Here is a 144179-nt window from a genome sequence, read left to right on the forward strand (position 1 = left end):
CCTGAAGGGACTGCTCTTTGCTCTGTACTCACATTTAATATTACTTGTTATACCTTCTTGTATTGAACTATCAGGACCTTTTAGAAATGAGGAGCCCTGAACACTGCAGTAATTGAGTCACTTGAAAACATCACAGAATAGGAGAAGATGAAAATAAGGTTGTCTTAGATCCTTCTTCATATAATGTAGTTGCAAGTTCTCATTGGTAAAATTGAGAGGAAGATCTCTTTTCCTGATGTAAAAATTTGATTTTTATTTTTAAGTAGAATAGAATTCACCAGGTTGGAAAGGACCTTTGAGATCGAGTCCAACCTATCATCCAACACTAATCAACTAAATCATGGCACCAAGCACCCCATCCCGTCTCTTCCTAAACACCTCCAGTGATGGTGGCTCCACCACCTCCATGGGCAGCCCATTCCAATGGGCAATCACTCTTTCTATGAAGAACTTCCTAACATCCAGCCTAAACCTCCCCTGGTGCAGCTTGAGAATGTGTCCTCTTGTTCTGGTGCTGGTTGCCTGGGAGAAGAGACCAACCCCCACCTGGCTACAACCTCCCTTCAGGTAGTTGTAGAGAGCAATAAGGTCTCCCCTGAGCCTCCTCCTCTCCAGGCTAAGCAACCACAGCTCCCTCAGCCTCTCCTTATAGGTCTTGTGCTTTGTTGCCCTTCTCTGGACATGTTCCAGCAACTTAACATCTTTCCTGAGGAGTTGATGATATTATTTGTGTACTATAAAGTATTAAACATTATCTGTTTATCCAATTGTCAATGACATGACCCCTGCATAAAAGTGATGACCTCAATAACAGGATTGTTAGTGATCCAGTCCTCTCATAATTTTCTTTCTTTTTGTGTTGTCTGGGACCCTGTAAGTTCAGTGATGTTGTAGAAGATCCCATTGCGTTTCTATTGATCAATCCCTTGTTTGATCCTTCTGGCTTAAAAGCCATTCTTAGTTCAGATCTCCTGGGATCTGGCTGGCTGCCACAGATTCTCATTTGGAGACCTCAGATACTTGAAGTATCACAGACGTGGTTCCTTTCCTTAATTACCATATCACTCAATGCAGTTCTATATTTTCCCTTACTGCCATGAGTTGTGTAGAGGTGAAGGATGTAAATAGACATCCTTTTAATAATAAGATCCAATGACATGACTATTTGCTGGGGCTCTTCAGTGACCTTGAAAATATATGAGCTGCTGATTTATAGAATGGGATTAATGTTGATTCACTTTTTTGCTACCGTTTATCCATGTATGCATTCTTTGTCTTGAAGACAAACATTGGTGGTTGTTTAAGCGTTTCTAATTCTATGCTACAGTCTTTTAGTCTATCTATAAAAGGCTATGGATTTTCTGCATTCTCAGTAGTGCTTTCACACTCTAGGCCTGAGTTTGGAACCACACAGTAGGAAACGATTGTATCAAGGATATAAATCAAAACTGGTAGTGAAGGGCCAATGAGTCAAGATATGTTTAACACAAGTATTGGCCTGGTAATTTTGTATCTGTAGCTACATTTCTTACGTTTTTAAGATTTTACTTGATGTGAGAACTGGGGTTTGTTTATGGCCTCAGTGATTTGTTTACAATCTAAGTGGCAGCCTGCCTAATATGGTAGTGCTGGGTTTTATTGAACAATAATGGAATGGTAGATAGTATTTCTCCATGTCTGCAGTTGTTCCAGTCTGCTATGGAGGCTATTAGGATTTCTCATCAGATGCATGTCATAAACTATAAATGGAAATTTTACATCCCGACAAAGCTGTTGAGTGTGAGGCTGTTCGAAACACCTTTTGTCTTCAGCGTGACATTGGAGCCACTTCTCATTTCAGCAGGTCCACTACAGTTAATTATACCATAGTGTTAATAAATATGTATGAATTTATAGCAAATTATTCCACGTTCAAAAAGACATCTGGTAATTCACTGCTTGCAGTTTATTAGACTAATACGTGTAAACTGCTTTGAGCAATAAATTACAAGATTAGGGCTTCTAATGTTTAGGGATATCATTAGGCATTGTATGCTGGAGGTAGATTTGACAAATGCTCTTTGCTAATGGAGTATATTTAAAGGAAAATCTGCATGAATTAATTTTAATTACTGTCATATTAAAAGATATAAAAACAACTAATGTCGAAAGTGTGCCAGTGCTGTTGATTCAGTGTTACCACGTGTGTGTGATTAGAGAACCCAGTTTACATAAATATTTCTTCAAAGAAACAAACATTCAGGCTTTCCTTTGAAATTGCAGCCATGCCATGGCCTGATTTTTTCAGGCTCTTGTATCTTTTTGAGCTCTCTAGTTCTGTGAAGTTTAGGTATTTAAACATTAAGATGCAGCAACTGGTTGGGGTCACCGAGGCAGCTGTATGATAAATAGCATGTGAACTCAGGCTGAAGGCATGGTAAATCCAGCTGTTCCCTACATCTGGGAAAGGAAGATGTTCTGTGTGGGGTTTTTTTTTTGGTGGGTTTTTTGTTTGTTTGGGTTTTTTTTTAATGTGTTTTGATGTTGTTGGGTTTCTTTGTAAGCAGTAAAGGGATATTTTAACAAATGATCAAGCCTCAGGATCTCTCTGCCACACAAGATACTGCTCTATGTTATTTTGCGTTCTAATTTATCACCAGATCACCATTTTTAGTAAGACAAAGGCAGAAAAGAGAATGGGAGAGCTGCAGAGAGCCCTGTTTGCAATATTTCATAAGCTCTGTCAGCTGCTAACTTTGTCTATGTAAGTGGAAAATGACAGCAATGGAATAGCAGAAGATAGGTTGGATTTGGTGCAACTGGAAGAAACTCTGATGAGCTGTTATAAAACAACAAAACCAAGTTACTAGCAACATCTTGCCTTTTCAAAGGAACAACATGAGGGAAGCCTGCAATCTGTGCAACTACTTAATGGGCTGCCATCCAAAATGAGAACTATCCTGTGTCTTGGAAAGCCAAATAGAGAGACCATTTCTTATAGAAGAAAATACAATTTGCTGTACAAGTAAATATTTCATTTCATTTAATTCCATTTTTTTTTACAAGTTCCTGATAATGAGCATTGTTTAAGCTGCATGCTGTAGTGACTTTTCTAACTTCAGAGCTAGGAAAGAAGATTTCTTATGAAACAGTAGGCTGATCTGTGACTTAATGACCCAGCAGAACAGAGAGGTTAGTAAGGGCTCTGACAGCCAGCAGCTCTGCAGGAATTTGTGACTAACAACTCAGCCAAAGCACTCTCTGAAGTAGAAACTCCATCAGTGCTTGAAATCATGCTGTAGACTCTTCCTTGCTTCTGGGCAGAGAGAACTCTGGTCAGTTACCTGCCCTTTCATGCCCCATTCCTACTACTCTGGTAGAGCCTGGAGTAAGAGCAACACAGAACTGATCTTTTGTGTTTTCTTATTTATTTTTTAAAACCTTTTTCATGTACCACACTCTGTCTTTTGAGAGTGTCCTGACTTCTGTGGGAGAGATAGAATGGCATTTAATGTCGGGTTGGTGCTTATGATTTTCAATGGATGAGTGATGCAGCTATATAGAGCTGTCCTAAAATAGATTTTAGCATTCCTGCTATTTTGTTTGTTTTGTTTCAGATATCTAATGTATTTCTTTTTAAAACTCCATTTTCTATCCTTTCTGTCTTCCTGAAGTTGGAAAATATCTGTAATCAGAAGCATACAAACAGGCATTAGCAAGTGTCTGGCTCTGTAAACTGCAGCATCTACTGAGGCAGGAAAAGCTCCAGCTCTGCTGAATTAACTGTTATACATGAATAGTCCCATCATAGTGCAGTAGGGAATAGTGACATATACACAAAAGCTATTATGGCCTATCATTCATTTTCCAGTAGAATAATTCATAAACATTCATAAAAGTTTAGCTATGCCAAGTGGCAAACTTCCCATCCTGCCATCCTGAAAAGCCTAAGATTTTTCATTTTGCAATGTAAACATTTTATTATGACACATTTTGACTAGAATCACATGAATCTCTCAGCAGTAAATTCACTGCCTATATTTCTTGCTGAGGATGTAGCTGCAAATAAGCATCCTGGGGTATTCTTTATATGAAATTTACTTAGGGAAGGAGCAGAACACCACCACAGAAATATTGGATCAAAAATTACAGAGAAGAGTATTTCAAGGAGATAGAGAGCATAACACAAAAGGGGCAAATAAAGGCTTATTTGCTGTGTTGTTTGCAAAGTGGTTTGAACATTTTATTGAATGTTTGTTGCCAGTGAATTATATGTGTGCTCCAGGGCCTTTGGGAAGGTGCAAATCACTATATGTGATGAATGGGATGCACAACCTCCTGATGATTTCCAAGATATTGCTTTAAATGGAAAAGTGAACAATTTTGTATCTACCAAGGATTGTTTATTCCCTTTCAATGTGTGTGAGCAAGTATATTGCAATGAAAGAAGGATTTTTGAATGTTTTCTCGCTGGAGGCTGCTGCAGGGAGATATTGCATATTGGGGCACAGAAATTGAGTTTCTGTTGGCTAAAAAATTATCTTTGCAGTTGCAGTAAGGTGCAATTGAAAGCAAAATGTGTCCAAATTTCTTCAGTAATTCTAGTAAGTCTGGTAGCTTTTAAAACCTTTTTCTGGATTTAGAGTGAAACATCTCATTTATATTCTTGTCTGTTTATTAATCAGATTGTAGATTACTCTTGATGCTGTTTTGCTCTATGATGTTCAGATTATAAATCTTCAGTGGAGGAGTTAGGGGAATATAGGATCAGACTCTATCCATGGAAACTTCGTGCAAGAAAGAGCAGCCATGTCCCAGAGGTTTGGTTTCCTTCCCTAAAAAAATACATGAAATATGTGTAATGAAGGTATGAGGTTTTGATATTGATCCATATTTTTAGGGCCATCAATACTTTCTATTTAAGTGATTAATGTTCTCATGTCAATTAATACCCAACTCTGACAAAAAGGGCAGCATGGGTAAGTAATATTTCAAATTTGGCTATTCATGATCTTGTATCCTCAAGTAAATGGCTTCTTTGGCTCCAGTTGCTTTTGCTTTTCATTCTTTTTCCTGCCTTTTGCTCTTCTGTGTTTATGTGGAAGTTCTTGCTCCATTACAGCTCTATTCCAGATGGGAATCTACACTCAGATAATGATAATGAAGGATTACCAGTTGTTTTTTTTTTCAGGTACTCATTTAAAGGGTGTATGTGTGTAAAGAAAGTTATAGATAACTCTGTTCTTTAGAAAAGTGACTACCTGGCAGAAAGTGAAATGAAAGGTTTGGGTGTTAAGTATATAGCATAACCTGAATTATTTTGTAGGTGGAAAATACTGGTTTTGTCATTCATTTCTTCAGTAGCCTGTTCAAGTTAGTGTGAGAAGACCCAGGCCTCTGAGCTACAGTATATGCTGAGTCAGCCAGAGACTTAAAGAAGTTGCCAAAGGGGGAAAAAAATTTGCAGGATCCAGATCAGAAAATTGGGTAATTATTATACAGTAGCTGGAAAAGATAAAAACTGAATGTTCCTGAGTATTCCTGCTGTCCATGCGCTGTGCTAGAAGACATCTAGTTCAAAATGTTCAGAATTACTACAAAAATAGTGCTTCATGTCCCAAACTTCATTTCTCTTCCTAAATGCTGGAAGAGTTTAGGGGCCACACCAACAAAATCACCATTCCTCCCCAGAATACTGATTAAAAACTTTGCTGCTTTGAAGGCTCAAATCCTTTTCCTACTTTGCAGCCTGGTAATCCATGGACAAATTACTTTGTTCCTTTGCCAGCTCTGTCTTTTTTTGTAAGAAGCTCTTCTTTTACAGAGTTTATAGAATATCAATCTATTAAAAGCAAGAAAATTCTTTCCTAACCTGTTCTAAACCAACCTAAATCCTGTTTTGTGCTACACATTTGTTTTCCTAGTTAAACTAGGCCTCTTGAATTTGCATCTGACCCCCACCTTTGAGTTAATGCTATTAGGCACATGTAACTGTGATTGAATTCTGGGCTGAGAAGTAGGACTGGGTTGTTTTATTTATTTATTTAATTAATGTATCTCTATCTATTCCACTTCTTGGTATAAACATCTTTATTTATCTTGCATGATGCTAGGAGCTCATGGTCATTCTGTGACAAGCTACTACAGTCAATTCTTCCCTTCCTTAGCCTTGTTCAGTGAGTAAACTCTCAAAATATGCCAGAACTTGTTTCTAGTTGACCTGCAGCTGAGTTGTATCATTGCATGTTGTCTTATTACTATTCAATAGCCTTACCTTTTGCATACTGCAGTTCATGCAGTTCACTGTAGCATTATAGCATCAGCATATGTCATTGAGATCTTCACATGATAGGCACAAAATCTTTAATGACCACATTAAGAAGGTTTTTAATTGCTTTTGTCATATTTACAGAAATACATGAGGGCCCTAGCATCTTTATATATTACCCAGAGGCCTTCTTTTTTTCCTTCTCCTAAAGCCTACTATTATACTGTTAGAAATATACTCACAGAAGCAAAAAAAATATAATTGAATAATTACAATACTGAGGAATGAAGCTTCTGTCAGAGAATGCAGTCATTACAGTGCTGATACTAAGATATCATAGTATGGGTTCAGTGGTTCCTGAAGAAGGTATCTAATGTTTATCTGCATATTTTAGATGGTATGATATACTAAAGAGATATCTTTAGTAAGCAACAGACTGTGTCTATCTCATGACAAAAAGTATTGTATGAATCTTGATTATAAGCAGTATTGGATTTTAGCTTTCTTCCATGCTTAGCTTAAATGGTTCAGTCCTCACATTTTGGCAGAGAGATTTACTGATGCTGAACTGTGTTTAATTTTCCCTCACTGATGTGTTACACTCATCACCTTAATCTCTTAGGCTGTATTTAAGTTCCTTACAATTATCTCTGTTATTGATAAATGTTAGGTAACAATCTGGCAGTGTTTTACTAAACAGAAACGATCACTTCTCTCTACACTTTATTTTCTGTATTGTACAAGATTTTAATTTTCTCCCAAGGTCTTGCTATTTGGTTATATTTTCTCTTAATTTTTTGCTTTCTTGTTTGCTTATAGATAGGATTTTTTACGTTGTTTGGACTACAGTGCAGAAATTGTCCTTGTAAAAGAATAGTCTGCTTGGGATGATGACAGCAATGACAGCTATATTGAGGTCTACTAAGAGAAAGATCCTACTGCCTGCAGTAACTGGGTTTTTGCACTAACTCAATAAGATCCTTTGGATATGAATCACTATTACATTTTCATCGATGTTTGATGTTATTGTTCTCCCAAATCTAACGTTTTATTAACAGGGCTATTATAAATACATGGTTTTGATTCACTTTCAGAGTGAAAAGCTTTGCTCAACTTTTCAGGGCTTTTCCAGCTGATTCCCCTGCTCATTCTGCTTAGTTTTATTCTTTAATCTCTTAGATGCCTTTGTGACATTTTAAGGTTCATCTAAACTAAAAAGAAAGCATCAAACCAAAACATTTTGCATCTCTTTCTTTTGTATTTTCAACACCTTGAAAATCAGTTATACCTGTGGGCCCATGTATAAAAAGAATTTGCTTTTATCTCACTCCACATTAGAAACACTGGTAACATAGATTTAAAACATCTATAGCACTTTGAGAGCTGTACTAGCATTCTTTAGTGTGAGGGACGGTTTTTAAGGTAGCCGCAGTTCCATTTTACAAGTGTCAGCCTTAGCTGTGTCTCTTTAAATCGCCCATTGAAGTTCTCTAATAGGAAAATTTGCAGCTCTCAGCTGCTTCTGTGTATGCATAATGCAGAAAGAAATCAGATATCTCATGTGCCCTGTGGCTCAAAGACTTTTCCATTCAATTAATAAGCATTGAAGTAGATTGCAAGGCTATTAAACACATTTTTAATAGATGAAAGATTTTATAGACTTCTGATATGGATTACTGACAGAGGCAAACATTATTGTGAAACAATGTGGCATTTGTTATTTAGAGAGGTAGACAGAGTATTTTCTTTTGTGGCCAGATAGCTGATCTTCCCCAGTCGTGTACCTGCAGGTTTGTATATACATAAACCTATTTGAGAACTTGTGCATACTTTGCTTCTCCTTTTAACCAGGAATAACTCTTAACTGGCACACTGACTTTATTCCTGCACCATCAGTAGAATGCCACAGTTCAGTATTGGATGTGAAGATGCCATTATTGCTCACTTATGAGTTAGAGCTCTTCATTTTGGGCTATCTGGTGAAGTCATTAATGCACAGGAGGAGAAACCACAAGTACAGGTCTCCTGTATACTGTTATAAGATGACCAAAATACGAATCAAATGTTCAGTGATGTTAAACTGGCCTCTCTCCAATGCAGTGATTGAAACCAAGGTCTGTTTTCAACAGAATGGAAATTTAAAAAGGTTCTCACAATTTATGGAGCTACAGACAAAGACTGTTTTCTCTTTACCTTGTAAAACCAAGCTTTCAGGAATTTGATTGCAATTAGTATTTTTTTAGTGCAAGGTAAACTAGCCTGAAGCTATGAGGGAACCAACGATGTGAAGTGAGGACAACTGACAACCACAAGTCTGAATATTCACCTCTTTGATATCATAATAGTGACAGGACTAAGAAGTAAGGCAAGCAAATAGGAAATTGGTGAATAGTTAAGACATGATGTGAAAGAAGTGCAGATAAAGAGCTAGGTGAATAGAAGAGAGTAATAAGATTTGATATGCATTATGGGAGAGCTGGCTTGCTGCTGTGAGTATTTTTCAGTGCTTGAGGAAATGTTACTAGGAGATATTTGTGTTCAGTGGTGCCTGCAGTTATCTACATCTGGGCCCATATTACATTGACATGGAGTGAAGTTGTTGAGATTCTTCATTCTGAGCTCCCGAAAATGGTTTATTATTTTCCATAAGTATTGTTTGTATTTCAGATAGACACTGAAACTTTATGTGCAAAATTCTTGAGCTGTTTCCACTAAAGAAACTGCTTTTAAGAGGCTTTGGTCAAAATAACAAAACTGAATAAACCTAGAAATGGATATGAGCTCTTTGTAAGCCTCTTAGCAACCTTTAGTAAAAGGTTTCGGTTACTGTTCTTCCTTGGGACTCCTGATGTGGGTTAGGGATTTACTTGCTTAGAAGTTTTTTTTCTGTATGCCAGTAAGATTCTATTTTATCTTCATGGCCAGCTTTCAGGCTAATAACTACAGATTGTGGGGCAGGACAAATGAAGGGCAAGGGACCTCAGGATATAAAGTATGATCAGGCAAATAGAAGAGGAGGAGGAGAAAATTTAGCTCGATGTGATATGTGCAGCACTTGGTTCTCTTATTACTCTGTGCTTTTTAGCTCTAAATTCTTTAAGCTTGACAGAACTCTCTCTTGGTTCTGTGATACTGGGTGGATTCTTCAGAAAACATCAAATCCTTTTAACTGAAAGTATTGTTCTAATAAAAAGCATCTGTGCTACTTGACCAAACTGTCTTGCAAGACAGTTGTCAGCTGGATTAATATATCTCAACCAGTGAAATAAAAAGCCATCAATAACAAAAAGTAAAATAAATGATAGTAATGGGTGTGCCTGATTGTTTAAATGAAGCATGCCATATTCATTATTATGCCTAACAGCAAGTGAAATGCACTTCAGATATGATACTGGTGCTAGTTTCCTAAACTACAAAGCATAGCCAAATGAAGAGGGCAACATTAGTGGACAACATTGGTTAATCTGAGAATCTGTTTGAAAAAAAACCCCAAACAACTGCTCTCAATTGTTGCTGTGTGGCAACTGACTACAGATTTCATAATTTAAGTTGTCTGTCTTTCATTCAGCAGAGGACCTGAGCTGCTGCTGACTTCAACTATGTTCATAGCACAGTGACAAAGCTGGAACAAAACAATTACTCCCTGTGAGCTCCAGAGCACTGCCCTGAAGGTAGTCTGAAAGGTGGTTGTAGCCAGGAATGGGTTGGCCTCTTCTCCCAGGCAACCAGCACCAGAACAAGGGGACACAGTCTCAAGCTGCGACAGGGGAGGTTTAGACTCGAGGTGAGGAGGAAGTTCTTCACCGAGCGAGTCATTCGTCATTGGAACGGGTTGCCCAGGGAGGTGGTTGAGTCATCGACCCTGGAGGTGTTCAAGGGGAGATTGGACGTGGCACTTGGTGCCATGGTCTAGTCATGGGGTCTGTGTTGATAGGTTGGACTCGATGATCCTCGAGGTCCTTTCCAACCTAAGTGATACTGTGATACTGTGACACAAAAAAATGCAGTTCTTCTACAGGGCAGGAAACAGAATTTGCATGCCAGTAGCTGATCTTAAATAATTTTATTGGTTTCTGGAATGCTCAGTGTTATAACATTTTAAGCAGGGAATTACATCCTGCTAAAAGCTAGCAAGACTTTTGGTGATACAAAGAGTAATGAGAATTTACCCAGCAAATTCTCTTCAAACAAGGACTAGAGATCAGTGCAAAGATAAATGCAAAGGGATTAGGTGTTCTTAACAGGTGATTAATCAATAACAAAAATGACCCATGGTAAGGATCCCAGCCAGGTCCTGTGAAGGGATTCCCAGTCTTTGAAAAGCTGAGACTTCTATTCCAGAATATTCAGCACCTTTGTTGAAACCCCACCTAATCTTCAGTTACTAGGAAATAGTATAGGAAGAGAATGTCCTTCATCAGCTGTAGGTGTGACTAACAGGATATCGACTCCTTCTGGTCTTCAATACTTCTTTCTCTGTTTAAGTTTACTTATGATCCTTTGCTCCAGCACTTCTTCCAGTAACCAAGTTGCTGAGCTGCAGGAAACATTGCCTTGGACTACATAGAACTTGTATTGCAAGAAACTGGTTTAAAGTATCACCTTCCTGAAACTAGGGATGCTTTCCTTGTGATTCTTGGTATAATTTTCTATGCTACTGCTTGTCCTTGAGAACCATTAAAGGCTAGATCATTTCTTTCTCTTCTTGATCTTCAACACGGATACGAATATTTATCTTCACAAACCAGTGATATATTCTTAAAGTATACAAAGAGGTTTAACCTCAGCTGTGACTTTACAATTATTAATGCACATTATTTGCATAGGAGCAGTATCCATGAGCTACAGGTATAGCTTGCATTTTAATCAGAATTAGAAACAGAAAAGGAGATGTTATATAGTCTCTATGTTGAAGAAAATGATGAGTCAGCAGGTAGAGGAAGATGAAATGGGAGACTGATACAGTTTCATCAGTATGGCAAGTGATGTTCTCAACACACTACCTAGTCAGCTGGTTTATGCGGGTTTTTTTGAAGATGCTAGAACAAAAAATAGCTTTTCAAAGGCAGACTTTGAAGTATTTGTAGGTAGTTCCTTCAAGCATAAAGTACAGGAAAATGCCATTCCATCTGAATTTATTTCTTCTGAAAATTTAATGAGCAGGAGCGGGCAGTTGATGCCATTGGCTGCTCTGAGTCAGCATCTTGTCAGTGAGTTAATTCATTAACCTCTTCCAGCTGAGGGAAAGGTCTTTCTGACTTTCCTGTAGAAATGGCTCTTTGTCATATTGGCAAAGATCTCAGTTACAGTAGTTTTACATTGGAGGTACTACCTTGAATTGTACAACGTTTATCTAGTTGAGAACGATGTGAGAAGAGTATCAGGTTGTTTCTTGAGTGTGTAGATGGAAGTGACTGTAATGTAAAGGCCTGATGCACTTAAGTAAATTCCTCGAGCTTACTTTGAAGACCATTTGGTTTAACATAACATAAGTCTGGCAGCATTCTACTGTTTGTAGATTTGGAAGACTAAGTGTGCCTCTATCATCAGTGCTTTAATTACCTCAGTAAGCATGATGCTTAGTGGCATTTCTGGTTAAAGTCCTAATTAGCCTTCTCTAGCTAATGAGCATGTGAAGGTTTGGCTTGTGGCTTATTATCCTACTCATTATTATGAATGATAGGGCAACTGTACAAAGCCTCCAGTTTTACACTGTGACATAATTATTTATGAAAAGGCCTTGCCCCAGAAATGGAAATAATGATAATTACATTTAATCTTTTCATGGTTTATGCATTTTTTTGCAGTGAAACAGATGCCTATAGGACACTAATTACCATAAGGGGAATTATAATACACTACCAGGTAGGATATATGGACCTGAGGATACATTTTTTTTCTGGTCCTTGGTGTCATTAATTTTCTTCTTCAGGTATGTACATCCAATGTGCTTGACTTCATGTCATATGCATATTTTATAAGCACACTTATTACTCAGTTTTAACAGGTTACAAAGATTAACAGCAGGACTACATAAAACTACTTGTTCAATTGTGGCTACTGTGGTTTTCTCTGCACTAGCAAGGGCACAAGGATTGCTTGAGAATGTCTCCATTGGCTATTCTGCCAACACAATATCTGCAGTAGACACCAAAACAGAACTTTTCTTCTTTAATTTCTTGATCAGTTGACTTATCTATCGTTGAAATGGACTTGAAGACAGTAAAACTGTTCAGTGAGACATGATAGACTTTTTGAAAGTCCATGTTTGTGGACAACTTTGTAGCTTCTAGAAGTTTAAGCAAAGTTTTAACATACTCATGATGAACATATTTTTGTGGTCTCAGCAGGACCTGTGGTGAAATAGTCTTGCTTTAGGCTATGGCTAAGCTGGAGAGTTTCCTGATTGTACAGCAGCTTTTTCATTAAGGTGTGAATGGTATTTGCAGTGTTCTTAAATCTGAGCACCATTGCTAATGGTTTCTTCCTAGTGCACAGGCAAAACTGTGTGCTTTGGGAGATTAGGCAGGAAGTCACATTGCAAAGTGACATAGAGTCCAGCACTATGTGAATGAAGTCAGTGTTTCCATTCTGTTTCCAGTGAGACAGTGACCTGGTCCCATGAATGCCACCTGAAGAGAGAATTGGAAATTTTGTTGTAGAACTATTTGATGAATGGCTACAGGTGTGTGGAAATTGATGAATAGTACAGTGGAGGTATCATTTCATGATTTCTCTTGTTCAGCTGTCATCCCCTAATTTAACATCTCAAAAAGTGATTTTTAGTTTGATTTTAGTGTAAGTCTTTGTGGCTGTCTCACTGCTTGGCTAGTATGACAAGGAGGCAACAAACATGGATGAAGAGCTGTACTGATTTAATCTTAACTAACTGAGCGTCGTTTCACCAGTTTAAAGCAATGCTGATGGATCACTTTGTTCACTGAGAGCATGTGGATAATAAAATGGAGACCAAGATGCCAAGAGCAGAAAACAAGAATATGCAGATAAAAACATTATTACCATAAGTCTGAATTTTTATGAAAATACAGCAGAACTTAATGAAGGGAAACATTCTCACAATTACTTGAGTTCCTCAAAAAGAAAAGGACTGTGACAACGCAAGGCTAAATTCTCTCTAAGACGTTGAACCTCTCTTATGTGAAGTTCCTTTTAAGATATTAAATCAAATCTAGTATATATTGTACCATAGTAACACAATTTTAGCACAGATGTCACAAGGAGTAGCACCATTCCTGAACAGTGGCGTTTTCATCTCTCTCTTTAGGCACCCAGTACCAGAACAAGAGGACACAGTCTCAGGCTGTGCCAGGGGACGATCAGGTTGGGTATTAGGAAGAAGTTCTATACAGGAAGAGTGATTGCCCATTGGAATGGGCTGCCCAGGGAGGTGGTGGAGTCGCTGTCATTGGAGGTGTTCAGAAGGAGACTTGATGGGGTGCTTGGTGCCATGGGTTAGCTGTTTGGGTGGGTTGGATTGGTTGATGGGTTGGACACGATGATCTAGAAGGTCTCTTCCAACCTGGTTTGGTTTATTCTAAAAATAATGTTTTGTAGTTCATTACTGATGCCTTCTGCCCTGATGCTCACATAACTATGTATCCCCTGTCTTCAGGCAGTTACACCTAGCTATGCATGGATCAACCTCATTCTTCTCATTCTTCTTTCTGCTGTGGTATTCTACAGTCTTCAAAACCTCATCCAATGTCTTTCCTAAGTCACTGAACTATAGCCCAATGTGACTTTGGTCACTGGAATTACAATTTTAATTTTCAACAGCATTTAAAAATACCATACAGAAAAGAGTTAATGGAAGAGATGATTAGACTTTTTATTTCTCCATAAACCAGAGTCACAGTAAAAGAAATGCTTTGGATATAACATTTTTATCCTTATCCATTACTAGTGTCAGTAGTAGTGTTTTAAATCCTGGTTTTTATGAGTGGGACATTATGAAGGAGAATGACTTCTTAAGTAAAGAAATCTACTGTACTGTTTAAGTTACAGTCTCCTCTTTCATCACGCTTCTCTTTTGTGATTTGCTTTAGTTGATTGACTTTTTTACATGTTTTAAATGTTACATGGCTTTGTTCAGCAATTCTTTATAGCAAGGCATGTGACTAGGGAAGATGCTGAATGTGGGATGCTTTTGTCATGGGAAAAAACACATCACTCATGACAAAAATGAACAATGTTGAGTAGTCCTGAAAGTTTAAGTAGGTACTTGTAAATATGAGTACGTTCTTTATTCAATATTTATTCAACATTCTGATGGAAATAAAAAGTTTTAACTTCTCATTTTTATTTCTTTGTTATGAATTGCATACCTTTGGATTTCTTGGTGAAAAAGGAGATGCAGTGCAAAGGAAAATGAGAGGTGGGATGTTTTTTTTTTAAAGACTTAGCTACTTTAAAGTATTTGCACAGTTAATTTCTGGCTTTATATGTGAAGGTGCATAAGGTGAATCAAATATTTATCACATTCATAGCCCAAGCTGGTTCCTTGGCTGTTCTGAGCTACCTTAATGAGATAAAAGAGGCTACATAGATGTCCTAGAAACAGACACGGCTCCTGCTACAATGAGCTGCAGGATATTAAAGACTGTGCAGAATTCAGCTATTCTTCTTGGGGAGTGTTTCTAGGTGGTCACAATGGTTAACAGTGTCTGCTGAAACATGTCACTGAACTATATGCTGTGGAATATTCTATTATGGCAGTATATGAATTTGCAGAAGCTACCTTGAATGTAATTTTTTTACTTCAATTGTTGTGACCGTATTTTCTCAGCCCTACGTGAATTGTTACAGATAGTATTGTGTATCTTGTATTGTGTATCTTGTATTGTATTGTGTATCTTATTGCAAGATATTTGCAATAATTACTTTTTTTTTTTATTCAAACCAGGTATAGTGCTCATATTCATGTATTGGAAGCCAAAAAAAAAGGAGAATAACAGCAGTAACACAGCTTATGAAGCACTTTTCCCCCCGTAGGATGAATTCAGATTAGTATGGGCATAATCAGTTTGCCTGGCTGCAGTCAAAATTCTGATGAAATCATTGGAAATGTCATGTGTATATGAGATGTCTGAAGGATTTTATCAACATGCACAGTCAAAGTCTTACATCATTACATAAATATTGCAGTGCAGGTTTTAAGGGCTCTTGTGCTGAATGAAAGATGTATAGAGCGATATGCAGAACTGCTGTTAAGGCGATCCTTGTTTCCAAGGAAATTAGACAAGTTTCGCTGTTTAATTTACTTTTATGACAAATCTACCTGTTTTTATTACCTCTTCATTTCCTGTACATTTCTGTAGCCCTTGTTTGCATACACACAAAGTTGCAGCTCCCTCCTGAATGATGTTCTCTTTAGTAGGACTCTTGGCAAACTTATAAGACGTTAAACAAAACCCTGTATGTGTGTTTCTACAAACCTGGCTGAAAGCACATACATTGTTATCATATGTTGCAGTTGAGAATTACCTATGGCTAAGCTTCTGTCAAAATGTTGTTTTATGAAATCACAGTTTCCCAAAGAAAGAGAAAGAGATGCTGCTAAATTGTTCTGTCATCACCATCTGGATTATTGATTTTTTTTTTCCTCATTATTTATGACAATCTGCAGAGAACAAACGATTCCTTTGGAAAAAAAAGTGAAATAAATGAGAACTATAGCTAGCACACTCAGTAAAGAGAGCTCAGATGTTGCTTTCTGTGTTAACTCAGTTCATTTCTGTAGGAGGTAATAGGATAGGAGATAATTTCCTGTGAAATAAGAAAATGCTGGCATGATTGTTTATTTAAGACTGGACAGGCAAAACAAAGGAAAAGGATAACTGTAGAAGCAGTGTATGCTTTAATGTGGTTCATCATGTATACAATAGGGTATTTTAATACATATTTTTATTGCCTCAGATTTTTTTTTCTGTGATGCAGTATTCAAATGCTTTGAAGCAACAACAACAAAATTTGCAAAGGAAAATACACTGAAATATCTTACAAAATCTTCCATATTCTTTCAGGTACAATATGAGCCTGATGCTGTACACTGACATTTGGATAGTAGTTTGAAATTGCTTGAGAGTTCCACAATGTTTCTACAGTAAAGACATTGAATTTTCTGAATATTCTCTGGGGCCAAGTTGCACTTTGCAAGCCACATTGCTGTATATGCATTATAGATAGTAAGATGGGCAGGTGATCTCTCTGTATTTTCTGCATTTTGTTGCAGAGCTACAAAGCATAACTTTCCAAAGTTTGTGTGAGCCAAGGCTTGTTATGAACTGGAGAAGTGTTTTTATTTTTATTTAGGGATCTAACCAACAAGGTACTTTTTTTACCATTTCATGGTAACGATTTAGAATAGGATAGAATAGAATTAACCAGGTTGGAAAAGACCTTTGAGATCGAGTTCAACCTATTGTCTAACACTAATCAACTAAACCATAGCACCAAGCACCCCATCCAGTCTCTTCCTAAACACCTCCAGTGATGGTGACTCCACCATCTCCCTGGGCAGCCCATTCCAATGGCCAATCACTCTATGAAAAACTTCCCAACATCCAGTCTAAAATTTGTCCTGGATCACCCAGGTGTGAAGCCCTGGAACCTAATTGTGAAGCACAGAGATTTAGAATGTAGTCATCTTTCTTTAATGCTTTATAAAGATACATCTCTTTGAATTAAGAGGCATCAAATGATCAGTGAATCCAAGAGGAAAAAAAAAAGATCTGTATCACAACTGAGTTGGTGATCTAAAATCTACTGTCTTGGGTTCAGTTTACTTGCTATGGTTTAACCAATACACTGTTATACCAGTCAGACAGTCTCTTTTCTGTGGTGCCCAGTGATAGGACAAGGAACAATGGATACAAGCTAGAATATAGGAGGTTCCACCTCAACATGAGGAGACAATTCTTTACAGTAAGGGTGATGGAGCACTGGAGTAGGCTGCCCATAGAGGTTGTGGAGTCTCTTTCTCTGGAGACTTTGAAAAGCTGCTTGTATGTGTGCCTGTGTGGCCTGTCCTAGGTGATCCTGCTTTGGCAGGTGAGTTTGACTTGATCTCTGGATGTCCCTTGCAACCCCTAACATTCAGTGATATGCCAAATCTACACTGGGCAGGTAGGATCAGGATCAATATGTATGTGGGTGAAATACTTTGGTATGATTTAGTTTTCTACATGCTAAAAAGAGATCTAAGATTTAAAAACTAACAAACAACAAACCCCCCCAACAAAATAATAAAAAACAAAACCAACCCCTCACAAACCCCAAAGCAAACAAAAAGAATAAGTTGGAGAAATCTTTCCACAAGTCTTAACGACTGGTTGCCCACAGTTTTCTGTCTTGCAGCCTCCCTCAAAACCTCTCCGGTCTCCCACTAATCCCCTAACTGCTCCTTTTTGTGCTTCTGGCTAGCAAAGAGCAGCATGTGCCATGGTAGCTTTGGAGCTGCTTGTGGGTGACTGATCGTCTGATTGCTGCCCTTTAGCTGAGGAGTGAAATGAGCATAACAGCTCAAATTTGAATTCACTCTGCTCTCTTTGGTCAGGGCACTAATTGGTCGCAGTTCTCTATTCAGTCATTAGAGTTCACAAAGTTTGTGAAACCTTAACCTCATCAAATTTGCTTGAAATGGCCCAGTGAGTTTAAAAGCTGTTGTAGGGACAATGAAGGCTTGACAAACAATGGTGGACAAACAGGGAGTGTGGTATATGTTTTGCCTTTTTTAGGAAAGCAGGAGGAAGTAAAGATTAAAACATAAATACTTTCTAGTCTGTTCTAACATAACCATAACAGAAATGGCTGTTTTATAATTGGATATTGGTTTGAAATACTCCAGTCCTGTAGCTGCAAACTGAATTTATTTGTGTATCCATGGAAAAATGAATTCTAGCTAGCAATAACACATTAAAGGTGAAGAATATTCTAGTAGGTGATGGCTTTTCAATCTAGTAGAAAGAGCAGGTAGAGCAAGTTCTGGTGATCCTAACATGACAACAGATATATTTAGAATGAAACCCAGGAGCACATTCATAGCTGTGTCACTAGTTAACTCAGCTGTAACCTACCTAAGGATATGCTGAATAATTTACCATTATCCAAAATCAGGGAGAAAATGTAGTTTAACCCTACATTTTCAAATTAATCTAGAAAAATATTGAGGTCAAGGCCATTCAGAAGGTGAGTAAAAACATTTCAAAATAAAATGTAGTTGCATGATATAACTGGTTATTGCTCAATGCTGAAAGAGAGTAGCACTGCATTTTATTTTCCCCTGGAGTCAGCTCAGTTAATCATTATTGTTGCTAAATCTGACATGTTTTCTACATTGCTATGGTGAAAGGAAAGATTTTGTATGACAGTGATGAATACGGTAGTTGTCAAGTTTGGTTTGGGGTTTTTTTTTCTTTGATAAGTGGTAGGTGTTTATATTTCATCATAGCTACTTTTGAAACTGCACTTGTCAGATTCTAACTCAGCTCAAGCAAAGAGGATCCTGTCCACCATTTTATAATGTCACTAGATAACGTAGACAAGACAGGTCAAGTCTTTGCTGAGATGATATTAGGTTAGATACTGCCTTGTGCTTTCTAAAGAGGACCGTGCTTGCTTCTAATTTTATCTTTGTCTAGACTGTGCCTCCAATGGCAACAGATCAGCACTGAAACATTTTTCAGCCAGAGCTGGAAATAAATTATTTCCAGAAACGGAGTTGTTGGACATAATGTGCTTTTATTGTCCACAAACAAAGGAAAGGTCTGACCAGTGTTTTCCTGGGAGCCCCATTGAAATTGCCAGTTGTGAGTTTATTGTTCAAACAAGAGCAAAATGTCACAAAAAGGTGGTGTTCAGGCAGAGACTTGATAGGGTGCATGGTTTAGTTGATTAGGTGGTGTTGGATGATAGGTTGGACACAATGATCTTGAAGGTCTCTTTCAACCTGGTTTGGTCTGGTCTATTCTATTCTGTTCTATTCTATTCTGTTCTGTAATATAAAAATTAAGAAATTTTAACATACTTTTTGTTTGTTTGTTCCCCCTGATGGCAGCATTTGGTTTGGAATTTGCACTGCTGTTAGCTGGAAATTCTAGAGGCACTTGTGTGACCTATTATATTTCCCTTTTTGTTTTCCTTTTCACTAGAGGTGAGGCAAAATGTTATTTCATAGGACAAGCTCAGGTTTTTTTCAGTCACAGTGAGAGTTTTCATTAAGAAAGGAATGACTAGGTAATCTGTTGCATTTCATGTGGCTCAACATCAGTAACTAGTCTAACCAGGGGTGCTAGCATATTCTGCTTGAGTAATGTGAATAGCTGACTAGGGGGTGTGCTTTCAATATATCCATCTAAATGGCAAGAATAAAAATCTGATGCATTATTCCCACTCTGAGTAGAAAGTAGATCAGCAGATTCTTGACAAAAACTTCTGAAATTCTAAAAAATGGAAAGAAGGAATTGACACAGACATAACAAAGTCTGTGGTGTGGGAGAATGGAATGGAATGGAATAGACCAGACCAGATCAGGTTGGAAGAGACCTTCAAGATCATCGTGTCCAACCTATCATCCAACACCACCTAATCAACTAAACCATGCAACCAAGCACCCTGTCAAGTCTCCTCCTGAACACCTCCATTGATGATGACTCCACCACCTCCTGAGGCAGCACATTCCAATGGGCAATCACTCTCTCTGTGTAAAACTTCCTCCTAACCTCCAGCCTAAACCTCCCCTGGTGCAGCCTGAGACTGTGTCCTCTTGTTCCGGTACTGGCTGCCTGGGAGAAGAGACCAACCTCTACCTGTCTACAATCCCCCTTAAGGTAGTTGTAGAGAGCAATAAGGTCACCCCTGAGTCTCCTCTTCTCCAGGCTAAGCAACCTCAGCTCCCTCATCCTCTCCTCATAGGGCTTGTGTTCCAAACCCCTCACTAGCTTTGTTGCCCTTCTCTGGACATGCTCCAGCAAGTCAACATCCTTCCTAAACTGAGGAGCTCAGAACTGGACACAGTACTCGAGGTGTGACCTAACCAGTGCAGTGTGCAGGGGCTGAATGACCTCCCTGCTCCTGCTGGCCATACTGTTCCTGATGGAAGTCAGGATGCCATTGGCCCTCTTGGCTGGTCCAAAGCTTTTGTTATTTTTTCATGAACTACTTTTTGCAAAATTCATTGCTGGTCATCAATCCTTGCAGGGGAAAAAGAAAAAGGAAATGGGAAAAAAAAGGTTGTATTTCTGTAGAAGAGATCAAAATTTTGTCATTATGGGTAAAATAAGTAAAAAAAAGACCTGGAAGCTAAGGGAAGAGAGGATCATCCACCCTGGATCAAACTAGAAAACAACACTATATACTGAGATTTTATCACTATCTCATAGAGGTCCTATGAGTTTCCTGATTTTTTTTCTTTTTATGCTCTTAAAGGTTTGGTTAATTTCCATTTTATTTGTGAAGTGGCTTTCCTTTATTATTAGTTTTCAGACTATAAAACCATATTTCTGCAGACATAAAAACATAATTTGTTTGAAATGTACAACCTGGACAAATGAGCAATTCAGTAGCATGGCTACAAAAGACTTCTAGAGCAGTAGCACAAATGCAGCTGTCCTCCAGTTACATAAAATCAGGTGATGGTACTAAAATTCAACTTCCTTTAGAAACAAGTTTGACCCATTGATGCAGTGAGAGAAGAACTGGACATCCAGTGTGAAAGAGCTTATGCCCTTTGCAAGCTGTAAAAGGATTTTCCTCCTCAGTTTTACTACTACAATAATGAAGCAGAAGCAGCAAAATGAAGAGCTCTACCTATGCAATATGAATCTGATAAATTTCCCCATATTTTTTTTTGAGCTGTTTATGCTATTGTAGATTGCCTCCTTCCTTTAGGTGATTTGTTTTTGCAGTCAAGAGTTTTGTAGTTAATCCTTGTTCCTCAAAAGAAAGCATCTTCGATCACAATTCATTTAGGCTTTCATCCTTTTAGAGACATCACCCATATTCTGAAATACACAAAATCAATATGTAATATGTGAAAGATTTGCTTGTGCTAAAAGGTCAAGAAAAAGAATTTTTCTCCTGGCTATTGACATAAACACTTGAAGGTGAAATATTTTGTGTCGCACTTGAAGTCACATTGTTTGATATAATAATCAATAGAGCCCTCAATGATGATAATTTCATTCTGTCTATATCGGTGCTTAAGAACATTACTGATAAATCTCCCTTTGGCTGCTGCAGGGTTGGTTAGCTGTGGTTGCCTGCAAGTTTTCTTCTGCAAGTATTTTCTGTTTCAATCTTAAATTATAATGTTCACAGTATCACTTAGGTTGGAAAGGACCTCGAGGATCATCGAGTCCAACCTATCAACACAGACCCCCATGACTAGACCATGGCACCAAGTGCCACGTCCAATCTCCCCTTGAACGCCTCCAGGGTCGATGACTCAACCACTTCCCTGGGCAACCCGTTCCAATGACGAATTACTCGCTCGGTGAAGAACTTCCTCCTCACCTTGAGTCTAAACCTCCCCTGGTGCAGCTTGAGACTGTGTCCTCTTGTTCTGGTGCTGGTTGCCTGGGAGAAGAGGCCAACCCCTTCCTGGCTACAACCACCCTTCAGGTAGTTGTAGAGGGCAATGAGGTCTCCCCTGAGCCTCCTCTTCTCCAGGCTAAACAATCCCAGCTCCCTCAGCCTCTCCTCATAGGGCTTGTGTTCAAGGCCTCTCCCCAGCCTTGTTGCCCTTCTCTGGACACGCTCAAGTGTTTCGATGTCTTTCTTAAACTGAGGGGCCCAGAACTGGACACAGTACTCAAGGTGTGGCCTAACGAAAGCAGAGTACAGGGGCACAATGACCTCCCTGCTCCTGCTGGCCACACTATTCCTAATGCAGGCCAGGATGCCATTGGCCCTCCTGGCCACCTGGGCACACTGCTGGCTCATATTCAGCTCATATGTTGAAAGCATTTTGTTAATTTCAAGTAGAAAGAGAAAGATGTAATGCATTCTTTCCAGCTGACACAGTTTCAAGCTGCACCAGGGGAAGTTTAAGCTGGAGGTGAGGAGAAAGTTCTCCACTGAGAGAGTTGTTAACGATTGGATTGGGCTGCCCAGGGAGGTGGTGGAGTCACCGTCCCTGGAAGTGTTCAAGAGGGGATTGGACGTAGCACTTGGTGCCATGGTCTAGTCATGAGGTCTGTGGTGACGGGTTGGACTCGATGATCTTTGAGGTCTCTTCCAACCTTGGTGATTCTGTGGTAAGGCTCAGTGGAGAAATTCATAAGCTGCAAATGTTGCTTTAAGCAAATTAAAAAGAAAAAAAATCTCACAGGTATTTTTTAATTATTTTTTTTTTTTTATACCTGTGACAAGGCTAGTGTCAAGCATTCACTGTACTTGAGAAACTTTGGGCCTCTGAAGTACACTGTGAGTTTTGAGATACATACTAATTGTGGAATAAATCATAAAAAAAAAAGGTTGTTGAAGTGTCAAGAACACAAATCAGCTTCAAAAAGGACTGATGGTTTTAAGAACTGCTGTTAGGTGACTAGAGTGGCAATGTATTCACAGCTGTAGAGAGACTGAGGAGTTCTGTAAGAACTTTGCTATATTTGGCAGAAAAGGATTAAAAACCCCTCCTCTGTAAACCTCATGCTTTTTAGTGATTATTGCTTTAGTGTATTCTTGGACTTGCTTATATTTTACATACTGGAAATGAAAAGCAGTTAATTAAACTTGTGGTGTGGGGTTTTTTTGGTAGTTTCAATTTTGCTTTAAAAAAAACCCCATAACCCCAAATCCAAGGCTGGAAGATGCTTGGTGCTCTAAACCATGTGAATTAATATGACATTTAGTCTGACCTTCCTGTTAAATACATGAAAATGTGGCTGTTGTTCCTGAAAGTACAAAAAGTAAATGCATTAGGAATTGACTTGATAGTGTTTTCTTATTGAAAACTGTAATGAAAAATTACTGATGAATAGTCCACTGAGAAAGCCTGGATTATTATTATTATTTTTAATATCCTCAGCTTTCCAGTGCAGATTTTATTGAATCTCTTATTTCAAGATATCATCTCTATGAAACAATAGATCTTTGCAAACCATTCAAGGCAATTGTCACAGAATCATAGAATAGTTTGGTTTTGAAGGGACTTTTAAAGGTCACCTCCAAACCAGAAGAATCTAAGCAAAGATATTAAATCATGCAGAAAATGCTGCTTGAGTTATGAATGTCTAAGCCAAAAACCATTATAATTACTCAGATATTTTGATACTTGTATCATAGAAATTAAACTTTTAAAACATTGCTTTATTGTAGGTGTTTTCTGTAAAGAAAGTTGAGAGCTAAGTGTATGGTGTGGACTGCGGATCATTCAGTTAAGGGTTGAAATGAACTTTGGAACCTGTTTACTCTGTCATCTCTGGAGAAGGTAGGAACTGAAGTGTAAAAAAAGATTTCTTTTTATGTTTAGCTGGTGCTTAAGTATAAAGGCATGGTGGGATAAAGGCTGTAAACACTCTGTAAAAGGGTGTTATAGTCTCATTTGGTGATGCACACAGGGCCTGTAAATTGGTATAACCAAAAGCTATAGAGCATTTGGTCTTTGCTCAACCAGCAGTGGTTCATACTTTAAACTCTATGCATGCACCAAAATCCAGGCAAGGACCCAGATGTAATGTAGTGGTTTTGTTTGTATCTATAATGTGAACTGAGGGGGGAAAAAAACCAACTCTTTTCCTTGGGGCTAAAATGGGACTGGAACCTACATCTGTGCAGCTGATAGAAGGTGGCATGAGTTTGCTGAACTAGCTGAGTCTTACAGACTGCTATGCAGATCATAACAAATATTGTAGTTTTAATGGCTATGCCTGCCTGGAGCCCATTAAATAGGTAAATTATTAAAATGCTCCTACTCTTAAACAGATTAAACTTTTCCTGTTACAAATTTCTTGTAACAGTTGATGAAGGATCACATCAGAGTTGTCCTAACGTATGACTTCATTTTACAATGTAGAAAACAAATGGTAGGCAGGTTACTGGAAGAGATGGCTTTATGAAATATCATAAGCATAAAGTAACTTTTTAATAAATCTGTTGTTAGCCTGTTTCCATGATAGCTATGGAGATATATAGTTTGAGGTAGAAGTGAAGTTATAGTGAGTTGAATTAAAAACGAAAAGGACACCTTATTATGTCACATTAGGTTGCTGTAAGCCTTTTGCATTATGACTTTGTGTCCTATGTTTTCATTTCAAAATACTACTTAAAAACAGTAGGTGTACCTAAAAAGAGACTTACCTAAATCCCCAGCTCTGCTATTATAAATATCAGATCTTATCCTTAATCTTGTTCGTCCTCAACTTTTGCCCATGTATTTATGTGCTATCTCATTGTGTATATTTGCTTGTTTTGACTGTAGCTCATGGCTATTGCTTCATTGAAATATAAATATATTTTATATGTGTTAACATAAACTGTGTCAGGGGAAGTTTAGGCTTGAGGTAAGGAGAAAATTCTTCCCTGTGAGAGGTGTTAGCCATTGGAATGGGCTGCCCAGGGAGGTGGTGGAGTCACCATCCCTGGAGGTGTTCAAAAAGGGATTGGACATGGCACTTGGTGCCATGGTTCAGTAGTCATGAGGCCTTGGGTGACAGGTTGGACTTGATGATCTTTGAAGTCTTTTCCAACCTTATTGATTTTATGATTCTAATAATTTCTCTTTTCCTAACCAGAGAAATATTGTGATTTCCTTAGAACTTTGCTATTTCTGAGCTGGATGTAGTAGGAAAGAATGATGGAATGTTCATGTGTATATCGTGCTAATTTCTGATTATTATCAGATGTGTGAGAGGTAGAGTGATGTCTTAGTGAGCAGACATGAGAGTTGTTTAATTAACCAGTATGGAGAAACTGCAGGAGGAGAACATACATTTTGCAACACTTAGAAAGTGAACCAGATCAGTTTGTTTGTACTGGCAGCATCCCCCACAGAGTATCACTGCAAACAGGGAAAAAGGCCATGTGTACTGAGAAGATCCAAAAGAGGAGGAACCGAACACAAGTATAGTAAAGAGAAGAATCTTCACTCAAGACTGAGATGTTTCTGTCACCTTTAACAAAACCTCCAGACCTTCTGAGATTTTGGTATCACTGATTATGATTGTAGTTTGGTTAAAAACAGCAGTAGGAACAAAGAAACTCTGGGAATCCAATACCTTGTTCACATGAAAATATATAGAATAATAAAAAAAGGAGTTGAGAAGCTAAAGAAAATAAAAAATAATGCACTAAATTCATGTGTGAGAGAAGGTAATAATTACTGCTTTATAAAGTGATGCCATACTGTAGAATTTAGTTGCTTAAGTATTTTTTTTTCTTCAATAGAAGACATAATTGTGTCTACGAGTATTATTTATTTCAGTTAAACATACTATGGAAAACTGCAGCATGTTTTCACAGTTTCTGGTAGCTCTTAAGCAGAGCATCTACTTGCTCACTAACGATAATCTTAAAGATCAGAGACATATTAAGCCATAGGTATTTTTAATTAGTTGCTTTTAATTAGGTAGCTAATTGATTAAAAATGGAACAGAGAAGCTTTTATTTGGGGAACTTATTGATCCATTCTTCATTCCCTGTTCAGTAGCTAAACCCTATGACAAGTAAGAGGAGGCTCAAATTAAATAGTCTGAGGAAAGAGAGGAGAAACCCAAAACATTTTCCGCAGCAAAACAAGGCAGTTCCAGACAGCCAGTAGATGTCATTCTATCTCTATTTTAATATCAGTTCCTAATGTTCTCAGAATGCTTTTCCAAATCACGAATTGCAGGTGGAAGCAGGGGGAAACATTTATGTTTCACTTTCTTCTAATTAATGCACAAGTTTTAAGTCTTTCTTTTCAGTAATGTAAGGTGTCAGAGTGTGAAATTGGAACTTTTTGATGCAGCTGTGGCTGATAAGCTATTGTTGTTCTTTCACTCATCCATTAGTACAATTTTATTTATTCGTTTGTTTGTAGAAGGGGTTTGCAAGCTTTGCACTAAGCATGGAGTTCTTTTTTTTTTTTTTCCTTTATTTTTTCTTTAAATTTTTCTTTCTCAGCAGGTTTGCTTTATGCAGGTTCCCACAGTTCTTTTCCTATCACTTCTCAAGGTGTTGAGGCCACATCCAAGAAGAGGTCTGTAACCCTCAGGAGACGCATGGACTGCTGCCCAGAGTCATACAAGAGAATGATCTAACAGCACAGGGAAAGAGAAGTTGGATACTCGTTTTCTGAATGTTAACCAGATCTCAGACAGAGCCCTGCTGACAAATGTAGCAAATACAAAGAATTTAATTTACAATAAGGATTTTTGCAGTCTTGCCAAACTAAGCAATTTGAAATGAGTAACTTAATTTCTGTCCACAAATACGCAGTGACTGTGTTGAGGATAGTGTGGGCAGAGGGGAAAAACACTGAGATTGAGGAAACTGAATTGCTTTTCAATGGTCACAACAGCATGCTCTCATGAACGCAGGAGGATACCAGACTATAGGTGGGGTAGTTCAGGTGCCAGGATTACCAAGCCAACAGCTTAAAAAAAAGGCTAAACTATTATTTTTGCTGCTTAACAGGTATTGTTTCACCTGGGAGTATTCTGTCATGTAAGGACCGCATGTGTTTTGTTAGCCATTGAGGTGAGGCAGGTGCTCTCCAAAGCATGCTAGCTATGCTTCAGCACAGGACTTCCACTCCATGGTCCTAGGGCAGTGGTGAGTTCTGCCCTTGCTGTGTCAAAGCAAAAATACCTGATTTACTGCAGAGTCAATAACAAATATATGAAGAGATGAAAGAAAAGCCTAACAGGTGAACTGTAAGATGTGAGAATCTTAATTGGCCTTACAAAAGCAAGATTTTAAACAGGGGTTGACAAATACAAGAACTTCACAAGGATACATTGTTTTAAACCTTTCTGTCTCACCTCTTCTTAAAGGGCTTACAATATACATCATCTCTGAACCCCAAATCTTTGGCTAAATGGCATTTTTAGTGTCTTGGCTTCAGTCTTGTCAATGCTATTGCATTTTTCTCTTGGCAGTCAGTGAAGTGTAGCCAAGCAGATGATGGTGGCATGAATTAATTTTCTGTTGTTCAGAAGGAATCCAATGCTATGTGTGTTCTGGGTAATATTTGCAGGGAATAACAATGCAAACTACTGGTCTGAGTCTGGCTGTTCCTATTGCACTTGGAGCTGTATGATAACCCATGGTAGTTTCCACATGTAAAAATATCAGATTAAAACACACCAGTATCACACCCTTACTGGAATGAATTTGATACAGGCACAGCTGCATTTTCTTTGGATCTTGGAATTGTGATCTTAGATAATTTTTCATTATGGGAACTTAGCATCTCAAGCAAATCAGGAATTAAAGCAAATAAGAATAGGGATAAAGGGTGCAGTAAACCACAAGTGTTTATGCTACCATATGTCTTATTAATGTATTAATTATATCAATGGCAAAAAATCACAGTGAAATGTTACTGCAATCACAGAATGGAAAAGACTAGCAAGATTTATGGTCAGCAAGCAATACAAAAACAAGGAAAAGAGTGACTAGTAATGTTTTATATGTACTGACCAGCAAAATGTCTGTCTACTGGAGAACATTGCAATCTCAGTACTCTTTGCAAAGCTGAGAAAATCAGTTATATAAGCCAGCAAAGTAAACAGTACTCACTTCTGCCTGTCTAAAGAGGAACAAAGAAATAAAGGAGTTTAGTGTGATGGCAAAGTTAAAATGAACTGAAGAAAATGAAGATACTATGAATAGAAGGAATCAAGTACTAGTCAGCTGAAGTACAGCTACAAGGAAGAGCATGGAAACAAATCACTTACAATCTGACAAGAATACAAGAAAAAGGCTCAGGAAATAGGGGTTGTGACAAAGGGTCTAAAGAACAAAAGATGTTAAAATTCATTTGGCAAAGCTTTTCTGTTTTCAAAGGGCAAAGCTTTTCTTGCAGCATGTCTGTATTTCTGTATACTTTTGGCTGGATTCTGTGCATTTTTACTCGCAGCACACACACATACAAAAAGGAAAAAAAAAAATAAAAATAGCATTTTACCTTTTAAGCTGTGACTCACTTTGCTAAAGGGTCATTGCCCAGACAGTCTGAATGTGCCCAGCAGACAGAGAATACCAAAAAGGAATAGAAATTTACTTCATGTCTGTGTCGTGACAAAAGAAAATGTAAAGATCTCAGCCTCTCGGGGTGATGCTGACAGGGATCCTTTCAATCTATGCCAGAGGAACATCATTCAAAATTCACACTGGGATATGATTTCTGACTGACAAAATCTTTAGTACTGACTATGCCTGCTCATTGTCTGGAGCATGCTGTATCCCATTGCCACTTGGATTTAAAAAAAAGGCCGAAAGAGAAAAAGGTTGAGAGAAATGCAGAAAGATCTACAAAGTACACACCAGAAAAGGGGAGCCTTTAATAATTTCCTATTTCTTTCTCTTTCTGCTCACAGGAATCATGTCATACAACACTGAGTTTGTGTGCAGACTCAGGGCTAAGGGAAGGAAAGGCTTGCTGGTGTTTTTGCTTTAATCTATGACATAACCCCATTAAAAAGGTAGGATAAATTAAATTCATGAAAATTGGCACATTCTGACTGTGATGGTGTCAGAACAGTTTTTAGTGAAAAATGTAAGAACTAGATGCTTAAAGAAAGGATGACTGTCCAGCTGCTTTGTCACAGAGTAGGGAACCTGGCATCACAGCAGGCCCCATCCTCTTCACATTGCACCTCCTGCATTCCTCCATTGCTGTAAGGACCATCAGGACATCAGTGTTAAAAATGTGCTTGCTCCACATACTCCTGGGTCAGTTCAGTCTGAAACACTTCCTAGGGAAGAAAAAAAAGACCTACAGTTGGCTTGCTCAGAAACCTGATTTCCTGCAGAATTTGCTGCTCAGGGGGTTTCTTTTATTTTGAAGAAGGGGAGAACAGGGATAGAAATGCTGGGCTGCTCCTCACACTGCCTTTTCTCTTTGAGTTGTTACTGAGATTACACAGAGGTGGACAGCACAGGTTTTCTGAATTGCCCAATTTGTTCTCTCCTGTACATGAGAGAGAGTATGCAATATTTCTAGATGAAATTGATGCATCCTGCTGTGTACTTCCAATAATGGTGTGCAATGATTCTGCTAAAGGAAAAAATGCAGCGAGCACCTTAATTTATGCTGTGAATAGGATGGATGTGCCCATGGCTCTTGCTGCAATAATTAGTTCACATAGACCATGTGCAAATTTGGAATGGTGATATTTTATGATTCTTTGCTTTATCTTTCTGCATATTTAGGCAGGAAACATATGTCACCAACTGTAGATACAGCTTTTACAAGTAGATCACTCTGTCTTACTGTGCACTGTGGTGCATAGATATCTTAAAGTGGCAGATGCTTTGTGGTGGGTGCTTTCTCCAAAGCTGGTACTTTCTGCAAGCACAGAGAATTAACCTTTAATCACCTCTCTTCCTTTCTTTCTGTCTGTAGTATAGAATGGTTGTAATCATTATGTGAAATGCCCTGACATGGGAATTTAATTACTTTACATATATCATAAAATCAAAGCAAGCCTTCCATTCACCTCCCCCTCTCCACTTCCACCTCTTTTTAATACAGGTCATCCCATTAAGCTTCTATTATGGAAAAATTGAAGTTATCAGCTGAAACATCATTGAACTGGGTGAAGATATTGTTCCTTCTGAATTGTTTGTTTTCAGTTCAGATACGCTGCACTCGACACAAAATTTTTAGTTTCAGTAAGCCTGAGTCACTATTGTATGTATCCACTGGTGACTATCCATTGCTGTGAAGGACAAGAGAGCATTTCAGGCTCTGGTTTTGTTAGTTTCTTAAACAGTTTTAAATTTGACTAGTAATCTATTAGTTATATTGTGCAAGATTTACATGTGTTTGCCCATTTCTTTTATGAGGACAAATATAGCAGCCTTCTGAAGTTTGTTTGTTTGTTTTTTTTGTTTGGTTGGTTTCTTAGCTATGTATTGTGTCCAGTTCTGGGCCCCTCAATTTAAGAAGTACATTGAGACTTTTGAATGTGCCCAGAGAAGGGCAATGAGGCTGGTGAGAAGCCTCGAGCACAAGCCCTATGAAGAGAGGCTAAGGGAGCTGGGATTGTTTAGCCTGGAGAAGAGGAGGCTCAGGGCAGACCTTATTGCTCTCTACTGCTACCTGAAGGGTGGTTGTAGCCAGAAGGGGGTTGGTCTCTTCTCCCAGGCAACCAGCACCAGAACAAGAGGACAGTCTCAAGCTGCACCAGGGGAAATTTAGGCTTGAGGTGAGGAGAAAGTTCTTCAAAAAGAGAGTTGTTAGCCATACTAAATGGGCTGCCCAGGGAGATGGTGGATTCACTGTCCCTGGAGGTGTTCAAGAGGGGATTGGATGTGGCACTTGGTACCATGGTTTAGTAGTCGTGAGGTCTGTGGTGACAGGTTGGCCTTGATGATCTTTGAGGTCTTTTCCAACCTTATTGATTCTTTGATTCTATGACACCATGTAGATGTTGAGCTGAAAAAAAAAAAACAGAAAAATGTGTTTAAAATTAGCTGTCATCTAGCCTTTCTCAGAGACTAGTTGGGGACATAAGACCGTTCTGTGTGTAATAAAATACTCACAAAGGACTAGTAGCTATGCAAAATTACTCTTCTTGGAATAAGAAGCAGAAAAAAGGTCACACCTGTGATAATAAATATTCATGTAATTAGGTTATATGCAGCTACGCAGAATACAATAGCACCAATCACCGTAAGTGATTGGAGTGTTTTCATCAATTTCAGTGATGAAGAATATTGCCAAATGGAATGTGTTCTTCGGCTAGCCCATGGTAGCTGTTAAGAGTGGCTTTTCAAACTGTTGGGATCATTTAAATCTGTTTGCAAAACCCTTGCTTTCCTCTTGTCTTTTGTATAGTGCAGTACATCTTGGCAAAGCATTGGTGACATCATTCCCATTCAGCAGCTGTTGTTAGATCCTTTTGGTATGAGAAAAGATACCTGTGCACGGCACAGTGGAACAGAGTACTCATCTGCTTTTATAAGTTTTTATTGCAGAAACAAGTCAGATCAGTCACAGTTTTCCCTGTGCACACAAGTGACACTACCTATATTCCTCCCCTTTCTTCTGTTTTTGTAAATCATAGAATCAACAAGGCTGGAAAAGACCTCAAAGATCATCAAGGCCAACCTGTCACCCAAGACCTCATGACTACTAGACCATGGCACCAAGTGCCACATCCAATCCCCTCTTGAACATCTCCAGGGACAGTGACTCCACCACCTCCCCGGGCAGCCCATTTTGTATGGCTAACAACTCTCTCAGTGAAGAACTTTCTCCTTACCTCAGGCCTGAACTTCCCCTGGTGCAGCTTGAGACTGTGTCCTCATTCTGGTGCTGGTTGCCTGGGAGAAGAGACCAACCACCTCCTGGCCACAACCACCCTTCAGGTAGTTGTAGAGAGCAGTAAGGTCTGCCCTGAGCCCCCTCTTCTCCAGGCTATACAATCCCAGCTCCCTTAGCCTCTCCTTGTAGGGCTTGTGCTCGAGGCCTCTCACCAGCCTCGTTGCCCTTCTCTGGACACATTCAAGATGTTAAGGTATTAGTGCTAATATCTAATTAGTTCTTTTAAAAATGATTACTTTCTTCCTCTTAAAATGCTTTCTGATATTTGAGCATGATTCAGCACTCATCTTCATCTCTAGTCACCCTTGTGTCATGTGTAACAGTGCACAGCAACATCTGTCTAAAAGATCTCTGATTTGTAGTGCTGCTGGTTTCTAATGTATAGGTTACAAAATACAACATTATTATTCACCACATGTATTCATTTATCTTCCACTGCATTACAGTAGTTTAAGCTGCAAGCGCTGCTCTGCAGGCAAGGCACCATGCAGGGAGATGGACAGTCCCTTGTAACACTCCCTACCTTTACATTCTCTGAGGAAAAGCCTAATGTTCAGCACTTGGAGTGACAGGATGTTTTGCCTAAACCACCCAATTTGCTTATTAGCTTTCAAAGTAAAATTGGAAGTATTTTATAGAGGAAAAAATCCTGAGCATGGAGTTTTGGTAGACATGTTCAAACATACCTAAAAATATAGCAGAAATTAAGTACTATGCATAAATGTACAGCTGTTCCTTCTCGGGATGAAAAGCGAAGTGTTCTATCCAAGGTATTTGTCTGCAAGTGGTCATGACTGCAGGAGTTACTAATTTATTGTTACATTCTGCACTGATGTGTAAAAGAACACCTGAAAATTTGGGACCTGGATTTTATTATCCTTCTTGATACCTGTGTTTTTGATGGCAGCAGATGCGTGTTAGATATTATGACTCCTGGCTCTCTTACCTGCACCTCTGCATAAGGCATGCTAGGAAACAAGGTCTGGAAAAAGCTTCATGGATAATAAGTCACATTGCCATTGCTGTTTCATAAACCTCAGAGCAAACTTTGCAATAGCTGGGATATTTGTCTTAACTGCTTTACTCAGGAAAACTATGGAGGAATGTAATTTTCCTGATGGCTAGAAACTCCTTTCTAATTTCCAGTCTCAAAGAATTCAGTTTATATGTATTTCTTCATCTACCAGCTACCTTCACCTTTAGCTTAATGTAGTCTTTTAAACTCCTTGTGTTTTCCCTTAAGTGTATTTATAGAGAAGAGTCATATCCCCTGATGAGCTTTTCTGAGTTCCTTCTCATATAATAGTTTTGTCATTCCTTTGACAGTAACTTTGTGTGTGTGTGCATGCTTTCAGATTTGCTTAGCTTTTAAGAATGTGAATAACCAAAGCTGTACTGAGCAGTCCAGATATTTTGACTAAGAGGAATGTGTTCTAGACACTCCTGGCTTGGCTCTCTCTAGCTTCTCATTTACTTCATTTGCACTTTCATCACATTGGTGGCTCTACCTGTTGCTGGTGACTAATATGTTCAGGTTTCTTTTGTCTGTGACACTTGCAATTGATGATCTCATAGCTTCCAGCAAAATTTCCAGCTATCAGTCCTCTAGTGAGCTGAAAGGTATTGAAGGCTGAATGTGTAAGAATTGCCTCTGTCATGTTAGTGACCTAGATAATGTTCCTAATTTTGTTGTAGCAACTTTAGAGAACTTCTCTGTTCATTTGTAAGTACAAGGGGAAGCAGAGATTATAGTTCTTCCTTTTCTAGGATAGGGATGAAGTTAGTAAGTTGCATTTTAAAGGAGTAAACTAAGACTCAGGACCTCCAAAGATGCAGCACAGTTAAAGAGAAATACTGGAAGTGTCACACTTTCATATGGATGATAAACTGCATGAGGAGTGTGGCTCTTAAGAAACTCGGTGCTAGAAAGGAAGAATTGAAGCCACTTTGACTATCTTTTACAAACAAGTCTCTGAGCATCTCCTAAGATTTAAGGAAATTTAGAGTGTTAATTGCCACAATTTGTGAAGGTTTGTGATTGAGGACAAAGCATTTTTCATTTGTGTCTATCTTCTGGTGAAATATATGAAGATAGAGATATTAGCCTCTGGGTACAGCCCTCAGTTTGTTATAGTGCCTTTTGAACTTAAGTAGAATGGAAGAAAAGCTGTACTGATGAATATTAATGAGTTTGGCCTATGCCCTTTTTGAATACTGGGAGACACAGCCTCTGGAATAGAAAAAGGAGGCAGCTGGTGGGCAGGAAAAATGATAAAGACAATGAAAAAGTGAGATCTGTGAAACCATCCTTCTATACATGTTAGATTTTCAGGGCTATATCAGCAAGCACTTCACATACCAGCATCACCTTCAGCTGGGGCATCAGTACAGATTCAGTCATGTTTCTACAAACTTCACCTAAGGCTTTTGTGAACTTTTTATTAGCTGCAAATTCCCTGTGCTGTGTTGCACTAATGACTGCATCTGCCCTGTAACTTATGAACACAAGGGACAGCAATGATTGAACACTGTTCATTTACCTTCTTATTGGTAGCTACCTTGATTCCTCAGAACATTGTATATTTAGAAAACCTTCTGGTTGTAATTTCAGCAATGAAGTGCACATACAGTGGGTAGTGGGAGGAAATTGTTGTCAAGCAGAGTGAGAGTTAAGTGTTTGTTTTTGTTTTTAACGAAAACATTCAAGGTTAGAACCCTTTTATTTTTTTGAAGAGTAACACAGTATCTAAAGACTCTGTGTTCTGTAGAAGGATGATGTATAAGTTGAAGGCCAGGTAATTTCAAACACTGAACCTGGCAAGATGATTGCACATGATAGTGGAATGTGTGATGTAAATGATAGGAAGTGGAAACATTTTGAAGTGTTATTGATTTTAATTCTGAAGCTCAGTGCTTTAAGATACAAAGGACTTGCTTTAACAGAGTGTATGTACTTTCACTGCAAATCTGAAATGTTATCTGTGTCTTTCCAAGGAGAAAAGTAGATAACTGTGCTTTTATTAACATCTTGTCTATAGAGAAATAAACAAACAGCCTACTCATTTTCTCTTAGGAATATGAAAAATAGGCAAAAAGTTTTGTGACTAAGGAACTCTAACACTAGAATATTAAAATACCATTATTGTTTGGCTGAGTAAATTGCTCAAAAGGCTTTATCTATCATAGAGTTGTGATTGTGTTCTTTGTCTTTGGTCTGCCATCACTGCTTCTTCACATTGTCATTAATTACCTTTGTAACTGTTCCTTCCGTTGCTTTTACAGTCAATTTAATATTTTGGCTCATAAATTTGAGAGGCAGATGATTACCCCTAATTTTTTTTCTGGGTTCTCAGAGGCTTTTCACATGAATTCACAGAGACATGCCTCACATGTGCCTCGTAACTCCAGCACAGTTATTTTTATTACACAGAAAATGTTTACTGGGAACCGAAGGACTCTGTATTAATTGTCATTCAATAGCACTGAACGGTAGACAAGCTCTAGAATCTGTTTCTATGTGAAAGATTATATTAGATAGAGACTTGGAAAGTTTTCTAAGGGAGCTGTTGCAAAGAGTGCAAGGAGGCAGATTACTCTTTCCCATCCTTCTATCCAATTGTGGTCCTCTGGGATCCATCTCTGTGAAATCTTGAGGATGTAGTAAAAAATGATGGGGCAGACTGAAAGCAGAATATGAAATGAATTTTGATGTATGGATCCACACTAAAATACTGAAATGTTATGTGAGCTAAAGAGATAATTAAGATACAGAAGGCAAAGCAAGATGAACAAGAGACAAAGTTTTTATCTCAAACCTGGTAAAATATGGGTTTGATGGATGGACCGCTCAGTGGATAAAGAACTGGCTTAGTAGCTGCACCCAAAGAGTGGCTGTCAATGGATCCACGTCCAGATGGAGGCCAGTGACAAGTGGAGTCCCTCAAAGATCAGTACTGGGACCAGTCTTGTTTAATATCTTTGTCAGTGGCGTGGACAGTGGCATTGAGTGCACTCTCAGCAAATTTTCCAGTGACACCAAGCTGTCCCAAATTGAGCTGAGTAGCTCTCCCTTTTAGATTTCAATCTCTTAGAATCTGAGTTAGCCTCTCCTGCACAGGTTATACAGGCAGCTGACATTGCTCTTTAACCAGCAAATATGGGGGATAAAAAATTTCCTAAATCCAGCACAACTCATTTTTGTCCTAATGCAGTTTTCAGTGTCACTAGACCTATACATACACTGGCAAACTTCTAAGTGCTATGGTACCTTGCATCTTCAGGAAGCTATTTTGCTTATAAGTTATTATTCACATTTCTGGAAATATTTTCTCTTGTTTCTGCAATATGACCATCCCTCAAGCAAATGAAGTTGCTGTTAGAAAGATTATTCTTCAACTTCTATCAAGCAGTTAACTTTGATCAAGGTTAGCACAATTAAATGCTGGTTGCAAGAAAACACATCAACAAAACCTTTCTTCATCTCTCTTTTAGTAGCTTTCAGCATTTTATGTTTAAAACAGCAACTCAAATAGCTATCAGCTAAACCACTGAACTCTTTCTATGTTAGATGCTTATTTTGCAATTGAACAGAAGGGGTGGGAATGCAGGTTCAGGCACGCTCAAACAACAGAACTGATTATTCCTTTACTGAGAAGTCCTTGTAATTATTAATGGATTTTTTCTGTCCTCTGTGGGAAAGATGGTGAAATATCTAACAAAAGTAGTCAGGGAAGTCCAATATTATTTAAGTGTTGTGGGCCAAATGCTGGTTTTGGACATCCTCCAATGGACCATTCTCTGGGGTCACATTCTTGAAACTGTCAATTACAGCAGTAAGCTGTATGTCAATTAGTGCTTGACAAGTTGCTCAAGAACATAATTTCTACTAAATGTCCTTTTGCTTATTAACTAAAAGGATGATTTTTCTGCATTTAATTAAGTCAAATACATGTATTACTTAGGTATAATGTTAAGTAATGATTTATTTTCCTTTCTAATTTTAATTATATCATGTGAAGAAGCTTATATATAAAAAAAAATCACCTGATAAATGCTTTGTTTCCCCTTTCTCTGCTTTCAGTTCATATGTCCAAACAGTAGACAACCAGCCTGGGCTGGGTTCTTATTTTCAGCAGAATCTCATAGCTTCCTTTATGCAGGCCTTCAGGGCTTTTAGAGTTTCTTCCTTTGGAACAAAGCCATATTGCAAAATCCTTTATGAAACTGAATAACTTCTGATTTTAGAGTTTTGATTCTTCTCACCAACTCAATATGTTAGTCTGGTAAATTTAATTTTGACACTTGTTTTGGATCAAACCCAAACTCCAGCTCTTGCTGAGGAACACGTTGGCAGGCCTGCTTTATGAAGCGGAGGATTCTATTTTCTTGTGGTGGGATCTCAGTCTAGTAGAAGCTGAACAATCTCTTATATTTTCATTGTAAATTGTTGATTTTTAATGTTCTGTCACTATTTTGCTCGGTCTTGTTTGCTTTTACTTTTGAAATGCGAGTGTTAACATTTGGGTGTAGACATTTTGATAACGTCTAACATCAGTTTCCCTATCCCTTGAAAAGTTTCTGTAAATATACTTTTAATACATGTACAGTCCGTCTGGTTCCAGGGAACACCATCTAAAGAAATTTGATTTTCTTCTGGGAACAAATCATATAGGAAGTATGCCTCTATGCTTTGCTGCACTGTGTTCTGCTTATGTGAGACAGATGAAAAATTATTTATAGGGGAAAAAAAATCACACAGTAGAAACCGTTCAGTATCATGCAGCTAGTATGAATATTTTTATTCTGTAAATCAGCAGCTGCAATAGTGAGGAAGTTAAAAATGTGACATAGTTTATGTAAATCTTTCAAGTGCTTGTAATGTATTAGGCACTATAAGATTTTTGTTGTGATTTCTTTATTTTAGCTGCAATAACGACAAAGAAAAATGCCTGTCTGGAAACAGGCTTTTCACTTGATCATGTTGATCATGTTGTAAATAGGAGTAGGAGAGAGAAAATAAAAGTATCTGCTTAGGGATGTACATGCAACCTCTTAAAGAGTGAACCACAGGAAGTGTTATGGAATTATTTCTTATTCCTCACTGATTTTAGCAGTTATTTCCCTGAAAATGAGGTCTTGTGGTTCTGGTTCCTGAGAAATTATTTGGAATGATACTGTCCTGAGTTGAGGGCTGAGACTTTTAGTTTGAGAGGTGAACCATAGGCTGTACAACAGAATAATGGAATAACTTAAGATGGAAAAGACATTTGAATGTCTCTAGTCCAGCCCCTGCCGAAAACAGGTCAGACTAGCTCAGGTTTCTCCAGGCCTTGTTTAGTGGAATTTTAATTATGTCCACGGAGGAAGTGTTTACAACTTAACAGAATTTGATTCTAGTGTTTGAATAATCTAACAGTTGACTTCCCCCCTGCTAATCTGTACCGAGAATTTCACTTTTATGTGAAATTGTGTAGATATCATAGAATTATTTTGGTTGGAAAAGACCTTTAAGATCAAGCCAACCATTATATGACTCTACCAAGTCTGGTGTTAAACCATCTTCCTCTCTGTGTCTTTTAAACACTTCCAGGGATGGGGATTCAACCACCTCCCTGGGGAACCTGTTCCTGTGGCTGAGAACAAGAACATTATAGATCACTTGCCATGAGTTTTGCTGTATAAAGCCACAAGCTGACATGTTTACTGTTGCAGTTTAATACAATATGCTGTAATAGAGCATAACATATATGGTATACAATACAAGTAATGTGACAATCTGATTACATTGATTAATTTTATTTAAAAATATTTATCTCTGGTAATCTACATAACTTAAACTTTGAAAAAAATTATTATAAGAATTACATAAAAAATGAAATCCAAGTGTAGGACATAGAAAAGGAAAAGTATTCTGCCAGCTGACGTACTGCAAATATTTTAGTTTTGTAAAATGTGTCTTTGAATTGCAGTGCATATAGGTGGGCTCTTCCATTTCATTAGTATTCTGGGTGGTTGGCATGTGCTAGCTAAATACAACCATCCTATGGGAGCTTGCTGTAGTCATAGCAACTGGATTGCAGTTTCAAATAAGGGTGTAGCGAAGGTCTGGCATATCTGAAGCACAAGGTGCTCAGTAAATGGTTTGCTTGCTGATTAGTCTATGTGTTCTTAAAAGCCATCAGTAAAAGTCACTCAATAAATAGATTAAGAAAACTCCATGATGGTTTTCAGTCAGTTTTACCTGACTGCTGAATTACTGGCAGTTTTGAGTTAGAAGTCTTATTTCATGCTATGCCTACCAAACACTTGGCATTAGAGCCAATCCTATTGGATAGCTGCAGCTATGGGAAGAATCACCAATAGCTTCTCTAAGCTGTGAGAGCGCTGTAAATGAGATATATAGTGCTGTAGTATTAGGCATGACAGTCTCTCAAGCCTCTGATGGTTGACTGGAAGCTCACTGAAGTCACTGTAAATCCTAAAAAGTCATCTGAACGCGGTCTGGGTCTTTGACTCAAAGTACAAAAGGCTTGAAATACAGCAAAGACAGAAAAGGGACATCCTCATAACATTCAGTAAGATTTGAGTACCTAATTCCTTTACATTTATCTGAAGTCCCAGCTGGAATGCAGTTTGCTTTCTCAACAATTGTTTATGCTGAAGTTCAAAATTAAATCATAAACACATCTCTGGAATGATGTGGGGGTTTCACTCTGAATTGGATCTCAACACAAAGTCTTATCAAGATGGGAAAACGAAGAAAACAAAATGCTCATAGCCAAAGAGTGGTGGATGAAGAATTAGAAGACTCACGAAAAATCTTCGCCCTCTGGTGAAAAATAGATTATGATATCTGTGAGAGTTAGTATGTATCAGAAATCTGTACTGACTCAGCAGACAAAACCCATAAAAATCATTTGTGATACTTGGAATGACATGAGCGAAATACTCTGTATGCTGCAAAATGTCCTAAGTTATAATGACAGGTATGCCAAATAGAGAAGGTGTGATTGAAAAGGGAAGGCTAATTAGTCGCTGAGTCAGCTGTGACAAATGCAATTGATTAAGAATTTAAAGAAAATATGCAAAATATATTAAATCCAAGGGAATTTATCTTGATATGAAGATTTCACATATTTGACAAATATGGCCAAGAACCAGAATGTGTATAGTAGTTCTGGCTCTGCGTCTGATAGAGGATTACCCTCTAAATCTAGTAGAGTTGTTGTCAGTTTTCTTGATCCCAGTTATTCAAATTCTATAGTCTGCAGAAAGGACTGAAATATGAACCACCTCTCACAAAAACAACCAACCAACTAACACCCCCCCCCCCCCCCCAATATAATTGTGAGATATTTAAGTAAGAGATTAATGAAATTTCAAAGAGTTTTACTTTCCACTCAAAATGATTTTCTTAGGGTTCTGCTCAAGAAAAAGAAACCCAAATTTATACCAGATTTAAATCAGAAGAGTGTTTTAAAAATAAGCAGAGGACTATGAGACCTTTTTCTTATAGTTGATATGCTATACCTGCTTGATGTTTGGGAAGATTTGAGAGGGCACCAAAACATTCTGTATTAAAGAGTTTTTCACTGAGTGAAAAGCCCTATGAGGAGAGGCTGAGGGAGCTGGGGTTGCTCAGCCTGGAGAGGAGGAGACTCAGGGGTGACCTTATTGCTCTCTACAACTGCCTGAAGGGAGGTTGTAGACAGGCTGATGATGGTCTCTTCTCCCAGGCACCCAGTACCAGAACAAGAGGACACAGTCTCAGGCTGCGCCAGGGGAGGTTCAGGTTGGATGTTAGGAAGAAGTTCTATACAGAAAGAGTGATTGCGCTATGGAATGGGCTGCCCAGGGAGGTGGTGGAGTCGCCGTCATTGAAGGTGCTCAGGAGGAGACTTGATGGGGTGCTTGGTGCCACACGTTAGCTGTTTGGGTGGGTTGGATTGGTTGATGGGTTGGACACGATGATCTTGAAGGTCTCTTCCAACCTGGTTTGGTTTATTCTAATTCTAATAATAAAGATTTAGCAAGGATATTTATTTAAATGGGTCATAGATGGGCTCAAAAATGGGTTTGCAGCCCAGCTTTTCACACAGTATTTTTGCAGACAAGGCAGGGGCTGCATTTATTTCTGATTTGGCCTTCTGGTTTAGCTCACCTTCTGTCTGTCTCCTATGGTTTAAAGCTGATTTAATGAAGGCTGTGGAAGCCTTAGCCCAGATTTCACCAGTAGCAGTATCAGGTTACTAATTCCAAACCTACTTGCCATAGTAAATCATTGTGGTATTATAAAAATATTTGAAATAAAGCAAAACCAAATTAGTTTTTCTTGTAAGTTGCACTAATTGCATCCTTTCCCTTTTTATCTTTTCCTCTTGCTTAAGGTGCTGAGATACCTGGAGAGTTGTTGCTAAAGGCTGGTAAGCGAATTTTATTAAAATCTAAGGCATACACATTTTTAGTGAAACTACAGTAAAATGCAGGTCACTTAAGTTGAAATCACTCCTTTATCTGAGTTTGATTTGGTAAAGGAGAGAATATTGCAAATTGTTTGGAGTTTTATTTCTGAAGGCAGATGCATTATGTTTTCAAAATGGTTATTTCAGTGCATGAAACAGATGTTGGGTAGGCACAGAAAGCTACACTAAACTCTTCTGCTGTCTGCATAATTATTCTTTAACAATACATTATAGGGTTGTGTGTTTTGTGGTGTGTTGGGTTTTTTTTAAGGTATACCTGCAGGAGCTCTCAGAACTTGCCCCGTCCTTCAGGTTCATAAGATCAAGCTTCTTTCAAAGTGAGTTATTTTGCTTGTGCTTCTTTGGATGAGTAGTAATACTCAGGTGGGAAAAGTGTCCCTTTCTAATGCAATCTGTAATGAATAAACTGGTTTTAAGTAAGTTCTGTCTTCTAGATTTTTGGCTTTTCATATGTGGTAGTTGTCTGAGAATTTGGAACCCAGCTGCTTTCAAACCAGCAAGGAGCAGAATTCCAGATCTGAAACAGAATCTAGCAAAAAATGTGCTGAAGGTTATCAGACACTTAAACCCACTAATAATCATGTTTGTTTGTATGGCTAATGTGTGAAAAGGTAATCTCTAAAAACAACTTCTTGAGGATATGGAGGCCCAAGGCATCCATAAAAATGGATCTGGAAGCCTTTAGCCATTAAAGTTTTAAATATATGCTTAAGTATACACCAGTGAATTTGATTGCTTCCTCTGACTCAAGTGAAGCAAATCCTTTGAATTTATTTGAAGAAAACTTTACAGTGCTTAGTTTTATGCAATAATCAATCAGTACATGCTTTACCACTTCATGCTCCACCTCCTCACTGCTGTAAGCAACAGTTCCTTCATTCTTTTCACTTATCTCCAGAGCTGATGATTAGTTAAAGTTGCATTGTGTTTCATCTTTCTAATTTATGCATTAGGATTGTTTCCGAGGAGAGGAAAAAATGACACTGCAAATAGTTTTGTCATCAGCCAGACACCTTGGAATTAAATCTAAATTATCAGTATTGCTGCATCTCAGCTATCACTCACTGAAAGTCCCATTAACTAATGCTCAAGTAGGACATGTGCTCACATGCTAATCACACTTTTCCCGCTAGATTTGGCCTGGCATCTCCATTTTACATTTTTGTCATAATCAGAACTTATCTCTCTTAGTGGCTGTCTTTAAGATAGCAATTAAATGTATTTCTTACATATGAAGCAATTCTTATTAGAGAAAAATTTCTTATGTGCACATAAATATCATGAAACACTGAATGTATCAGCACATAAATAAAGAAAACATTGGGTACTGCTCTATTTTTTACTAACTTTATGCCTGTTATTTCATTATTTTAGCTATCTTGTTAAAACTACAGAATATTGCCTTTACAATTTGGAACTCCCTGTAGGTCAGTGAGTATCTTCAGAGATGAGGGTCATATTCTTTTAATTTCCAATAGAAATAATTGAAACAGCTACAAAAGAATGCTTTAAATACTCATTAATTGTCTTTTGTTCCTGGTTTTCCTTTATGATTACGTTGCTGTTGTATATTGTATTGTTTGTTTGAGGAGTCATAATCTGACCTGAATTCTGACACCCTTTCACAAACACAGAAATGTTTACTCTGCAACTGTTATCTAATGAAATCTAGGGCAAAATATGAAGAAAATTAGTTATCCACTAATTGAACTGTCTGAAGCTAATTCAAATTACCTCCTTTCATCAGATCCCAGACCCTCTAAATAACAAATACTAATTTTTCTAGACATCAGATGTCTAGTGCAAAAGATTTTCTAATTAATTAGTCATTTCTCTAATGTTTACAGCTGAGATAATTGAAGAATAATGCCAGAAATTGATATCCATGAAGATGAAGAGGTTTCTAAATCAGTATTTTTGCAGACAGTACCATGAAATGAAGGGTTTTCTGCCCACGTTTCCCTGAAAATATACGCTTTTATGTAAAGGACTTCACACCCATGAGATTTAAAAATGCTTATTATAAGTGTATCATTATAACAAATGAAACCTTCTTCTTTGTGTTAAAGTTTTAAGATATATTCAAATTCTTGTATTTATAACATTAAATGCTGTTGAAATACTGTTTCTGCTGGAAACATAATACTACCTGTCTGGGACAGAAAACGTTATTAGCAGTTTCAGTCTCTAGTATTACCACCCTTGAAAGGCCTGCAATCAAACATGCTGTTCCAGCCTTGCAAGCCTTGCTTGGCTTCTGTACTTCTCCCCATTTGCTCTGTGTACAAAACCAGAAGGAGCAGAGGCAAGCTGGAATGATGTAGTTTCGGCATATTTCCACAGGCAAGATGTATACAGGCATAAAGTGAGAGCCTGGAGACATTTTGAGTTCTTAACACTGCTTCTGAAGCCTGATACTAATTGTGTAAGTGTTCCCCTTCAGGAACAGCCAGAGTTTAGCTGTACTCAGAGTATGTTCACTTTAGAATCGTATCATTGTTTTGGTTGGGGAAAAAAGCTTTAAAAGTCTTCAAGTCTAACCATTATAGAACTCTGCCAAGTCTGGTGCTAAAGCATGTCCCTTAGCACCATATCTTTGTGTCTTTTAGGCAGGGACATTCTGGGGATGAGAATTCAACCACCTCCCTGGGGGGCCTCTTCCAGTGATTGAGAACCCTTTCAGTGAAGAAATTTTTCTAAGATTCTACCTAAATCTCTCCTGGTACAACTTGAGGCCATTTGCTCTTGTCTTACCTTGTGCAGCAATTGATTTCTGTAGAGTAAGCTGACAAATGTCAGCTATGTGTGGAGTGCCAGGGTACCTTACAAAGTTACATCTGCTGTTTCCACTGACTCTGTGTCCTGCTTATAGGTCATATCATAGCATGTGCCTTTGACTGGGCAAAGCAGTGAATTGTGTCAGTTAAGACATTTTTGGAGGAAAGAAAACAGTATAAATAAGAAAAAAATTAAATGTTTAAGAACACAAAAATGCAAAAGAGAAACAAAAAGTGCATGTGCTTTAGGAAAATCAAATTTAAAAGTAGCAATCAAAGATAATAAAACTCTTATGGCTGAAGCTAATGAGAACACTGAAATATAATCACTGTTTAAGGAGGCAAAATTATGCTGTTCAAGATCGAATTAGAGGGTCTCTAATTGTGTTGTGTGCTTGCATAAAATACTTATTTTCTATGTGGTGTGATTTAAAATTACCAAAACTTTAGATAAATAGACATGGCAATTTAGAATTCTGAATGGTGGAAAGAAATACTGTATTGATTAAGATGAATCTTTGAGTTATAGATACTGTAAAATAACATTCTTTCTACTAGCTGTAGCTGTTTGCATTATATGTAGATACAAAATTAGCAGTCAGTAAGGAGTTACTTTAAAACTGTACCTTAAGAACAAGGTGTTCTAAAATTAGTATTCTAAAGGTTATAGTTGAAACTGCCTTGTTTTTTCCAATCCTTTTTATTTAAGTATGGAACAGGAAAATAAGATCTTGCTGTTTTTTAACAATGTTGAAATTTCTACAGAGCTAAAAAAAATATTACTTTGCTTAATATTTCAAAGATGGTGATTCTGTGCCTCAGTTGTAATTAAAGCTTCATCCCAGGCCTGATTGGACTGCAGAACTGTTCCTGAGAGATTGCTATTAATCTTAGGGATTAGATTGCCAAACACAGAACCTATTTGGAAGAATTAGTCAATTTACTTGATGATTTTCTCAGGTTGAATTGTCATAGAAAACTTCCATAGTACAGGATTTGGAGACTTTTTTGAGGGATGACACATTTGTGGTACCCATACTACTACTCATCAGGCAAGGCCTCAAGCAATTCCTCCCATCATTCCTTACTAAAACCTCCCTAGGTAGCGATTGCATTTTAGTGCTTTCATTAGCTTCAATCAATTTATATGCTGGGTTTCCTTTCCTCATCACTTCATGTATAATCTCATTCCCCTCCCTCAATCAGCCTCCATATGCTGTTCCACAACAAGCATGTTCATGACATTAATTGTGCAGCAGGGAAGAAGAGCAGTATGTTCTGCGCATTGCAGCATTTGGACTCAAACTCATCTTCAGGGTATAGCTGTTTCTGAAGAGCAACAAGGCCTTTTCTATCCTTGCTGTCATCCCCAGAGAACTTGAAATAATGGAAGGCTCGAAGATACTTCCATTGAAAGCCACATGCTCACTCCTAGCTAAAGGGTGGAATGTCGTTGCTAAGTATGGTCAGGGAGAAACTTTACATGACATGAACAAATAGAAGACTCTTGTCAAACTTGAAGTAGTGAGGAGTTAGGGAATTTTTTTGTTGTTTTTTTTGTTGTTGTTGTGTGGTGTCCTCCCTTCCTTTTCTTTCTTTTCTTTTTTTTTCTTTTGCTGCCCTGAGAGCACAAAGTGATATGGTAGTATTTTGAAGTTTGGATTGAAGTCGTGCTAGGAAAAGAGACTGCATTGAACCTCAAAGGAGCTTCTGCCTTTAAACGTGCTGCTGAACTTTGCAGTTTGGCAAAATATGCTTACTCACACACTTCAGTTAAAAGAGACAGCTAAAAATAGTTAATACAATCTGAATATGCATAAAATAACTTTAAGGTGTCAAGCTACCGTCTCTGGATGAGAACTGAAATGTAAGCTCAAAAATGTCAAAGGCCAGACTATGACTCCCTTCTTAATTTTGCAAAGTAAAGTAGGTAAGCAGTTTCTGAATTCTGGGATATTGAAGTTTATTTAGTGAAAGAAAATTGGCTTGACTCTGTACATACCAACTGAGATGTTTGTCCCATCCCAAGAGATTCAAGTGAGTGCAGGAACACTGCAAGTTTACTGCATGAAGTTGGAGGGAAGGAATCAGAGCTGAAATACTTTTTACTGTGGGCTGATGTATTAACTACAAGAATGTGCACAAAGTTCATATAAATTCAAATGAAAAGTATGTTGTGAAGTCTTTCAGATACAGAAATTTCTTGGCAGTAAGAAAATAAGACAACACCCCAGATTCCCAGTATGATGATAGATCAGGCGCTTGGGCATATATATGAGATGCAGATGATCAATATGCAAGTCTGGGCCCTAAGTGTTTGTTAAATATTTATTTGTCTAGGTAAGAGTAGAAACCTGATGCCAGAACCCCTTTGCTTTGTGTGAGTGCTTTATCTGTTAAATTAATGATTGTTCTGGGTGGCAGAATCCCTGGAAAACAAAATCCAGGAGACCCTCAAGGTGGAATAAATTATAGCTGTGTAGTTCCTGACAAATATTTGCATAACCTGTTTATAAAATCCTCCAGTGATAGCTATACCATGACTACCCTAGGCAATTAATTTCACTGCTCCTTCATTACTATCAGAATTTTTCCTCAGTCTCTGCTCTTTTCTTTATCTGCTGTAACTACTGAGTTGAAGCATTTCCTATTCATTCAATCTTTGCCCTCTTAGCTTTCCCAAATCTCTGATTACCTGCCTCAGTTTGTCCATGTCTTCATTAAAGCACAATTGACAGCTTCATTTGCTTCACTGAAGAAATATTTGTGTTGAAGCCTTGTTATTGGTGGCTAGAGGAGAACCATTATGGCATGGATTTTTCACATTATTTATTGTGTGTATGTTTACATGCTGTGGTTTATGTGTTCCATATATGTTTTTATGTCATATGTTTATTGAAACAGGCACAAACGTTTATAACATGTCTTTTGTTATGTGTTTGTAATAGTGTGACATTACTGTGTCATGCTTCACTTGTGAATAAATTGAAAAGGGAAAAACGGGGCAAACAAACTGATGCAGTCTTTAGATTGCAAACAGTTCTGGGAAGAAATTCCAACTAATTCAAATGAGCAACACAGAAGAGAATGATAATATTCAAGGACAACTAGGTAGAACGAAACTGCAGAGTCAGGTTAATTGGTATGGGTGGGGAGTCTTTCAGGTTTAAGCACTGAGCACATATAAATGATGCTGAGAAAATTGAGTTAGAGAATATGCACACAATATTCAGGTACCATGATGATTGCATTTCTGCTTAAATGAGAGATCTAGCTAACAGAAGTAGTATTGCCGTTTATTCACGTGTGCATGAGGAAAGAACATCTAGAATTACATCTGAAGGGGAGAGCTCATGAGCTCCTGTCTGCAGCCTTCAGCTTTAAGCAGAGGACTAGCCATCAGAATTTCTGGGCTGCTTATGGTCCTAATTTATTCTGACCATTAATGTTATGGAACTCTTTGTGTCTTTCCCTAACGAAGTGAAAAAATAGAATCCCTGGCAAATCAAATGTATTTGGATAGTTTTTTCTTTTTAATTTTGCTTGAAAATTAGCAGTATTTTTGTTTGCATTAGATCACTGCTGTAACAGCAAACCTTTGACCTGTGTTTTAAGAAAATTACTATATTAAATCATAGCTGTAAAGCACTGTTTTATAATTCCTAGCTACATGCAGCAGACAAAACCATCATTGTCCCAAAATTAAGGTGCATGAATTATTAAATTTTAATAACAAAATAAATATTTGCAATCTAATTAACTCTGTAATCAAGGTTGTTCCAGTATATCATTACATCTTTTATGATTTCAAACCCTAAGTGGGTGTAAATTGACGTAATACGAAAAGAAATTGTTTCTCTGGGATGTATAATTAGTAAATGTGCAGGTCTTTGTTGTGGTTATTTTCCACTAGCCAACTCTACAAAAAAAATACACCAATACATGTAAAGAGTTCAGTCCAATATATTAGATTTCTGGAGCTTTCTCTGCTTATCAATAAGAAAGTATAACCCAGATTGTGCTTTAGCTGCTATTGGTATGCATGATCTGCTCTAGAGCTCTGAAGAGATTTACCCTTTGGCCAAGACATTAGTAAGCTCACCACTGGGGCTTCTTTGGAAGAACAGCCTTGTATGAATCATAGCAGAGGGATTTTTTTTCGTGGAGTTGGATGGGCTTTAATGCTTTAAACCCCAATGAATGTCATACGTGGTTTTTTGCTACTTTTCTGAGCGGATTCTAAAAATCAGAGAATAATGATAAAAAACCTGCAGTGGATCCCCAGACTCATATTCACATTGATTGCTTCCCATTTGCAAATTCCACTCTGCCAGCCAGTGGCATTTCAAATATATGTGTGTGTATATATATGCATAAATGCATGCACGTGTATATGTGTGAATCTGTGTATAAGCATACAGATACATATACGCACACATACACTCCTGTGCCTACAGAGTTCACACCCACCTCACTGCACCATAGTCACCAAACAGACATTTCTTCTATGGATGTTAGTAGAAGGCTCCTTTGCAAATGGACCATTTGTAAATAGCAGTCACAGAAATTTACCTGACGTGAGCAGTCAACATAAATTATACAGCATGTTTTTTAAACAAGCATGGTTTTTTTTGGACAGCTCTAGGGAGTCCTGAATGGTCAGTTCCTCCAAAAGCCCAAAGTAAAGAAAAAAGTGCTTGTAGCTGTAAAAACGTTAATTGCTTGTTAGACCTGATGTAAACATACCATCCAAAGAGAACAGACAAAATATATCATAAGAGTAGCCATCCTAGTGACAATCTATGTGTTTATATCTCATCCCTGAGAGCCCATATGTAAGGAAGTAAGCAAACTGTGTGTGGAGTAGTGGTTATAAATAGACCTAAATCCTCCAAAACACAGATCTCAGGCCTCACATGTAGCCATGCAAACGTTAAAAACCCTAAAGAAATTTGCTGTATGAATTACAAACAGAAACTAAAATTGATTATGCAAAATTTTATGTGCAGGAGTCTGTGACAATATCTTAAACATTCAGTATGGTGGATATCAAAATAAACTGCATATAAATTCAATATTTATTTTTCATTTGCTAAATTGGATTCGGGCTCGTGTCATACTGCCTACTGGCAAAATTGGCTGTAGCTCATATTACTCACAAACATATATATTTTCCCTGCTTTCATGGATAGTAAAATTTATTTAATGAAGGTAAACAGAATCTGGCACTTGGAAGCACAAGGAGTAATGCACAACATCACTGTTCAAACACACAGCATTACCCTGTTTTTCCTGATGCCAGTGTCAGCTCTTTGCCAAGGGGTAGCATATGTCTGGTGTTCTGATGGCTGGCTTCTGTACAGACAGGAAAGCAGTGACATGAAATCTTCATGTAGTTCAAGTCTCAATTATTTTATGCCTCTTGGGAGAGGACCTCTGAAAGACATCCAGGGTATTTTCTTTAGAAAGCTCAGCTCCATAGGGATGACAAGATCTGAAGAAGAAATAGTTTTTTAAGCTGTATATAAGAACATTGCACAGCAGTCATTGCAAAGCTGAATATATGGCTACAAAAGTGGAAAGAAGTGTGCTGCAGCCGTGCTATACTGGGACACCAGTGTTAGAACACCACATTATGCAAAGAAATGTGTACAAAGCATGATCTGCAAAGAAGTTGTCTTTGAACTCTCACAAGGAGTAAGAACTAATTAAGAACTCAAAACTATTTGAAATTACTTTCTACACTTTCTCTCTTTAAAGTTTAAATTGCACTTTAAATAAGCTCCTTCTAATTTATGAGTTTGGGACTAGAACTTTCACTAAAGAATGAGTGAATGAATTTTTAATCAGCTCCAGTAAGCTCATATTGTGCCATAATTAAAAAGTAAAATTAATGGAGAAAATTTACAATTCATTAACAGTCAGCAGAAAGAAAAAAAAAATCAACATAATCACAAGCAAAAATTACCCTTCTGTGTTTGTCAAGTTGTGCAAGACTGGATTTTGGGGAAAAAAACACTTTGCTGGGTAATGTGTTGGAAGATCATAAATAGATCTTTGCACACCCTCTTACTGCAGTGTTAATGAATCAGCGTTAGCATTAATTAATGTGCTTGCTTAATTCACCAAAGTAAACATTTTATGTGGGCATGTTTTGTGTAAAGCCCAACTGCTTAACACTTGCTGATCTTTGCGTTTGTTTTATTGTGATGGTGTTACAATGAGTATACATAACAGACACTTTTGGATGGTGATGCCTGTGAAAAGATTAGGAGGCTCTGTCCTGAAGCGTAGTGCTCTGGGTTTGTCATTATAGCTCTTGAGTTTTCATAGTATAAGACAATGTGTTTCCTAATTTGCTGGTTTTGCCTCTATACTGTGGATACAGCTGATGTAGGATGTGCAACTCCTGTTATGTCCTCTCTGCTAGAGAAAGCTGTGTTTAGACAACTCAGACTTTAGTGGGACTTTATCAGTTTAGTGTTAATAAGTTTGAAGGTTTTCAGAAGCTAAGATATGAAACTTTGGGCAGGTTTCTGCAGGCTTTGATTTAAAAACCCCCATGGGATAAATGCATACCCTTTGAATTCCTGAAAGTCAGTGTAAAAAGGACTGTTCAGCTAAAAAAGACTAGACATTTATATGTTCTTAACTTTGATAATGTCAGTTAGGTGAGATGTGATACATGTCTATAAGCAAGCCAAAAGGTAAGTCTTCTTTTTCTGTGCTTTTATGATTAACTCAGACTTCTTTTAGTCTGGTGCTTGCTTTTCTGTAAGTTCATGTTCTCTTTTGCTTTGAACTTTTAACATCTTTGGCACTAACAAGGTGAGAAGCCTTCACAAAGTTCTTTAGTATTCAGTACTTTTTGACCTTTTAACCATTCCTTACTAGCAAATGCTAAGGTAAAGCAGGACAAAGTAACAAGTTAATGTTGTAACTTGGGCTTTATATGCAATTTGATTGGCTATATTGCCTGGTTTAGTTAATTAGATGATGTTGGGTGATAGGTTGGACTCAATGATCTTGAAGTTCTTTTCCAACCTGGTTAATTCTGTATTCAGTGTAGACTACTAAGGCTTCTGAGTCAATAAAGTTTGATCTGTTCAGTATGTATCTAAATAATTGTCTATTATACTGAGAATTCAAAGTACCGATATAAATCTCTGGTTTGTAGCAGCTTTTAAACAGAATGGGTCTGATTTGACTCACCCTGATGTTGATTTAAATATGGAAATCAGTTGGAGTGGGACTTTTGAATTTTCAGGGAACATGAAAATTGCATATGTAATGTAAGCTTTTAGTGCTTAGCATTTTGAATGCATCCAGGCTGCTACAATATGTGTTTTAAACATGCTGAAAGCTCCCCTAAAATGTATCATGTATTGATGCATACATTTCCTACATGTAGCTCAGGTGGGAAGTGGGAAGGACTGTCCAGTTTACAAATTCTAATCCTTCCCCATGGGGAGTGCAGTCAGGGCAGTTTGTTTCAGGTTTATATTTGAGGGCCTCACAGTACTAATCCTGTGATATCAACGTGATAGGAAATTGAAAGGTCTAACCTATGGTGATCAATGTAAATCTTCCTTTAATTTGTTTTGTCAGCTCTCATTTGTTCATTGAGAGGATTCTTTCTCCATTCTGGATTATTAGTCTCTGTAGCTGTGCTTCTCACACGTATTCTTGTTATCTGCTTGAATTTGGATGCAAGAAGTCTGCTTAGATCAAGGCAGTACTCTGAACACAAGGGTAACCCTTATCTCGAAAGAAGGAACAATCTTCTTATAATAAGGGTCAAGACAATAAAGAGCGATTAAAAGGACATGTTCATAATATGAGTCATTGAGAATGTAATGAACTGCAAAGTCCTGGTGCCTTGGAAGGCAAATTTCCCAAATTCATGTCTGGTAATTAGAGAACAAGTCCCCTTTTCTCATTGTTATTATCAGATGGCATTTCTGATTGCACTAGATCTTTTCATAGCGCTTGTATTTCTTGAGTAGTGTTCAAAACTCACTCCAGATTAACATTGCCAGCTAATTTATTAAGTTCTGTCTTTTGTTCTTCATAACATTTGTCTCAGTGGGGTAATGAATAACCAAAATAATTTGTTCACATTTTTGACTTTGGCGGTAAAACTAGCTTGATATCTTCCCCATTTAAAAAGAATATGCATCAAAACTGACTTAATGGGATGAAAGACAGACTGCAACCCAGTATGGGCAGTTTCTCTGACCAGATGAGCAGTGTACCAAAATAAGTGTTTCTGGGAATGGTTGACAGGAGAGGTAACAGTGCCTGCCCCAGCTGTCTAGTGCAGGGGTGACCTTATTGTTGTCTACAACTACCTGAGGGGGGGTTGTAGACAGGCAGAGGTTAGTCTCTTCTCCCAGGCAGCCAGCACCAGAACAAGAGGACACAGTCTCAGGCTGTGCCAGGGGAGGTTCAAGCTGGAGGTTCAGACTGGAGGTCAGGAGGAAGTTTTACACAGAGAGAGTGATTGCCCATTGGAATGGGCTGCCCGAGGAGGTGGTGGAGTCACCATCGCTGGAGGTGTTCAGGAGGAGACTTGACAGGGTGCTTGGTTGCATGGTTTAGTTGGTTGGGTGGTGTTGGATGATAGGTTGGACGCAATGATCTTGAAGGTCTCTTCCGGTCTGGTCTGGTCTGGTCTGGTCTGGTCTGGTCTGGTCTGGTCTGGTCTGGTCTGGTCTGGTCTGGTCTGGTCTATTCTATTCTATTCTATTCTATTCTATTCTATTCTATTCTATTCTATTCTATTCTATTCTATTCTATTCTATTCTATTCTATTCTATTCTATTCTATTCTATTCTATTCTATTCTATTCTATTCTATTCTATTCTATTCTATTCTATTCTATTCTATTCTATTCTATTCTATTCTGCTGAAGGCATGGCTGGGCTCCCCAGGGTAGCACAGTGATGCTGGGCTCTGTGACTGGGGATTTGGAGCTCCAGCAGCCCCTCAAATACAGTATCATTTGAATTAGGGGTGGAACAATTACATTTATGCAAGTGTAGCAACAATTTTTAAATAACATTAAATAGCTTCTGTGGCTTGAAGGAAAATAGACAAGAGCTGAAGAGGTGAGTGAAAGGGGCGTGGAGAGGGAGGGCATGTGATCTCTCAAAAAATAAGTAACCCCATAAATGCAAATACAGAACAAGGATTTGCCTCTGAATCATCTGGAAACAGAAAGATGTACTGAAAAAGATTTATTAGATGATGATGATGTGTATCTATGTTAAAGCAATATCAAAAGAAAGAGCAGAAAAACAATCCCAACCCAAACCTGAGGCTGTTTTATTAGAGATTTTTCCTAAAGACTCTATATTCTGCAATAGATCACTCAAAATATCTGACTGATAGAAATGAAGTATGAGATAAAGTATTGTTGAGTAGTAAGCTCTGATAAGATCAATCCTTCAGGATGGGAGGTATGTTAAGATGAATTCTTAGAAATTGGCATAGGTGCCTGGATAACTCGGTTTATGAAACTGTATGGCAAGACGAATTCAAAGAGAGTTCAAGATCCCAGGCTGCTTTCTTTTCACTATAGCAGTCTTTTAGTAGTAACATGTAGTCCTGTGTTAGATTTAGGGTAGTATTATTTATATATTTTGGAACAAATCTAAAGAAATCCACTTAACTGAGGAATTAATTAGCAGTTAGGGATGAGAGGTTCTAGGGATGGCAAAAGACATTTAGGTTCTAATTTCATAGGTGAATCTATGACCTCATGCAGTATCACTTTCCCAGCAAATGAATCTGTTATTCTGTTTGCACCTGAACCAAAGTCCACTTTATATTATTCAGCCATGAATCTCAAGTTACCTGAAGAAGCTATCCAAGTTGTTCTGTAGAGAACTGTTTTCTCCCTAGAGTTTTTATTTTTACTTTTCTGTTTTGGGGATGATTCTTCTGTTGCATGCATCCCCCTCAAGGACATTCTTTGAGGAATCTGTGTACCAAATGATAAAAGCTGTTATGGAGGATAGTTGAGAAGAAAAACTGAGGCAGACATTTTGCAGCATGAGATCTGGAAAGCAAATACAGGTGAACAGGTGGGCATTCTTATGCCCTGTGCAGATGGCTCTTTCAGGGAGAGATGTTTTCCTGGGATATGATGGATAATTCCAGGTACAAATGAATGACAGGTATGAATGAATGAATTCAGTGGGCAGTGAGAATATTTCCCATTTGTGCACCAGTAGAACAGGTTGCCTCCTGAACCATCAGATTAAGGACCTTATGTTGCCTCTGAAGCAGTGCTCTAAAAACTCCTTGATCTGAAAAGATGTGCTGCTTATTCACACTTCTAAAGTAGAAGAAGATTCGCTGTCACTGATGCTTCACTGTACTCATGCTTTGTTTTATTCACTACTACTCCTGCCTCTTTGCTTCACTATGACTCCTGCCATATATTCCTTCTGTCCATGATTTCTTGCCTGATCACCAAGGGACGGGCTGGCAATCAAACATCTGTGTATGTATCTTTCCCAAACCATAAGTTTGGATGTGGCAGAAATCAGTGTTATTGATATGCACAATGAATTACACCACAGTGTGTATGTACAGGTCCTGAAAAAAAAACCCACAGACAAAATAGTATCTTCGACAAAGTGCAGATGAGAGAATAATGTCTTGAGTCTTGTCAATATTAATGGATAATGGATTTGTGTAACAACCACGACAGAGGCAGAACATAATGGGAACAGTTAAACAGGAATTAACCTGTTTGAAAGACATAGTGGTGACTAAAATCAAGGCAATGTGTCACTAGGCAGCAACACTACATTGAATGGTGCTTCTGACATAATCCTGGTGCTGAGGAGAGGATAGTTTGGAAGGTTCTCCATGTCTTCTGTATAAATGTGAGAATTATTGTAATACTGTTCTTGTCCTGAAACTGAAAAGGAAGAAAGAAGTGTAACCACAGCAGTGACTGATGGATGGATAGCTAAAAAGACCAGTATTTTCAACCCACTCACTCAGATGCTCTGTGGTAGTGGTGGCTGAAAAAGGTGGCAACCCCAAAATTTCAGCAGATGTCCATCACCCACTTTTACCCACCATCAGGCATACATATATCAAAAAAGTTTTTAGCAAAGCAGCAGGTAATTCAATTCCTGAGATGCTGTTATGAATTCTGATAGGAGACATGTGTGTTCATATGAATGAGTAAATGCCAGCTTCCACAGAAATGTGCTGAGTATTGCAGAGGACAGCAGCAAACCCATCTGAGCATGTATGGGGAAATAAACAGGACTGTCCCACTGCTGGGGCAGGGGTTTTGTTTTGGTCAGCTGCAAAAAGTTTAATTGATGCTGGGAAGAAAGGAGCTGTATGGAAAGATGTATCCTTTCACACTTTGATTTTCTTCACTTTCAGCATGAAAGTCAACAGTAAGCTTTTTAATGGGTTGGGGTACCTCTTCCCAGTTAGTATTTTAATGGCACACTATGCAAAAAAAAGATGATTGCAGAGAAAAAGCACCTATTTATCTCTTCTTATCTTCTTTCCTTACAAATCACATGGGAAAAACAGTAATCAGTTGCTCTTTCCAGCAACACTGTGTCTCAGGTGCCTTCACCTTCGCGTGCGCAAATTCCCGCCCCAACTCTTAAGTATTCTGTGCTTTGTTCTTGTTGGGATAAAAAGCTTGAAGAAGATGAAGAAACGTCCTCTCTTGGTGAAAAAAAGATGCCAAAAAGCAAGTTTTTGTTGTTGTTTGCTTTTATTGATTTATTTGTTTGTTTGGGTTTTTTTTGTTGTTATTTGGGAAGTTTGGCAGGATGACGTCTTCTTTTTAACTCTGATGTGCTCTGTTTACCTGTATGAGTAGGTCACATACCTCAGGCTAATCCTGCCTATATAGAACAGCAGCTTCTAATTAGGCACAGAAATGAAGTGGCTGTATTTCCTGATGTTCCTAGGCAAGGTGATTAACTCACATCCCTGAGTGGTACTCGAAAATGAGACCATGTGCCTGTTTTTCTAATTGTCAGTGTGGCCGAATGGCGGGTGAGAAAACAGCCTAAACTTTCTTGCCCTTGGAGATAACTGGTGTCACCTTTAACAAATGTATTCCAAAATGTAAAGGCATAGCTACACAGTTGATGCAATCTAGCTTTTCCAATATAGTGATATTAACAAGATATGAGGGCCTAAAATTGACATAGCTGTAATTGGAGTACTGCATGCTAGTCTGTCATGGCATGAACACATCTCTCTTATTAAGTCTGCTCCAGCAAAAAAAAGTGGAAATACACCCTGGAATGTATTATTATTATGATTATTTTTAAAAACCAAGTGTGTTTATTCCAAGTAGGGATATCAGCATGCATCTCCTGCAGTGACTGTGACTAGAGTCAGCAAATTAAAGAACATACCTAAAAAGATCTAATTGTTTCATGTGTCAATGCACTGAAGTGATTGTTTACCTGTATATTTGCCTCCTTTTCTGTTGTATTTATAGCTCTAATTAATGTGGTACAAAATCCTATCCTGCTTATGTAATTTGAAAGAAAATAGTGCTTATAATTTGATTCCATTTCTTTATGTAATCTTTCTACAACTTTCTACCCTCCTATCTCGTTGCTTAGTTTGTAGAAACATATTTTTCTGTTCTGTCCCCTTCTAGTTGGCTTTTCTCTACTATACTTGTTTTCTTATTCAGCATAAATTATCATTTTGTTCTGTAGTCATTGAACTTCATTTATAACAGGAATTAATACAATATACCTCCAGGCTGTCTTCTCACTAGCCAGAACAGAAAAAAAAAGAAAGGAAAAAAAGGAGATGGGCTTCAGGTCCCAATGAATCATTCCTTTTGGGGGGAAATAAAAAGTGCAGTTCACTGAAATTCCATTAAAGTCTTAGACATCCATTAGAAGTGCAAGTGTAATATGTTTAAATGCAGAATGGAAGACAGCCTGGGAATGTGAAAAATGAATGAGCACTTGCAAAAATGATTGTGCTCATTGCGGAAACTCTGAAGGTTACCCGGGAAGAACTCCAAATGTTGTGACTACAACTTCCCCTCTTTTCAATAGTGTGGCTTGACATAGTTTTGAACTGGAGAAGAAACTCACTTTTACAGTGGCACCACTGTAGCCAGAGTGTAGCATCACTGTAGATTATTCTTGTCTGCACCATGTTTGCCATTTCTGTGTTACCTCTAACTTATTCAATGTCTGTCTGTACTCTATGTACTCTCTTAATATAATTTGTAAGGTTTTATTTTAGCTTAAAAAAGTTCTGAATTATCTGTTCTACATCTCCCCTCATTTGTAAGCATCAGACTAATTACTTAAATTTCCCTATGTTCATTTATAGTTTTTTTCCCTTTAAAATAGATACTACAGTTCTGTAATTACTGTAGCTGAAACTCTCTAGGATATACTGGTGAATCTTCAGTTTGCCCTTCCATATGGTGGTAAATATGTTCTTTTGCAACTGGCATCTTAGTCTTTTGTTCAAAGCAGAGCTTTAATATTCTAGGATATTAATTTAAACAGTAACCAGAAGCTGCTGTTCTCTTTCCTAGTCCCTTATGGCTGCTCAGAAAGTTTTTCATGGCTCTGAGAGTGGGAAAGTGAAGGGACAGAATACTGATCCATTGACGAGGGAAGAAAACAAATGTAAAAATTGCCCAACAGAACTGGTTTTGATGAATTCCTCACCTGAAAATACAGTGAAGAAAAAGGTAGGTTTTGTTGTTGTCTTATTTTTGTTGTTTGCTTGTTTTTTCCCCCCCCAGTTTTGATAGATTAAGACTAAAAATATCAAATTTCCAATCAATGAGAAGAGTCTGTAAGTGAGAGCAATTTGAGACTGCTGAGGGAGCTGGTGGTGTTTAGCCTGGAGAAGAGGAGGCTCAGGGGAGACCTCAGTGCTCTCTGCAATTACCTGAAAGGTGGTTGCAGCCAGGAAGGGGTTGGTCTTTTCTCTCTAGCAACCAGCACCAGAACAAGGGGACACAGTCTCAAGCTGCACCAGGGGAAGTTTAGGCTCGAGGGGACGAGAAAGTTCTTCACTGAGAGAGTCATTCGTTATTGGAATGTGCTGCCCAGGGAAGTGGTGGAGTCACCATCCCTGGAGGTGTTCAAGAGGGGATTGGACGTGGTACTTGGTGCCATGGTCTAGTCATGAGGTCTGTGGTGACAGGTTGGACTCGATGATCTTTGAGGTCTCTTCCAACCTTGGTGATACTGTGTGATACTCTGTCTGTGAAAATTTTTGTGTCCTCAGGAATTTCTGAAGGATATCTATAACGTAATAAGCTGTTCAACATTCATTCATGTAACTTTAAGGTGCAAGATTAAATGCTCTATTTGTCAATGTAAAGGCTCATCTCTAGGGCACAAAAGAAAACCTGCATTTCTAGGCCTGCACATTGATACTACTGATCCATTTAATTTTCAAAGTTTGGTCAAAGAAACAGGAAATAATGAAATAAACTCCTTTTCTTTTGTTCTGGAGTCAAGAGTTGGTTGTAGTAGCGTTATTTAGTGTAGGACCTTGTTATTTCTTTGTGACATTTTAATCAAACACGCTGAAGTTGGAAATGGAAAGGTTTCAAATGATTATGTTTAATTACTTAAGCATCATTTAATCAAAATAATCTTCAATGGTAATAATTATCATTGTCAGTCCTTTTCTTACACATGCTTAGATATTAATATCAACCTTAATTAACTATACTTATTGAAAACTGCATTCCAATTTTCTCTTTTAAATTATCAGTCTAACTCAGGTAATTTTGGAAGCATCTTTAATCCTTTGCATTTACTGGTTTTCTCTGCAGCAAGCTTTATAAACAACCATTAACCCTTTAGAGTTAGCAATCAATTACATGTATCATCATATGGCGGATGATTTAATGACCAGTCATGGGTCAGTACATTCATATATATGCATTAATCTCTTGTACATGCTGTTGGCTTTTGAACCCAGCTAAGTCAATGTGAAAGACTTCAAGGGGTTCGAGTCTCCTTTTAAAAGTTGTCTTCATGATAATCTTGTAATAAATACTACCTTTTATCTGTGATTTGAATACTATTCAGATATGCTGATGATTTATGATACATTGCATTTTAAGAATTGGCACTCAGGTTATGTCTGCATCACAGCTGCTGAGGCAGTGCTGTCTGAACAGCTTGAAATGGGTATTGGAAGCCAGTGAGATGCTGGAAGCGTGGTGGTTTGTTTGGGTTAATACAATCTGTTAAGAAGCCTAATATATTAGTCCCTGTGGAGTTCTTTGCTATCACAGTTTGACTGCTTCTGGAAACTGAGCTCTAGTGCATTTTAAGTTATCTTGGCTGGCAAGGTGCAGTGATAATGTATCTCATTAATTCCAAGTTTGGAATATTTCTTAAAAATTAGTAGAGTTTTTTAGACAAAACAAGTGATGGTAGAGAGGAACCCATTCAGCTTCGTTACATTTCTTGGGGAAGACTGTTGAAAAAGGCAGCATAGCTGAGCAGTGTCTTCAAAAGGGAAGCAATGTTTGGGTCATGACACTTCCTACATTTCTTAGCTTTGATCCCACTCTGAGCCCTATTTCTGCAGTGCAGCAGGACCTTGAAAGCTCTGAGACCTTCAGAAAGGGTCCAAAGGCCCTGGGTAGCACAGACAGAAAAATGAATCTCAGTTTTGACAGTACAAATAATTATTAAGATGGCATAGGAACACCATTATTATGGTTTAAAGTTCAGCTTGCTGGCAAACAAAACTCGGTTTTATACTTCTCCAACACTGAAAGAAATTTGGTGCAAGCAGGGACTAGGCAGTGTGATGAGGTCACATATAAGAGACTATTAGTGACTTTTTAATTTTACTCTGGAGTGCATGTACAAGCTATGCTGCCACGTTCATGGCCAATTTTGAAGCATAAGACATATTGAAGGTCAAAATAAAGAGCACAACTGCTGCTTCATCCCCCAAATTTTACTAGAGAAAACTGGAGTTTAGACCTGAAGCATTATTTGCTATTCAACAACACATTCCTTATGCATGTAAAATTGAAAGACATATTTAACTGAATCATCTCAAATAATATACCTATTTGTCACTGATGCTGCATTAAACACCCAACAGGAATGATCAGCAAGGGTGATAGGACTAGTAGGAAATGTCAAGTCTTGGCTGTTACTCTGCGGAGATTAATAATAAACACTGACTTTCTCAGATATCACATAGCATGGATGTGTAAAAGTTGTGGCTCTTAGTAGAAAATGAGACCCCAAATATCTGTATTAGTGTCAGAGTAAGTTAACTCTCACTGCAATGAAATAGAACTAATGCCAACAAAATGAGTTTCTATGCAAATAGAGTCCAAATGGTATATTTTCTCGTTCTGGAAAATTGCATATGTATCTGGTGTGTCATTCTGGTGCCAGATGTGGTCCATTTATGATACTGATGCCCAGTAGCAATACTCAAGTGATATTTTGAGGGGTAAAATTACACGTTTAACAAATAGAACTTGAGTGAATTTAATTTCTACCAATCTGGATCTCATGCTTGGCATTAATGTTGAATACAGTGGAGATTATAAAAGGAATGTTCTCCAGCCATGTGGCACTGGTACAAAGAAGTCCAAATCTTGTTAGTGGTCAGAGTTTTCTGTCTGCCTCATTGGCTGGAGGTGGCAGGACCTGCCTTTATGTGATAACACCTAAAGTCAATGAAATACAGCACTAAGCAATTAAGAATGAAAAAAGATCTGGGGATTTATCTAGATGATTTCAAGATCATGTCCAACCTAAACAATTCTGTGATGAATACGATAGTTAAAGACTGCAGAATCTGAGATTTCCTTACTGCCTGGCATGAGAGCTCACTGACCAGTGAGAGGTCAGTGTATCCTTCTTTCTAAACCTGCTGTTCCCACACCAACAGGCTGGCAGTCCTTACTCAGAAAGGTCTGAGTGAAAACAGAATGGCATGAAGAGGAGAACAAGGGGATAGAAAAGCAGAGACCATTGTTTTGCAGAAATTGTCAATGGTTGCATACGCCTGGAAACATCAAAAAGTGCTCTTCTGAGGTTTCTAACCTCAGGTTGCTCAAATACTTGATAAGAAACCTGTTAAAACACAGAATAGAATAGAATAAGTTGAAAAAGACCTTTGAGATCATCGAGTCCAGCCTGTCATCCAACACTATCTAGTCAACTAAACCATGGCACCAAGTGCCCCATCCAGTCTCTTTCTAAACACCTCCAGTGATGGTGACTCCACCACCTCCCTGGGTGTGTGACTATTCAGTAGTATAGCTGGATTTTAAGGCGGAGAATAGAGAACTCTGGACACCGAGACACTCTAGGAGTAAGAATCACTGAATTTTAGGTAGATAAGGAAACTGAGTGAAGCAGCAGACATATGCCTTGATGCAGAGACAGCTTGTCCTCTACTGGCTGAGAAGCAGCAAGCTCAGTTCCTGACCTGGGAGCTGTAGCAGATCACTTTGTTAGAGGTGTTCAGCTCCCCACCATCTCCCCTTCTCCTCTCTGTTCTGTGCTTACTCAGTTATTTGAATCATCACTAAATCATGGGACAGTAGGACACAACCAGTTAAGTCTGCAGCCCACTCTACTTCCTAGAAGCTTTACCAGCTTAGTACTTGATTTCAGAAAATTGTTATAAAAGTATTACCATAAAAGGGTGCAGTAGCTCAACAGAGAACAAAGAATATGCAGTAATTTCCTTGGAGCAAGTTTTTATATTGGAGCTGTCAAATTTCATTGGCACGAATGGAATGATGGTGGTTCAGGTCTGAACTAGATGAGAATAGTAATAGTAGCAGCAAACCAAATTGCATCTATTGTTTTATCCCCCAATGTGTGTATTTTAAAGGAAAGGGGAAAGAAAAAGTGCAAACACCCTGAAACAGTCTTTGGGATGGCTGAGTTTAGAATATTTAGATGTTTTTCATCTCTTCTCAGCATGTATTATAATAAACAAACCCAGAATTAATATTAGTTCAGAGAAAACAAATACCTGGCTTAATCTTCCTATTGTTCCATGACTCTGTTTTCTATTTTATTCTTGTCTTCTGTGCATGTTTTGTGCTGTTTGTATGCTAGAGACTTCTAGTCTTTAGAAAGAAACATAGCTTTAACATTCAGGAAAAGGAAAGATTATAAAAAAATAAATAAATAAAATAAATGACACCCAGGAGATTCATTCCTACACCAAGAGTCCTTGTTGATTCCAGGCACGCCAGGCCCCTTTCAGAGCTGCAAGGGCTGTCACTCACTCTTTGCTGCAGCTTGGCATTTAAAAGCTTCTAGCTTGCCTCTTGACATCTCCCACTCTGTTTGGCTTGTCCAGCTTTATTTCCTTCACCATAATATATGGCCCTGAGGAACTCATTCTTTTCCTACCTATATTCAAGTTAATCCACTTAAGCTCTGTTTTTATGTGCAACTTGCTGCATGTTTTTTCTCTGTTATGAAGTGTTTTCACATATGAGGATTTTAACATTTAAATGATACTTCCTGGAACATGTCCAGAGAAGGGCAACAAAGCTGGGGAGGGGTTTGGAGCACAAGCCCTATGAGGAGAGGCTGAGGGAGCTGGGGTTGCTTAGCCTGGAGAAGAGGAAACTCAGGGGAGACCTTATTGCTCTCTACAACTACCTGAAAGGAGGTTGTAGACAGGTGGGGGCTGGTCTCTTCTCCCAGGCAACCAGCACCAGAACAAGAGGACGCAGTCTCAAGCTGCACCAGGGGAGGTTTAGGCTGGATGTTAGTAAGAAATTCTTCATAGAGAGAGTGACTGGCCATTGGAATGGGCTGCCCAGGGAGGTGATGGAGTCACCATCACTGGAGATGTTTAGGAGGAGACTTGATGGGGTGCTTGGTGCCATGGTTTAGTCGATTAGATGGTGTTGGATGCTGGGTTGGACACGATGATCTCGAAGGTCTCTTCTGACCTGGTCTATTTCTCTCCTTCTCTCCTTCTCTCCTTCTCTCCTTCTCTCCTTCTCTCCTTCTCTCCTTCTCTCCTTCTCTCCTTCTCTCCTTCTCTCCTTCTCTCCTTCTCTCCTTCTCTCCTTCTCTCCTTCTCTCCTTCTCTCCTTCTCTCCTTCTCTCCTTCTCTCCTTCTCTCCTTCTCTCCTTCTCTCCTTCTCTCCTTCTCTCCTTCTCTCCTTCTCTCCTTCTCTCCTTCTCTCCTTCTCTCCTTCTCTCCTTCTCTCCTTCTCTCCTTCTCTCCTTCTCTCCTTCTCTCCTTCTCTCCTTCTCTCCTTCTCTCCTTCTCTCCTTCTCTCCTTCTCTCCTTCTCTCCTTCTCTCCTTCTCTCCTTCTCTCCTTCTCTCCTTCTCTCCTTCTCTCCTTCTCTCCTTCTCTCCTTCTCTCCTTCTCTCCTTCTCTCCTTCTCTCCTTCTCTCCTTCTCTCCTTCTCTCCTTCTCTCCTTCTCTCCTTCTCTCCTTCTCTCCTTCTCTCCTTCTCTCCTTCTCTCCTTCTCTCCTTCTCTCCTTCTCTCCTTCTCTCCTTCTCTCCTTCTCTCCTTCTCTCCTTCTCTCCTTCTCTCCTTCTCTCCTTCTCTCCTTCTCTCCTTCTCTCCTTCTCTCCTTCTCTCCTTCTCTCCTTCTCTCCTTCTCTCCTTCTCTCCTTCTCTCCTTCTCTCCTTCTCTCCTTCTCTCCTTCTCTCCTTCTCTCCTTCTCTCCTTCTCTCCTTCTCTCCTTCTCTCCTTCTCTCCTTCTCTCCTTCTCTCCTTCTCTCCTTCTCTCCTTCTCTCCTTCTCTCCTTCTCTCCTTCTCTCCTTCTCTCCTTCTCTCCTTCTCTCCTTCTCTCCTTCTCTCCTTCTCTCCTTCTCTCCTTCTCTCCTTCTCTCCTTCTCTCCTTCTCTCCTTCTCTCCTTCTCTCCTTCTCTCCTTCTCTCCTTCTCTCCTTCTCTCCTTCTCTCCTTCTCTCCTTCTCTCCTTCTCTCCTTCTCTCCTTCTCTCCTTCTCTCCTTCTCTCCTTCTCTCCTTCTCTCCTTCTCTCCTTCTCTCCTTCTCTCCTTCTCTCCTTCTCTCCTTCTCTCCTTCTCTCCTTCTCTCCTTCTCTCCTTCTCTCCTTCTCTCCTTCTCTCCTTCTCTCCTTCTCTCCTTCTCTCCTTCTCTCCTTCTCTCCTTCTCTCCTTCTCTCCTTCTCTCCTTCTCTCCTTCTCTCCTTCTCTCCTTCTCTCCTTCTCTCCTTCTCTCCTTCTCTCCTTCTCTCCTTCTCTCCTTCTCTCCTTCTCTCCTTCTCTCCTTCTCTCCTTCTCTCCTTCTCTCCTTCTCTCCTTCTCTCCTTCTCTCCTTCTCTCCTTCTCTCCTTCTCTCCTTCTCTCCTTCTCTCCTTCTCTCCTTCTCTCCTTCTCTCCTTCTCTCCTTCTCTCCTTCTCTCCTTCTCTCCTTCTCTCCTTCTCTCCTTCTCTCCTTCTCTCCTTCTCTCCTTCTCTCCTTCTCTCCTTCTCTCCTTCTCTCCTTCTCTCCTTCTCTCCTTCTCTCCTTCTCTCCTTCTCTCCTTCTCTCCTTCTCTCCTTCTCTCCTTCTCTCCTTCTCTCCTTCTCTCCTTCTCTCCTTCTCTCCGTTTCTAAAATCAGTAGGATTCTTTCAATTTTCCCTGCAATGCCATATTGAATGGGAAGTATTCTACAACATTAGTCAGGATATGCTAATGAAGAAGAGCCCTGTAAAATATCCATTTTCCAAATTACCAGGCAGAAGCATCCTGTATGGAATAGTTTGTTTACTTTTACATTTTAAATTAAAACGTACTTGGAGCTTGCTCAAAACTGCCTGAAGTTGAAGAGTCTCTGCCCAGCAATAACTTAATTAAAAAAAGAAATTAACAGTAGGAAAATATGGGAGATGCAAAAAAGGAAGATGTTTAGTCCTTTTGGGGAAAAAATAAAAGACAAACTAAGTACCGTACAGAAAAGAAAATAAATACAGTGTGTGGTGGTGTTTGAATTCTTTGATGAACATTTCTGACTTTTGATGCAAGGACTGACTTGCATAAAAAGCTCTCTAGATTTCCACTGGTGGTGTCTTTTCTTTTTCCTTTGGAGCTTAATTGCTTTTGGTTATAGTTTAGAGAAGTGTCGACACCTGTCTGGCAAAGGCCCTGCAAATATCGCAGTAGTTACGGTGGGCTTCAGACAAGAAGGGCCGCAGAAGGTTGTATTAACAGTATGGGTTGAGTAGATCAAGACATAAAGGAAAGTAGATAGGGTCTTCTATTAACTTCTTAGAGCAAGAACTCCTACCAACCAAGATAGGAAAGCATAGGATTGGATACCAAGGAACCTCATGGGTCCTCATGGGCAGGAAAATTGAATATGTAATTTAGAAGCTCAGTGTCTTACATCTCTTCAGTATTGAATGTAGACACTTTTCCAGAGGACAGGTCAAAGCAGGAACTTCAGTTTTCTTTCTCTTTCTGTTTCATATGTAAGGAATCCAGAAAGGCTCTCAGAACCTAAAGTTAGGTAGGATGGAGAGTTTATCTGATCTCATCATAGCACTTTGCTTTTCTGAGCCATCTATGTGAATCTCGATGCCTTTATATTCTTGTGAACTCTATGTTCACAAGGGAATCATCAGGTTGGTGAACACTGACTGCAGTTATCAAGTTGCATATAGGTTTATGATCTTACCAGGACTTACTAGGTTATAGAGAATAAAAGTGAATTACTAGACATACAATTTGGAATTAAGTTCTAGATACCTGACAGCAGAATTGTGCTCTGTAGTTGCAGAGCCTGCTGTAAGCTGTATGGACTGGACTTGGAATGGGTTGTCCAGAGAGGTGGTTGAGGCCCCATCCCTGGAGGTATTTAAGACCAGGCTGGATGAGGCTCTGGCTGGCCTGGTCTAGTGTGGGGTGTCCCTGCCCATGGCAGGCGGGTTGGAACTAGATGATCTTTGTGGTCCCTTTCAACCCTGACAGATACTACTACTACTACTATGACTTACACATCAGTGTGAAGTTAAATGAAGTAAGGCCATTTAAAGCTATTGGGCTGCTATCAGATTAGCATAGCTAGATACTGCTTGAATTTATGCAGACCGTTACTTTTCCCATCTGAACAAAGAGGAACTGCAGTTTCTCCTTTGATCACCTAAGGAGAGATGGTTTCCCTGGAGGTCTCATTAGACTGGATTTTTTCAGCTTTAGTCACATATTTCTTTAGCAGCTCTTTTGCTGGCTGTAGAAATGTCAGTGATGATAGACAGAACAAATCAGAAGAGATTTCAGCTATATTGTGCCTACTTAATTAATCTTGGTTGGTGTTCTGGAACTGCATAGCTGCTAGTGTAATAATAAGCACAAAGATTTTTGTATGGGAAATACTCATCCACAAATATATCAGGATGTCTACTGCAATATAATTAAACTCTGAAAAGGCTGTAAATAACATGGTAATTGAGCCACCATGAAAGTGAACAGGAACAAAATGAAACCATAAGCTAATGATTTTGTGCCATCAACTCTAAATTTTTGACATAACATAACTCCATAAAATAGAATATTATTTTAACCAGGGGACACCAGAGCCTGCAGAATTGCAGACATGTATGGTAGCTTAATGTGCTCGTATGGCATTAATGCCTGGAAGGCCCATCTGAGGCAGATGCTGCGCTCTGCTGGGCACTGTATCAACAAAATTTAAGACATGATCTTTACAAAAGATGATGATCCCAGTTGTTTGAATATTTAATCAAGAATTTATATAATTATATCAAGACAACAGTCCTGTAATGGTTTGAAAGTTAATAATTGAAAAAGGAGGATCTGTAGGCACACTTTTTATCAAATAGGCAACAGGCTGCAAAGTTCATTCATTCATAGATGCTGCGCTTGTCTGAATAAAATTTCTGACTTTCTGTAACTGGAGTAGTGGCTGGTAAGCTACCAAAAGCCTTTGCACACCGAATAACTCCTCCTTTTTCTGTTTATCCACTATCTGTGAGAGTTCAAGCATGAAGTGTATAGTTCAGGCATAGTTCTGTGCCACTTGAGTATTCACTCTGCAAGGCAGAGAAAGCCCAGTCATCCAGTGTAGCTGTTAAGGATGAGTTGCAGAAGTGTGACAAGGGAGCATGACTAATTTGCCTTTTTTAATGAGCAAAAGTAAAATACTAAATATCTAGTTGTATCATATTTTACTGTGGGTGTTTTAAAGTCTAAAACATATTTATTTTTTCTTCTTGCATTTTTTCATTAGATGGGAGGACAATGCTCTGCTTTAAATGTTCTTCAGAATGTTTTTAAGACCTCTGCCAAGATACATAAATGCATATAGGAGCAAAAGAAAAGTAATTATAGACAAAGTTTTTGTACTTTGAACAAGGAAAGATGTGAAAATACATCAAAAGAAACTAATCTCAAGCCAAAGTATCAATCTTCTTGTGATTTATCACTGCTTCTTTCTGGATCTACAGCCCAAACTGACTGTTGCTCTTGACCATTATCTTCACAGTATCACAGTATAACTTAGGTTGGAAAGGACCTCAAGGATCATCGAGTCCAACCTATCAACACAGACCCCATGACTAGGCCATGGCACCAAGTGCCACGTCCAATCTCCTCTTGAACGCCTCCAGGGTCGATGACTCAAACACCTCCCTGGGCAACCCGTTCCAATGATGAATGACTCGCTCGGTGAAGCACTTCCTCCTCACCTCCAGTCTAAACCTCCCTTGGCGCAGCTTGAGACTGTGTCCCCTTGTTCTGGTGCTGGTTGCCTGGGAGAAGAGACCAACCCCTTCCTGGCTACAACCACCTTTCAGGTAGTTGTAGAGGGCAATGAGGTCACCCCTGAGCCTCCTCTTCTCCAGGCTAAACAATCCCAGCTCCCTCAGCCTCTCCTCATAGGGCTCGTGTTCAAGGCCTCTCCCCAGCCTTGTTGCCCTTCTCTGGACACGTTCAAGTGTTTCAATGTCCTTCTTAAACTGAGGGGCCCAGAACTGGACACAGGACTCAAGGTGTGGCCTAACCAATGCAGAGTACAGGGGCAACAATGACTTCCCTGCTCCTGCTGGCCACACTATTCCTAATGCAGGCCAGGATGCCATTGGCCCTCTTGGCCACCTGGGCACACTGCTGGCTCATATTCAGGCGGCTGTCGATCAGCATGCCCAGGTCCCTCACTGTTTGGAAGCTCTCCAGCCACTCTGACCCCAGCCAATAGCTCTGCATGGGGTTGTCGTAGCCAAAGTGCAGCACTCGGCACTTGGACTTGTTGAATGCCATCCCATTGGACTCTGCCCATCTGTCCAGTAGGTCGAGGTCCCTCTGCAGAGCCTTTCTACCCTCTAACTGATCTTATAGCAGGAAGACCTGGGATGCTTTCATGCGTATTGGTTACAAAGTGTATAGGTGCTGATCTGCAAGGACAAATGCTGATTGCTTGCTTACAAGGCTCTCACATGGTATCCCCAGGCTTAGGTAGTGCTGACATAGTGTTATGAGCTGGAGCTTCTTACTGTGTCCATAGAAACGATTAGCGAGTAACGCTCAGGGATAAAAACAGAGGCTTTTCTCATTGGCCAGTAATTACCCAAAAGAGATAAATGTGTTTAATTTTGTGTCTGAAGCCTATGACAATGACATCATATTAAACATAATTTCTCACATCAAATTAATGAAAATAAATGCCTTTAAAATGGGAAGAAATAGCTGTGTGGTATAAATTACCTTTTAATTTTAATTGGGTAGGTCTGTGTCCCAAATGAAGGGACTGCTTTTTCTTTGCTATCAGTACTATATGAAGATGACACCTTACAGGCTGCTGTTCAGTTGATTCCATTACACTGTGCTAGCTAGCCTCTTGTTTCTTGCTGATTGGCACCATTTGAAACTGCAGTAATAGTGATTAGGGTCCAGATATTCAAAAGTGCTCATCCTCTTTCTGGCTTTTATTGTTCCTCTGAGAGTGTTTGAAAACCTGTTCTCAGTATGTGATTCTGACAGCTTGCTTTCTGCACCTCTGCTGGTACACTAGCAAAAGTGCTTATTTTTATTTCATTTTTTGGTCAAGATTAGAATGAACTTTGCTGGTAACACTAATGATGTTTGGGGAGGGGTGGGGAGACCGGAGGAATCTGCCCTCTGCTTCAGAGATGTTGCTGGTGTAATGTTGCCTTGCTTTGAGAGAGAAGACAGACGTTCAGGTTATATTTGCACTGTAAAGCACTGAGAATATTTGTCAGAAGCAATCTTTTTTTACTGAATTAAAGGAAAGAATGGTTTAGGGAATGGCAGGTAGGTAAACTGAAGACTGAGTAAGTATCTCCACCTGAAAGTGAATATTAGCTGAGAGTCTAGTGCTGTGAAAGACTAGAAAAATGCAACACTCAGGGCATCAGAAGATAACACTTTAATTCAGTGAGGAACTTTTCACAAGGACTTGAAGTGATAGGATGATAGGGAATGGCTTTAATCTTGAGGAGGGTAAATTTAGACTGGATATTAGGAAGAAGTTCTTTGCAGTGAAGGTGGTGAGACACTGGAACAGGTTGCCCAGGGAGGTTGTGGATGCGCCTTCCCTGGAGGTGTTCAAGGCCAGGTTGGATGAGGCCTTGAGCAACCTGGGCTAGTGGAAGGTGTCCCTGCCCATGGCAGGGAGATTAGAGCTAGATAATCATTAACATCCCTTCCAACCCACACCATTCTATGAATCTATGAGTCTATGAAACTGTCATGATAGTTGTGACTAACCGGACAAAATGCTCGGTTCTGTGACCAGACCTTTGCATGACCATGATTTTACTCTGTCATTATCAAAAGTCAGACATGTGAACAGTCCTTAGAAAATATTTGACTGCTGCAGTTAAAATCTGCTGTAATGAACTCTAGGAACTTGTAACACTGGTCATCCTTCCTGCCTGACAGTGTGGTATTCTAAGATTATATTTCTATTTGATACTATTGAAAGGGTTTTGTTTAATAGGAAAAGGAATGTTTTTTTTTTTAACTCATGCTCTGAGGCATTTTCTCTCGGTGATTTCAGCTGTCACAACCTGGCTGATATTGGATTATCATCAGTTTTCTCCAGTGTACTTGCCTCTGTGTATTTTTGTGAAGAATAAAATGCTCTTAAGGGTAAACCAACTACAAAATGTCACTGCATTTATAGTTTAGAGAAATGTTCTCAAGACAACTGAGGAATGGGAGATTAAAAATGTAATGCATTCTTTTTGAGATTATTATGAGAAACCTGAGTGTTTAGCCAGTGGACGGGAGAGTGCAGTTTTCTATTTTTCATACAGGTGATTCAATTCCACAAGGACTCCCTTAGTGCCAGATGGTGTTACTGTGATTTTATAGCATCTGAGGAACTAGTGCTGTTGGTTTAGAGTCAGTCACTGTTTCAGTGGTGACTTTCAGCCTTTAAGTCATCCCTCACTTCATAGGCTTATTAATTCAAAGCAATTTTGAGAGCGCCTTTTTCATTGTGGCCGCTCAGCTGGTCAGGGAAATGTTCTCCCTTCAGTCATATCTCACTTTCTCAGAAACACAGAAATTTAGATTAAGACTGTTTCCTTTTCTTCTTTTGGAACTCAAGGTGAAAACTGGCTTTGATTAATAGGAGGGACTGTTTACATAGTCTTGAAGCAGGTGGCTGGAAGACACATGAGTTGCTAGATGCTTTTGTCAACCTATTTGATTTCTTTTAATCTCAGCTAGTTCTCCTCTAAAAAGCAGGATGGGGATCAGGCATATATCCTTCTTCATTAGGTATTAAATTGCCACAAATGTTGCCAGTTCTCAGAGGTTTACCCTGTGTGTTCAAGAAGGTGTCTTTTATGTTAGAAAAATCACATGCATAGAAAATGGCTCAAAGGCAGAGTGGAGTAGATGACTCCGGGTGACTGCTCAGCAAATGGGAGAAGCTGCTGAACAGTTCTCAGGAAACAATCAGGCTGAAAATTATCAGCAAATAGCATCTCAGCCATGGAGGCAGACAAAGAAAGGGTCAAGCCTCAAATAATACTGAAATCCCATAAGGACATAAAGCATGCATCATTTTTCCTCCTCTGTCTATCAAGCCTTCTTTCTCACTTATTTGCATTTAATGGCTACAGCCTTAGAAATATTGCAGCATAAAAACTAAGACACCTTCAGTCCCATGACAATTAAATATTCATTAACAAATCTGTGTCTTATCCTAATTCACTGTTGCCATGCATGAGCAGCAGGTGAATGTATCATCTGGCTTGTTAAGATAATGTTTAAAAGAAATGTCACATCTACTTTTAAAGTAATTTTTCTCGTTAGGTTATGAGTATAAATGAAGTATTATGCTTGGCTGCAACACTGTGTGGAGAAGCAGTGGAAGATGTTGAGTGAATTTGCAAGCCAATGATGCAAGAACAAATTAGTAAGATGTAGCTATAGGTGCAGTTCACTGCCAGTCAGTTGCATCAGTCACAGCTTGCCGATTGTGTTTAAAAATAACTCTTTTAACTTAATTCCTATGCTGCAGCTGCTGGGAAATGGTACAGGAAGCACAGAAATCTGCAATCCTTCTCTTTCAGTTGAAAGCTGATATTTTAATATTGGTTCTTACTATGCTCAGGTTATTGTTGTTATTGCTATGAATGAATAAATGAACAATTCCTGATTGGTTTTAAATCACATTAGTCTGTCAGCTTTGATCATTGGAGGGCTGCAAATTAATGATTTACAAGCAGTTCATTTATTCCCTCTGTGAAGATGTGAAATCTATTGTTTCCTAGGTGGCAATCTATTAGATGTTGGCCAAGATTGATATAAAAAAATGAACTATGTGAATGAACTAAAGGAATGAATTAGTATCTGGTGTGATTATACGAACACTTAACAAGTCAAAGGAGAGGTGGCTTTGCAAGGTGCTTATACACAAATTCTTCCAGAAAGTAAATGGTGAAGAGGTCTGAAGCAATGAGGCCCTTTTCTTGAAGGGACAGAAGGCCACAGTGGCAGTGGCACAGAGTACATTGCTGTAATGCAGAGAAATTGTCATTGCTTCCTCCCAGTGGGTAAAATTGATCTGGGTAAGACTGAGTACTTGCACTTAGGGCTCTCAGTCACAGAAGTCTTAAAATGTGGCTAGTCATTGTGGGATGTTGCTGCTGATTTGGTTGGTGAACATTAGACTCCAAGGCAGCAATGCTAGCATCTTGCTACTTTAGTACCAGTGAAAGGCTGCTTCTCAAACACTATTAAAAACACGAGCAGCAACTCCTCTGAGGATAGGAGTACAAGTAAAGTCCTTGTCAGAAAGATTGTTAATGTAAGTTCTGTTATAGTAAGCCAGATCAAGAACAGTTGCCCTACAGAGGGGATAAGCAGCTGTAGCCACATGCAAGGAAGTTTTAAAAGCAGTATGTTTAGCAAATCATAACCAAAAGAGCTGGACTATGTAGCAGCCAGACTTGGTAACAGAATTTTTTTGTCCTTTTATGTCATTCAGATCTCCTCCTACCAGATGGTAACAGGTTTGTTAAATCTTGGAAAACAAAAGAAAAGAGGAAAAAACCTTATAAGATGAAATTTTTCTGTGCTCTTTATGCTAGACTCCATCAGACATGCAAATAAAATCCCTGAGGTCCTTACAAGTCATTAGACTGACAAGCTATGAATCTTGCCCTTACAGTGTTGTGATGCTAAAATTGTTGCAGACCATGAAGACCAGTGCTTCATCCTTTTGCTTATATCTAGAGTTTTGGCATAATGAAATGTCTGAATCTCTGTTTTTGCCATGGAGACACAGCAGTTGCCCTTAGTTCATGTTGTCTTATGGTCATCTATATATATAAGGAAATCACTGACTCTAAGGTAGCATTGTAGATTCCAATAGAAGCAATACACAGCAGCGGCATAAAATATGATGGCACCAAGATCATTTATATTTCTCAGTTTGCAAGCTGCCTCAGTGCTTAAAGGAAATAGATATATGGCAGAAGCACTGAAGTGAATAGGAAAGAGAAAGGTTTGCCAAATGAGGCAAACATGGAATGAGAGCAGAGTGAAATAGTCTTTAAAATAAATATTAATCCATGTAAATTTGTGTGCCAAAAGACAGCTTAAAAAACCTCCAAACGACCAACAAACCCAAACCTCATGTGTTCTTTGCTCTGCATAGCTTATTATTTGAAAAATGCAAGCAGACACTGGCATATGAGAAATTGAATTCTGCGAATATTGACTTGGCTTAATTTCCTTGTGTCATATCTGTAATTGAAATGGGGAAGATGAACTTCGCATGCTGATTCCCCAAAGGGCCCAGAACAAATGCAATTACCGAGTCTCAAAATTATACAGTAATGCAAGCTTTTAGCACTGTGTTCACATCATGTTGGTTGCTTAATTATCTTTCTAGTCTAATACAGGTATAGTGAAAGTAAAGTAGAACTCTGCTGGAAATAATGGTCAGTATTTTTCCCTTATTTCTTTTAAATGATTTTTTTTTCTGGATGAAATATGTTAACATCAGTACCTGAAACTTTACAAGACAATTAAAAAATTTAGTTTTCAAGGATACTAGATTTGGTTTTAAATGTTGGAAACTCCTGACAGATACTTATCATCCTAAGGCACAAGGGTCTTTAAACTTTAGATTTAATTATTATTTATACAAGGAAGATATTTAACAATTTCACTTTATTTTCTTCGTTCCAAGAACAAAGTTTTACAGTTTTTTTTTATAACCTATATTGCTTGAATTGTAAATAAGTGTTGCTGCTAAGATATGAAACGATGAACAGCTTCTCTTAATGTGCTGATGAATCTTCAGTATCTTTGCATTCTTTACTACATGTTACCACTTAGAATAATAACTCATTCTAAAACCAAAATATAATTACTTGTGTCATGGGATCGTGGCAGAGGGTGAGGTGGTGGTATGAAAAGTATACTGAATGGAAATATATCAGAAATAAATGCAGAAATGCAGAATAATCGAACTTCCTAGTTCCAGATGGTAGAATATGGAGGTACCTCTTTATGTCTGGGAACTTGGATTCACAAACACAAATTAACTTTCATCTCCATGCTGCTTGCTCTCTTCTCAGTCAGGAACAGCTCCTTGTGAGTAGGTGCCCTTCTGTTCCCACATTGCAGAGCTGCCCCCTGATGCCCCAGGGCCACTGGGAGCAGCAAGAGCCTAGGTGATACAAAGGCATCAAGTGGGGAGGGAAGGTGCCAAGATACAGGCAGCAGATGGCATCAATGCATGTGACCTTGCTGCTAGTCTTTAACTAGAAGGGGAGGAATAAGAACACGAGAAATTCATTTTAGCATGCTAGGAAGATATACCTAAGCAGACTATTCTGTCTATATTTGTAAGATTGTACACATTGTGCAGCACATCAATGATCCACTCCTGTCACCTGTCGTAGTACAATGTCTGGGCAATTTAGGTGCATTGTCTGGGGACTTTGAACTACTAAATTGAATACTGGAAGATCTGGAAGGGCATACATTCTTTAAATACTCTGAAATGTTGTCATTTTGTCAACTTGTTTGTCACAAGTTCATATGCAGTCAGCACCTATGGAGAAGATGGGAATTGAACTCCGTCGCACAATTTAACACAATTTGCCTGAAAGCAATGTGACTTCCCAAAGCCCTGCAACAGGCAAGCTGTACTTATCTTATCGATGTCCTACTGATGTAGCTCATTTTTAAACAGAGGCTTTGAGCAATTTCTAAGCAATGATAATATGAAAATTTCTTAGTGAAATCCTCTTTCTTCATTGAAATGTTTTTATATGAGGTGACTGGAGTTTTCAGGTGAAGTTCTGCAGAGGGGTTCCATTTCAGTGGAATTCTCTGTTCTTGTAATAATTTAGTTTCATTGTTTTCTATAAACGTCCTGGAAGCACCTGACAAAATCTGTATTTTCAGATCTTGTAAGGTCCAGATTTTCCTTGAGGAGCCATCTATGCATCTAAAGTACATATTCTATGACATAAATAGATTTCTTTTATAACTAAAATCTCCTTGTGTACGAAGGGAAATGTGCTGCAATCAGTGTCCAGTCTCTACTGAAAGAGTGCTAAGATACCAAAGGCACAGTTCCCATAGATTCATAACCCAAAACTTCCTGACCATATTTAGAAAAACAATCAAAAGTAAATGGATTTGAATGAAATGTAAAGATTTGGGTGCTTTAGAAGAAATTGTATCTCTTTGTTCTTCCATTCCCACATGTAATGGAGAGATGCTTCAGAATATGTTATACATGTTATTTTTTTGTGAGCTTGTCTGAATACGTCTTTATTGGAAATTCTTACATGTATAAAACAAAATCCCTTCTCTTTTATGTTCAGAATATCATTTACTACCATCTTCTGCATATGTCATGTTGCAGAGCTGACAACCAGTATTGACAGAACCGAGGTAGTGTGTATGTGTGTCAAGAGTTCTTCACTTTGCGTCAGCTGGAGTACTTACTTGATCTGAAATGTGGCAAATTACAGGGGATTTAAGTTTCTAGTTCTGTCCAGTCTTCCCTCTCCTGTGCAAGTTGGCAAAATAAGTTACAGTATCAGAGTTAATCAGATTTCATGAAAGCTTTCTGTGCTTAAATGTCCCTCGAAATAATTTCCTCTCCTAAGACTGGATAAGAGTATATCAACCCATTTTCAGATATTTTTTTTGGTGGTATATTAAAACAAAGATAGTGAAATTAATTTGTTTAAAGTTTACAGGGTATTGACTTTTTTATACTAGTATGGCATTAATTGTTATCTTTAAATACTTATCGTAATCACTTCTTGCCTAATAATCCCTGATTGCACTTGACTTTTAAGTTTGCCCTTCCTGATTAGAAAGCCAGCTTCATCAAGTCAAAAATAGGTGCCAGGAACAAAATTTGCATAAAGCTAATTTATTTAGGGAAAGGGAAAAGTTGTGGGGTGGTGGTGTGTGGAAGAGAGAAGCACACCTGAGATTCCTTAGTGATTGCTTGCAAAGAGAGCTATATTTATCTGATGCCTGATACGTCTCAGGTATAGGCAGTAGGGAGCAAAATTATCTGGCTTGGACTATCTGAGTTTATATGGTTGAACAATGTAAATCTACTTTTCTGGTTGTTTCTGTGCTACATTTCTGTAATATGTTCCAAAAATACATACTTATAACTCTGAAAGATATTTAACAGTGAACTAGAATGTAGTCAATGCATATTCAAGAAGTAGATAATAAGGGGCAAACTGCTAACTGTGAGGAGTCTTAAAAAAATTAGTTAAAACCCCTGAACCCTCTACTATTGTGTATTTTTACTTGGACAGTCAAAACCTGTTTTGAAAAACATTTCCTTTTGCAATTAGCATGCTAAGAGACACACTTAGGTCATTTGTGTTTGTCCTAGTTTGAAGGCAGATCCTCGCTTGCCTCCCACCAGGGCAGAAAAATGAGATTCACACAAATGGATTGCAGAAGTGATGGAAAGTTTAAATGGAAAAGCATGTAATGGTTTACAGAAGGTACAAGCACAGTGACAAAAGAGATCCCAAAGCATACCCAGAAACCTCGCAGCACTCCCCTTCTCCCTACGTGAGGCTACACCCAAACCCCTTAGTGCTCTTTCTCCCCCTCTCCACTGTTAGGCTAATCTCAGCTGGCTAGATCTGAGATTGCCCTTCCCCCTTCTCCTCTTGGCATTAGGCCTAGCCAGGTCTAAGAGGCCTTAAGATAAGTCCCCTTCCATTATCAGATAGGGAGCATCTCCCACGGTAGCAGCAAGGGAAGAAAGAGGAAGTGTAAGACCTTGCAGATGGATTTATGGGGAGCAGGACATGGGAACAAAATACACTATTTCCTGTGTACACCCTGTATGGCAGCAGCAGGGGGCACCCAGCCCAAACTGCCACAGTGTTTCAAAAAGTTGTCATCTTTGATGATAAACAATGCTTAGGGTTTGGGTTTTTTTTGAGACTATTTAAACTTTAGGATGGACAGTAGCAACATTTTCATTTCCCTGTATTTCTTCCTCTCCTATTACAAGAATGAAGGAATCCAAATGTTTTCTAAGCAGACAAAACATTATTTGTGCTGCTTGATATTATTTTATTTTTGTCTGGAAATTAAGATAGTGCAGACTGCCTTAACATGCAGACTAAAAGACAGGAAGAATAAACCCCTTCCTGCAGCTTCCTCTTGAAAATACAGTAGATAAATGAAACAAAACAGAGACATCCACAGAAATCTTCATTTGTGGTTGCAGTATAAGGATTGCCAAAGATAGTTTAAAACTGGCTATATTAAAGTCTCATTCTTTTGGAAATCAGAATCATTTGACAAGAAGATGGCAAATGAAAGCATTTGTCTTAAATTGTGAAAATTTGCCTTAATGGCTGTTGCTACTGATGAAAGAATGTGTGTTAAGAATTACATCTGCTTTGGCAAGGCTTTGTAAGTCATATGAGCAGCAAAAGATGCTTAAATGCTTGTGATCAAATAGATCACAAGGAAAGGCTGAGAAGAGATGTTGATATCTGTCCGGGTGCTGGGAGAGGTTTGTCAGTAACCTATTCAGGTGGGAGATTGAAATAACTGTTTCACATGGATTCCGTTGGATGTAAGCAAGAAAAGAAAGGAGCAAAGGTCTGAAGGGAGATTTGGGTGAAAGCTCATAAATGCTTTCATGCAGATTTAAGCAGAGTGCTGAAGAAACTGTATTGCCTCTGATGTACACATGGGGCTTCTGGAATGTTAAATTATTTTGCTGCAAGGCTGTTGAAGAGCAGTGTATGAATAAAAATATTGCGTGGCTGAAGCAGGTGAATGAATTTTGTTGTAGAGCTAAGCATAATATCAAAGGGAGAGGCAGCAGGAGTGCCTTAAGGTGTATACAAAAAACATGGTTGTATTGTGTTAGCCAATTCACTTGGGGAAGGTGGGTTTTTGTTGTGCATCTTTAAAAGTCAAAAGAAATATTATCCCCATTTCTTAATAACAGTAGGGTACTTATTTCAATACTAACTCAAAGCAGTCTTTATGGATGTCTGTTATGGCAGTCCTTTGGTCTTTCCCCAGGAGCTTGCAGTAGGTAGGAGTGGGATACCCCAGCTATATACCTAATGGTATGCTTATGACTGTAGTCCTGTATTGTTCCATGTCTTTCTGTCTCAAAGAAATTTGATTAAATTTCCCAGGGAGTGTTACTGGGGAGGAAGGGGATATACAGTTGCCTGTAGTATTACTGTTCCAAGTGTCTGTATTTAGAGGGATGTTTCATTCAAAGCACACTGCAGATATATTAATAGAATAGTTTGTATAGACTTCTAAAGCAATGCTTTTATTTTTATCTTTTGCTCAGCCTATGCACCTCTGAGAAAAAGAATTAGAAGTGGAAATGCAGCTTCTGTCTGATGCAAATATTCACTTGCAGACTCTCTAATAGAGAAATGGAGATAGGCAATGTACATCAATCAGTAAATCTGACACCAGGATAATTCCTAAAACTTTCTAGGTAGTTGAGAAGCTGCTTTTCGGCTGTCATTCAGTGAAGGTTCCTCACTGTTTCAAAACTAGTATTTTTGTAGGCACATCTACTAGAAAAAAAGGTAAGAAGAAGAAAGGAACACATGAAAATTAAGAAGAATCACACCAGTAAAAAAATACCAGCAAGAGCCCTGTAGAGTTTGGAGCCCTGTAGCCTCTCTTGGTTGGCATAGTTTAGGAATCAGAGGCTGAATGGGTATTCAAGGTAGCAATCTATCATCTGTTGCTCCTTCTTGGCTGTCAATTCTGTTATGCCTCTTAATTTATAAATAAGGAGGGCCAGATGGCAATCTCATATTGTTATTGCTCTTTTGTTCTCTATTTAGTATTTTAGCTTCTTATAGAAATGGAAAACTTGGCTGTGCTTCTGTTCTTGTCCTCAGGAACTGTTCTTTTTAATTTGAAAGTGCAGTTGGTACCAGTGTATTTAATTCTAAGTTTTGATGACTTCTGGCTGCAACATCATGTTTCAGAATGCATTAAACCTTGCTAGCATTGATGCATGTCACTTAGCAGATGTTTTCTGTGATGCTGTTCTCAGTGTATAGACCAATAGAACTTCAGTTATAAAGGGAGTGAATCAGAAAGGACTTCCTTCTCTCTTTTCCCTTCTGTCCCATCTCTTTTTCAGAGATGCTTGCCACACTGGAAATGTGTATAGAAGGGCTTGATTAACCCTAAGGAAATCACAGAATCAACCAGGTTGGGAAAGACCTTTGAGATCATCAAGTCCAACCTATCACCCAACACCATCTAATCAACTAAACCATGGCACTAAGTTCCTCAATCAGTCTTATTTTAAATACTTCCAGGGACAGTGTCTCCACCACCTCCCTGGGCAGCACATACCAATAGGCAATCACTCTTTCTTGTGAAGAACTTCTTCCTAACATCCAGCCTAAACCTCCCCTGCTGCAGCTTGAGACTGTGTCCTCTCATTCTGTCACTGGTTGCCTGGGAGAAGAAACCAACCCGCACCTGGCTACAGCTTCCCTTCAGGTAGTTGTAGACAGCAATGAGGTTTTCCCTGAGCCTCACTTCTCCAGGCTAAACAACTCCAGTTTCCTCAGCTGCTCCTCATAGGGAGTAACTGAGTAATGAATGCATGTGTTCACAAGCTGATACTCTTACCCAAGGAAGCCACAGTACATTATGCTGTGTCATGAAAAGAACTCTAAGTGAAGTGCTCATGATGTAAAGTGTTGGGACATTAAAAGCATTGAATTTCCATTTGCACTCACTGCTTGCAGGTAACTTGATGGCATTTTATGTAAATCTTGAAGAAAGAAAATCTTGTATTGGCCCTATCGAATGAGCAGGCTTAACAACCCTGTGCAGGAACAGTAAAAGGCACTTGGAAGTGCTCCACAGCACCTCTGTGGGCTCCCCTCAGAACGTATAGCTTCTGTCAGGTTAGGGAATGTTTTCCCCTGTCACCTTTTACTAGCAAATTATGGGCAGGTAAAGAGCATGTTCAGAATTGTCAAGATGAGTCCCTGAGCTAAACAATGTTGCTTGGACACCTGAGGGATGCCCATGTTCATCAACCCTCAACTCTAATGTTGATTTTTAACTTCATCATAGCTATTCTATGAGACAGAGAATTTAACGAGGATTTTGGCGTTTGACTTTTCCTAGAGCAGATGATCCTTAGAAACCATCCAGCTAAAATTGGCATATTCTCATAATCCATTATAGCCATTTCTTTGAAGAAATAATCCAAATTCACAATGTAACTTACTTACTAACATTTCAAATTGTAGCATTTTTTTTTTCTTGATGCAGAAAAGGTGGCATATTTAGCAGCTTCTCTATATATAGATGTTGAAAAGTACTGTTGTGCCTTTGAAAGTTCAGGGTTTAGGATATTCTTTACGAATAGCTGTGCTGCTGGTTTATATTCCAGAGACTGGCAGTGTTTGGACACAACACAGTGATTATTTGCTAGGTGGGAAAAGAAGCCTTTCCAGAATGGTGACCAACAAGTTAGTCCATATATTAGAAGAAAAGAGAAGGCTCCAAGGAGACCTTATTGTGGCCTTGCAGTGTCTTAAAGGGGGCCTACAAGAAAGCTGCTGAGGGAGTTTTTAGGATGTCAGGTAGTGATAGGACTAGGGGGAATGGAGAATAACTAGAAGTGGGTAGATTCAGATTGGATGTTAGGAAAAAAGGTCTTCGCCATGAGGGTGGTGAGACACTGAAACAGGTTGCCCAGGGAGGTGGTGGAAGCCTCATCCCTGGAGGTTTTTAAGGCCAGACTGGATGGGGCTCTGAGCAACCTGATCTAGTGTGAGAGGTCCCTGCCCATGGCAGGGGGGCTAGAACTAGATGATCTTTGAGGTCCCTTCCAACCCTGACAATTGTGTGATTCTGTGATAAATGGAAAAGCTTCATTTCCCAGGAAATCAAATACTTGGGCAGAAGCTGCTTTTGATTTATATTGCTTAAATTTTGCATTTTTCAATTACATTCACACAATGTGAATCAGACCATTAAATCTTACTTTCTAGAGAAAAAAAAATCTACTTCTAATAAAAAAATCAAAACTATATCTAGAACTTTATTGTCTCATTATCTCAGTTCTATTCTAGATGCACTGAGTAAACAGAGGCAAAGATCAGTCCTGTGGTCATTGTCCTTTGTCTGTATAAGAGATTCTAATTTCTGCAGTTAATGTTTTCTAAAACAGCAGTAGAAAAAGATTTTGCTGGGCTTACAGTGAGGCTTGGAATGTCCCTATGCAATAGATTTGCCATTTCTCACAACTGTAATAAAAAACCATCACCAAATCCCCAAAACATTATTTCTGACCATTTGTTTGTTTCTTATTTTTGGTGTTTTATTTTTTGAGTTGAAGGTTTTTTTTTCCCTCCATTCTTGTATCATAACATTGAATAAAATTGTAAACCATCTAAAAATCACATTCCTCATTAAAACTAAATTCTTTTCATACTGAAAAGAAGTACTAGTTTACATGGCTCCTCAGCAACAGTCAGTTACTGGGAAAAGTTAGCTTTCTTTTTAACTGGACATTGCCCAAAGCCTGTGTCCTTCAGCTGCTATTTTAAATGCCTCAGCTAATTTTGCAGCCATCTACACTGAATGCCAACAAACACTTCGTAATTTTCAATGGCTAAGTCCCTCATAATCCTTCCTGTGTCATCTTAAATTATTTGAACTGCTGCTTAGCATTGTGTCATCAGCAATTTTGTACCTCTTTTCATTGATTCTATCAGCTAAATTGTTTCTATAGAGAGCATCAGGACATAAAATAGACTAGGAATACAAACCAGCTGAAGAGTGTTATCTCAGTGCTGATCCCTGAAGAGTTACGTACAGGTTTCATAATGCCTTTGGCATGGATTAACTGCAAATCTTTAGAGTCTTTCCCAGCAAATGTTTTGAAGGACAGAAGCAACTCAAGTGCCCCTCAGAAATTGATCATTATGATATACCAGTGATATGACAATAAAGTCACTGTTGCATCATGCCTGCAATATGCAGCAAGGTGACTTCTGTCACCTCTAGGTTAATATATCTGAGCACCTTCTCTAGCGTGAACAATATTGTTAAATGCTATCGGTTTGCTATCTGAAATTTCCTTGTGGATTGATCTGGCATTTTTCCCAAGAACAGGGAATATTTTAAGTACTTACAAAAATTTAACTGCCCTGTTGTTCAGTAATGTGAAATCTAAATAGCTGTGGTATTTTGTAAATTTAAGTTATATCGGAGGATTCCCTCTCCTGTGGCTTCGTAATTTTTGGGAGAAGAATAGCTAATGCAGTGTGGAGCACAAAAAGGTAAATGTGAGTTTTAGATTGGAGAATACTTAGAATACTTAGAATATACTTAGAATACTTAGAAAAACTCTCCCAAGATGGAAATGAAGAGTATTGATTGAGAAGTTGTACAGAGAATGGACATTTGCAAAATACTCTCCCGAGGAGAAGCCCAAGGAAACTTCCATTGCATGCTCTAGGGCTGCTGGGGTTGCAGCAATGAGCCTGATGGACTGCCAGAGTTGGGACCCCCATCTCACCAACTCCTTTTTAGGCAAGCTGTCATACAGCAAAACTTACAGATGTTATTGTTTCTAAATGCTGTTATGGACTATCCAACCATCTCAAAGAGGAGACACAAAGTGGTGTTGTGGAACATGATCTGCTTTACCTTTCTTTAAAGAATGGTGACATTGCAGATGAATTGGAGGTATAAAAATGGTCCAAGGGCATTGGATAATCTATAATAGATTCTAGCTATTCCATATTTCAGCTATTTTTTTCCCCCCAAGATGTACTGAGTGTTTGCTGTATTTGAAGACTTCTCATCGGATGTCCTTTGAAATGCCTGTGGTTAGCTGCAGGGTATTAATCTTGAAATCATTTACACCACTTCCTCCACCTCTTCTAATTTTACCTAGTCAGGACAAGAAGATTTTACAAAATGTAGTGAGAGATCTGAGCAATGGGGAACTTTATTTCCAAGGATCAGAGCTACTGAGATGACAATACATAAAATGACAACTTCATTAGAGAATGAATTGAAGTCCTATTACATTTCTGAGGCTTTCATTGAATTTGGAATTTTCTAATATAGTGTAAAATGGGGTCTGCAATCTCTGAACTTATTGAGCGTATCAAATAGCACAACAAAATGGAAAAATGTCCATCTGGGAAAAAATGTGTTTGAGCTCAGTGGTGCTGAGATCCAGTTTGAGTTTATTTGTGGTGTTTGTAGGCAAGTATGGCTTAAAATAGTGTTAACTTGTGTGCTTTTGTTTATTATAGGAATTAAATACCAAACAAAATGCAAAACTGAAATCTTTCCCCTTGCCTTCTTAAAACAAATAAGCCATTTTCTGCTGTTGAGTTATTGACTCCAATAGACTAATGCAACACTAAATCTGGGAAATATCAGAGTTTCCAAGAAACACCATAGTTAAGTATTTCATGGTTCATTTATCCCTTGACCTTTGGGTTGAAACAGTCAATAAGGAGGCAAATTACTGTCAATGATATCTGGCTGTTTTCCACTCTAAGTAAGCTCATTCATACTTCAGTTTTCCCTGGGTATACTTTATTGACTTTCTCAAGTAAACACCACTTAATTTAGACCAAGGGAAAGAGCTTTCAGCTATAAACCAACCATACTAGTGTTAAGAATTAACTTCCCACTTCCTAAACTGGGAAAAAGAATGGGAGAAAAGACTAGCTTGAATACATGTTTAATCTTCTCAGTTATTAGATGCAGTTAAAATCTTCTGATAGTTTCAGATTGAGAGTCTATTTATTAATGGCGCTTGGAGCCATGGTTTAGTTGTCATGAGGTATTAGGTATTAAGTAATAGGTTGGACTTGATGATCTCTGAGGTCTTTTCCAACCTGGTTGATGCTGTGATATTGCAGCTAATGTTAGGCTTAGCTTTATGGTGTGTTTGTATTTTGTTTTAAATTTCATATGAAAACCTAAGGAGTTTTAAAACAGTTCTAGTGTATCCTGTGGGATAGGGACCTGAATTTTTTTTGAATCAGTAGCCAATGACAGACAAATTGTTTTAAATAATATCTATTCCAGCTTTCAGACAGAAGTGAAGTCTGGGTATTGTAACTTGTACTGCTCCGTATCCTTGTCTTCAAGCAGCTCTCACTTGCTGTAATACAGGTGTCTACCAGGACTGAACTCCACTGAAGGAAGAACTGCAAGGGACAAACAAATGTGCAAATTTCAGACTTTCTTTGATGCTATTTCCAGAATTTATTTGTTGCATTTCTACTTGCATCTACTTGCTAAACTCCAATTACACTCAATTTCAAGATTTGTTTGGATATTTTAACTACTGGTTCAATAGACATCTCAGTTCTTCATCCTGTCACATCCAAATCTGATGCACTCTAAAACATGTTGGGAAGATTCTCCAGGCACAATTCATGTGGGTAGCATGGTTTAATAACACTGTATCTCGAAAGCAAAACAGTTGTTATTGAGCATTATGTGATGAGGGCATTTTAAGTGTTTGGGGATGTTAGTTCTTATCTGTGCCATGAACTGGATGTGTGCTAGCTGGAGCTTGTGTTCCTTGAGGCTTGTTTTCTAATTTAATTTTCTGCAAAAGAAATCTACTTTGTAGTCTCTGAGAGTTTTCTTCAATGCACACAAAAGTATTCCAGGTTGCAATAACTAGGAGTTCTTGCTTTAGAAGCACATTCCCAAGCTTAACTAAAAGAGGAGTGTGATGCAGCAAGATTGGTGGTTTTGCTCCGGTAAGATTAATCTTTCTGGTAACATTTTTGCTGTCTTTATTTTGCTTACACAACGATACAGATCTACCTCTGAAGATAATACTTTATGCTCTTGGTTCTAAAGGGTTTCCCTCATTTTGTTTGACAAAATTCAGTTTGTTGCCTACAGCCCAATGTGTATCATCAGTCACAGGGTGGTAACCCAACCAGATATGCGCTGCATACTTTATTAGAATAAACCTTTATTAGAATAAACCAAACCAGGTTGGAAGAGACCTTCAAGATCATCGTGTCCAACCCATCAACCAATCCAACCCACCCAAACAGCTAACCCATGGCACGAAGCACCCCATCAAGTCTCCTTCTGAACACCTTCAATGACGGCGACTCCACCACCTCCCCGGGCAACCCATTCCATAGCGCAATCACTCTTTCTGTATAGAACTTCTTCCTAACATCCAACCTGAACCTCCCCTGGTGCAGCCTGAGACTGTGTCCTCTTGTTCTGGTACTGGGTGCCTGGGAGAAGAGACCATCATCCGCCTGTCTACAACCTCCCTTCAGGTAGTTGTAAAGAGTGATAAGGTCACCCCTGAGTCTCCTCTTCTCCAGGCTGAGCAACCCCAGCTCCCTCAGCCTCTCCTCATAGGGCTTGTGTTCCAAACCCCTCACCAACTTTGTTGCTCTTCTCTGGACTCGTTCCAGCAAGTCAACCTCCTTCCTAAACTGAGGGGCCCAGAACTGGACACAGTACTCGAGGTGTGACCTAACCAGTGCAGTGTACAGGGGCAGAATGACCTCCCTGCTCCTGCTGGCCACACTGTTCCTGATGCAGGCCAGGATGCCATTGGCCCTCTTGGCTGCCTGGGCACACTGCAGGCTCATGTTCAGCCTACCATCGACCAGTTCCCCCAGGTCCCTCTCTGCCTGGCTGCTCTCCAGCCACTCTGACCCCAGCCTGTAGCACTTTAGGCAGTCTTCTTTTTTTCCTGATGTGTTCTGAATTTTTTTCTCCTATGCCAGCTTAACTGAAGTAGATACTTTAAATGGTGCTCCTTTAATTAGATCAGAGTTAGTTTTGACTGAGTTCACAAAAGTCAGCTGTGAGACTTTCAATTGACTTTGGTGAGACTTGGTCAGAATCTCAGACTCTTAAATGAGTCTCACCCATGGCTTCTCTCTCTCTGAGAAAAGCTATGTATTTGGTGTCTGCAACCTTATCTGTGTTCTGCTAACCTTGTTATGTATGTTCTTTTACCCATTAGTGTTATCTAATTCAGTCTAATTAAACCAAAATATCAGTTAACATGCCTAGAGCTAGCAGAATGACCCGGTGACAACTGGGTGCTTTTCCTGTATAGCACCTCTTTTTTTCCTCTTGTTATGTCTTCCAGTAGTATTTTGTACTTCCAACACTAGACAATTGTCTGAAAAATAATTATTCTGGATGTCTTTTAATTTCAAAACCCACAGAAACAAAGTGTAATGCAGTGTACAAGCTCTCTTTCCAGTCTATAAATGCTTTGATATTGCATTAAAGAATTTTTCTTCTTAGATTAATGATGGCTCACACAGAATCCCAGCACAAGTACTGTTCCTTGCTCCTGTTCAATTGACCTTTTGTTGGCCCAGAGTTGCTTTGATTGTCAGTTTCTAGTTATCTTGTCTCTGTTTATTATTCATGCAATCACTTGACAGGCTGCTAGTTCACTTCCTTTGTTTTACTTGCTGTTTTAAAATCTTTAGAGAATATTTCATAAAACCCATTATTTATCTTCCTTGCTGCAGTTTAGTTTGATTTAGAATACCAACAGCATATAGAGAAATGTTAACATTTCAGGAGTTAATTTGTTTTATTAAAAAGAAAACCCAACTTACAAAATTAATATTGGCTAGAGTAAACATAATTATTTTTACCTTAGTGCATGTTAAGGTTTACCAGGGTATTCAAAACCCCACATTTTGTCCCTTGGAGCTGTGTCATCCAACTGGAGCAATAAAGAAACTGGAGTAATGAAGAATTTGGATATAACACTTTTGTGTAATTTTAGTTTTTGACACTGGGTGAGTCAGTGAGCTACTACCAGGAATCTGTACTTTTGTTTAATTGGAGTACTTACCTCACAAGTGCTTCTTATTCAAGCTGTATGAGTTATCCTTGTTAATTACATTAATTAACTTTCTAAGACTCTCTAAGCTTACTTTTCTCAAAATACAATTAGAACGCTTGGAGTTCTTGATTCACTGGTTTTTGCTTTAGGAGGTGACCTTACAAAGCAAGTGGAGTTTTAGATAATTTTGGGGTCTATTTCTTTAGTTTTAAACAGGGTGAACAGGCTTCTACACCTACTTGGGCTGATTACTTGTATCCTTGGCCTGTACTACTACAGGGATTTTGTAGGAGAGTGGCTTCTTAACAGCATCTGCTGCACAGGTGTGCTGTTGCGTTATGGGGAACATGCTATCTAGAGAGACAGAAAAAATATCTAATTTTCAGGCTAGTGTAAAAGCTGGATTAGCAGAGACCTTTATCTGTTGTTGCAACTGAAGTAGTCAGCCAGTCTACTCTTTTCCTGGCAGTTTCCTCTTTGAGGACATTAGCAGATGAGCAAGAGGAGCAAAAACAGCTCAGGAACTTGGTGCCACCAGCTCCATTTGTGGGACCCCAACAATCTAATAATGGTTGATAGAAAAGAGATACTTTGTCTTGTTTCCAAGAGATATCATGACATTGTAGATTTATCTGATAGGCTGGCAATTCTATTCGGCTTCAGGAAAGGAATTGTCTTCTGGTTCTGCTTTTTCTGCAGTACTTAGTAGAGCAGGATCCTACCCTGTTTCTGGAATCGTAAGAATTATTTAATGCAAGTAAGAACATAATAATACATCTGTTTTCCAGGCTTGCTGAGATAACTTAATCACCAAACTCATCTGGGCTGTGTGAGAAGAAAGTGGGTGGTAGCTTCTTTCGACACTGAGGAATAATTTCTGTTGCTGTGAGAGGTACATTCTCTCTGCATTTACATTAAAAAAAAGATAACTGATGGAAAGGCTTATTAGAAGTTCTTCTTCCTTGTAAGGACTGATGATATGCTTTATAACACCAACTGAATTAAAGAATAATATCCCTACAGTATTAATTCAGTAGAGAACAATTAATTTCTTAGGGCTTCCCCCCCCCCCCCCCCCCCCAATCTGCAGCCACTGTCTCTGTCTAGGCTCTTCTGTCTGTGTCTATCAACCTAGTAAATATGGTGTTCAATATATGTCTGATGTACAGGAACATTTGCCACTGGCGTACAATTTTCATCTGTCAACTTCCTAGCTCATGTTTCCTTCTTTTTGACCATAAGTTGATGTGTTTTGTTCTCCTCCCACATAGAAAGCTTGCTTACTGTATGATACTGTCCCTGTCTCGTAACACAGTACATTCTGATCCTTGGCAGTGGTTATGAGGAGGCAGATTGAGTACTTTTTGAATGTGTGGAACCGGTTTAAGGAACATTATCTTTTTAGATACCATGGCAGTAATTTGTACTATTAATGATTCAATACAACGAAATAAGTTTCCCAAATTGTAGTTGGAAAGCATGAGGAAATTGTCTCTTCAAGATCTTTTAATAGACCAGTTATCAGATTAGCAATCTGTTACCAGCCTGGACTGTCATGAGCAAGAACCTACGCACAATATGAGCTGTCATTTATTTTTAGAAACAGAAAGAAAAATAAGGAGAAAAAAAACCCCAACTTTTGTGTATCAGATTGTATTAAAGTTACCTTATAATACTGGAACTGTGCTCCATCAACACCAGCACCTAGCCTTCAGCAAAGGCCAAAGGTCAGTGCACTGGTCAGGCCACACCTTGAGTACTGTGTCCAGTTCTGGGCCCCTCAATTTAAGAAGGACATTGAAATGCTTGAATGTGTCCAGAGAAGGGCAATGAGGCTGGGGAGAGGGCTTGAGCACAAGCCCTACGAGGAGAGGCTGAGGGAGTTGGGATTGTTTAGCCTGGAGAAGAGGAGGCTCAGGGGAGATCTTACTGCTGAAGGGTGCTTGTAGCCAGGAGGTGGTTGGTCTCTTCTCCCAGGCAACCAGCACCACAACAAGAGGACGCAGTCTCAAGCTGTGCCAGGGGAAGTTTAGGCTGGAGGTGAGGAGAAAGTTCTTCAGAGAGAGTTGTTGGCCATTGGAATGTGCTGCCCAGGGAGGTGGTGGAGTCACCATCCCTGGAGGTGTTCAAGAGGGGTTTGGACATGACACTTGGTGCCATGGTCTAGTAGTCATGAGGTATTGGGTGACAGGTTGGACTTGATGATCTTTGAGGTCTTTTCCAACCTGGTTGATTGTAAGATTCTATAAGAAGAGGAAAAACTAACCCAAAAGGTAGCCAAAAGGCAATGCAAAGCAAAGTTCCTATCACAAGAGAATAATTCCTTCTTAAGGCATACCTTTTAGCTTCTGTAGAGAAAACAAGGAAACAGTAACACATAATGGATATTAGTCACTTAACATCATGCTGGGCTTTCTGAGACATAAGGTCCTGAATTCAGACAGAACAGAGAAATGAATTAGCAAGGAATGTTTTTTAAAAATGACCTTTTATTTGGTCAAGAGCATTTGAAATGTAACCATCTTGATTGGTTTGGTGGTCAATTAGGTGTGTGGATTTGGTTTTAGCTTTTGCCTTTTTTTTTTTTTTTCTGTTTTTTTTTTTTTTTCCATGGTTTTTGTTTTGGTTTTGTGTGTGTCGGGGGGTGGTGGCGCATTTTTTGTTGTTATTGTTCTTTTCTTTTCTTTGCCTTTTAAAATGATGCTTCAGAATCCTTTACATTTTGATTTTACCTCACAGTGTGCTATAACTTGGGTAGAATCTGCACTTACACCAGTCAATTTTGGAGAAGTCATGCAAACTGTCTTGGGTAGGTGAGCCCTGCTGGCTTATTGCCCAATATCTGAAGTACTTAATACAGCTGCTGAACAGGAGTTGGAGACTCCCCTGTTTTGTTTGTTCATTTCTGACTTGAAATTATATCTACAAAATGAGCAGAAGTTCAATAACAACTTTTGCCTATCTCAAAAAGTATCTTTGATTGCTATTCTTAGAAGCTGCATCTCACAAGCCTTCTTGTGTTTCATTCAAACTGGCCAGTCTTGGCTGTTCCCTGTTGGCAAAAGACATAGTTAAGTTGCATTCAGGGTAATATAAAGGCTTTTACAAAGTCCATAGTTTGAAATAGCTAACATTGAGACTGGCTTTTGATGAGCTGGAAAAACTATGTTAGGTCTACATTTTTTATAGCTATGTGAAGTATTCCAGAGGGAGTGTGACTGACCATTCTTTCCTTCCATTTCCTTTCCTGATAGATGAGGTGGTTTTATTTCAAAACTGGTAAAGTAAACTCAGAACAGTGAGAGCTGCAAAGATTGTAAGAACTTTCTCAACATCTGTGTTGCCTATATACTTCCATTCGTGCCACCCCAGGACATAGCAGAAGGATATTTCTTATAACAATACTTCTGTGTTGCTTGTTTGCTTTTTAGCAATGGTCAGATTTGGTGCACGCTGACACAGGTGATTGTACACAGCTCCGTGTACAGTTGAGCAATGCCTAGAAAGTAATTTTACTGTGCTTGTTTACGTCTGGATGATTTTCCTACATTTATGGAAACAGCTGATATGACAGAATTGGACTGAAATGAAGTGGTGTATATTAATACTTAAATGTTCTTTGGTCATTGAGTCTCCCATGGGGATTTTCATGTTAGGTTTACAGTTTTCTGAACCTTAATTTCACAACTCTCCAAACTGCAAACAACTGTTTGAGATGCATTGCTATGGATTGGGGTTGAATTAGATACTTGACTATCCTTTTAAAGACAAATGTGCCTAAGATACAGGATTGAAAGTCACGCCAGATGAAAAAGTTGCGGATTGTTCTGATTCATGAGGAACAGAGCTTGGAGGCTAGTATTGCAAGACAAAATTTTCTTCCTTTCTGTCCTGATTCTGAAAAGCTCTCTTTCTCCAATGAAAACATTGGGAAAAGAAAAATTTATACTTCCCCCCCTAAACTTCTGTGGAAAATAGTGCAGAATACAAAATATGACTGGTTGTGGTACAGAGCGAGTAGCCAAGAGACAGGCAAATGAACAGCTAAGGCTACAGTACTTGTAATAGCTCAGATTGCTTACAAACAAGCAGTTCTTGTGAGGGTTTTGACATTAATTTAATTGGCCAGGATTTCCTCTTGCTTTGTAATTCAGCAGCTGCACTTGAGCTCTGCAAAGGCAGTAGAATAAACTCTGCTGGTTTTATGCTGGCTTTTTTCTCAAGCCCCTAAATACAAGGGATTTCAAACAACAAGTATTTCTAAGTGATAAATAAACTACTGCAAGGAACACATCTGCTCTTTTGTCTCCTCGACTCCTATAGATTATGAAAATGTATAAAACATTTTCCTGCAGCGATCTGTATGTCAAGTTCAGCCTACCATGAATGTTACAGCTGAATTATAAACCCCTGAAAAATGGAGTGTATCTTGTGGCAAGATAGCATTTACTCCAGGAATGCAAATTGTTATCAGGGTAATATTTCATGCTTATGATCATATTCATTTTGTTAATGTACCCAAGTGTCCATTCTAAAATTATGGGGAAAATCAATCTCAATGTGCACAAATAGATTGATGCCAAGGGCTGAGGGACAGAGACAGTAATTTTGATGCCTGCCTATTTTTTAATGTGAAGCAATGGTTGAAGGAAGCTGCTTCCCTGTGCTTCTGTCTAGTAGCAAAACCAGTGTTGTAGCATATGATTAAAGGAAGGTGAAGTTATAGTTCAGGTCCATTCCTGTGTGAAAAAGCTTTGAATTGTCTTGTATAGCTGTGAAATGGTTCATTTTTTGTTTCCTGACTTTGTCTGCCAGAAGTCCCCAAATGATTACAAATTCCAAGAACCAAGAAATTATTATGCTTTTGCTGGGTTACAGACTGAAAATTCAGTCTAAAGCAGCGTTCATCTGGCGTCATATGAAAACGTTGGAAGGGTTTGCCATATTTTATGTGGTGGTTTAATGACTGCTAAATCCTTCACTGAAGGTCAATATGGAAAATCTTGATTAGGGTGGGGGGAAGCTGATTGAGCACCAGTATGGCTCAGCTATGTTGCCTCTAGCGACTGTATCAGCCACTTCTGTGACTGACATTTTAATTATAATACTAATGACTTTTTTCCCCTCAGAATTAGGGTATCTTTTTGATCATGGATAGCTATATATAATATTACTTAGAATATGTCATATTGCAAGCCTTCACATGGACAACATGGTTGCTGTAAGCTTGTGAAATAGCATATGACAGAGTCGAGTAAGTTTTTGGGTGAGTATGTGTATTTATATACAAATCAACTGCTATTTTTGCAGGTGGTTGTATTATTTTCAACCTATATTATCCCTAACTTGTTGAGAAATACATTTAGAGATGCATTAAGAGACTATTAAATCATGTCCCTAACTTAAATCTCTTGATGTTTGTGTTTTGATGAAGGCCTTGGTATCTTTTGAATATATCCTTGGGAAAGCCTTAATAGAAAGTGTTCAAAAATATGATTATTTTTCATATTTTTGACTGGTGTTCATTGAATAAGAAAAACGTTTCAAACTAGAGCAAACAGCTGACATCCTTGGATGTGGTGATACAAAATGGTTGGAGTTGGTGCCCAGAGTATTTAACCCTCTGGCTCTCTGTACTGTTTTATTTTCCAATGCTAAAAGAAACAATAATCTCCTTTGGATTGCTCCTTGCAGGAAACCATTTACTCGGTGTGTTCATTTCTTCTTAGATGCTCAATAAATGAGTAAACTCTCTTGGTAGATATTTTCCAAACTTTTATGATATTACAATTCAGTCAGTGACTGAAAAATTCTGGCAGTAGATTCATTTCATTCCTGCAGGCTTAGAAGAAATTAAATGAGCGACGTCAGGCTTCCATTGAAACATGTAAAATATGCATGTGCCTATTGGATTTAGTAAGCATGAAAATTTAACCAAGTCAAACTGAAATAAGTATGTTTTGATGTTTGTTGCAATGATCCTTAAGTACATTCATGTATGACATTGAGTTTATGATAGTCATGCACACTGTTAAACATAGAGTTCAGGTTTATATGGTTGTAAAAAGCAGCTCCTTTTGTTTGTTAAATTTCTTGTCAATTCGTTTTTGTTTTGGGCACTTTGAGTGTTAAAGTTCTGTTTAATATCAGTAAAACCACTTTGTTCTCCTCCTGTTTGAGACTATCATGCTGGCTAAGTAACATATAAACATTTCTAATACTTCTGGGAGATATTTGCCAGGCATTTATACATTGCTTATAGCATTTTAAATGTCAGTGAGGTAGGTCAGTAAAGGACTCCTGCTGGGGATGGCAGTGTGACTGCTAAGTGGTCAGTGTTAGGAGCTGTATCCACCAAGACTGCAGACTGTAGTCTCTATAAGTAACTATGCAAAAGGCTTCAGTAACTGCACTCAAATGATGGAAAACAGAAAAATAGAAACCAACCCAGAAGCCACTATGTGCATTATTGTCAGAACCTGCATATCCTTCTTGCAGTCTGTGGTCTAGAATCAGGAAAAACCTGCTGATATCTCTTATTTGATAGAAAGGAAGACAATGAATAAGTTGTTTCACCCAATGTACAGTTTGCAGTAGAGCTATGATCAATATTTGGTTTATTAGTTTACCCAGATCATCTCTCAGTGTAACATCTGAACAAAGTCAATGGCATTCCACTCTGAGGCAGTTGAAGTGAGTTTTACAACATATTGTATTTATGAGCTAAGTAGAAGACAGAAAGTAGTGTTATCAGAAGGTCAGTCAGCTGCAAACCACACATATAATAAGTGACCCTTTACCAGATGATTGCTATTTTATCTACTGACTGGATTTTCATTTAATATTTTCAAGTGTTTTTTCTCCGAGTGGATGAGCAAGAAAATAAATGAAGAGTGAAATACAGATGTTCAAGTATATATGGCTCATTAATTAGGTGTATAGCAACAGCTTTCAGTGGGCCTCAGATGTGCAAATAACAATTTAAAATGGTGATTATATTTTAAAACAAAGTTTCCTGTTCTTTAAATATGACAGTTTTCTGTTCTAGATCATTTAATTCAGTAATCAAAAATCCACATTTTCATTGCTCTTCTCCCTTCTGTATGGGAAGAATGCAAGAATTCTTTTCCATTTGAATTATTTAATAAGCTCTACTGCAAGTGTATCCTTGCTCTTTGATATCAAGTTAATCGATCCCTATATTATGCCAAATTTTAATTAGATGTTTCTCTGTGATTTTGACAAAAAAACCATAATTGAGTAGGCATTTGAGTTTGAAAAGAAGGAATAAAGATTCAATAGAAATTTCAGAGTAATCTCATTAAGTTTCACATTAAGTCTTGAAGGCTGAAATACTGCCTAGGTTTAAGTTGCCTGAGTTTATCCATGAAATACCCATCCATACTAGTTGGGTCAAAGTGTACTTTCAAGATTAGAGGAGACTGCACATTTCTGAGCATAAGTAGGTGGGTTAGTTATGCGCTGGGTAGCCTATAGTCACTCTCCAAAGTCAGAAAGAAGGAAAACAGGAACCTGCTGTATTAGAATTGCACAGGGCTGGTGTCTCACCACAGTACTGACTTGGAAAGAATTTAATATCACTATCAGTAGTGTGGATATTTTTCCAGTTGCTGTGTTCTCAATAATAGCATGACCTTTTGTAATACAGCTGTTACTTTGGCTGTGTCTCTAAATGTAGGTATGTATTATTTTAATATAGAAAATGCCTATATTACACAAATTACTTTATTTCAGCAGATAAACATAGCTGTTATGTTACTTCATTCATTTTTTATCTTTCTAAATAATGAGAAAGTTCTTAGAGGAGCTTATGTCATTTGCTGCAAAATACACAATGGATAGAAATGAAATCTTTCAGCTCTATTTGCTGTAATGGAAGCTTCAGCCATATTAAAAAAAAAACCCTACAAGATACTAAGATCAAAATGATAACCCCCCACTTTTATTAAAAAGCAGAAATAGAAACCCCCATCTATATACATAAAAATAATTAAACCCCCCCAACAGTATCAAAATGATAGCCTGCCTAAATACCCAACTATCTAAAAATCCAACCTTGTTAAAGGAATCAGCTGTTTAAAAAGCAACCACATTAAAAAGCACTGCACAAAACCCCAGTGGTCTAAAAAAACCTGAACCATCTAAAGAAATAAAATTAACCATATTAAACCAAACCATCTATAAGCCTGACTGCATTACAAACAATCTGCAAAAAGACCATTTATATATTTTTTAAAAGTATTAAACCCAGCAGTATAAATTCCAACCATATTAAACATCCACAGTGTATATAAATATATCAAAAACTAAGGCATATTAAAAACCAGCCCTAGAAAAAGCAACCGTGTCAAAATTAACTGCACTAAGCCCAACTGCATTAAAACCCCACACCTCCGAAGATCAACCACATAAAAGCCAGCTGTAAAACCCCCTTACTTAAAAAAGGAGTTATGTAAAACACAACCAGGTAAAAATCCCAGAGTGAAAAGGCCTATCATATAAAATCCCTTTCCTATAAAAACAAATGGTATGAAAATCCAACATCATAAAAACTAACTGGATTACAAAACTAAGGCATAAACCACCAACCATACCAAAGAAACTAACCATACGAAATAGCAACCATAGTAAGACTGTATCAAGAGTAACCATGTACAAAATATGTATGAAAGTCTTACCATATTAAAAACTAACTGGCAAAAAAGAGGAAAAAGTGTAACAGAGCAACTGTTACTGAAGCAACACATATTAATGCAAATGATATTAAAATCAACCACACCGCATACCAACCCAATAAAAAAGGCCTTGCAAAACCAATATAAAAACAATCATGTAAAAATCAGCTGCATAAAAACCAATTATATAAAAAAAAGGAGATAAAAAGAACTGCTTTAGAACCAACCATCTAATAACTAACCCTATTTTAACCAGTCATGAGAGGGCCAATAGTGCAAAGAAACAAACATGCAATCCCCAAGTTATCTAAAGCCCAACCACATAAAAACCCAACAGTATAAAAAACTAACTATATTACAAAACCAAGGCATAAAACCCCAACCACATTAAATGACTGAACTATAACAAACCAACTGTAAAAAAACCCAACAGCTATATCAAACCCCAGCCATATTTAAACTAGCATTGTAATAAGGCTGTAAACCTCAACCTTCTTGAAACGAAATGTGCAAAACCAGCTGTGTGGAAAGCCAATCATAGTAAAACCAACTCCCTAGAAGCTAACCAGGTATATAACCCCAAATACATAATAATCTAACCATATGAAACCCCAACTGTCTGAAAAAGCAATTGTATGAATAAAGTATAAAAACTAACTGTATTACAAAATTAAAGTATAAATAACCAACCTGTTAACAAAGGGAGTACAATAAACCAACTATGTAAAATTGCCAACAGTATTAAAAGGTAATCTCACAAAACTCCCCAACCATATAAGCCACCAATCATATCAAAACAAACCACATCTCAAACAGCCACTTCAGTATGTAACTGTATTAAAGAACCAAGGTACAAAAGCTTGACTATATTGAGACAAAACGTAGTAAGGAAAATGTTTAAAACCCCAGCTGTATTAATAAGAACCATACCAAAGTACCTACTGGAATAAAAGCTGGGTTTTTCAGGTCAGAAATTAAAGGCATGTTAATTTGACATTCAGCTCATGGGTTGCAGTAGGCTTTTAAAAATCCATTCACAGCCCACTAGATTCTCTAAATTCAATCCTGTCAAGCCTTCTTCTGTTGTTAGATTATTGTTTAATCAATGACAATTTCATCTACTCTGTGCAAAAGAAATGCAAAAGCTCGTATAGAAAATCAGCTGTATACATCAGTTAATGTACAACCTAGACTTCATTTAGTAATGGGACTTGGCAAGGTCAAATATTTGTTTATGGTATTAATATGAGAATATATTTGTGATTGACTGTCAAATAGATGTGGAGCTGTGGTGGTTTGTGGAGGCTTTATCACTTACTGCTTCATTGGTTTGACACTGATTTAACCCTTAGAAATCAGCTGTGAATTGACACAGATATCAGTGAGATCTGGTATCATTGTGAAGACTTCATTAATAAAGTGGATTTCAAGCAGTTTTTAAATGTCTTGCAAATGCTAACCTGTATCTTTTTAGAGAATTCAGCTGTCAGGCTGTGATCTGTTTCTGGGTCCTGGCAGTGGTGAAACTATGGCAGTTACCATTTTACTGCTGAAAATAGTGATCCAGTTTATCTGTAAGATCAGAACAGAATGTAATCCTGCTATTGTTCTAATTAACATTAAATATAAGATTTTCCTTCAAAAGCTCTGAATGTGTGCAAGTTTCAGATGGATGCTGTTTTCTGAGTTAGATATTACCGACAGAAGTGGTCACTTGGTAGCAGAGTTATGGAAGCCGCTTTGCCAGATTACCTTCCACTTCCTCATTGGGCAGAAAGTCATAATAGTCTTCCATGGAGTTATGAGAGCAGAATTCTTGCCTGAATCATGCTGTGAGGGTTAGTATGCATTTGGTAAGCTGCAAACTAAGACTAGAGATATATCCTTACTAGGTTATAGTTAATGATTACTAAAGTTTTTCAATTCCTGTGAAATTGCTCTTGTTCAGTCCCATGTTATTTCTAGCTGCAAGGGCTTGCCCGGCTGCAGCTGAAGTGTGAGGTGGTGGTGATGGCAGTGTGAAGACTGGGCTGATCTGTGCCTGAGTTTCAGCTTTCAAGAAAAGTTTTCTTGACTGTCAGTTAAAATTAAGGTGGAAGTTGAACGAAAAGAAATGATCTGTAACTTAAAAATGATGCAAGGCAGTCATCACAATGTCATGTAGAAACCTGAATCCCGTTTTATAAAGTAACATCTCAGTAGACCTTTTTAAGACATGAGCAGGACATGCCATTTCAGCTGATGTAATGTACTGTGACATTTAATTTAACTTTAAAAACTCATGTAATATCATTGCAATGTACCTGGACACTGACCCTTAACATTAATGGACTCAGAAAAGAGAAGTAAAGGTGTCTCCTCCAGCAAATACTAAATGTGTGGGGAATAAATTTTGCAGTGACCTGTCATGCAATGCAGTAATATCAACTGTATAATTTTCTTTAGCACACTGTAATGGTAATTTAGGATCTGGGAGAAAGTATCACAAATAAAGTACACTCACCTGTTAGTAGCCCTGCTTTGCGAGTGCTGACATAATGGGAATGATGTGACTTTTGTGGGGTTTGTGTGTTGGGGAATAGGCAAAGGTACAGACACATTTTTATCTTATGTAATTTTCTTTAAAAATAGTCATGTTTATTTCATTGCTGCATAATTGTAGTTAGTGAGAGAAAAGTCTGATTTTTCTTCCAGTGTACAAAAGCCTCTGTTTTCTTCTAGTATCAGGCAGACTGTGCTCAGATTACATAAATATACAAAATGTTTCCATTGGGGGAGAATTCACTTGTTAAAACAATGACTTGGTGATGTCTATGTACTCTCCCTCTATCATTTCCATAGTTTGCTAATCACATTAGGTTTAATTAGTCTTCATGTTATTAATGCTTGTTTTGTTCACAGAATTTCTCTCTCTTTTCTAATGTGTCATATATCTGAGGGCAGGAGGAGCTCTGAGCGGTTTTGGAATAGTTTGTCCTGGAGAGGTTACAGTGGTTTTAGAATAGAATAGAATTAACCAGGTTGGAAGAGATCTTTGAGATCATCAAGTCCAACCTATAATGATCAGTGGAGATATTGATAAATGGAGATATTCAGAACCCAAATAAACACCACCCCACAGTGGTGCTGTCCCTGCTTGAGCAGGTGGTATAGGGGATTTCCAAAAGTTGCTGTCAGTGTCTACCATTCTGTGATTCTGTTTTTAAATCATGTTTTTGTCAGCATGGGTTCCTCTCAGAGCCTCTTGACCTTTAATCAAAGGTAATGTCCATCTGTAGTCATAAGACCTTGCTGAAACTTTTTTACACATTTTTTTCAATGGAAGTTGTCTTTTGCTCAGAAGTTAGATTTTAGTTCTGAGGAAAAACTTCTGTGATCTTTGTCTACATGGGAAAAGACAGCTACAAAAAATTTTTCATTAACAGATTCAGTTATTTTGAATATTTTGTGCTGGGGGTTTCAACACAGCCCAGGTTCTGGAGGGTTCCTACCTGTGTGGTAGCAGTTTCCTTTTTTCCCCACGCGAGGTTCTCCCCACCCTCCTCCAGTGTTAGAAGTTTGGAGTAAGCTCAAATTTTGCAAACCAGGATTCTAACTTCCAAAACAATCCTAGCAGTTACATATACTCTGATAAACCTTCTTTCATTTTCTAAGCCGTGGTGTCTCAACACACCTTGCTGTTCAAGCAGACTGCCTTGCGTACATATACTGATCTTCCTGCATTTCTGTTTGACTCGAGATAATCAGTGACATTTTTTCCATGCTAAGAAGAATTCATCTGTAGCTATTTTCCAAATTAAGTCTTCCTTCTAAAAGCATTTTCATGCATTGAAAAGGAGCAGGGAACTGCTTGAGGGTTAAAATTTTGGCATTACCAGAGGAAAATAAAGGCATTGAGCAGTTTAATCACATTTTGCTGAAGAATAGGTTTCTGTTCAGAATAATGCATATTTCTTGCTGTTTTGCACCTGACTAAACTGTAGATGTATTCCTGATGTACCATAATGAGAAAGAATTTATTGTCTCTTTTTTCTTGTGATGTCATGGGCCTAATAAATCTTATCTGCTACCCTCCAAAAAGCAGTAATTGAGACAGATAGAGCTGACACATTTGTTCTTCACCTGGAGATGCTAGCAGAGCAAATCAGAAGGAAAGCTATGCAGTATATACAAGAACTCACTAATAGACAAGTTTTGAAAAATGCTATCACCAGATCCACACCAAAATAAATGTTTTTCCTGTGCAAGGATTACAGTGACTTTAATTTGCTTGTAGCTAATAGTTTGATTTGTATAACACAGCAATTACTGTAATGTAGAGTATGAAATTTTGCTAGAGTGAAAGCACATTATGCTATGTGCTTTAGAAGTAGTATTCTGAATAAGTCCAGTGCTCTTGCATATATTCAGTTTGTGCTTCAAAGTAGTTCTGCTCTGCAGAAGGCATGTTTTATCAAGAGGTGAGAAATATTTGCTCCAGAATTAAATTAGATATCACAAAACCTCAATTTACCATGATGCAATTTGTCAGGGACTTAGAGATAAGGGCAGCAGCTGCAAGAAGGTAGAAGATGAGCTTTCAGGGAGTAGTACTATGTGGGTGTATGAGATGGTGTTAGGGGAATGGCTTTCTGCACTGAAGCTGCAAGATGAAACAAATGGGTAGTTCTTTGCCTAGGTAATGCTGGTAATGAAAGTTCATTCAATACAGACTGGCCAAATTCATCTAGAACATAGTTACTCTAGGGATTATATATATTAAAAAAAAATGCTTAAACCTGACTGAATTCAAGAGAGAGCTTTCAAATTACACATATACTGAACTACTACTATGATCCTTTAAAAAAGAAGATTCTCTTCAAAATGAGGCCTATAACTGCCCATACAACAGCAGTCTTTACAAAACTGCACTCACAAGTAATTCAAATTGTAAGTGCAATCTGTCATCTCCTGACTGGCATTTAGAGGAAAAGGCAGAAGCATTTATTTCAGCTCTCACTTGGGTAAATTTGATAACTGAATCAGGGAATCAGAAGAAATGTGTATCTCCAGTGACATGTTCACAAAGTCTGTTTTGGAGTAAAATAAGCCTTTTTGAAAGCTTAAATGTCATTTTCCTGGATATAAATATTCACTGAAATATGTGAAGATTATTAAAAAAACAGGGACATAATAATGCTCAAAAATAAGTTCATTGCAGTAAGTATGGAGCTGTCATGTCTGGCTACTGTTTCACTGCCAGCCTGAGTCAGTGTCGACAAGGGGTTTTCAGAATATTGATGCCTTGCTGATGCACTTTGTAAATAAGTGAATGAATCTGGTTTCTGTGGGCAAATAGCAGTCACAGAAATTATGGACAATAGCCATCACAGAAATTATTGACTGTAAGAAACAAATGCTAGTCATATGGCATTTTCACAGCACAGGAAAAATAAACAAAAAACCCCAAATAGAAACAGAGGCTGAAATGTTCTTCCGGTTGAAAAGATGTTAGTTGCAGGTTGTACTTCAGGTAGGCTGAAACCAGTCTCAGGATAAATAGTTTGCAGAGTTCTTCTCATGGGCTGTAAATTCACTCTGAAAACCATATGAGATGTATTACATGAGAGAAAGGGGGTCACTGCACAGCAAACATGACATAAGCTAATGAAGGCTCAGGTTGATAACTTTCCCTGAGGGTCTATCCTTGGAGGAGGCAGAGATCTCATGAAAAACAATGAAACAGCTCTGGACTGAATCTCCCCTTGGCAATAATATGAAAATAAGTTAGTCATAGGTGGATAAGCAGTTCTGGGAGCTATTTGAATACAGCAAAGAAGTGAGAGCCTAAATTGAATGGAAACTTACAGTATTTGAACTGTTTTATGACTCATAAAAAAGACTAAATCAATAAACAACATCTTTACATTGTATTGGAATAAACTGTAATATTTGTATTGTTCTCTAAATAGTATCTTTGTATTTCTATTGAGAGTTATGGTAAATGTTCTTTCTTTTCCCCTATTTTTAATCATCCAATAGTCCAAGTAATGATATTGTGATTTGGAGATGGGAATGATGAGGGATACTTCATGGATGCCAGAATTTTCCTAAACTCCAGTAGTCATTACAGAGACTTTTGTAGACCATGTAGTGCCCCAGAGGCACTAGGAGCTTTACAAGTGTGGCAAGATCTGAAGTCTTTATACATAACTCCAAAAGAGCATTTTAGGGAGAAATACTTGTCACATCTGAAAAAAACAAGTGGTGTTTACTCTCCTGTTGGGTTTTGGCCGGTAGGCCTTGCAGCAGCGCTGCTGAGCATCACCAGTGCTGTCTCTCTGCCTCTGAGGCACTGTTAATCAAGATTAACTTTTTCTGGTTCAGCCTGTACCGAGGTTTCTAGCCCAAAGGCATTGGAGTAGCTTTTAAATCATACTTAGGTCTTTCGGGAATCTCCTAATTGCACACATGGCCCTTCTTAAAAATGACATTTATTTGCAGGACATAGTTTTCTTCTGAATGCTCACAAACCATATGCTGGGAAACAAGTGTTGGAAAATGTTTTAGAAGGCCATGACTCCCTGTGGGAATATGCCTAAAAGTAGACCATCTAAAAGTGCATTTCTTCACTTTCCCGTAACTGCACAAAGCCCACAATTTGCAAAGGCACCTGGTAGATAATTGCCTGCTAACTGTTAGGACCTAGTCTTCTTAGCTGGAATTTTACACTGTGAATGTCTTCTTATGCAGTGTGTAAATTGTAGTTTCTTGCAACATTGACAACTTTTGAAAAAAAAGAGGAAAAAGAAGTCTAATTTCAGCACAGTTCTCAATATTGCTCATTATTAATACTGTCTGTGCAGTTTTATGCCCATTTGTTTTTGGATATTTCTAAAAGCCTCCTGATCTGAGCACATAAATAGAATGGAAGAAAGATTCTCCGAAGCACTTAAGAGGCTCAATTTTTGTCTAGCACTACAGCTACTGCCTTAATAAATAACACTAATAATTGGTCTATTAGAATTCCCTGTAAAATTCTAACTTAATTTTGGTTCTGAATTGCCAAGGGTGGACCAGAAAAAAGACCATTTCATTTATATTGAAAGAGTATAATTTGCATTTTCAGCTGTAATATGAAATTAATTTAATTTCACTTCATTTCATCACATAATTTTCTTTGACATACAAACTCATTTTAATTACAAAAGAAAAATAGTAAAAACACACATAGCAATTAATCTTCTGCCATCATATGGCTGTTTGTCAAAATTGTCATCAATTTAATCAATATTTGATGATGTAAAATGATTTTTCTTTAGCTGGCTGGTTTTTTTCAGCCTTGTGATTTTACAGAAATATCTGTAGTGTGTTTGCAAGAATGATTTCTTGGCACAGGAAGTTCATTTATTTATCACATTAGTGAGCAAGCAGAGCCTTTTCCTTGAGGAAAAGAAGCAAGGGGAAGGTTGGTACATATCCCTCATGTGAAAAATAAGGGTAAGTGTAATAAATTAGTTACAGAGATGCTAAAAATAGATTTAAAACCATGAAGCTTAGATTTGCTTTCAAGAACCTGGAAACTGAAAAGATCCCACCTCAAACTCTATATTTAGAATGGATTAAGAAGGGTGAGACAGTGCCCCTTTTTCAGAGGACCTGGCACTGAATGTGTCATCATAATGAAACTCCTTGTGGCCCTTCCTTGATAAGCCTCAGCTCCCCATATTTGAGAGAGAGGGCTGTTGCCACCTGACAGGGATAGCTGTCATCTTCAGGCCAAAAATTTTTTTGGTGCTAGAAAAGAAAATCTCAGTCTGATTTTGCCACTGGTTTCCTTCTTATTTTTGTATTGTAGTCTGCTGAAATAACAACTGAATGCATGAGACTCTTTACAGGATCAAGCTTCATCTCAAATGAAGGCAAAGGACATATTAGTGCAAGTACTGGGTGTTACACAATGTGTAGAAGGAAATGCTTCCTCCTGAAAATTAGGCATTAAAATTTGGCCTCATAATGTCCTTCAGTCTGGTTTCCAAAACATTGCCAAGTTTCTGGAGTTAATGCTGTAGATTCTGTGAAAAACAAGTGCAGCTCTAAGTTAATTGCCAATGAGTCTATTCAAGAAGCATCATATGGATGTCATAATGCTTCTTAATGTGCTTCTATATATTCCACTTGACATATACAAATGCTTCTGAGCATATCCAAGAAAAGACATGACAACTGCAGTCAATACCTTTTCCTCATTTACACTCGGTGGATCCATAATACAACTTTCCAGTAAGAGATAAAGGAGAATTCTGAGTACTGCTGTTATTACTTACACCTCAGAAGGTTTGCTGGAATCAGGATAGGCATTGCATCTAATGCTATACATACATGGGCTAGCAAGCAGACTGCTTGTGAAGAGTTTCCAATCTCAACCTATGAGAAAAGTGCCATGTCATTATCTATATCTCTTCATTTGTGCTTGAGTGGTTCAGTTCTTTTTCTCACAGAATTTAGGAAATCTGTGTGAGAGGCAGGGCTTGGGTTCAGTTCTGCTTCAGTGTCAGGATCTGAAGCTTCAGTGTGGTGCGTGTTTACACAATATGACCTGCAAGTGGATCCATTGAGCGAAGTGAAATTCCGTGTAATCCAGAAGCCTGTGTTTTGTAAGATTCAGTATTGCTGCTGATTACACCCCCATATTGTCTCTGTGCTTCTGGACTCTCAGTCTTAAAAAGAAAAAAACAAAAACCCCCCCAAACTAAAACCCACACAGAAATAATGTTCCCTTTGAGAAAAGCCATTGTATCAGTTACAAAATTCACACCCTGCACCAGAAAGCATAGTGAACTCCTAGACAAGTGTTCATCTTTGTACTTCTAATATCAACAGGGATTTATTTTCTTGGTTTCATGAATCCTTTTGCCTATTTTTTTTTTTTACTTTTCATTTTTTTCTTCATTATTTGGCTAAACACCAACATGTTTTTTCTTAATGAGCTAGAAATAGAGCGAGACAGATGCACTGACCATGTGAATGCAAAGGAGATGATTTCTCTAATGGAAGATAATGTACTTGGAAGAAAGAGTATTTGAATAATGTGAATAGCAAATGCTTTGGCAGTCTTCCCTTTTATAAGCATACCTGTCTGTTCAGAGTGCACTTCCCAAGCAGCTTTATTACCAGCTGGAAAATGGTGTTTTATATAAGGACAACTGGCATTTCAAGCCACATAGCGTATGGGTTTAGGCACCAACTAACCCCAACATGTCCAAGCGAATAATTTCATGGATTCTCTAAATCTCCTTGGAGTTATTTAATCCTAACTCCAGTGAACCTTCAGTGCCACTCAACCACAGAAATTGTGCATGGTTAAGGACACTTCTGTGAGAGAAAATATCATTAAGCTAAGTGATCCAGTGATTTTCAGAATGGAGGCTGTGAATCCCTGATGGCCTAAATTTTAAATGTGAACCTTATCACCATTTAACCAACCAAGTACACTTCACTATCACTGACAGTTGGCCAAATCCATATTTGCTTTGAAGAAGCAGCGTATTAGCATTAAGATAAGCAAAAATGATAACATCTTTTAATACAGCCAATAAATTGTTCAGGATATATTAGTACTAATATAAGCAGTGTTGTACTTTGGTGTGTAAGAAAGGTGTGCTGTTGCCTGCAAGATCTCTGACAGCTGAGAACTTGCCATATAATGAAGGTCATATCACTCATTTATTTGCTTAGTTGTGCTAACGGTTGTCTTGTAAATGAGGGAGATTAATATTATTGCAAAAGGCTAAGATTTTCCAAGCATTATTACAGTATCACAGTATCACAGTATCACTTAGGTTGGAAAGGACCTCGAGGATCATCGAGTCCAACCTATCAACACAGACCCCATATTAAACATGTTTAAACATATTTTTAATATTGTTAAACATATTTTTATAGAATAAGGATTGGTGTTGATATTTGTGAGATTTGAAGAGAATCTGTAACTCTATTTCTTTTCTAAGTTGCCATATTGAACTAAACAAAGAAATTCTGTACTTCTCGTGGCCTAGGCAAATGAGTGATCTTTTAAGCTCAGGGCATACTGGTGCAGCTTATCTAAGGATAGGATATTAACATCTCACCTGTAACCACAGATAGACACAGCAGGTGAGCAGAATCCAAGAAAACCCTTCAAATGTTCTCCTAGTTTAGTCTTTGTACCTTTTTTAAAGCTACAGCTACAGCTTGCTAGCATACCCAGGAAATAATTTCTCTTCAGATGCTTCCGCATTTGCACAAAGTGCCTTCTCAGCTGTAATTCTGCAGTGATAATGGTGTGTTTGCACACCAAGCAAGTGCTATGCAGACAGCATGCACAATCATAGGTTTCTGGGCAGGAGAGAGCCTTGGAGGCTGCACTGCACCCTATCTTAGTAGCATCCCCAGAGCAGCTCCACAAGCACAGGGAGAGAGCAGGGGAGCCTCAGCTCAGCACTTCTTTCACCTCCTAGTAGCAGAGAAGCATTTTTATCTTTTTTATTTTTTTCCTTTCAAAAGAGATGTTTCATTTCTTGATTTCTCTCTGTTGTGTATATATCTCTCTTTCCTTGCCTGCATTCCCCCTGAAATATGTACCTCTGAGTTATGTTGTTATCGTGAACTGATTTCAATATTGTATATATGAACAACATCCTAGAAGGCATATGCACATAAACCATTTACAAGTTTAGCTGATACACAAATTCTAATGTGACAGGAAAGATAGATGAAAATGAATATGGAAGAGGGACATAAGATGTCTTCAATAAAAGGTGGCAGGACACAATAGTGAGCATCAAGCTGAAGTAAGAATCAATAAACATCTGCCAAGATCCTTTTTTAGATAAATGATGGAACATATTATGAAATATTTCCTTGCTGCATCTTCTAAAGCATACTATAATCTTACAATACTGAAGCAGAGAAGATAAACCTGTTTATACATGGAGCAGTGTAGCCCAGTGGAAGATTTTAAAATGTTTAGCCAATTATTCGCTGAAAACAGGATGGAAATGTTGCATCTCCAGGAAGTCTCAGAGGGGTTTGTTATTTCTCTAATTCTTTTCTAATTTCAGGAATAATTGACCTGCCACTGTTTTTAATGCCTGTGAAGTGTCAGAGATGCATCGGTATCAGCTCCTAGTGGCTTACTCATTTTCTCTTATCTTTTCTTGGCTGTATTGCTTCATTTCTGCCTTGTTTCCATGCTGAACTGAGTTTTTGCTGAAGCTTGACGCACTAGAGTGATGCAAGCTCTGTTTCACTCCAGTTTATTGTACAACACAGGTTGATTGAACGACACAGTTCCTTGAGGAAGCACAAACACCGTTTCAACCTCATTTAAGGATAATCTTTTATTTTTCACATTTGTTTTCAAAAACAAGACTTCTGTGAAATGAAACCCGGTTTTTACAATGCCTTTGTAACCAGTTGTTGAATCTTACAGTCACATTCTCTAGTGCCTAATAAAATTAAATCTTCCATTTAATCTTTTTACCGTATCAAGTGTTCCTAATGTCTACTTACAGTGCAGATCCTTTTGTGCTTAGGAAGGTATGTTCTCGAGTCTCAGCCTTTGAAAAGAGAATTCTGGCATTTCTTCTCTTCTATCTGTCTACCTGTTTCAATAAATAATGAAAAAATACTTATTTTGCTGTGTTGAATTCAATTGAGAAGAGCTCACAGGATGAGAGGGCAGGTAGCAGAGACATGCAGAGGCAACACAACGACATAAGCCTTGTTGGATTAGAAAAGTAGGTAAGAAATACTTTTCAGAGGGAGGAAAATTGGTAATGCCTGATCTCTCAGCCATCAACAGAGACTTTATACCTACAATACTATTAGTACCAGCCAAGGGGAAAAGAGAAGAATTATGTTAAAGTAGTTGAGAAGTAGCAGCAAATCTCTAAAACTATAGTTATGCTTATTGAAGTTCTTTGGAGCGGTATCTATTGTGTGGGTGGATTCAGTCTCTAGAGAAGTCGATGAGCAGGAATCCTAGGAGATCAAGTTTTTAGGAGTCTTACAGTGCAGTGATTTTTACAGATGAATACCTTTGAAACTGCTTTGTACTAAAAATGAATTGCTTTAAAGAGAGAAAAGTATAGGAGCTATATATATATAAAAATGTTTGTGCATAGAAAGAGAAATGGGTGCACCTGGAGTGTTTGGGGACTTAGTTTTCCTCTGGCAGGGTCTGGATGATGGTTTAAATCTTTAACAAGCTTGGGAGCATCTCAAAGAAGTAGTCTTTGCTTTCCATCATGTGGCCAATAGAAGGAGCAGGAGAGGAAAAAAGCAAAGAATGAAGGACAAAAGTTTGGCTCTAAAAAGTTAGACTTCTATTGTGTTTTCAGGTAGTTTTCCCAGGTGGAATATTGTTATTTGTATTTCAAAAGCAGAACAACTGAGTTACAAAGTGAAACAGCAGCTGAGCTGGGGATAAAACAAAGATGTTGTTTATCAAATATCTGACTACCATATGCTATTGCATGTAAGAACACAAATTATTAAAAATAGAGAATATGTTTTAATTGCTAACAAAATTTCACCAGAATATGAAGACTTATAGAAAGGATTAGTCTGAAATAAAAGACAGATTATAACCCAAACTTCTCCTTTTCCTTTTTGTTTTAATAAATCATAATAAAATCCTAAATGCCCTATGTGAAAATACTATCATCCATCTCTGGAGGGGCTGCTTTTCATATGCATCAAGTTTCCTTTCTGTCCTCACAACTGCTTCCCTCAGGTTCCTTCCTTTACTGAGAATGCAGATCTCTTGATAAAACAATCACGAGAGATGTATTAGAGCAAGCATTGACTATATACTCCTTTGATCCTCACTCTGTTTTCTTGTTTTCACTATTACTGTCTCAAATGTATGCTACTAAAATGATATTTACCATTTTCTTGCACTAGTAATATCAAGTGTCAGAAGTGGCCTGTAAGACTGTTGAAAAAAGCAATGTATAATGTCCTAAGGAACAAGAAAAAGACAGATTATTAGAGCAAGATTATTAGAAAGTTATGAACTTTTTAGAGGGAACAAGAACAAAACAGTTGTGATATCAACATGAAAGCAGGAGATGGCCTGCTGTTCCATGGTATCACTTCTGTGAACCAGGAGTCGCAACTACAGAATGTTTTCTGGTCATTCCGTTCAAATGGAGCTGAATGACTGTATTTTTCACAAAATCCCTCCAAGGATCTCTGGCAGAGATGTAACCTTTCCTAGCCAGCACCTCCACTGCTAGCTGTCTTTTTCTCCAATAATTCTAGCTAAGAGCATTTGCAATGCCTGTTAGACACCACTGCAGCCAAGTGAAATAACCCTTCCCATTTGGCCAGCAGGCGTATTTTAGTTGTGCTTCTAGTAGTCTGTTGTTTTGCAGTCTGGTGACATATTGCAGGGGTCAGTATGAGGAAAAACAGATATAAATCTTTCACATTTACCATTAAGCATGTGCTTGGTTTTTAAGCAAGAAACCTATTGCGCTTGGCAGGTTGATTTGTTCAGTGTATGTTATGAAAGGGAATAGTCACAGCATCACCCATGCTTTGAAATTGCTTGGGAGCACCTATTGCTTTATGTTACAGACTTTGAAGAGTTACATATAATCATAGTGCATGTATGCTTTAGGGTGACAATTTGCATCTAGAATCTTTTGCTCTGGGAGCAGAAGGAATGTTTTTGTGTTTAGTTGCTAGTGCTAAATGAAGGTGGCAGCTTTTTCTCTGTGGTAGTTAGCATTATGGGCCTTTATCAAGAATCTGTAAATGAGAGCCATTTGCATTGCTTCTCTCCAGGGTTTTTTTCCCCTCCATTTATTTTAGTATCCATTCTCTATTGTTATTTTAACCTTTTGACAAGATGTATTTCCTTTTAAATGTTACAGTTCCCAAAATGGCTTTTATTTTCAGCCTATAAAAAAACCCTTGGTGGAAAAGGAAATAATATAAAATAATATGAAACAATAATAAGGCCCTATAATAACCCAGAGCCAAGTGTCACTGTCCCAGAAATAGTGCACCTGAAAGGGGTGCCACTATTTGTGGCACTGAAAAGGGCTTCTGATGCCTGTGAGACTCTCTCCTAAGACAGATGTCCCTTCTGCCAGTTCTGGAAAGAAAAGTCTGTATTGTGTGTAGCACCTCTGGACCAAATGTGCTAATTTGAAATTCTTTAGTTACAAGGTGAAATCAAATATCTGTATATAGGCTTATTAGCAGTTAAAACACCAGGAAGATATTTCACCTATCATTGCCACTTATTGCTGAGTGTTCAATGTAGAACATCTTAAAAAGAAAGATTTGTTTATGTGAAATAGAATATAATAATGTTAACGCAGTGATAACTACTGGACTCTCCCTGGACTCACAGTAAGAAAAGAAAACAGAATATGAAACAAATAGAAGATTTTAAAACAGGAGAAAGAGCTACTTCTGCTGAGGAATCTTGCCCTAAAATCAGATGCACCTTGAAAAATGCATAATATAAATAGCAGAGGAAACAAAGGAAGAGTCTCAATACCAGAAATATGAATCCTGGAAGGTGCTGCTTTTACAGTAAGTTGATAAAATGATACAAATATGCAGAGAAGGTATATATGCTATGGTGATTTCTATTTGTCAGATGACCTGACCCTCCCACCTTAGAATTTTCTGGTTTTATGTTTATCAAAATCCCTGAAATACTCTTCAAAAGTGGTATCACGTCAGCTTTTATTTTAGGTTGATTATTGTATGTTAATCTGTAAGGAAGTTATGTAGTCTTGAACAATACTGAGATTTGTATGATGATGTTAGGACACAGTCCAGCAGCTCAGAGCTACGAGGCAAACCTTCACCCCCACATGACTTTACACCTCTCTGTCCATCCTATTAGCTCCCCTTCCCTACTACACATGAAGACAGTCATTACTCTGATGGACTCTACCCCATTATAGGAATTCATTACAGCCAGTGGGTCAGTGTACTGTGTGTAGTTATTAACAGCTGAAAGATAAACACTTGATAAGCCTGCTGCATTACTGAGACTGATGAATGCCTACGTGATTTACATAGAGATATGACAATGTCCTACCTTTAGACCTGTATGCTATGTGGAAGTAGAAAAGAACCCAGCCCTTTTCCTTTGGCTGTTGATTTGTCTATTTGTGACTGTTATGTGCTTTACCCTTGAAACTATTGTATGCTTGTTCACTGGAGAAAGCATATATCTATTCTCGAATCTTTCAGTATAGAAAATTAAGGAGTTTGCAGAACGTTTCAAATGCAGTCACAAATTGGATCTCCTTCCCATATAGGAATGGGGTATGGTTCTAGCCGTTGGGGAAGGGTAATGCAATATAACCTTCAACAGAAGTGTATTTTCAAAGAACATAAAACTAAATTGCAAGCTCCCTCAGCACATGGGAATGATAATATGTGACAGACAGCATAACACTGAAATTGCAAGACAAACATATTAGGAACCCAAAGAAATGCCAACAGCAAACCATTCATTAATGATTCTTGTTAGCTGCAATCAGTGTGTCAGTTAATTCTCCCTCTAGTTTTCTGTACCATGTTGGAGGATTTACACTGACAAATAACTCTAGACTAATGTCACAGATTTATCTCTTCATAGAATTAATTATTTAAACAGTAAGATAATCAGATTTATCTGGACTCTTGCTTTAGAGTAACTGAAGATGTTGAGGCTTAGCAGTAGTATCTGTGAGATGAAGAGCTAGCATGACAAAGTGCTGTGTCAAAAGGAGAACTGAAGGGCTCCTCAGGAATCAGTGCTAGAACTATCTTGTAATGTTTCCATTTGTAATTGTGTTAGAAGAAGGAGAAGTGGTTATCTGAAGTTTGGCAATGGCACATACATATCCGGCACTTCCAGGCCCTGTGAGACCTGCCTGACATGTCACACAGCAAGAACTGACTTTCACTTGTTCTACTAGATTTAAGATAGAAACAGGTCACTTTGTTTCAACACTTGGGAAAGCCACAAGTTTGATCATTCTGAATGATCAAAGTAGGGTTTTGTTGGTCCTGTAATAAACTAAAATGAGATTTAATGACCAGAGTCTCCAATACTTGGAAACAATCAGGCAGGAGTAATTAGAAATGTTAGAGATGACTGTAAAACGCTTGGTCCCCATATTCATATGTTGTTTATAGTAGAAAACCTTATGAACTGGAATATATGATAAGTATTTATGAAAGAAAAATTATGTTGCTAAAAAATCTAAGGAAGAATATAAAAAGCTGTTCATTCAAAAAATATCCCTGGTTTCAGAGTGGATTTTCACTCATCCTCCCCGTCCCATGTGTTTTGATGCAAATACAAATTTCTTTATGACTTTTCTGGCTTTGCTTTACATAGACAAGACAGTAATTTAGTGTTTAGTTCAGAGTTTAGTATCAACCAGAGCAAAAGAGGAGGAGACAAAGAATGAGAGGGAGAATAAGTGAAAGGACTAAGTAGGTTAAACAGTAGTAACTGAAGTAGGAAATACAACCTCACTGCATGCATAATCAGATGGTGTATAGTAACCAGTGAAAATTGTCCTTTCTGTATTTTAAACCCCTTGGCAATGCTGTTTTATAATTGAGGCTTCATTCTGGTTCCGCACCAGTGTTTATACAGATAACGTAATTACATGTTCATCTCTGAAGTAAACCAATGATATAAGAGTAATGATGAAGTCAGTTAATCTCCTAGGTAATTTCTGATTTCTTGATATTTTTTTTTCACCAGACCCTTTTTTCTTTTTTCCTTTCCCTCTTCAAGTCCTCCCTAATTTATACCACTTGGGGCAGATGCATCTGTCACTCTGTTGAAACATATAAAATTCAGATATATTTCCCATGCTCGAGTTCTGAAGCTATGTGTTCAGTGTAATGCCCAACTTAACCAAGGATTTTAGAATACAGAATCTCTATCCTATGCAGTATCCTGTGTAATAGGATGTATAGGCCATTGAGCTGAAAACTGAGAAGCAAATTGATAGTTATTCCTCTATCTTCACCTCACATATTTTAGCTAATCTTATCAGACTTCAGTTCAATTTCCAGCAATAATGCTTTCTGTATGTGTTTGTACTCACTAATGCTGTTTTTTACATCAAAATCCCAGTCTGCCATATCTTGATGTATCTCTGAAGGTTATTTATATTCATTTGCTTCACCCTTCTGGGTCTGACTAGGTTGACTTGATTTGAAGTTTAGAAGCCTTTTATTCATTATCAAGCTTTGCAAATTATTTCAGAGCTGTGCAGCTCTTACCCAGGAACAGCACATATGGAAGTAGACTAGAATTAAAGGTTAAAATATACACATTATGTGGTTTTAACCATACAATGAATTCAGGTCATCTACTTTTAATATTGGAAATCAATGTTTAGCATTTACTTTTGAAAAGGATTAATGTACTTTCCTGAAGAAAGATCTGGAGACTTCTTACATGCTCTGAAAATGTAATAGTGCTTACTTTTAAGGTTGACTTCTAGATATGGTATCATTAATCTTTAAGCTATCAAAAAAACTCTATTTGTATTTTACAACTCTTTGAAAGTCTGGCTGATGTCACTGAAAAACCTTGGGTTTAAATAATAGTGTGCACACTGGAATGCTCAGAGGCAGCTGTAGCTTCTTTGCCCATTGAACACTGGTGTTAAGAAAATCAAAGTTAGAGTAATCTAGTTATGGGGCTAAATAAGCATTTCTGAGGACTGGCAGTCTGGGTATGCTTTTAAGAATTCATCAGTTTGTTTTTTTTTGAGCATCTTGGATCTCATGCATGAAAGTGAATTTGTGCAGCTAGATAAAGGGATGGCAGTAAAGGTCACCCAGGTCATTAAGATATGTTTTTGAAAGCAGCTTTAAGCTCTAAAAAGGATGATGAAGAGAAATCGCTTGGGGTGGGGGAAACAGGACTGGGCAGGGGGATAGAAAAAGTTATTTAGGAAAAACTAACCTCATCCTTGAAAGCAACTTCACTTCTAGAGAATATGTTGTAGTCTTCTGCAGAAATTGCTCCTTTCCTCAAATTGAGTAGTGGCTGTGCTGGCTTTGGCACTTTCTCTTAGCTTTATTTTGTGTAGATACATTCACCTGAGACTGTGATACACCCTGCATTTTAACATCACTTATATCTGTCTTTCTACCAGTAGCATCTTCCACTATAATAGGTGACTAGTCCTGAGAAATTATTAAAAATACCATAGTAAAATTTTGCACTTTGTGTCACAGTCTTGCCAGTACCTACATGAATTTACCTCTATATCTGTATTATGGTGGAAAACAATCTCAGCAAAATTCCAGTTCTCTACTGGCAAAAAAATCTTTTGATAAGAAAACTCACATTATCTCTTCATGCTGATTGAGTTAAACTAGCAAAAAGATCTCTGCCTGCAAAGAACTACAGAGACATTAATAGCAGGAACTTTGGTGACAGAATTATTGATAGCAGAGATCTGGAGGCTCAATTAGGAGCGTCAAGCAATTTTTTGCCATGCTGCTGTGTTGCTAAAGTTTTCTAAAGGGTAACACTGATGTTACACACCATATTTTTGCAGTCCTGATACACACTGTTCCATAGTGGGCAAAGTTTTCTTTAGTTCAAGGAAATCCTTATAAAACTGAGTATGCATAGATCTTCTTTCTGGTGACAGTTTATAACACAGAGCCTGACAATACAAAATGAGCTCACAGTACACAAGTGTTCATATTCTGGATGACCTTCATTTGCAGAAGGAATCATTCACTACCTTGGGTTGTTCATTTTTTTTAACCCTGGGTGCGGAAGCTTATTGGACTGTCTTAGACTTAGTTGTTAACTGCCAATGTAACCTGCTGCTTTGGAGACTCATTGTGTTTGCTGAACACAGAACAAACCCCCATGGGTTTCTTTAAACTGTTTCAAAAAATCACTTTGCATTCCTGCCTATTGCCATGTCTGCAAATTGATTAGTAGAAAATGTGTCATTAAAAATTAGATGAAATGACTCACAGCTTCTCTTTTCCCCTATGAATTTTAGCTTTGTAGGTCAGTGGCTCTTTAAAGATTGTGGCTACTACCTGCCAGAGCTGTGCATCCCAGCCCTTGTGAAAGTCAGGGCTCTAGGTTTCTTCCCCTTTAAAGATTTTTGTGAGGACAAGAATTAGACACAAATATTGTTCCTGGCTCTTAAAATACTCTACCAGCAGGTAGAACAGTGTTAGTAACAGACACAGGCCCTTTCCTTTGCCCTTTCAGTCCTGCACAAAGCAATATGTCATTCTGAGGAACGCACAGGCTGCACCCTGCTGCAGAGGCAGTTTGAGTCTCAGTCGCAAGGGTGTACATGCTCCCTGAAGCAAGAGGCTTTACTTTGGCCTGTGTTCTGAAAACATGCACTTCATCTCTTTATTGCCAGTTCTGAGCACAGGAGCTGTGTGCTCTCAAAAATATGTTTTGTGAGATTGAATTCATTGCCGTAAAATTTGAAGTGATGACATTGTTCATATTAAATTGCAAACTCCATCGAAAAATACCATAAAAACATAGGCTTAGCAGCCATCTCAAAAAGAACATTGAGTCCTGAGCTATGTTCTGAGGGAAAGTAACTAGATCATAAGTTGCAATCTAGTCTAAAAATCTCCACATAAAATATTTCAGTACTATTGAGGTGTCTGTGTTGTCTAGTTTAGACAAAGTTTCCAGTCCTAAGCTCTCTGATTTACACGATCCATTGTACTTAAAATTATGGTTTAGTTATGCATTTGGTAAATTTTAAGCAGCTTGTTGTTTAGTGAGAAGCAATTGTCATGTCTTGGCACCCTGACACCCATATGCATATGCTGCAGCTTTTCCTGTCCTCTTTGTGTGCGACTTACAGTTGACAGTCTCTTTTACAAGCTATTGTTGGAGAATAAATCAAAAAGGCAGAGGGAAGAGATTATATTGATGACGTGTAATTAAATGGAAACCAAAAAAAAAAGGATACCATTTATACATCTCCAAGAGCTGCCTCCTACAATTAGGAGTCTGGATGCTATCTAAAGCAGCCACATCTTGAAATTTCTCAAAGAATTTTGCATACATTTTCTGACAGTTTATGCATTTTCTAAGACGTAAAAACCACTGAACATTGACTCCTTTGCATAACAGACAGCTGGCAGACACATTTTTTTTCTCACTAAAAATTAGCTTTCTGCAATGCAGTCTATTTTGGGGCTGATGTATGAAGTGTTTAAGATTATTTTTTATGGATCTTACTGTCTCAACAATGCCTAAAAGACAAGAAAATGAGCCTTTCTTTCCACAAATAAGCATATGTCATCAATACCATAAAGAGAAGAATTGAACTCAGAGCATCATTCGTCATTTTTGGTTTGGTTTGTTTACCTAAAGTACTGAACCAGGACTTCTGGATTAAAGAGATTTATGGTTTTACAACTATTTTCTGGTCTAATATTTTAAGAAATGGTTGTGTAGAGTGTTAGAATTCAGATTTCAGAACTTTATTATTTAATTCTAGTTTAAATATTTTTTTAGCTAGCACAAAATGTATTCTGGCCTAAAGGTTTTGGGTTTGTGTTTGTGGGATTTTGTTTGGTTTGGTTTGGTTTTTTTTCTTTCTTTCTTTCTCCCCCACCCCCCTCACACTTTGATGTTGAGTCTCTTGGAATAGAATCATAGAATCAACAAGGCTGGAAAAGACCTCAAAGATCATCAAGTCCAACCTGTCACCCAACACCTCTTGACTACTAAAGCATGGCACCAAGTGCCACGTCCAATCTCCTCTTGAACACCTCCAGGGATGGTGACTCCACCACCTTCCTGGGCAGCTGATTCCAATGGCTAACAACTCTCTCTGTGAAGAATTTTCTCCTCACCTCGAGCCTAAGCTTCCCCTGGAACATCTTGAGAAGGTGTCCTCTTGTTCTGGTGCTGGTTGCCTGGGAGAAGAGACCAACCACCTCCTGGCCACAACCACTCTTCAGGTAGTTGTAGACAGCAATAAGGTCTCCCTTGAGCCTCCTCTTCTCCAGGCTAAACAATCCCAGCTCCCTTAGCCTCTCGTTATAGGGCTTGTGCTCAAGGCCTCTCCCCAGCCTCGTTGCCATTCTCTGGACATGTTCAGGAGTCTCAATGTCCTTCTTAAATTGAGGAGCCCAGAATTTTGATCAAACTTTAGCTAATTTTGAGTTCCATGAAGGTTAAAACATTTTTCCTTTCTTTAGAATGTTCTTTTCCACTTCTTTCCTTTTACTGTTCAGTTTCCATGGAACAGCTGATCCAGCCATTGAGTGGATAAAGCTGAGAGTACTTGTAATTGGCTTTACACAAGCTGCGGATGTTGCCAAGAAAACAAGTTTGCCTCTGAGAACTTCTAGCACCTTTGAAATGTGAGTTTGTTATGGTTCTACTTCCATTTTTCATGGGCACATATTAAGTCCATGCTTTTCAACATCTGCATAGTGATCAAGAATAGGTTTAAAGAACAATATAGGGATTTTCTACCATTCTTTTAGGGATCATGGGTCATGCAGGTGATGGAGGGAGACCTTGGATGAGAAATACAGGCTAGTCAGGGAATAAGATCTTAATTTTCTTTGATAAATGAGGTCTGAGCTGCATATGGGTTGTACCATGATGAAACAAAGGACCTCAAAGAGGATGCAGACACTAGTCTTTTTTAATGGCTGGCATAGGCAGCTGTGGTTAATACTGTGACAGTAATTGTGAGTTTGCAAACATGTAGTATTGGTAGATTGTCCTTTACCAGGTTCAGTACTGGGATTTGCTCCTTTGTGTAGTTATCATTGCTTTGTTTGGTTGGTTTTTGCCCCTTTGCTTTCAAGTATGTACTCTTTAACATATCTTACATGTACTACATGGTATCCACTGTAAGGTAGCTTAAATGTTTAGCTTGCATTAAGGCCCAGATTTTGATCTCTCTCACATTTGAGCAAATAAGTTCCAGAAAAGTAAGTGGAATAATACCATGACAATAGTTATAGAACGCAGAATCAGCACTAATCAGCTAAGGTGTATTAAAAGATTATGGGTCAGCACTCTAAGTGTAGATCAGCAGCATTTCATTGAAGATAATAAATCTACCGTGAGTTGGACTGGCTTAAGATTTGGCCCTAGGTCAAATAAAAATTTGATATATGCTCTTCTGCCTGAAGAATTTAGGCTGCTTTGAAGCTTTATACTGTGAAGAATTTTAGGTGGTTTATCAGTAAGTACTTTTTTTACCACGAATGTCTGCAGCAGTTTGAAGGTTCATGACTTCCCCAAGTATCTAAACTTCCTTTAATACGTTCCACATTTCAGGAAATTCTTTTTATTTACTTAAAAAAAACCCAACCAACTTTTCTTTTTCTTTCTCTTTCTCTCTCTCTTTATTTTTTTTTTAAGAATTAGAATGTGAATGAGAGAAAACTAGTCTCATAACTGTCAAGATTATGACAATCTTGACATGTCTCAAATCCAGTCAGAAAGTTAACAAGTCAAGATTTCAGTAGCCATGGTAGCCTGGCACAATACTGTTGCCTATTATTTCTTTGACAGTTGTGACACTGTAATGTGAAATTTGCTATGAAATTTTGTCATGCTATACAAAACTAAATAGCATCTAATACCTTCACTTGTTTAAAAATTTCATAATTCAGGAAAAAATGTAGGAGAATTTAGTTAAACCTCATCATTTATTGATCTCATGGCCACAGTAGGATTTAAAATACTGTGTTGTATGTTTTAGGAAAGCATAGATTCAGAGAATAGTTAATTTAAGTATATAATTAATTAGTAAAGTCTTTTGTGAGTATGTTTTTAAATAGGATTTAGTCTTTGGATCACAACTGGGTGGGACTGGTTCTGTTTGTATATATTGTTTTTCTGAACATGACAGAAATCAATGTGGTCACTTAGAGTGTGGCCGGTATGAGACTTCAAGAATTTGTGGTATCTGTTTAGCACTGGCAGCCTTTACTATTGGCTATATTTATGAGATTTTCACTTACAGCTTGATCTACTAGTCTGCTAAATCTCTGTGGAAAGTGTGAGCAGAAGAGAGGGGAAGGCAGAAGGGACTCCTTTCATCTTAGTCAGGAAGTGTTATTGATTGAGCCAGCCTTAACATCTATAAAATCATCTGAGATGGAGATACAGACAAATGAGGGCCTGAATGTTATATAAGCAATGATGTAAGGAAGTCTCTCCTACTTCTGTCCCTGGTGTTTATTAATATACTTGCTAGACTACTTTCTGCTGGAGACAGTATTTATAGACCAAAAAGGAAACCACATACAAATTAATGCACACCAACAAATGAATCATAGGAAGTATACTCAAACTATAGTATACACACTACAATATAAGCAGAGGACTTAACTCAGTCCCATAGACATATATGCTTAATATGGAAAGGCAACTGGTTGTACACCGGCTTCCATGGGCTTGGGGGAGCCGAGCCACACAAACACACAGTATCGCCTAGGTTGGAAAGGACCTCGAGGATCATCAAGTCCAACCTATCAACACAGACCCCATGACTAGACCATGGCACCAAGTGCCACGTCCAATCTCCCCTTGAACGCCTCCAGGGTCGATGACTCAACCACCTCCCTGGGCAACCCGTTCCAATGACGAATGACTCGCTCAGTGAAGAACTTCCTCCTCACCTTGAGTCTAAACCTTCCCTGGCGCAGCTTGAGACTGTGTCTCCTTGTTCTGGTGCTGGTTGCCTGGGAGAAGAGACCAACCCCTTCCTGGCTACAACCACCTTTCAGGTAGTTGTAGAGGGCAATGAGGTCACCCCTGAGCCTCCTCTTCTCCACCATGAAGTCCCGATGTCCCACTTCTTGCATGACCGGGTATGTTCAAATTGTCCATATAGGACACATGAAGTCACAGCCAGGGAGCTGAACTATCCTCAGGAAAGTCTCTAGTGCTTTATTTAAGTCAAAATCAGTCATGTGATGTTGTCATTAGGAGAAACTGTAGACCTGTGGTCGTGTCTTGTTTTGGTGTATTTTAAAATAATTTCTGATTGCTGTCTTTTATGGCACAGAACTATCTGAGTCATTTTGTACAGATTTATTTCAGAGATGTTCTGTTTGGGAGTGAAGATTGAATGGTATCAAAGAACTCAGTTTCTGCTGCTCCAACCTTACTTAGATTAGAAAACACTCCAGGGGACTGGCCAGAGCAGTCTGTGAAGCAGAACACTTTGTGCAGGGCATTTTATTTAAATCTTGCATAGAACCATTTCTTGAAATAAACTTAGGCTGGAACTTGAATCTCTTATGTAAAGAACTACTGGCATTTGATTTTGAAAGTAAAATCTGTAATACAGTCAAGTATCAGAAGGCTGTTTGCACTGAAATGTCCAAAGCCATGTTTTGCAGAGAGTGTATTGAACACCTGAACAAGAGGACACAGTCTCAAGCTGTGCCAGGGGAGGTTTAGGCTGGAGGTTAGGAAGAAATTCTACACAGAGAGAGTGATTGCCCATTGGAATGGGCTGCCTGGGGAGGTGGTTTAGTTTTGTTGCATGGTTTAGTTGACTAGGTGGTGCTGGATGATAGGCTGGACACGATGATCTCAAAGGTCTCTTCCAACATGGTATGGTATGGTCTATTCTATTCTATTCTATTCTATTCTATTCTATTCTATTCTATTCTATTCTATTCTATTCTATTTCCTCCATTGTGTAGAGAAAACAGATTTCTGTCATCTTGCTTGCTAGCCATTTCTAATTGTGTCCAGTCCAGTGGAATGAATATTAATAGTTCTGTAGTGTTTAATAAAGTTTGTTCCCCATTTATTTTTCCCTTCAAACTGAATTTTCATTTAATTAATTTATAGACATTTTACTTCATGTAAGTTAAATTGCAATTTTTTTTCCTTCCAGAGGGGAAAAAATTGCAGAGGATCAACATTATTTTAGCAAGTATAATGAGGGCACACAGCAGCTTGAAGATGAGTTTCTTTATCCTTTTCTGTGTGTGTTGTGGGCAAATCTCTTTTATATTGTAATATTCCAAATTTTCCATCAGCTAAGGTATGAGTCATTAACATATCCAATAAATTTACATATCTGATCTGATTTGGCATGCACAGCTAATGCAATAATGTCTTTATTAGAGACAAATAGAACTTTTTTCCTAGGCTAGGTGTTTTAAGGACAATGAGAAAATGATTACCAGTACTAAGATAAGAAATATAATCACACTGAATGTCAGGAGTGTAAACCACATGAAATATATTCCCACATGTATTTTCTACATATGTGTGAGATGCCTAAAAATGACATAAACATGTTTCAGCAACATCCTGAAATAAAGGTCTGAATATATGAGTTTATAATCCCACAGAGGTCAAACTGAGTTTTTAAAACAGTTTCAAGCACTGCTATAAAATGCTAAATTCACAATAGTGCAAATGGTTACTTCATGGAAGACATCTATGTATCACAAGAGCACTAGGGATGTATAAACCAGTAATATATTAATACAAGAGATGTTGGCAGTTAATAAGAAAGTCCTTTCAAATTGTCCTAAATAGTTGTGGTAAATGAAAGGCCTGCTGTGGAAAAGTAATTTCCATTTCTGCATCAGAAGATTGCTGACATCTTTTTGAAGTATTTGCTCTTCTTTCCAATAATCATAGTAACAACAAAGGCAAAATCAATAGCTTGAAATTGGCAACACCTTGAAACTGGCAAAATCTTGGAACTGGTTGTTCTGGTTTGCACCAGTGCAAATCAGGAATAGCTACTCTACTGTTACAGAGGCTGAACTTATTTTTGTGTAACTTCAGTAGTGATTATCTATGGAACAATGCAGAAGGCTTTGTTGCTTAGCAAGGATAAATCCTCTGAAGTTATTTGACCTGCATACGTTCCTTGGCAAATAGAAAGAGATATGGACAAAGAAGGAAATAAAAAAGGAAATGTAGGCTTTAATACTGTTTTATACTACAGGCATTACAACCCATTTACCCATGCTTTTTCTACAGTGACATAGAACATGTATGTTGTGACTTTGTCCCAGTTTAAGGAACACTGAGCTATCAAAAGGCACCTATGTCAGGACAGATTGAAATGTAGGGAGGGATGATTTGAGTTTGTACCAAAAGAACTGACCTCAGCTGTGGGTGAGTGTCAGCTCCACAAGTGTAAATGATGGCTTTTCCTTGGGGTTCTCACAAATGTAGTAACATCAATACCTGGATCTGACAAATTCAGAATGAGAAGCAAGAACTGTGATCTGAATCAATAAAATGCAAGCTATTGCTAAAGATTAGAAAAATAAAATCCAAATAAAACTCAGCACACACAGAAGTTTATTTTTAAGATAATGCAATGTTCAAATGGAACTGAGACCTTTTATAGCACAATCTTTTTCTCCGTCTTTGAGAGATTGATTCTTCCTGGAATTTATGTTATAAGCTATTACAATAGTTGTTATTTTTTTTCCCCCTTTTCCTTCAGCTGTAGAAAATTATACCTTTTTTGTTAAATAGCTCCTTCGTAGCTTCATATCACAAGAGGATTTTTCTGCACAGAAGAAAGCAGTACACAGTTGAAACAAATATGCTTTCTCCCTGTTTCGCTATGCTGGTGGTTCTGTTCATATTATAAGGGATGATAGCTAGGCAGCTGCTGTTTACACTTACCTATTAAATTGGAAACTAAAAATCTACTTATTTAGCAGAGAATACCTTTCTCCTTTATGTACACACATTAGTTTATTTGCTAACACACTATGAAGGCTGCATTAGTGGCAGTAAAATTAAAGAAGACATAAGATTTTGCCTTATCATAAGTCATGGGAATGGATCACTGCTATGTTCTCCAATTCAGCACGCATTTCCGTAGGGACTTTTTGCAGTGATAGGGGTTAGCTTATTCCCTCCATCTCCACTGCTTATTTTGTTCTCTTTTCATTTCTTCTGAAGATGCTTTTACATAGCCAAAATATGCTGTAGAGAAAGATAACAGAAAAAAGATCCTGTGTACACATATCAGCTGGTACAATGCTGATGGGCTCCTGCTAAGACACCAGACTGTGAGCTGTGACAATGCTATTCCTGCTGTGAGGTCAGCAGGGCCAAGCCCTGATCCTGGGGCTAGACCTAGCAGAACCTGCAGCCCTGTCCTTCTGATTCAAACCCAGAAAACTTCCCTTCTTTCAGCTCTCTGACTCTAACACACATTTAAGAAATCATCTTATTTTCCCAAAAGTGGTTTCAAATATTTTGGGAGCCAAGTGCTAAGGGTCATGACCCTGAGATTGCTGCACAACTGGCAGATGTTTTCAAAGACTTGGAAATGGATAACTATTTTTCAGTATGTATGTGTTTAGGAATTATCAGTAATCAAATAAATTGCATGCTAAAATGTGTAAGCAGTAAACTACCTGCATAAATAAGCTCACTGGACTGAAGAAGAAGGGCTATGTTTGAAGAGAAATTTAAGCCCAATCTGAAAAAGGGCCTGGAAAGATGTGATATGTGCCCCTGAGTGCTAAACCCAAACACGTTGATTTGGGCGCTGCCTAAAATCAACGTGGAAAACAGTTTAAAGTGTTTTGGGTGGAGCTCATTACAAGCTCCCCATCAAGGCTCTGGCTCCTCCAATTCCCATTACAACCAGCCACAGGGAACAACTGGATTTAGAGAGATGGCTCAGATCCAGTCCTCACCCTGCCATGCATACCCTACTCTGAGCTGCAGGGAGAAATTACTTTTTTGTTCTGAGCTGCCCTGTCACTCTGAACTTTGAGGGTTGTGAGTGTGACTGGGGAGAGGCTGCTAAAGGACCTTGCAATTGACAAGTGCTGGTGGTTGTCTTTCTGCTAACCTCACCGTATTTCAAAACACATCCCTTTGCTGTCTTTTAAATTAGACTTGAGAAGGGGTGGGGGGGTGGGGGGGTAGATAGTCCTTCTCTTCATGCATTTATCAGGAAGAAATATTGGATTAAATTCTTTTCTCTCTATCTATGGATTCAAATATCTCTTTCTGAGAATATCCAAAGTCCAGGATGTTAGCTACACATAATTTACTTTAGACCTTATTAAAGCAGCAGAAAGGGTAGTGACATACAGGTTAGGGAGAACCCAGATTGGGTGGATTCAGGCCACTACTGTCTTTGCAATTGTGATGGCAGAGTAAATTGCTGTAGTGCCACAAATCTCCAGTATGTTCTATATGCTTTTTTTCTACCCCCCCCCCCCCCCCCCCCCGCCCCGGTATAGCTGTATACTGCAGGGCTGGCCTTAAAAATCTGACAGCAAGTCTCTCAAATCAGACCCCACACTGGCTTCTATCACACATTCAGTAGTGCTTTCTCACGTTTGTGGTGCTGTACCATGACTTCTTTCCTGTTCCAATCCAACATTGTAGATCATGTTGTCAAGCTGGTCTGTGAATGAAGTTGAAAAAGTGATAACGTGCTGCAGCTGGTGGATTGCCACTTAGCAGACATAATTCTAACTAAAGGAACATCACTAAAATTTACATTCCTCCCACACATCTGATTGAAGGTGCAAAGTTTCTTTCAGACAAGGCAGAGCAATCTCAGAGATATGCATTGCATAGCTAAGGACCTGGATGGTGCACAGAACCACATAGTTCAGATTAGAAACCATTCCTCTACCTCAGACTGTAAAATATATGTCTTGCCCCAGTATTAAGAGTATTCATAGCCAAACAGTGCAACTTCTGCCAGAGTGGTTGGTTTAGGTGCACTCATATCCGTGGGACAGGTTACATGGTCAGGATACCTGGTCATGGGATGTTTAGTTTCAGGGCATGGTGGGCTTGCAGCTCAGAGCTCATCCTGGTCTGCATCAAAAGAAGCATGATCAGCAGGTTGAGGGAGGCAATTTACCCCCCTGTATTCCACTCTGAGGAGAACCTATTTGCAGTACCTCATTCAGCTCTGAGGCTCCCAACACAAGAAGGTCATGGAGCTGTTGGAGCAAGTTCAGAGAAGGCCACAATGACGCTCAGGGATCTGGAGCATCTTCTCTATGAGAGAGTTGTGATTGTTCAGCCTGGAGAAGAAAAGGCTTTGGGGAAACCTTATAGCAACCTTCCAGTACCTGAAGGGGGTCTATAGGAAAGCTAGAAAGGAACTTTTTACAAGGGCGTGTAGTAACAGGACAAGGGGTAACAGGAAAAGACCTTTAAACCGAAAGAGCATCGATTTAGATTAGATGTAAGGAAGAAATTCTTCATTGTGATTGTGGTGAGGCACTGGAACGGATTTCCTAGAGAAGTTATGGATGCCTCATCACTGGTAGTGTTCAAGACCAGGTTGGATGGAGCTTTAAGCAACCTGATCTAGTTTAAAGTGCTCCTGGGATTTTGCCTATAACCTCAGGCACCCTCCAGTAGCCCAGGTTAACAGCAGAATTATGCTCAGATAGCAATATCAGGATAGAACAGCTGATGAAAGTGTCAGGACCTGAATGAGATCCTGGTTTGTTTCTAACTTCAAGATGTCTGTATGCATGGAGGAAGCTGTAGCTCTCATAGACTCACTTCTTTGGGGTTTTTTAATGGGGCAAAAGGAGAGGCTAGGGAAGACCCTCTGTTTGCCATGCAAATGAAAGCTTTAATTGTCTAGAGAACTAAGACACAGAGGGCTGAGAAACCTCATAAATAACTTAGTACACTTGATCCCATGGGCTTTCATCTGATGATCTGGCACGTAGGAGACATTCTGGAGAAGGGGAAAAATCTTTCAAAGAAAAGAAATATGGGAGAGCAAAAGAGGAGCAGACAAAATCAGTGATAAGGTCTTGTGAGCAGATACAATGGGTTATTGAGATTTCAGGTCACTGAGGCATGATCAAGAAATGCATAAAATTCACTGTGAAGAAAATTATCATCAGGAACTCCAGCACTGACAAAGGTCAGTACAGTTAGTATAAGATCAGTGCTGGTTTTAACAGCTTTCTGTTCTTGTGTGCAATAGATAATCAGTGCTGAGCTGTTGCAATAATGCTAACCACACTACCTTTCTGGTTAAAAGAAATGTCTATACATTTTGCTAACCATTATCCTGCAGACCATCAAAGATTAAATAAACAAGGTTTGGGAATTCCTTCATACAGGCCTAAATCCATGGTTTTGGAGGGGGAATAGGAGGGAGTGGAGGAGAGAATGAAAAATGTTATATCACTTCTCTATGATTTCTGTAATGTTTTCTGGCATTCCAGTGATTTATAGAAACAGCAACAGTCATCAGAAATTGGTAACAGTGCAGGGAGAATAAGCTGGTGAAAGATGAAATTAATAGCAGTCGTATATGCTTAAGGGATCAATGATATATCGGTGCTATTTCTTCTTCAATGTCACATGCTGTGCTAGTGCAGTAGGCCAGGTGATATCTGAAGACACTGACCTATAATCTGCTCTGTTCCCTCAATGCCTCGCTAATATTTTATTGAAGGTTTGACTATACTGAAGCTTAAAACAGAACTTTGACAACTGAAGGAAAAAGATACAAAAGACAGTTTCTGGTACTTTGTACAGAGAAAGAGGCTGCTGGATTTAATCACTACTCATAATCCTCTCAAACCAGTGGAGCCCTAAACAGCAGTGAGAGAAAATGGCAGAGACTTTGTCTTGGTAAGTGATTAGAGTCATCACATTGTAGCGGATCCAGCCCCTTCACTTCGCATTCCTGATAACCTGCAGTAGGAAGGGTCTGTCTACCAAGAAGCTGCAACAGGTTCCGGACAGGGGTCTGTTTCAGTAGTATGTGGTGGTGCTTGCTCTGTTCCATAGTGACATGCATTTCCAGACCATTTTTAGTGCAGGAGTCTCCAGTCATATTGTCAAATCTGATGAATTGCTTTTGTTTGGTCATTGAGCTTCTTGGCAAAGAACTGTTCCTAGTTTTGGATCTTTTTCCTGCCTGATGGGCTGCATATGCTGTCTGATCCCAGCTCTGTCCAGTCAGCTACTCTTGCTGTCTGGTCCCACATTGCCTAGCCCTGCTGCTGTCAGACCTTGTTGTTTTTATAATCAATTGCTTTCTTTCCCATTCTGTTTATGATATACTATTTTCTATTCATATTGCCTGGTCCTGAGGCTCTCGTGTAATTTCTTGCTGCCTGATTTTGGTGTTGTTAATACTGCAGCTGCCCCATAGTTATGCTTGCTGAGTTCTTAACTGTCTAAGCAAACAGCTGTGAGGCCTCCTGTTTCCAAGTTCCAGCTGTTTGATCAGCTGTTCTTGCAAAGTTATCCTTTCTGTGCTCTAATCTTATTGTCTGGCTTAGTAGCCATAGGATCAGTTCTTTTTTGCACAACTCTTCTGGTTGCATAACTATATATTTCATATATCAGCTTGTTAAGACTTGATTTTAAGAGAGTTCTAAATATCTGAGTATCTTCCTCTCCCCTTTCTTGCCTTTCTCATGTTTAATTTCACTGTGCCCTGATCAGACTCCATTTATACAACAGATTTCTCTTTCCTTTTTGATTTCTTATCAGCTGCTTTTTAGCATCTATTTTTACTTGCACAGCTTCTGCTAGTCAATGATTCTGATGTGTGAGTTGCTATTCCTGCAGCCCCATGTCTACCACCATCCGTTTAATCATCTCTATTGTGTGCTGCCTCTGCTGTTCAATCAGCAATGATTTTTTTTTTCCCCTTTGTGAGGGCCTGCAATGACCTGATCAGTACTTTCTGTCATATGACTGCCCCTGGTTTTTGTTGCTACTGGCATCACAAGGAATTTGGCTCTTGCACAGTCTTGGACAATTATCTGCTCATGCTGGTTTTGGTGACTTTCTTGAGTTCACAAAGTGGAGTTATACAATTCTTAGAATCACGTGTTTGTGCTATATACTGCAATAATGATGTCGTTGCACATGGTGCTGTTGGCATCCTGGGGATATATGTATAAATGGGTGTTTTTAGATAAAAGTTTTGCTAATAGCTGAATTTTGCTGTGCAGTACTCAACAAAAAAAAACCCCTTCCATCCTCTCCCTTCTTTCAATTGTATTGTCCATATTCACACATTCCTCTGTTTACCTGCTAAATACATAATGATTCTTCATTAACCAAGAACATGGACACGAAGTTCATCTTTCAACTCCTATTGTCTTCTAGGTGCTTTTTCACCAGTACAGCTAGACTGTACTGTCATAGTTCTTTGACTTCAGTGGACCCCAATAATTAAGACAGTCTCTTGAAGTCTCTAGAGAAAGAGATGCATGCTGTGACTAAAACCTCTGTCTCCTGTTGCTGGCTGAGAAAAGTAGATTTATTATCTTTGCTTTTCAGAAGAGAATTAAGAATTGGTTGAGAAGAACAAAAGTACATTATAAACTTAGCAAGAGCTTTAAAAGATAGCAGACAGGGAGATGCATTTTCAACATCCATGTAAAAACCTGTGAAGGTGTTTATGGGGTCAACCTCTCTTTCCTTCCTTAAAGGATTTTTTCCCCCCCCACAGATCTTAGGAGAATGGTCAAGGTTGCATTTGGTGCTCTAGCTCTCAAAGTGTGAGTGCCTGGGTTACAATGATGATTTTTTTTGTTGCAAAGTGTAAATCAATGTGAATTGCTGAATTTTCTCTCCTTGTCCTATATACATTTTGTATGCTGTATTCTGTCTCATCTTACAGCTGCTTAGGGAAGAAGTAGTCAGAACTTTTCTGAATTTGGACAAATTTTCAAATCTATCCATGTGAATGCAGAAGGTATCCCATCTTTTCCTGAATTTCAATACTTGGGGGGAGGAAACTAGGATCAAGAGACCTACATCTATTGAAATTAATTTATATCTTGAAACAACTTGGAGGAATGCAAAAATTTTTAGCAGGTTTTGCAGAAGGAGGGTGGATGAGACCACCTCCTGAAGTACCTTCCAGTCCCATGTGTTATGATTGCCTCCAAACCGAGTAAATGGCAATTTATGAAGTTTTAAAGAATGCTAGTCATTTTTCAGGTAGCCTCCCACATGCTTATATATTTACTCAAATCTTCCAGATTTATAAATTCTGAAAGATTAGATGACTCTCAAAACAGGTAGAAAGTCACTGTTTGCCACATATTTCAGAATTTGGAGAGATGTGTGAATGCATGTGGAGTTAGAATAAACCCAGCAACTTTAGAATTTAGAAAAGCATAAATTTGGAGTCTGAATCTGCACAGCACTGTGAGATTATTTTTTTAAGGAGAAAAGGGTTTTGTAAATATAAAGTATGACTTTGTGTTATCAGTACCTTTTCATATTGAAGCAGTAGATAAACTAATTATTCTATCATTCAGAGAATCCTTTGTGACACCAAAGAATGTCACCCCCTGCTTGTTTTATCATCCGACTGCACAGATTTTTGGCTATGACAACTCTGCTTACACAGACAATCCACTTACAGACAGGCTCAACTATATGTCTCCAATTCCATAGCATACTGCAAGCAGGAAATCTCCATCCTCTCCATCCATTCTTCTCAGTAGGTTATAGACACTTCTTTGGTAGTTCTGAGTGATGTTTCCTTATCAGCTCAGCTCTATATAATGTAATCTCTTAAATATATGTTTAAGTGCTCTGACAGTAGCTTATTAAGAATTTTTGTATTAAGATATAAATCAAGATTTTTTTCAAGTTGAATAGAATAGAATAGAATAAACCAGGTTGGAAGAGACCTTCAAGATCATCGCGTCCAACCTGTCACCCAACACCACCTAATCAACTAACCCATTTAACCAAGCACCCTGTCAAGTCTCCTCCTGAACACCTCCAGTGACGGCAACTCCACCACCTCCCCGGGCAGCCCATTCCAATGGGCAATCACTCCCTCTGTGTAAAACTTCCTCCTGACCTCCAGCCTGAACTTCCCCTGGCACAGCCTGAGACTGTGTCCTCTTGTTCTGGTGCTGGCTGCCTGGGAGAAGAGACCAACCTCTGCCTGTTTACAACCTCCCTTCAGGTAGTTGTAGAGAGCAATAAGGTTACCCCTGAGTCTCCTCTTCTCCAGGCTGAGCAACCCCAGCTCCCTCAGTCTCTCCTCATAGGGCTTGTGTTCCAAGCCCCTCACTAACTTCGTTGCCCTTCTCTGGACTCGTTCCAGCAAGTCAACATCCTTCCTAAACTGAGGGGCCCAGAACTGGACACAGTACTCGAGGTGTGGCCTAACCAGTGCAGTGTACAGGGGCAGAATGACCTTCCTGCTCCTGCTGGCCACACTGTTCTTAATGCAGGCCAGGATGCCATTGTACCTCCTGGCCGCCTGTGCACACTGCAGGCTCATGTTCATCCTACCATCAACCAGCACCCCCAGGTCCCTCTCTGCCTGGCTGCTCTCCAGCCACTCTGACCCCAGCCTGTAGCACTGCATGGGGTTGTTGTGGCCAATGTGCAGAACCCGGCACTTGAATGTGTTCAATCTCATGCCGTTGGACTCATGCTGTTGAGTGCTTAGAGCCATTGGATGCTAACTTCTCATTGCAAAAGCTTTAAAATTATTTTGATTTTACTTATACTCAGCGTGATTCTAAGGCAAAAACCCACAAAAGTGTTGTCCTTGATAACACGGACCTCACTTTCCCACTCAGCTTGCTGATGTTCAAAAATCTTACTTTACACCCTTAGTTTTACAGTTGGGATTTTTCCACCTCTTTAAGTAAAGATACACATTTATCTTACATTAAATGTAAAGGTATTTGATCCAGCTGAGAATAACAGTTCATGCTGTCTGTCTAGGAACTGGTAAGATAAACCTGGTGTTAAAGTCTGACAAAAGATGTACATACTGCACTGAACAGCACCCTGTAGTTTCTTGAGATATCAGAACTAAATGAAGAACCATTTTCTACAGAACTCTTCATACAGGTTAAAGGCATTCAAAAGAGAATTACAAAAGCATTTCAGATCTGCCTGTATGGCAAGCCTCTGTATCTTATCTTTCATTAGATCTTTCTGCTCTTGTCAGCCCATTGGGTAGCATGAGGAGCCGTCTCACCAGGATGCTTTCTGCTGATCCCATGAACACTGAATACATTTGTGGAAGACTTCAGAGTTTTTCACTAAACAGCACTGTGTTTAATGATTATAAATTCAACATTCCAAACAAATCCATATATATATATATATATATTTAACTTACCTGGGATCTATTTTTTTCATTTGATTAAAACTGAGTGAAACTAATCTGGAATAATGATAGTGTTTAAGGCTTCAAGTTGCTCCATAAGCCTGATCCAAAACTCTAAGCCAGTCATGAGAGGAGTGGATTTTTCCTTTGACTTCACTGAAGCCTTTGAAAGATTGATAGACCACCACAGACCTGGCACTATCTTTCCCAACGCATGCTTAGATATTAATTAGCAGAAGAGAAGAGCAATTGTTATCTGCTTATGAGAACATTTTTTGGAAATAAATATATTCTCTATTAGAAAAAAATATTCTCTGTTATAGAAGCCACTTGCTAGTTTAAAGAAGAATAAGATGCCATTTAGAATAAGATGCCATTTATATTTAAAAATGAATTTAGAGTTGAAGAAAACCAATGAGCCAAATACTGATCTCTTTTGCTCCATATGGATTGATGCAGCTAAATCAATATAATAATCCAGGAAAAATCCTTCCTTATGAATTTTGAGAACAGTCTCAAGCTGTGCCATGGGAGGTTTAGAGTCGAGGTGAGGAGGAAGTTCTTCACCGAGCGAGTCATTCGTCATTGGAACGGGTTGCCCAGGAAGGTGGTTGAGTCATTGTCCCTGGAGGAGTTCAAGAGGAGATTGGATGTGGCACTTGGTGCCATGGTCTAGTCATGGGGTCTGTGTTGATAGGTTGGACTCGATGATCCTCGAGGTCCTTTCCAACCTAAGTTATACTGTGATACTGTGATACTGTGAATGTGTGTTGCAATGTACCTTTAAATTTGTAAAGCAGTTTCTGATAGGCTTACTATGTCTATGATAGACCTAAATCTTTCCTTAATGCCCACACAAGTCACAGTAGAAAGTAGTGGTGAGGATTTGCAGAGCTCATTAATAATTATAAATACTTAGCAGGATAAGAAGGTGAAAAGAACTCCACAGGTTTCTTTTGAGATTCATCATGCTAAATTCCTTATTAACAACAGGAAAAAAAAAGAAGAAAAAGAAAAAAGAAATAACAAACTTATATTTCCCTCTCTCTCTCAGCTAATTCAAAGTGAAGCTGTTAATTAACACCCAGAGTACAATCTTTAGTTACTGGATTAATTACAGAAGACTTGCTGTGGGTTTTAAATTCTCTTGGGATATTTTTAAATCTGGTGGGCAGTAATATTGCCATCTGTTTTGTGAGCTGATAGTTAGTTCTTACCGAAATCATTAAAATCTTAAATACGACATTACCTGCCATCAAGGTTGATAAATAAGTGGAGTCTTTAAAAGTATAATCAGTGTATATTCTACTGTTCACATCTGAAACAACATTTAGTGTACTTCCCACACACATAATGGGTAAACAGCTGGCCTGGGAAAGCAAAATGAGCAACCTGTCTATCCAGATCACATACAATTTTCAGATAGTTAAATGAAAGCTACAGCTGTAGATATGCACATTACAGAATTTTTCCCAGCAAATAAAAGTCTTTAAATAACACTTCTAAAAAAGTCATCAGCTTTCATCTGGTGCTGGAAAAATAATTGGTCAGAACTTGCTGCCGCTCTGCATTCTCTCTAGCTTGAGAGGCTCATCTGCATTCAACTCTGTATAAACAAAATCTGATTTTATTTGGAATACTGTTGAACACCTACTTACCAGAATTACCCTAAGGGTGAAAATTACCAAAAGGTGAACTGATTGTAGATTACCCAGTCCTCTCTTATCCTGAAAGAGATGTGTTCTCATTTCTTTTAAAAACCCTGCTGCGTGAGGTTATTTTCCATCTGTATTTCTGGCAGGCATCGGAAAGACTTGCGGAGATTCGGATCATTTCCAGACAGATTTGAATGCAGGATTTAATTTAGTATTTTCAATCAATAGAATTGTCAAGATCTGGCTGATGGTCTCCTTAAGTACAATTACTTCAAACCATGTGCTTGTTGGCTTGGGATTCTCCATCTTCCTATTTAATTTCATGTAGTTTTCAATAATCTTAACAGTGTCATGGTTTTTAATCTTAGGACTCATGCCTCAGCTGCTGGCTGGGTTAAAGTTTTGGCATACTTCAATTTAAGAGTATGTAATTGCATAATAATTATTCACTGTGCCGTGAAAGTACTGTTTCTTCACTTCATCCAAATAAATAAATAAATATAAATAAAACCAGAACCAAAATCTTTTCAAGGTTGCCTAAAGTTACAAAATTTTATGCTTCAGAGTTGATTGATCTCTGTTACCTGCTATATTAGTGTCTGTCAGTCAGGAAAACAAATTGATATTTTAGCCACAGAGAGGCAGAAAGGGCAGAAAAGCAAAAGGTCATTTTATAATTCCATGGAGGGATGATCCTTTTTTAATGGTAATAAACAATTGTGAGGAAAACTGCCTGACTTACTATGGACTAACTAAATACAGAATACAGATTGACATGGTAAAGACATGCAGGAATGACAGGAATTTAGTGTTTTTAACATGCAGGAATATAACATTTTTAGCTTGGTTCAGTACTTCATAACAGAAAGATCTCTAGGAATCAATATGGGCTAAGAAAAATACTGAGACTGAGAAAAGCACAATATTCAGCTCTGTAAAGATACAATTTTTTAATATATCTGTTACTTAAAATATGAAGTTTTTATTTCCAGCACACATGAAAAAATATACCTTATGTACAGGAAGATCAATCATGAGCTGCTCAGTATTGTAGCAGGTACTAAATGGCTGTCTTAGATCTTCAGCCCAATCTGTTGTTTTTAGATTCCCCTTTCAGGAACAACTCAAAATGTAGTGTATCTTTTCTGGTGTATTATATTTCAGTACCACTGCTGCAGAGTGAACAGACTTTCCCACCCTCACTAGAGAAAGATCTCTGTGCTATACCAGCTGGTGTGTGCAATGCCCACTGACGTGACTGTGCTGGTGAAAACAATTTGACTGCACATGAAGAAAGGAGAAATGAGAGTGATTCTTTTTCCTCTCTTTACTCTCTCACTGTGTCAAGATTAATTTTAGATATGACCTTCAAGAGCTTAGATATCAAAGGCATATGTATTTTAGATTCATTTGCTCAAGACTAGGAAGGTTGCTCTCTGTACATTTCTGTTCAGGAGGGCATTGCAATTTCCCCAATATCAAATCTCTTAAGGTATTGATTACCACTCAATCTGATCCTTCTCATCTTCTGGGTTAAAAGGAAACCTTAATTTCACCTAGTATATGGATATAGTATATGGATATGGGCCAGTAATATCAGCAGCTTGTGAGTCTATGATGAGTATATTCTCATGCAATTGCACCACTGATTATTAGATAAGTATAAAGACAGAGCAGCTAAATATTTATTTTTTAAATGATTATTTTTTCCAATCTGCCAGGTAAAAGTTATAAAAGTTAATATCTCTGCAGCAAGAGGTATTAACTTTAGTTCAAATATAGTACAAGAATTCTTATAACTAACACTTGTATAGCACATATCTCATCACAAAATATCACCTTTTCGTCATGCTTTCTTTAAAGGTAGTAGACCTGATTTCACTATTATTCCCAGAATTCAAATGCTTACATAAATGTTTGTATATGCTTTCTTCAGTGTTGATAACCCACTAAATGGCTCAGTATAGGGAATAGGAACTTGGTACTGTTGACTTGCTGCTTTGACAGGGCAGTGTGCATCATTGCTCTCACTCTCCCAGAGCTGCTTCGTGGGGAAGCCATATGCTCCATTATGGCATTGCAATGTCCATCCTCCCAGCAGCTTTCATTTTAGCAGACTCAGTTCCCAGAACAATATTGCCCTTTTTGTATATATGCACACCCCCACCCCCACCCCCCTTTTAAAATTGTAATTGTTATTTTTAAAGGGTTCTACTCTGTATATTCAGTGGTTTCCTTTCATTTTTACCCTTGAAGTACAAAACACTGACAAACTGGATGGAGCATGAAGCAAAGGACTTGGAAGATGTCCTTACTTTTGAGTACTATAGGGGAAATGACTATCAAATGCTAGTTTTGTCCTGAGAAGATCTTTGAAATGATTTTTTTTTTTACTACCCTAAATGTCAGGCTGGAGACTGCTGGATAATCTCTTCCTGTGAAAACTTTCATTTGAACTCAATACATACCCACATTTTCTCTATCAGTTAATTAAACCTTTGCAACCAATTCTACTCATTTTAAAAAAGGCATTTGCTGCTTCTTTTCCCTGTGAGTTCTCCCAGCCCGTTTGTTAATATCCCTGATTTGCTGATCTTTTATTTTTAAATCTTTCAGATGTGGTGGGCAGCAACATTTACTAACATTTCCTCAAATTTTAACCTTTGGAGCTATTGCCACCCTATATCAAAGCATCCTTAGACTAGGTAATATCACTTTCAGCGCTCTTTCGAGAGGCTGCTAGCGTTGTGAAGGAGGCATTATATGGGATTAAATAGAAAATCAATAGTATAAACAACCCTTTAGCTAGCATGTTTATTTTTATTTCCTAATTGTATCTCTCTTTCTGAGAATTGCCTGTGCCAGGAATGTGAAGCTCTAAGACAGTTCCAGCTGTACTATGAAGACTTTTCTAGGGCAAATGATAAAATAGTATGGACAGCACCATCCCATTCTTATAATTTCAAAGTAACTTCCATGTTTGGAACAGCTACTCTATAACAAAATATTATGGAAAAAAAACCAACCAAAAAATCAACTAATATAATTTATTTGAAAATTAGACTGAAATTAGTCCTTTTTTTAAAGGTTTTGAATAGAAACCATTCTAGATACATCTGAGCCATCTGGACTGTATCTAGTCAGCTCATTTGGTAGGTGGATTATTTTTCATTTCAGCACAACTTAGAGTTGGGGAAATTTTCTTTGAAGCATTTGGTAGTCACCTTGAGTAGTGAAAGAAAAGGTAAATTCTTCATTCTCCTCTCCTGTAGAGATACAAAAGTACAGATTGTGTCATTGTTTTAAACACAGTTCTCTGTCTGTGGGTTTTCTCCACAACAGAAATGTAATTTTCCCTTGTCTGTATCTCTAAATCTCTAATTATTTTCCTGAAATGATGTTCTAGGGTTGTGGGCCTGATTTGTCCTGCAAGGAAACTATTCAGGAACTTCAGAAACAACTCCAGAATAACAATTAATAATACAGAACAATAATTGCAATGCCAGCTCCTCCACATATTCAGGATTGTATGGACTTCTAAAGAAATATTGAAGTGCCTATTTAGGTTAGAGAAAAATTGTTAAGATGTAACTGCATTTCAGCTAAGGGTTTCTTTCAGTATTTCCTGCAACTTTTCTTGAAGGTCATAGAAGATATGGTCTGGAGGTCTAAACTTCTTTGAAGCTTTCATATTTGGCCTAAAAGTCACCCATGTGGGATGTCAGAAATATTCTGGACCCAAAGACTCAGCAGGAAGAAGTTGGCCAGATGTTTATTTCCTCTCTGAAGCTTTAATACAGTGCTCTCAGAGGTAGAAAACTCATCACGGACTTGAAAGGTGCTGCGATAACTGCTGATGTCTTACTGTGTGTTACAGAACTGCAGTAGTCAGATTTAATTCAAGTTTTTTCCAAGAGGTCTCCTCAAGATTCCTTATGAATTGAAATGGGGCTGGAGTGTTCTCTCAGGGCTTTTATTGTTTGACTTTTTTCCTACCACGTGCAGCATATTATTTATTTTTTCTTCTCTCAAGCCGTGACTGAGTCTTTTTTGTTGCTTAAAAATGTTTAGTGCTAGAGAAGCCAAATAATTCAAAATAAATAATTTATTAGGCAATGCTTGGCTTGCTTTATTTGCCCTGTACATAAAAGGCTCTCACAGTGTTTATATTTCTTCAATGTAAAATTCTGCATCAGCCAGGCTGAGCCAGTGGGTTACACACACAAATTCAGCATATTCATTATATGTGACCTTATACTCAAGCTGTTGTAATGGGTCACCTGAGTCACATTGTTCCACTTTTATTGTTTCAGTTCCATGATTGGATGTCATAAACTGTGCACGTTGCTTTTCCAAAAAAGAGTTTTGTCTGGGGACTCATTCTATTATCCATACTCAGTAAAATCAACTACTCCAACTGCACTAGTGGGGGGCTGTACCTGTGCCAGAGACTCCATCAGGGAGTCAAAAGTTATTAGTTCAGTTAGAGAAATGCCCTAATATCTAATCAGTTTTGAGCCTAAATTTGGTTCATATGCTTCAGATAAAACACCATGGAGAGATGCTCAGCAAGGAATGACTTGAAAATAACCAGATCACCAAGTGTCCTCACAGCAAAGTAGTGCAGAGGGCGTCAGCAATACTACTACAGGTAGAACAACACTGGCTCCCAGGAATCTGTGAGACTTGCATACATTTTCAAGATGAAGAGTTACTGACCACCTTCCATACAGGGCTGTGGCTGTTTGAATTTGGCTATTGTAAGTCTTTCCTTATGAAAGCAAAACAATATGTGACCCGTCTGGTGGATGTGGGGAGGCCTGTGGATGTGGTCTACGTGGACTTCAGCAAGGCCTTTGACACCGTCCCCCACAGCAAACTGCTGGCTAAGCTGTCAGCTCGTGGCTTGGGCCACTACACTCTGTGCTGGGTTAAGAACTGGCTGGAGGGCCGAGCCCAGAGAGTGGTGGTGAATGGTGCCACATCCAGCTGGCAGCCAGTCACCAGTGGTGTCCCCCAGGGATCAGCGCTGGGCCCCGTCCTCTTGAACATCTTCACTGATGATCTGGATGAGGGGATTGAGTCAGTCATCAGCAAGTTTGCAGATGACACCAAGTTAGGAGCAGATGTTAGTCAGTTAGAGGGTAGAAAGGCTCTGCAGAGGGACCTCGACCGACTGGACAGATGGGCAGAGTCCATTGGGATGGCACTCAACAAGTCCAAGTGCCGAGTGCTACACTTTGGCTACGACAACCCCATGCAGAGCTACAGGCTGGGGTCAGAGTGGCTGAGAGCTCCCAAACAGAGAGGGACCTGGGGGTGCTGATTGACAGCCTCCTGAATATGAGCCAGCAGGGTGCTCAGATGGCCAAGAGGGCCAATGGCATCCTGGCCTGCATTGGGAATAGTGTGGCCAGCAGGAGCAGGGAAGTCATTGTGCCCCTGTACTCTGCTTTGGTTAGGCTGCACCTTGAGTACTGTGTCCAGTTTTGGGCCCCTCAGTTTAAGAAGGACATCGAGACACTTGAATGTGTCCAGAGAAGGGCAACAAGGCTGGGGAGAGGCCCTGAGCACAAGCCCTATGAGGAGAGGCTGAGGGAGCTAGGATTGTTTAGCCTGGAGAAGAGGAGGCTCAGGGGTGACCTCATTGCTCTCTACAACTACCTGAAAAGAGGTTGTAGCCAGGAAGGGGTTGGTCTCTTCTCCCAGGCTTCTCCCAGAACAAGGGGACACAGTCTTAAGCTGCACCAGGGGAGGTTTAGACTCGACGTGAGGAGAAAGTTCTTCACCGAGCGAGTCGTTCATCATTGGAATGTGCTGCCCAGGGAGGTGGTGGAGTTGCCGTCCCTGGAGGCGTTCGAGAGGAGATTGGACGTGGCACTTGGTGCCATGGTCTAGTCATGGGGTCTGTGTTTATAGGTTGGACTCGATGATCCTCGAGGTCTCTTCCAACCTTAGTTATACTGCAATACTCTGATACTGTGATGTTGCTTTTGTTTATTTTTTGTCCCAAATTTTTGTCAGCAGGGCTTGGTATCATTTGCAAATGTTTCCTAAGTCAGAATGAACCCCAAGTCTGACTATTTTAAAGTTCTAGAATCCATTTGGGAAATGTTAGTCCAGTTCATTCAATTACCTAAAAGAAGGAAAAACAAAACCCCACACAGCACCTTTCCATGTATAAAAAGCAATAATGCATTCTTTGCTTAAAATCTGTTAAACATAGGTCCTGTTTCTTATTTGTCACCTCAAATTTTATTGTCCTGATAAAGAAGACTGAACTCTTCCATATCTCCTTACATTTATTACACAGTCTGAACTTACAGCAGGCAACTGCTCTTGGATTTTTACCTTTCATTGTCAAAACACTCATTCATTTCCAAAGTTAACAACAAATTTGGCTTTATGCAGTGAATTGGGCAACTAGAATTCTAAATGATTACTAATTCTTAATAAAAGAGAATGCTAAACCCCAAATATGTGAGAGCATTCTTGAAATAAAACTAAATAGAAGAGCTTTTCTACATATTTTGTCAAAAACATATTGGTAGCATAAGAGCTTACAGTCTGGATACCTACTTCAAGAAAACATATCCATGTATGTCTTCGCTAAAACTGTCTTCTTACCTGGCTTGGAACAAACCTCTTTTAGCCCCTTTATGAATTGTATTGTCTTAATAGGCTGGACTTGAATTTAGGAAACCTAATTTCTATTTCTATCTCCTTTCCCAGCTTTCAAGTTTCATTGAAGTTATTGGAAAACAGAGCAACATGCGTTGTATTCTTTCTAGTGACTATTCTTTTCTTGGGGACACATGACATGCTGGCTGTATAGGATGTTGGAGAGAATCTATGCAACATTTTTATGATAGCAGATAATCTTCCCCTTCTGCCTCTGCTCTCATTTGTCAAAAACCCCAAATGATCCAGGTATCTGTTTTAAAGTGTTTTCATGTATATGAACAAAGGGTGGTTACAAAGGTAACAGAAATTTTGTTGCTTGTTTTAAAAGGAAAGAAATGAAGAATGCAGGTAACTCATCTTCAGAAAATCTTATGCAATACTTCAAGCCCTAATCAAGCTAAATCTTTCTGCATTAGTTTTCATATAACCAATTATTTCCTGTTTAATCATGATTTCCCTGTTTAGTTTTCTTTTAAGCTCATTTTTGTAATTATATAATCCCAGATTTGTTCCTCCAGATTAATGTTTGGTAATGTCATTTTTTTCCACCCTTTACAGTCTTAATTCTCTTAAATTCTTGTTTAGTAGTGGCCCAATATTTTGTACTTTTGTCACATATTTCTGATAACTAGAGGAAAAGTTTTAAAGTGATATTATCATTTATGAAAAAAAAAAAGTCTGTATTTTTATGTACTTCAGTAAATTTTATTCCTTTTGGAATTAAACTGTAATATTGATTGTGGATGACACAATGAAGCAGATAGTTAATTTTGTTTTCTTCTTTATCTCTATTGCCATGAGCTCTACATATCCTCCATATTTTCCATTCAAAGAAGAGGTTTGAAGTTGTACCACCCTTTGAAGGTCAGGGTCTGTTTCTAATTGGAAATGAATCCATAAAAATGTATGAGGCACCACTGGAGCTGTTCTGTGCAGTTGTATGCAATGGCCCAATATTTGGCTTAAACTGAGTTTTAATCCATGTCACTGCACCAACTCCAAAAGGTGTACAAAAAGGGCTAGTACTGAGAACAAACAAGAGAAAATGACATTATTGACATGGTGATTTGTGCACAACCTAGTGAGAGTGTATGTTTGATGAATTGCCTTTATTTCAATTTTAACTTGATTTTTAGGTGATATAAAATATGGAGTGAATAGAAATTTTCCATATTTTTTTTTTTAAGGCTAATCACACACAGTATCACACAGTATCACAGTATAACTTAGGTTGGAAAGGACCTCGAGGATCATCGAGTCCAACCTATCAACACAGACCCCATGACACAGTATCTAGACCATGGCACCAAGTGCCACGTCCAGTCTCCTCTTGAACACCTCCAGGGATGGTGACTCAACCACCTCCCTGGGCAACCTGTTCCAATGACGAATGACTCGCTCGGTGAAGAACTTCCTCCTCACTTTGAGTCTAAACCTCCCCTGGCGCAGCTGGAGACTGTGTCCCCTTGTCCTGGTGCCGGTTGCCTGGGAGAAGAGACCAACCCCTTCCTGGCCACAAACACCCCTCAGGTAGTTGTAGAGGGCAATGAGGTCACCCCTGAGCCTCCTCTTCTCCAGGCTAAACAATCCCAGCTCCCTCAGCCTCTCCTCATAGGGAGACACAAAAGGCAATATTCCAATTATTTACTTAAAATACATTACCAAGTAGGTTGAATTTATCCACAGTTCAATAAAAAGTTCAATTCTTGAGGTCTTACATTATGAACATGGCAGATGAATAGCCTTCTGAATTGATGTATTGGTTTTTGTTATAGGTGTAGTCTTTTTGTGCTCTATGCATGCTTGAGAGACACCATGCACACCTGTTTTTTTCCTGAACTTTAAAACATTAATGAATATCTTTTGTCTGAAAAACATGATAAATAAGTTGAATTATGACAGTGTGAGATTAAAAGATCAATTCCTAGGTGATTTAATAAATCATATGATAACTATAGCTGCCTATGTATGTATATTGCCTGGTCATTGCAAACTTTGATGTCTAGTCTTTTATTTTAGGAAGTGTCTCTGAATCATTGCCTTAGGTAGAAAAAAAAGTGGTGCTGCAAAGCAGCTCACTGCAGAAGGCAGCACTGAACCAGTGAACAGAGCAGGCATGGTAACAGCATTATTCATAGCATTCATTCAATGCAGTACGATGTGTTGTCTTTTTAGCATCTTTCATGAAATATTGATTTGCTGTAATGTTTCTCCAGAGAAGAGTCTTAACTCTAAGAATAGACTCAAGTTTTTGTATGACATTTCCCTCCCCCTTTTTCCTCCACTTCTTACACATGGTTTTTCCATGATGGCCTCGTAACCTTTGTGCACTCAGTATTCTTTCTCATAAATGATGTAAGTGCAATGCTATATTTACAGCAGGTTTAGTCAGATGCAGGTGAATGGATATACGGCATAGAAAGTATCCTCTATCTGACGTAGATAAATGTCAGCAGATGCACCATGATAAAACTCATCAGTGCGTGGAGAGTACCTTCTTCTAGAACAGGAAGCAAAAGATGTCCAGAAGACAAAATGTAGGATGCTTGCAAATGTTACCACCAAAAAGGAATTGGTACATGCATTCATAGGACATAGCCTCTATTTTTCATTAAAAATCAACTCAAGATATAGAAGTGGAGTTTAGATACTGAACCCCATCCTCTTCAATTTAAGATTCTTATTAACTAACGCTTGTAAGTTCTGTAATTTAGGAAACTACTCTCCACATTACCTCAGTAAAAAGTGAGAATCACTTCCAGATGCACATCTCAGATGGGTTTTTCCACTTGTGGAGCTAGCTGTCTCCAATAACAACAGAGAGAGGCTGTGATAGCTTGACTCTTAAACTAGCATGCATCCTAGCTAAATTTAATCTTATTTCAAATTTGCTTTGCAGACTAAGTGTAGAGAGAAACATTCAGACCAAGAGTACAGATCTGCTTTACATCATGCACCTTTAATTAACATGGATGGTGTTTACCGCATAAGTCAACACAACTGTTCTGCTTTGAGGGCTTAAGTTGCTACCTAAGTTGTAACTACAGGAAGACCTATAAGATGGTAGCATTCTGCTCTCAGCTGGGTGTCTTTGTTCTCTGTTTATTTCAGTTCAAACTGGGTTTACCAACAGAGGCAAGCTAGTTCAGGCTACTCGTGACTGTCTTTCAGCCCTCTATCTAAGAAGTATTATGAGTGATAGAGATGTGGTTCTATATCAAATTGTTGTTTAAGAATGTTAACATTTTTGCAGTGTCAAAATACATAAATTAATAAAAAGCCCCAGAAACTAAGCATGTAGGTATACGATAGAAATAAATAAATGCTTGAACATATGAATTTGACAGTCCTGTGCCCCTTGGAAGGATCTGATTTTATTAGAATATCAAAGTTATAAAGCATAAAAGGCATCTTGAAAGTGCATTTATTGCATTGCCTTTTATGAGGTCTAATTTGTTAGACATAGGTATGGAAATCTGAGTCCTTCAAGAACAGGACAATGTTGCTTGGTTCAAAGGTTTCCACTTAACAATGCTAGGACACTGCTTGCCTGGCAGTTTTTACACAGGAAGAAGATATGGGAAAAATTAATGCAAGTGTAACAAGTAAACTAGAAAATCTATTAAACATACAATAAATAGTCTGATAGTTGCCTGCTCTGTATCTGGGTTTAAAACTAGAGCACATGTATCTCTTTCATTCATATTAAATGCCTTCATATGTTTCAAGAGTTAATTAGATTCAAGAAAGATAAATTTAAGATCTATAGAAATAAATTTTTGAGTGCTTTTCCTCTCTAAATATATAGAAATGCTTTATCAGCACTTTCTGGGCATGCATAAAACATTGACATGAAAACACAGCACAATACTCACTTATTCTAGCCAAGAAATGTCTCTGTACCACAGGGAATTAAAAACCAAACAACCAACCAAAAAACCTTCTCTTTTGTTGCCACAATTCAATCCTGTAAGGAAACATGGATCTATTAGTCCAGATGAAATCTAAGGTACTATTAGACTGGGAATAGTAGAAAGAATCAACTCTTATATGTAGTAAGCATTACTGTAGTTTTGGAGAGCTGTTGTTATTCACTATAAATGTACCAATAGCTGGTCCAAGTGGAATAGCAAATATGTGATATATAGAAAGAGAAAAGCTGCACTTGTTGGAAATGCTCCTCTGAATTATAGATGATGATGATTTCACAAATTCATTAAAGATTTACTAGAAAACCAAAACATTCTCATGAAGATACTTCTTTTGCTTTTTCTATATGTTCTGTTTCTGGATGTTTAATTCTGAAACTGTCCTAGTCAAGTAGCTAAAAAGGCCATAGTTTGACAAGATATCTTTTGTTAATGCCAAGATCACTGGATTTCAATACAAACACTCTGGGATGTAGAGAGTTTACAAACAGCTATAGGTACGTCCATAGTGATAGCACTAACAATGTGATTAAGTTCCAAGAACTTAATCCTTGCATAGGATACTCAAATTGAATTATATGAAAGAAAATAGTTTGGAATCTTTGCAGATGCCTTTCTTGACGAGACTTAGCTTAAGTGTACAGAAAATTTAGGAAGCTAAATTGCCCTCAGAGTAGGCTGTCTTTGACAGAAACTAAAAAGAAAAGAATGCATTCAAATGAAACCAGCTCTTCAACTGAATTATCTTGGCCCACATGTCAAATTATCTTTATGACCTTCACTGGGACTAGCAAACAAATCTGAAAATTAATTATAGTCTTTTAAAAGATTGTGTTGGTTTTTTTTTTTTTCAATTACTTTTTGAACAATGCAAAAGTGCTTGCATTGTTCTTTTGAAATTGTCAAAACATCTTTGCAAGAGAAAGCTGACTCAAGGCTAAACCTAGAAGTGAGTCAGAGTTGATTCCAGGAAGCACATGAATAGACATTTTCTAGGTTCCTAAAATTCAGGATTTGATATTAGGATTTGAACTTATATTGATCTGAAATCTTTGTCTTTCTGTTGTATTTAATCAACACCTCTAATTGAACTTGTCACAGCTGTCCACACGACATTCAAAGAGTTGTTCACCTTAAAAGGTCCCACAGAACTGTAAATGAAAAAAACCACACCAACAAACCACTAAATATTGTACATACTTTGGTATGTAATTGCTATTTAATTGCAAAGTGT

At 38.4% G+C, this 144179-nt stretch overlaps 1 long non-coding RNA gene across 1 annotated transcript; it reads left to right on the forward strand.

The window, feature by feature from the left end:
* Positions 1-41140: 41140 nt before the first annotated feature.
* On the forward strand, positions 41141-107015 carry LOC137445857 (uncharacterized). The gene is made up of 3 exons (XR_010988505.1): positions 41141-41164; positions 57575-57733; positions 106636-107015. It is a non-coding gene; the product is annotated as an uncharacterized lncRNA (long non-coding RNA).
* Positions 107016-144179: the final 37164 nt, after the last annotated feature.

The sequence above is a fragment of the Melanerpes formicivorus genome, unplaced genomic scaffold (genome assembly GCF_026170545.1).
Source record: "Melanerpes formicivorus ecotype bairdi unplaced genomic scaffold, bMelFor1.0.p_v2 SCAF_2, whole genome shotgun sequence".
NCBI lineage: Eukaryota > Metazoa > Chordata > Aves > Piciformes > Picidae > Melanerpes > Melanerpes formicivorus.